The sequence below is a fragment of the Heloderma suspectum genome, chromosome 2 (genome assembly GCF_057233095.1).
Source record: "Heloderma suspectum isolate Gila_16-S chromosome 2, 16-S_ref, whole genome shotgun sequence".
NCBI lineage: Eukaryota > Metazoa > Chordata > Lepidosauria > Squamata > Helodermatidae > Heloderma > Heloderma suspectum.
This window is the reverse complement of record NC_139459.1, coordinates 50,552,496-50,696,674: the sequence shown is the minus strand read 5'-3', so window position 1 is coordinate 50,696,674 and position 144,179 is coordinate 50,552,496. Positions and strand designations below refer to the sequence as shown.

At 42.5% G+C, this 144,179-nt stretch overlaps 1 protein-coding gene across 6 annotated transcripts; it reads left to right on the top strand.

Annotated features, from left to right (window-relative positions):
• Positions 1-86,382: 86,382 nt before the first annotated feature.
• On the top strand, positions 86,383-143,425 carry TNPO1 (transportin 1). 6 transcript variants are annotated; one of them, XM_084833496.1, is made up of 25 exons: positions 86,383-86,422; positions 86,928-87,041; positions 90,689-90,764; positions 92,980-93,129; positions 95,906-96,012; positions 101,948-102,081; positions 103,004-103,085; positions 105,445-105,567; positions 106,595-106,713; positions 107,715-107,775; positions 109,441-109,609; positions 109,799-109,951; positions 112,779-113,004; positions 114,291-114,462; positions 122,594-122,680; positions 123,115-123,222; positions 123,374-123,532; positions 123,615-123,702; positions 124,616-124,714; positions 124,880-124,975; positions 127,528-127,603; positions 128,431-128,530; positions 131,488-131,562; positions 132,065-132,207; positions 138,193-143,425. In XM_084833496.1, exons 1-24 carry the CDS (start codon positions 86,417-86,419, stop codon positions 132,170-132,172), a joined length of 2,688 nt encoding a protein of 895 aa, XP_084689622.1. In that variant the 5' UTR covers positions 86,383-86,416; the 3' UTR covers positions 132,173-132,207; positions 138,193-143,425. The 6 variants fall into 6 exon arrangements, 3 of the variants coding, with proteins under 3 accessions (XP_084689622.1, XP_084689621.1, XP_084689623.1); XR_014787628.1 differs by lacking the exon at positions 86,383-86,422 and adding an exon at positions 132,999-133,239 and having other exon boundaries at positions 86,835-87,041; positions 138,193-139,969; XM_084833495.1 differs by lacking the exon at positions 86,383-86,422 and having other exon boundaries at positions 86,438-87,041.
• The last annotated feature ends 754 nt before the right edge of the window (positions 143,426-144,179 follow it).

The window sequence follows — 144,179 nt, the reverse complement described above, 5'->3', positions numbered from 1 at the left end:
GGGGGAGAAACGGAGCGCCTCCCCCCCGAAAAAAGCTGCAGGACCAGGTAAGGGACTTTCGTCCATCCCTACAATTTTCTGAAAAGCTATATGTACATAGCACTGGCAATTGGATTGGTGGACATGCAAGTGTCATTCATCTGTGCAGTTCCTCATCCAGGTAGGGATACACACACAGAAGCCTGCCTCCATGTGCTTTTCCTCTGCAGATAGTTCAGGGCTCGCACTTTTCTAAGCAAATTTTCTTGTTCATTACCAAGAATGTCAGGCACTGAACAAATACACATGCCTTTTTTGCCGCCACCAACAAAAACTTACAAAAAGCCAGCATTTAGACTCCTACAATAAGTCATGTTCATAACATGCAATAAATTATTGTAATTCTACGGGGATGAAAACATGAATAAGGCATTGTGGCTTGTGTAAAAAATGTGCAAGAACTGTGCATGAAGAGCTGGCTCCAACATCATTGCCGTGGGTAGCGCTCAGCATAACAGTCTTCTTGAGGCTGTTAAAGCAGGGGAGATGTCAGGGAAAACTTGGAGGAAGGCGAGGCAGAAAATATGCTGAGGAATAAGAAAGGAAGAAGGCGTTATATAGCATGTCACTTGAAGAGCAGTGGCAAATCTGCCAGACAGATCAAGCTGGCAGAAGGTCAGCATGCAATTCCAAACATGTAGGAGGGCAAAAAGAAAGAAAGGAGAAGAAGCCTACCCACAGCGTTGTTGTCATGCCTCAATCAAGACCAACCTTGGCTCCGATACCAGGGAGTTACTCCAACTGAAAACAAAAATGAAAGCAGACTAATCACAAAGTAGCAAACCAAGCAATTACAGCACATTCTGTTATATGCACTGCTTGTCATAAAATGCAAAATGCATTTTATAAAATGCAAAAACTGTGATACAAAACAATATATACCAAAATAAAATGTTCTTGCAATGTAGTTATAATGAAATATATCAAAATGATAAATATATAGGAGGGGCAGGTGGGGGAATAAACCCCTGGTAATGCCATAGTTAGTGACAAATGTAACCCACCAGCAGTGTTCTTTAGAATAGACAATGGGTTGGATCCTGGACTGCCTTCCATTAGAGGAAGAGACCTTCTGCAAAAGGAAAGCCTCCGCCTGAGTAAGATCCATCTGCTCAATTTGGGGGGGGGATTCCCCCACCCCCCCCAAGCTCACCCCATTCAGCAGGGTCTCCTGTCTTTCTGTGTAGCATTTTCAGGGGGCTAGGAGGGCTGCCCTGGAAAGGAGGGACTGGGGAAGTCCACTCCCACCAGTGCAGTTGATCCAGCTTAAATCTGGATCCAACTCAGAATTCAGAAATACTTGTCTGAATGGGGTAGAGGAGTCATTAATAGGTGTGGTGACTTCTACAGATCTCTTGGAAATTCCATGGGATACCCCTTGGTCTGTTTCAAAAGGCACTTTGATAAGCTCCAGTCAGTGCATAAATACATACCTGTTAAAAGGACTGAAAGGTACTCCACATTAAATTTGATCATTGGATATTGCATACTGATGCTTTAATGGTCACTCGGAAATCTTCTCCTGCCTCAGTTAATATGCATTACCACCTTTCACCACAAAATTCACAGGGGATTAGATGTCACAGAATCAATCAGTTCAATCAGAAAATTTCATCAGGGGCATTTAGTACTTGAATATCATTTGGGTGTATCTTTCTGCAGCTTTTCTTGAGTCATCAGCGGATGTCTCTGGTTCTCTTATTTGCTAATAAAGTCAATACACTGGAAGCACATTTCAGTAAATGGGTCTGTCTCTTTCTGTTGTCTTTGTGTTCAAATCCTCTTAGTCAGTTTTTCAGCTAGGACAATGTTCCTAACATAGTTGTGCTATGTTTCAATTTAGAGATCATTTGTTCTTTCTCATTTTTAGCTATCAATTGCCATGCTGCAACCCTCATAAAAATCAACATCTCCTTATGAGTTTGCTTCAAATTCCCACTGAAAATTGGGAATCTCTAGCTCCTTCTGGATTATTTTACTGCATTCCTTTCATTGCTCGAGAGGGTCAGAATGATGTGTTGCATTCTAATAGAATTATGACAGACATGTATTTTCTTACACCATGACTCTAGAGGTGTCTGGGGGTCCTGGGACTTGTGTGGATGTACCTTATGACAATGCTTCACACCTTCAAGGAGAGGACGCAGACGACTGCTGAAATGTTGTCCTTATGTCGCTCCTTTCATGCGGAATGTTCTGACCATAATGCATTTTACAGACAGGAGGCAGACAGATCATTGCTGTCTGCACTGAAGGATCCATATCTCATGGGACTAAGAAACACCACAATGCATTCGCAACACTTCGCAACAGTGTATTAGGGAGGCAGAAGTGAAAAGCTGGCATTCATTCTGAAACTGCAGGAGAAAATATAGGTCAGTGTAGCAGAGCATAAACAACCAGATTGAAATCTGAATAGGTTTTGCAGTACAATCCTATACCACAGAGGTCCTCAACCCCCGGGCCGCGGACCGGTACCGGTCTGTGGCCTGTTAGGGACCAGGCCGCAGTGGGGGTGTGGGAACCCCCCCTTACCTTGGGTCCACAGGGGGGCGGAGGAGATCCGTCTGTCCCCCCCCGGAATCCTCACCGGCTGGCTCCACTCTGCGGCGGGTCTGTGGAGCTGCCAGCCAGCTCCGGCCCTGTTCTTTGCAGTAATAGTCTATTACTGCAAAGAACACGGATGCAAATGGTGTCCGCTACGCAGACGCCATTTGCGTCCCAGCGGCTGGAAGTCCGCCCCTGGCCGGAGCCGGCCAGCAGCTCCATAGACTCGCTGCGGAGCGGAGCCAGCCAGGGCCAGTGAGGATTCCCGGGAGGACGGAAGGGACGGATCACCTCCCCTGCCCCCGCAGACCCAAGGTGAGGGGAGTTCCCACACCCCTATTGCGGCCCGGTCCCATCCCCCCCACGATCTGTGGAAAAATTGTCTTCCACGGTGCCAATCCCTGGTCCCAAAAGGGTTGGGGACTGCTGCTATACCAGACTAGTCAGAAGTAAGCGCTATTGAGTTCATTTGGAGTTACTCCCAGGTAAGTGTGTGTAGGATTGCAGACTTAGCCACATATTCTTTTCCAAAACACCACAGGGTCACAAAAGACTTGCACATCATTTTCACATGTAGATTTTTGCATTCCCCATGTTTGTAATTCAGTTTAATAACCTACACTGGTTAGATGGTATATTTGATTTTTTAAAAGCTCTCTTCTGCTTTGTAGTGCACCTTAGAAACACAGAGGACGATAGCAAAAAAGTGCTCTTACCATTACTTGTGGAAACAACCATAATATCTCAAACACAAAGAGAGCACTTCCCAAAGTTGATGGCCACCAGTGACTGTGCTAGCCTAGTGCGTAACGTCACAACTTGTTAGTTCAAGGACAGAGTGCCATCTATTGACTTTAAGCTTCACCAGCACCTAGAAGAGTCAGAGAAAGGGCGAATTTTAATCAAGTTTATGATAAAACCATGTTTATAGGATGATCATGACTGTTGTTGTTAATGCCTAAAGCAGGATTTCAGTAGTAGAATTTTTTGAAATCAAAATCCCAATTTTGTACTAGAAGGAAAGTCCTTCAGTTACAACTAATGTGTCTTTGATACACTTTCTGGATTATACAAAACAGTGTCACTACACTATGTCCATGTAGGTGGGTTCTCGGGTTCCTCCCAAAAGAATGACCTCAAATCAAGTGAAATCTATATAGAATCACATAAATGTGTTCATGCTCTGTTGAACAAATAGTCAGCTGTATTCACAGTATAGACAGAAGACCCTCCATAATAAAGGCTCACTTTTCTAAATGAAACCATTTTAAAAATTACAAACCTAAGAAGAGAAAGTGTCTAGTCTGCATGTAAAGCAGTTGTCTCAGAGTCTTTAATCTATTTATAGAGTAGCATTCAGGCAACCTGTGTAAGATCTAGAGCGAACACTACCATGACTGGAAGAGAGTGACCCAACATAGTGTTACCTATGTGCCAGTTCAGATGTCTGCTAGGCTGCTACTCCAGTTCATTTGGGGGAAGAGCACTGCACCTGCTTCTGTCCCATGTGGGTTGCAGTGCTGGCCCCATGAATGTCAGAACTGGGCCTATGCAGAAGGGAAATGTCAGGGAACACATCTGTATTCTTTGTGATACAGAACACCACTTGAAGATGAACAAAGGTAAGCAGAATCACATGCTCATTAGATTATAATTAGAGTTGAGCCAAAATCATTTGTACAGTTTCATTTCCACTACCACATAGGATTAAAAAATACTTCTACTTTTTGTTGATTTGGGGGCACCCCTCACATGAATTAAATTTTACCAGCAGGACCATGGAGTCCCCAGGCAAGCCCTGAAGGGCATGTTCAGAGAACCTCTGCAGCTGTCAAGTGCAAAAGTTCCAACAGTCAGGCTGAAGGCTGGTGGTCAGCCTCCTCAAGGGAGGACCCGATGGCTTCCTTCAGCAGCAACAAATTGCCCAGGCTAAGAGATGGCAGCAGATCTGTGAGTCTTCGCAGCAGCTGGTGGCACCAGATTCACCACTCATATCAGCTGGCGTTAGACCAGCAGGAGCCTGGGCTGTGCTGAGAGCATCCTCGCTGGAGCGGCCTGTCGTTTTACTTATTACTTATTATTAGATTTATATCCCACGTTTTTTCATCTTGGAAGGAACCCAAGATGGCTAACATGCTTCTCCTCCTCCTCCTCCTCCTCCTCCTCCTCCTCCTCCTCTCCATTTTAAGGTGCTTACAGATGAAGCTTTTATCACCATCATCCTGCCCAGTTCACAGACTTTTATAGTGGGTCCAGATGGTGCCACCATTGTCACCAGCTGCTGTTGCTCCTCATCCTCTTTCTAATCATTGCTGCTGCTACTTGCTTGCTTGACATGCAGAGAGCCAGTGAGCAAGCAAGCAGTGGCTGCTTCTCCTTCTTGCCACCACCATTGTCTGGGCCAGAGCAAGAGGCAAGTGAACAAGCAGGTTGCGATGATGAAGAGGAAGAACAAATCCAGGAGGCTGTCATCAGTGAGCCCCCACTGATGTGTGGGCCTTTGGCAAGTGCCCAATCATGCCTACCCTCAATGCCACCACTGATCTTAGGGAATGACTGCACATCTCTCTTGGGTTTGAACTGTCCTAAGAATGGCCCTTGGGGCAACCTCAGTTAGTGCACAGCTTCTCCTGAGCAGTTTCTTCCGTGCATCCCCCTTTAGGTCTTCCTGGAGGCGGTACCATTTCTGTGGCCAATGCTTGTCTTTCAAGGCTCAAATTTAGACTGCACAGCTTTTTCAGCAACGTCCATGGAGTTAGCTCCAAGCATGGCCCTTTGGAGCTTCTTTACATTTTGTAGCTCCACGGCTAGGAAGCTGCTCTCCAGCCCACCCCTCACACACAATGAAGCCCCGTTTAAAACCATTGAGATTTTGGCATAGGTTGTCTACTTTTTAAGAGAGTTCTATGTCATCAAAAGGACAACTTAAGATGTGATAATTGAAATCGATGGATATTTGGCTCCCTCCTGGTAATAATACTTACCAAAAACTCCTCATTCCTGCCCCAAGTAGGTTCACAGTGTTAGTGGTTATCTAAATGTGACACCTAGTGTTTAGCTTTGGCGGCAATAATTTAGAAAAAACAACAACAACAACAGTGTAATGCACTATACTTCAAAACATTTCTAAAGCAAGAATGGCAGCATCAAAGTATGATGAGGTTATATTACTGCTCTATAAGAATAATTCTCCGTTATTCCACAGATCCACTTCCCCAAACTAGTGCCCTCCAGGTGTTTTGGACTACAGCTCCCAGAAGTCCTGACCATTGTCCATGCTGCCTGGGGTTGATGGAAGCTGAAGTCCAAAACATCTGGAGGGCACCATATTGGGGAAAGCTGCCACAGATGGATTTTTATTAAATTATTCCTAATTTTTTTTAAAGGGTATTGCAGAAATAAATGATACAAGGCAGAAGAACATTGAGCTATGATCTAAAATAAGAACGTTTGTGGTTTTTATGTCATCCATGCACATGGCAATTTGAAAAGAACAGGTTTGACAGGTCCCTGCCCAAAGAGGCTTACATTCTAAAAAGGAGAGGGAAATGGAGGCCAGAGTAAATGGAAGAATGTGAAATTTCAGATAGGCCCCATCTACACGAGTCTTTTACTCTGGGGTGGCTGCGAGTTGAGGTCCTTCGGGACAGACGATGTAGCCACCACTTTGCAGCCATCTGTGGTTTTTTTCCTGGAAAGTGTGGCTTTCCAAGGAGGCATCTTGCTGCAATGTTTTTTGTTTGATGTGGGTTTCCCCATGGTTGTGAGCCATCTGTCCCTTCCCCAAACCAACTTTGCATTTTGCAGTGGGCATGTTGTAGGTGCTTTGTGCTTGCGTCACTCTGTGATACCCCGTTACTCCCCCCGTCCCTTCACGGCTGCACAGTTACAGAGGCACAGAGAGGTGTTTTCATTTATTTAATCATTCTTTTACACATTTTTTCAGCTTTGTATCTTCGCAATGGCTGCTTTGGGACTCAGTGCCCAAGGGCCGGGGGGTCTTTGGGGGGAGGACCAACTTCACTCCGGCCACCATTTTGGAGCGATGTGTAGGTATGTACCACTCATGCCTTGTGATTGCGAACCATCGTGAGAGTCTCAGGCTGGGGACCTGACAAACAGATGGTGTGGAAATGAAGGAGCACAGAACACCCATTTTTTACCTAATGAGGGATGGACAGACACAACAGAACCCCTAAAATACAAAAACAGCCACTGAAGTGTCACACCCCCATGCTCACGGGACTGCACAGCTGCACATATAAATATAATGGCAAAAAAAGGGCACGGCAGAGTCTGTTAGGGAAGCCCACAGTAACTGCGAGTGTATCCCAGCAGAAGCTAATTCGAAGCTGAAATGCTGTGCATGAAGGGTGAAAGCAGTGCCATATAGACAGGGCCATGCACAGGATATTACAGTAGGATATTGGGACAAAGAGGTTGTTCCAAAGGCTACACAGAAAAGGTGAGTTTTGAGAGGGGGAACTGAAGTAAGTAAGAGAGGTGTTCTCACGGAGAATGTGTCATGGGGCATAGGAATCCCGCAGCTTCCTTGGCATTCCCAACAGTAGCCTGCATTACCCTCCCTTCTCTTTCCATGGACAACCTCTTGCCTTTTCTGTGGCTTACAAACTGGAAGAACTTGCAACTGATTCGTGTTCTCTCAGATCCCTTATCCACCCTCATTTTTTCCTCAGTATTGCTATTTATGTCCTTCCTCCTCAAAAACTCTGTACATCAAATGTACCCTTTCTGTATACTAGTAGAGCATGGTATATGCTCAAACGAATCTGGTAGCATGTATACCTAATCTCCTGTATACATGGATATTGTCATTTCAATAACAGTAACATCAGCTTCATCTGAACATGAGCCAATTCACAGCACCTTTTGCCCCGAGTCAACATATTGCCTGAATGCAAACGCATCGGTCCCAACTACGTGGAAGAGGCTGTCACCTGTTCTTATCACCCCACGCTGCTGGTGCTGCTCAGCACGTGTTGAGCCGGATAAACGTTGTTAAAACAAAAGGGACAGTAAAAAGAAGCAAGCGGATTTCTTCAAAGTGGCTGAATGGGGATAAAGATGGCAAATGTGTTTCAATGTATGTGCTTTAATGTTTTGCACATTGGGGCAAAAAAATACTAATTTCACATATACACTGATGGGGTCTGAGTTGGTGGTGACTGATTTGGGGGTTGTGGTGGACAGCTCAATGAAAACAACAGCAAAGGTGCTCTAACGAAGGTGAATTCCATGCTGGGGATCATTAGGAAATGAAGCAGAAAATAAAACTGCCAATATCATAATGCCTTTATACAAAGCTATGGTGCCGTGCAACCACATGTGGAATACTGTGTATAGTTCAGGTCAACGCATCCCACAAAGAATATTGTACAGCTGGAAAAGGCACTGAAAAACCCAACCAAAGTGATCAAGGGGCTGAAGCAACTCCCTTTGAGGAAAGGTTACCATGTTGGGAGTTCTTCAGCTTGGAAAAAGGGTGAAAGGATGACACATTATAAAAGTCATCACAAATGTAAAAAGGGTGATCTAGGATGGACAAAAGTAATTAAGGGGGTGCCTCGTCAAAAGTTAATCCAAACTAGGACATTTCCAGGAAGTGGGGAAATTCCTGGTGTGCAATTGGACCTGTGATTAGAACACACCTGGGAGAGATCACTTCAGGCCTGGAATATGCTTGCATATCTGGTAGTCCAATTATCACTCATATCCAATTATCACTCATTAACCACCTTCGGGGCTCCTGATTACATGCAGTTATGATTTGAGCTGTCTTTCTAAATTTAGCCTTGCATATGTCACCTTTAGGAATGCTAGGCTTTGGCCAGAGTCACTTAACTTATTGTCTCATCAAGTGTTTCTGCTTTTGCCTGGCTTTGCTCTGTCTGAGTTTCTTAAAGTGACATACCAAGGGTTGCCAAATACCATACCATGGGAGCTAGCACTGGCTGCTCTACTACTGAAGAGCTGGCCAACAAAGTCTTTGACATCTTTTTTACCTGCTCTGTTCTTACATAGGACTTATGGATCTCAACCGTTACAAGGTCTATGAGTTTCATAAGCTATCTGTGTTATGTCCAGGAATTCCACTTGAATTCCTGAGAAAGATGTACAATAGAGCCTATATCCATGAGTGATTTACTCTGAACTGGCCACATATTGAGGTCGGTGAGGGATACATGATGTCGTGGCCATCCAGCAGCTACCCTGGAGCTTACCACGGAAAAAACGGATTTCCTGAGGCTGCTTAAAGTCTGATTCTTTTCCTCAAGTCGGGTTCTCCCCGGTATAGTTGCTGTGTGCCCCAACCCCCGCATTTACTTCAGGTATGCTAGACCTGCCCAGGGGTGTGCCTTTCACTGAGGCCCAGGTCAAGGGGTGTTTCCTGTGTGTTTCCTCTTTCCTGTCACCATACAAACCAGTTAGTGTCTACTCAGAAGTAACTCCCATTGCACTCAGTGAAGCTTGCTCTCTGAATGCCCACATCAGTACTTACAAAGATCCTCTGCAATTGAAATGGCACAGTTTAAAGCCCAATTCCCTATGTGCGGTAAAGCATGATCTCGAGGCTCCGATTCTGTTTTTTGCTTTATTGCCTTAGGCAGTAACTAATTCACAGCTTTGTTATAGAGATCCTGTGTGGTATGGTATCGGTTTGGTTAGAAAGGCGGCTGGTTTCCCATCCCTGTGCTCTCCCCCCACACTCTTTTCCAGCACAAGCATATGTGTGTCTACTCAGAAGTAACACTCATTGTGTTCAATGAGGCTTGGGGCTCATTGGGAGGATTGTCTTACAAATGCGCACAAGAGGAAGTAACTACTTTGTACCTTCCTTATGGCGGGGGGGCCTCTCTTATTGGTTGAGCAGCCCCTGCCACTCAGATGATGTTCACTCCAACCCCCCACCCTACCCGGAAGTAAGTTATATGAAGCCATTTAGAACGGTGTGATGTACACCCTCCTGGAGCCCTGCCTGGACCAAAAGCTGCTCCTACAAAAATGTGGGTGAGTCACTCTTCCCTTCTCCTTCCATTGTCATGGAAAGAGGGCCCGGGATAGAACATTTCAAAATAATTCCAGTCAGTGCCTGGACATGAGCCCACAGCAGATGTTGAACTGTGACCTGGGGGATGTCAGGTGGAGATTCAGACTCTGCATCAACATCTAGCTCTGACCCATGAAGGGAATGACAGATTGGCCATTCACACCAGCCTTCTTGGACCAATAGGCTGAAGCAAATCAGGACATGCTCTTTGATTGGACAAACTCATGGAGGATAAGGCTACTAGTTATGATGACTATATACTACTTAGGATAAGAGGCAGCATGCCTCTGAATGCTGGTTCAGTGGGAGAAGTCTATTGCCCTCCTGTCCTGCTTGTGGGCTTGCCAAAGGCATCTGGTTGGCCACTGTGGGAAAGAGGATGCTGAACTGGATAGGCCTTTGGTCTGCTACAGCATGGCTTTTCTTATGTTCCATTCCCCATAAAAACTTCTGAGTCAGCCTTGTTTGATGCTCAGAACAACTAGGAGACCTGTGCTTACTGGCTAGAGCAGCCTTCCCCATCCTGGTGCCCTCCAGATGTGTTAGACTACAACTCCCAGCATGGGCTAGAGACTGTCTCCCCTCAGCCAGCATGCTATGTTAACTTAAGTACATTGGATTGTTATTCTTTTTGTGGATGAGCTAAATGAAACTTCTGGATTCTTAATTAGAGAGAATTAGGACCTGGTGTTACTTTTGAAGTTTTGCTTTAAAGTGACTTATACATGAGGTGTGGGTATAATGTTTTTGATCTAAACGAGATGGCTCCCAGAAAGAATACTTGTAATCTTTCAATAGACATTGTGTTGTCCCTTTTCCAGAATGAAGCTATTGTTCAATATTCCAGCCTGTAGCAGGGTGTTTTTTTTAATATAATGGGATTCCTTTTTTGTTCATTTACTACATGCTCATTCTAAGTGCTACATTTCAAATGTAGCTGAGTGTCAGCCTATGTATAACATGTATGCCTTTATCTCAGTCACTTACATCTTGATGCTAGAGTCAGTTCACTTTGGTGGACATGGTGGTGCATTCAAGCTGTGTCACAGTAGCTAGCTGGCAAATAGAGTGTAAACATTACCCCGAGCATCACAGAAAAGAGAACGATATCAATTATAGTGGCTCTTGGGCCTCTGAACAGCCAGAGGGATATTGCTTACCTGAATTGTTCATGGCACTTGGTTCCTCCCCACTAATGTAAATGTCCCAGCATATGTTGAGAGCAAAAGCAAACGCCAATTGTTTGCTGGTGCAGTTGGGATTAGACCACAGTACTGAACAAAGGCCCAAATTAGACATGATACACAGTTACATATCATGTCTAGTCTGGGCCTTAAGCCATGTAAACTGCTTTGGTTTCTTTGCAAAAAGAAAAAAAGGCAGGGTATAAATGCAATTATGTTTGGGTTTTTTTGTTTTCTATACTGCCCAATAGACGAAGCTCTCTGGGTGGTTCACAAAAATTACAAACCACAAATATAATCATCATGATCATCACCCCAGCTTCACCACTGCTGCAGCAGAAACTGGCGTTTTATTTGTGCGTTCGTGTGAACGGATGATATACACAGTTATGTATATCATTCCCTCACATATTTTCCTCTGGAGGGAGAAAAGCAGCTGGAAAGGAAATTTGGAGTGAAATAACAGGAGTGGGGAAAAGGTTAACATACACATAGTATGTAGTGGGGCAATGCCACCTAGCCAAGCTTCAATGCCAGTGTAACCCTCAGCCATGCACCCCAAAGTCCATGCATACAGCTGAATGAATGTGTTGTGGGGGGCTATATCGGGGCCCCCTACAGACCTGATTGGGGAGGCTACAGGGAAGAGGGGAATCTGTCCCACCAATGGTGTCTACTCTGCTGGCAGATGGATAGAGTTGTCTTTCACCCTTTGCATTTAACTGCTGCTGTTTCTACTTTTCTTTTCTTGGTTTTTAGATTTAGACTGTTTTATTCTGCTGCCATTTTAGCTGCTGCTGCTGTTGCTAGTATATCTTTAGATGAGTTAGAGTTTTACACTGCGATTTTATAGTTTGTTATGTTATGAATTTTGTGCTTTGATAGGTTGTAAGCCACTTTGGAAGGGATACGGCCTAAAAAGTCAGCCTTGATGCTGAAATCAATCAATCAGTTATTTAAAAAACCCAACACAATTGGGCTTCTCGATCAAGTGGAAACCCATAGGCACATAACAGCTATTTTATGTTAGGTCTGTATCCAATGACCTGGAGGGAGTAACCACACTTTTCTATAAGAAGCCTCAATTCCTTTGTTGATGCAACATTTAGCCCTTAACTACACGGTGTTATAACCCATCTCCATGCTTAGTCAAGCTAAATCGTAGACCAGAGGTTTGTCCTCCAGAAGTCCCACTGAGAACTCCAGGTTCTGGGGGATTTCAGAATCCAGTTCTGTGAGGATTTACAGCTCTAAGAGACAAACAGAGACACTCCCCATACTCTGGTTTTTTTCATCGTCTTCCAGAAGCCATGTCAATGGACAGCTGTCTAGAGGCAGTGGATGAGTAGAGTGTCTCTGAACTCTTATGTTTGCTAAGATATTTCAACATTAATAATTTTACTTCCAATATTATAGTATCCCTTCCAAAACATCTCCTGTGCCTCTGCCAGGATAAGATTAAAAATCGAAATAAATAATACCATTTGCTATCTTTAGACATCACTGAGTAAATAACCCTACTGGTTATTTATATTATTATTTATTTTAATAACCCTTGCTGAGCAGTGGAAGAGGTGCAAGTAGAAAGAGCAACTGTGCTAATGCCATGGAATGGGAATATGATTGCTTGTTGACTTCCTTTACTCCTCTGTCCAGGAATGAATCCCTGTCAAGTATTCAGATAATCTCAGGCATACAGAATGAAGGCTTAACTCTGAGGGCTCCCAGCTTACATATGTGGCTGCTTTAGGGAAACAGTGCCTTTAAATCGGAAACCTGGCTGCATAGCAAGGGCAAATGCTTCTTCATCAGAGAAGGCTCTTTCATCATGGCTATGAATATACTCTGCTTCAAATGTGCCACAGCGACCAGACAGTTCAAGTGCTCATGCCTTTGCATGATTATACATGCGAAGGAGAAATTGTGGTCTCCTGCAATATAGCATTGGCCTGGTTTGGTCCTTGTAGAAGTGTGTTGTATTCAAGCACAGTGAATTAACTATGCACTGCCTGATTAGCATAGTTCCTTCCCGCCTCCCTTTCCTTGGACTAGGAAAAATCCTACTGCAGGCCTGTGCTGTACAGCCCTGCCAGGAAGCTGTATAAAACCCTGTTAAAAAAAAAAAAGTTTTTAGTTACTGCCACTTGTGTGCAGACTGAATCCAGCTTCAAGATTTAACAGACAACACAGTTGGAGGCCACATTATTCCTGGAAATCAATTCATGCAGTTTTCAGAAGGGCCTTTCTATCACATATCATCTATATATGCCACCCATGGATCTCAAATGTCAGTTGTCAGAAATATCCTCTGGGTGCACAGATTCTCTGTTTATTTCCCCATTGCTTGTAATGCTTTATTTCATATTGTTCTCTCTTACACCTGTTAGAAAGTCTAGTGTGACTTACAGCAGAGTTGCCTTATACAGGGAAAGCATGGCAACACAGCATTTAGTATTGGAGGCAATAAATGCAGGCTAGAGCCAGTTTAAAAGAAGTGCAAATCAACATACTTTATTAATGCTTTTATACACATCATTAGAGAAGGCTATCTAACACTGTTTAGCTACAAGCACCCTCTAAAGCTGGGTGTGTGATTGTAAGTAAGCAAAGGCATGAGATATGATTACTTGCTTCCTTCAGGGAGAGAGCCACATAGCAGTTGTTGCAGAGGCAGAGAGAAGAGGAGGAAGAAGAAGAAGAAGCAGAAAAAAGGAACTGACTAGACAACAAGGATATTCTCTATTGCCTTCTAGTGTCTGGAAGCATGCAGAGTTGTTCCATTTATCCAACAACACCATCCCCGTGTCCAATCTGATTCTTTCTGTATATTTCATGGCAGCTGTTGTATGTGTATTTCTAAGGGATGATTGAACCCAAACTGGAAGCTCCACAGCTCCTGTCACCGTTTTTCCAGAGATCAATTTAAAAGCTGGCTTCAAGGGAACAAACTTGTTCACCGTGGGCCAGGAGCTCATTGCACTGAGCACCCCCACACACACACACGCACACACACACAACTTCTGTCCAGTAACAGATAGTCATACATGCAACACCCACTGCAATCTGCTGGATAGCCTCCACACCCCTGCTGGCTTTTTGCCTTCATAGCTGTTTTACTACTGCTGCTGCTGTTGGTTTTGTTTTCCTGAAAAGCCAAGTTACTTCGCTTTTCAGAAAAACAAGTCAGGGAAGGGATGACTGCCTTGGCCTCCTCACCCTGTTGTTTAACTCGCACAGGTGTTTAACTCAACTGGGTGCTTAACTTGCAGAGGTGCTTAAATCGCATATGTGCTTAACGTCTTTTTACTACCTTGATGTTTTGTCATTGGGGTTCCTCCTTAGGCTCAGAGAGCTGGACTCCCTCACAAGCCTCTCTTACTTTTCTAGTCCTGACTAGTTTCCCCCAACTGCTGCTGCAGCCAGTTAGATTAGAAGGCCTCATTTAAAAATCAGTGGTGTGTGTGTGGCTCAGCTACAGGGCTTCACTCTCACTCTCAGTGAGAGCCTTCTTGAAGTCCCAGCATGTTCCATGTCTGGTGGAAGTTTGGAAGCCCCAATCACTATTGAGTTAAGTGAATTCTGATATGGGATACTACAGAGTTAGCTTTTACTTCTCACTTTGCTGGGATTCCTCTTTACATGATTCTGAATGTTGAAGGTGGGGAGAACAAGGAAAGCAATACAGAGTGCTACATTCCTTGTGAGACCCAGTGGGGGCCTAGGGGGCTCCTTTGAACTTTGCAAGTACTACGGAGATATGAAAGTAATAAAACATTAAAAGAGAATCCTTCCTATTTACACTCAGCCCCCTCCCCACTATCCACTGCCCACAGCTACACCTATGTACAGCTCTCATTATATAGATTAAGATAAAGAGATGAAAGACTTTATATAGTCAGTATTGTAGTGCAGTTAGCGTGTTGGAATAGAGTTGTGGAGACCTAGGTTCAGATCCCCAGTCAGCCGTGAAGCACACTTGGTGACCTAGGGCCAGTCACTATCTCTAACCCTAACCTACTTCACAGGGTTGTTGTGAGGATAAAGGGGGGGCAGTCTAGAGAACCATTAAGGCACATTCACTAGGGTCCAGAAGAAATGTAATAAACATCACACATATTGAATATTCATAGCCTGATCAGAAGCCTAGTAATAAAGAGTAAAGTTTACAAATCCTTAAGCCATGATTGACATCTCATGCAAAGGATAAGAAAAGTGAATTCCATGGGGAAAAGATCTTTGAAACTCACTTTACATTTTCTGGCTTTTCATATATTCCAGGCAATGTTCTTACGTATGTTATTCTACACTAAATGTATTCTCTCATCTTTAAATTCTTTATGGCAGAATATTCATGGTCCATTAAAGTGTCATTTTTTAAAAAGAAAAAGAAAAAGAAAACAGGAAAGAGTTCCTTCATCAGTGCTTTAGGATGCTGGGATGACTTCTTGTGTTTCAAAGATGTCACAGAACTACTGTATGGTAAATGGTTCACTCAGACGTTAAGCTGTGAAGGAATAGCTATGGCTGGCGCGTTCAGATCTCTGCATGGTAACAGTTGCTCATCACCACTGAATGCAAAACATCCCCCCCGCCCCCCATTACCAGTAGAGAAAACAAGTCTTAATAATTTGGAGGTACCAGGTACAGTGCCTGGTGGAATCAATTGGCAACACCTTAATAAATTAATGAAACCCGTAGGCAGCTGTACTGCTTTCTGAATAATAATGTGAATAGTTCATTTCATTTATCGTTATGTGCCTTGGTGAAATGCTCTGTTTGTATGAGTCATCTAGTTGAGCAGAACATTTGGTTCCCTAAAATCATCCCCCCTGCCTCCACATATTGAAGGCTGAGCCATAAAACTATATGGAAAAGGCAAGATAAACTGAGGCCTGTATGACTGAACAAACTACATGAGGGATGGGGGGCGGGGGATCTTCACAACAACAGAATGAGAATCACATTTGAGTATTATCTGGATGTTCATGGAATCGGCCATGGTCCATCAGGGACATATGAAGCAAGAAAAGCCAACTGTACCGTAGCTGAAAAATCCACTTTTCACAGGTCACACAACACTTGAAAGGAACATACTTCCTGGTGGGGTGGGGGGAGTAGCACTGAATGTCATCAGACTGGCAGGGGCTGCTCAAGCAATGAGAGAGGCTTGTTTCCCACCCCTGTCCAGGCTCCTCCATGCTACAACATCATCATGAATGGAGAGCAACTAATCCACAACTCTGAAGGCTAGAAACAGTGCTAAAAAGGCAGGCTACATATTTGCTCCCCATGAGAGCATCCCACCAGCGCAAATAAGCCCCATTCCAGCAAACAGTCAGGGATTTCTAGCTCCAACCCCCCTTTCTCCTCTGGCTACTTCTCCCTGCTCACAATGTCAGGCTTATCTGCTCCCATCATCCCAAGACCATGGTAGATCGCTATTGCGATAAAGCCCTTATGCGCATTTGTTTAATGCCAAAGGAAGGAGAAGAACAGGGGTAAATGGCAGGATAGGGGGAAAATGCTCACTTTTCCATGAACAAGCAAACTCCCCAAATTATTCAGTACAGCATCTGAAGGCTCCCAATGAGAGCAACCACCACCCCAATTTTGCCCATTCCAGCAAACTGTCATGGAGTTATTGGTCCCACCCCCTTTTCCTCAATGTGCACACTTTTCCATAAAGAAGCTGAAATCACCAAATTATCCAGTGCAGCATCTGAAGGCTCCCCATGAGAGTATCCCACCACCCCAATTTCACCCCATTCCAGCAAACTGTCGCAGAGTTATAGCTTCAACCCGCCCCTTCTCCTTTTCTGGCCACATCTCCCTGCTTGCAATGAAAGGCTTCTCTGCTCCCATGATCCCAAGACTGCAGTAGATCACTACTGCGATAAAGCCCTTATTTGCATTTGTCTAATGCTTCCCAATCTGTTTTTACTGCAAACAGTACAGAGAAGTGAAGTAACATGACATCAGAGAAGCAACTTCACACAACATCAGAAGAGTTACTTCACACAACATCAGAGAAGCTAAGTAACACAAGCATCGGAGAAGTTTCGACTCAATGGTCTTATAGGCCCCTTCCAACCCTTCATTTCTATGATTCTATAAGTGCATAATCATGGAGACCAGTTACTCCCACTGGTGAAAAGGAAGTACAGCATGATTCTGAAATTTCAAAAGCACGCTCTAGCACTAGGGATGGATGGGCACCCCTTCGCAGGTTCTCCAGGTGCCTGCCCAACCCCTGCCCCTGCTCACACACCTCTGGAACCATGCTCAAGCCCCACCCCTGCTCATCAAGCCACCCACACTCACCTGCACTGCTATTGCCATGTTGCAAAAAAAAAGGATATCGCAAAAATGTGCACATAGGCTTATACACAAAATGGTGCCGTGAATCACCCACATATGCAAGACTACAGGCATAAATAGGCTATTTATGCCTGCAATCTTGCATATATGGGTGATTCATTTTTGCGATCACCATGTTTTCTCACAACATGGTGATTGCGATGTAGGAGGATGGGACCCAGGTGAGTATGGGCAGCTTGGTGAGCATAGGGAGGTTGAGCAGGAGCAGGGGTTCAGGGGAAATGGCTTTGGGGTGCAGGTGCAGGCAGTATGCTGGACTCCCAGACCAAATAAAGGGACCTGCATCATCCCTATCTAGTGTTTTGATGTGTTGGAAAGGCAGGCTAGTTACTCTAGTTACCTAGGTTACCAGTGTCATGGCCAGGTGAAAAACACGCCCCTAGGAACACCTTGATCATGCCAAATTTAAAGCAGAGGGATGGGCACAAAGCCGCTGAAGCACAGGGGAACTAAATTAAAGAGAAACAATGGAGTAAGTACTTTGCAAAAATGTGGCTTCTGGGGTGGCTGCAGAGTGGCCACAATGTCATATGTCCTTAATGACTTTAAGACACAGCAGCATCAGAGAAAACCTCCCATATAGATGGGCCCAGGGAGACTTGACAAGAGTTATACGTTGTCAAAAAAGAGGACATCCATCACAAAAAAAGAAGACGAAAGAGGGGCATAGGATTGCACAAAAATTGCATATGCTAATTTATATGTATAGATGCACATTTACACATTATTAGTATAATTTTAATAGAAATACAGTACATTTCACCATAGTAGGGAAGACTGACTAGGTGACCTGAATGCCTGCTTGTTCTGTCCAGGTGCTGTTGATGGGCAACTCTCCTGCTCTCCCTCCTTAGGTTTCTGACTTGGACTGAACAGCTTTTCAGATAGAGGACTGTCATCTGTAAAGTAGGTCACCCTGCCTCCCAACTATAGAGATTGGGCTTGAATTTCGTGCCAGAGGAAATCATAAACCCTAAGTGCCTCAAGGACTGTCAGATATAAGGCCTGAAGGTCAAATATAACTCCGGGGTCCCAAACAAACCCAGATGATTCTGTGGCTCCCCTACTGCACTGCACTCCTATGGAAATATCTTCAGGTCTAGGAAATTATGCCCTTAGGAGGGCAAAGAAGGTAACCTAAGAATGGCTGCCTCAAGATCAGCTTTCCACCATTCCATGTCAATGTGCAGTTCATCAGAGAGTATGGAGAATGTGCGATCAGCTGTTGGAAAAAGAGTGTGGAATGGGCGGCAATGGTCAGTGACTAAAGAGAATTAGATTAGAGCTGTGTGTGTGTTAGGGTCGGGCGTAACTGTTTTGGCAAATGAGATGATTTTGGAGCTTAAGCAGTATCACATCGGAAGGAGCTTGGATGGTGGAGGGCTATGGTTGGCCACTGTGTGAACAGAATGCTGGACTCGATGGACCCTTGGTCTGATCCAGCATGGCTCTTCTTATGTTCTGCACCTAGGAAAAAGAAACCAAATGCACAGTTACAAGATGGGGGATACTTGGCTCAACAATACTACAAGGGAGAAGGATCTTGGAATTGTTGTCGATCACAAGCTGAACATGAGCCAACAATGTGATGTGGCTGCAAAAAAGGCCAATGCTGTTTTGGGCTGCATTAATAGAAGCATTGCTTCCAAATCCCGGGAAGTACTAGTTCCCCTCTACTCACCACTGGTTAGGCCTCATCTGGAGTACTGTGTCCAGTTCTGGGCACCACACTTTAAGAAGGATGCAGACAAACTGGAGAGGGTTCAGAGGAGGGCAACAAAGATGATCAGGGGCCTGGAAACAAAGCCCTATGAACAGAGACGGAAAGAAATGGGCATGTTTAGCCTCGAGAATAGAAGACTGAGGGGAGATAGGATAGTGCTCTTAGGGGTGCACGAAAGTCACTTACCTGGTCTCGCAGCTTGCTTCGCGGTGGGGGGGAGGCGCTTCGCTGCTCCCCCCGAAGTTCAGGCCGGGGGAGGGAGGCTTCCCACCTCGCCCGGCCGAAATTCAGGCCGGGGAGAAGCGCCCCGTCTCCCCAGCCGCGAACTTCAAAAGAAAGGAAAAAAAAACACGCCCCTGTGATAGGCTACGTAACGATTAACGTAGCCTATCATGGCTAGATCTGCAAAGTCAGCCGTGAAAGGCTACGTTAATCGTCACGTAGCCTATCACGGGTGACTTTGAAAAAAAAAAGCGCATACGCAAATGGCGGCCCCCATAGGGAGCCGCCATTCGCGTTCCTTATTTGGTCCCTGTAGTCTACGTAAAGATTTACGTAGACTACGGCGAAAATAAGGGCAACGCTATTTGCGTTGTCCTTATTTTCGCCGTAGTCTACGTAAATCTTTACGTAGACTACAGGGACCAAATAAGGAATGTGAATGGCGGCTCCCTATGGGGGCCGCCATTAGCCGTACGCGCTTTTTTTTTTTTAAGTCACCCGTAATAGGCTACGTGACGATTAACGTAGCCTATCACGGCTGACTTTGCAAATCTAGCCGTGATAGGCTACGTTAATCGTTACGTAGCCTATCACAGGGGCGTGTTTTTTTTTTTACTTTGCTTGTAATGGCGGCGGCGGCAGCCAGTCGAAAGGCCGGCTGCCGCCCCCGCCCCTGATGAAGACCTGCCGAACCGCCGCTGGGACCTGCCGCTGGGAGGGACATTCGTGAAAGGTAAGTCCCATCCTGGGGGGGGCGGGGAATTTCTCCCCGAACAACCTTCGGAGGACCGAATGCGTTGGCGCTCGGCCCCCCAAAGTTTCGGGGAGAAATTCTCCCCCATCCCTAAGTGCTCTTCAAGTCCTTGAAAGGTTGTCACAGAGAGGAAGGCCAGGATCTCTTCTTGATCATCCCAGAGTGCAGGACACGGAATAATGGGCTCAAGTTACAGGAAGCCAGATTCCGGCTGAACATCAGGAAAAACGTCCTGACTGTTAGAGCAATACGACAGTGGAACCACTTACCTAGGGAGGTAGTGGGCTCTCCCACACTGGAGGTATTCAAGATGAAGCTGGACAGCCATCTGTCAGGGATGCTATGACTTGGATCCCTGCATTGAGCAGGGGGTTGAACTCGATGGTTTTATAGGCCCCTTTCAACCCTACTGTTCTATGATTCTATGTTCTTATGTGGTGCAGGTAGACAATCAGGTCCAGGAGAAGAGAGCTAAAGATTGCAGTAACGTTGTTACTGGCGCAAAGATTTTGGCAGGCAAGATGTGGAACGGTGGCAATTTGGGATAGATGCTGACCACTGGCCCCCCTCTCTCATAAGAACTGGTGAGTTTGGGGTGTGGCCCCTTGAGGACTGCTAGGTAGAGAGCTGGCTGAGTTTGCCATCTCTGCTTTCAAGAACAAATATGATCAAACCTACAAATGCATGCAATTTAAGGCTATTACTGGCTACTAGTTAGGTATGTATGGACTGCGTAAAATCCATTCCATCTGTGTTTCATGGATTGGCAGGTGCCTTTTGTTCCATCATCCACCCATGGACAGAATCGGATTATTTTTGTTTCTGAATTTGCGCAAATGTGCATTTGCACAAATTCAAATGTGCGAAAGTGTGCACCTTCCCCTAAAATGTGCGTTTTCACACTTTAGCCTATGGGGGAAATGCACATTTTTGTGCATTTCAACGTCAAAATTTGCACAAAATTTGGGAAAGTCAGAAAAACAGTTGACAAATCTGTGGAATCAGCTGGTCCACTACAGAACCCATGGGTCGGATTCATGAAAATCCGAACTCATTTGGCTCTATTGTAGATTCCTCTGACATCACTGCTACTAGTCATGATGGCTACATGCTACCTCTACGTTCAGAGACAGCATGCCCTTGAATACCTGTTGCTGTGGAACAATAGCAGGAGGGGACTATTGCCTTCCTGCCCTGCCTTTGGGCTTCCCATGAGCATCTGGTTGGCCATGGGGGAAAGAGGGTGCTTGACTGGATGGGCCTTTGGTCTGAGCCAGCAGGGCTCTTCTTATGTTCTTATCTTAACCGAAAGCAAATCTCTTTTCTAAACATACACAGCACCATTCTCTTTTACAAGTGAAGTTAAGCACAGAACTTGGAATCCCAAATGTGTCCTTAAATTCCAATCTTGATTGTTAAAGTAAGTAATCAGCTTCTCAACATCTTAAAACTGGCTTGTGAGATGCCCAGTACATTTAAGCAGTTTTCTCCTGCCATGAAAATCTGTTATCGAGATACTGATGCCAGGGTTAGGGTGGCGGGAGGGGTGGCTAGCAATTTGAAATGGAAAAAAGGATGTTTCTGAATCCTGATCCAATTTAAGTACAGATGCATTGGACTATTTTTCTGATTGTCTGTTGTTGGTTGTCTCATTTGTTATTCTGGAGTTTGATCTGTTCTCATAGGGCTGTACAGACTTAACAGGAAGTCAACATTAAAAAAGGTCTACAGTGGTTTTAGAACATGATTTGAATTTTGTGGATCTCCATAGAAGGGAATCCTACAATTGTGGGGAAGCCACTAAGAACACCTTTGCCTATACTTGATGCTCAAGCTCAGATGGAATCTCTGAGGGCCACAGTCCCTGATCTGGGGAGCACAGCATGGGTGGGGGGGGGGTTAGAGGGACTGTAACCCTTCCTCCCCTGTTCCAGTCCCAATCTGAATCAGCCCCCACCCTGCACCTGCCATTTATAGTGCCAAACACTGATGTAGAGATAAATGTTGAAGTGCATGACATTTCCCATAGCTACGCCGCCAAGGAGAACCCAAAAATTCAGGCAGCTGTATAGCTCACAATAATACAATGTTGCTGGGAAAATCCATCTTGCAGCTGAGCTCAGAGGGAACAGGGAATTTTCAGGAGGGTGGCAGATGACGTCAGTGTCTCTGCTTATCAAAAAGTGCCAGTGCTGTGTCCTGCAAGCCCTGGATCCTCTGCACCACTGGTGCCAAATAGTGAGACCCATCCTGATGGGAAGACGTGGTCTCAGTTTTAAGAATATATTAGGATATCCTGTCCAGGTTTAATATACCTTGATCTTTACTATTGTAGGTTCATGCTCTCTTCAATACCACTACAACAATAATACAGTTTTTTTTTTTCACTTCTCCCCCCCCCCCCCGCAATATACAGCTAAGGGCAGTTTTCACAGGGTCCAAAAAGAGAGAGGACTGGAGCCTTACGATATCCAGCAATCGTCTCTTTATTCATCTATAGATTGAGCAGGTATTGTGGTAGCACAGACTAAGCACTCAGGAAGGTGGTGCTTGATTCACATGAATATCGATCCAGGTTTTGTTTTCTTTTATGCAAGACCATTTTTCCCTCTCTCCCACCCTCTCTCTGGAAACCTTTCACTCACTGCCAACTCCTTGCCTTGCCGTGCCTTGCCTCCCCTCACCCCCACAACTCAAACAAGTCAAACCATTTCCAGACTCTCCCCACCTTTCTGGCGGATTTGACTTTAGATATATTCCAAAGGAATGTTTAGATAAAAAACAGGACAGTGGCCTGTTATAGTGCTCATGATAGCCTCCCAACCAGTGTTGGCTCCAGGTTTTGTAGGGCCCTTTGGCAAGACACCCTCAATGGGCCTCCTCCCTCAGTGAGTCTACTTTCTCACCACCATTGTCAACAGCTCTTGTTGCTCCTCCTCCCCTTTCTCATCAGTGCCGCCATTTGCTTGCTTGACAGGCAGAGAGCCAGTGAGCAAGTTGGCCATGGCATCTACTGCACCTCCTTTCTCACCACCACTGTTGTCTGGGCCAGAGTAAGAGGCATGTGAACAAACAGATCGGAGCAAGTTCAGGGGTTTTTGTCAGTGAGCCCCTGCTGGGGTGTAGGCTCTTGGCAGGTGCCCAGCCATGCCTACCCTTGACACCATCCCTGCTCCCAAGGATTGAGCCAGAGCCACACCAAACCAAAAGGAAAGACATTGAAAATTGTCACAATTGTTTTAAAAGCCTGAAAGATGAAATCCTGCATGGATACTTAAAACACCTATAGCAGTCCTGAAGTGGCATTTCATAGTGATAAGGGTAATTTTCCCCCCTCCTACTAATACATTTACTTCTGAAATGGACAATTACATACAGGCAAGTTTGAAAGGAGAGAACACCTGCACAAAATGAAATGCATTTTCTCAGCTACATTCCCTGAAAGGAGAATAAAACCATGATGAAATCTGGACTGATTTACTACAATTAGGCCAGGCAGGCAGGCAGGCAACCCCTGTGTCTGCAGGGCCCCAAGGACAATGATGTTTTGTTTTTAAGGTGAAAATCAGCCCCTGCAAAAGAGCCAGTTTTTCTTTACACTCTGTCAGGCTTGTTTGCAGTGGCACACATCTATCTTTCACAATTTGTCTTCTATTTGCAAATTATTTGGTGTCATAATTGTATATATTATTGCTTAAAGCACCAAACAAACCAGGCTTTAACATCATACGCTTGTATTAGAGGTGTGCACTGACCACAAGGTTTGGTTTGGACTCCAATCTGGAACTCTGGAAAGCAGCTTGATTCAGCTCAGACCAATTATGAGGCCACTCACTTTGACTCAAATTTGAATCTGAATCTCAATTCAGAAATCCAAATCTTCATGCCTCCCATTGACAATCATTAGAAATCAACAAACAGCTATAGCTCTTTTCTGTTTGTCAGAACTGGATGAAGTTGGCAGGCATATAGTCCATTATAAGGGGATTACACCTGCCAAATTTTAGACAAATAGGTGGAGGGAGTTTTGTGGTATGCACCTTTATGTTTTGATTTCTCTAAAAAGGGAACTGCTGGTAATGTTTGTATTTCTAGGCATCCCTGGATAAAATGTTCAGGGATAGTTGCCCCTTCTGGTGGGATCAAGCCTGCCAAGTTTGAGATGAATAGGTGGAGGGAGCTATCTTTAAGAGCAAAAAAGGATGTGCTTATCCCTCTACATTTTGGGGGGCATTGTTATGAAAATGAGTATAGAGGTGGCCCTAGTTTAAAAAACAACAACAACTTGGTCCGTTTCAGAAGGATAGGTGCAATGGCTTTTGTAGAAGGGAATGTTCACATTTGTAGAGGCAGTAAATGACTTACATCCCCTTACTCGTCTCCATGAGGATAGTTTGCTTGTTTGCTTGCTTCAGGGCAATTTGTATGAAAATGGCATATGTCATAGAGATGACCCTAAGCAAGAGACCTGGTGCATTTCAGACAGTAGGGGCAGGGGCTAGGGAGTTCCAATGAATGAAAAGCAGTGCAAGACCTTTGTTTGTTTGTTTTTTGTTCAATTGGCCCCAAAGCCACAGAACATGTAACTGGACAGGTGTGGATGATGGATGTGAGGCATACAGTGGCAGAAGCAGAAGGACTTGAACACCCAACATTTTCCAAGCACGCAGCCAATGTTACAGCCTCCCAGGTCTCAAAGACTTGACCAGACCTCTTATAATGTTCCTGCTTTAGGGAGAGAGCTCTTAATGCTGAATTAGCCCTGCAACGTTCCTCCCCCAAAGCACTGCGATAGGAGAGTGAAATCATTCACTGTGGTAAAACTGTTCACTATGATTAGAAGCTAAAGCTTCCAGTCATAAAACTATGGCCTCTCCTTTCTCGATGTCATGCCCCCACTGGAGGAATCCTCCTCATAGGAAGAACTGGAGCTCCCAGAAACCAAGAGTACCCCAGATCAGTCACTGTCACCAGACCAGGAGGAGGCTGGGCCCTCGGGGGAGAAGGCTGCAGGTCTGTCCCAGTCAGGGGGAGGGGACTTTGCCTCTGAGGCAGGAGCTGAGCAACCTCCTGGCCCCCAGGAGTGTTGTCACCTCAATCAACAGGCCAGTAGGGCTCCAGTGAGAAGGTGTGCTCGTTTGCAAGTAAGGGCTCTTTAGGAGAAAGTGATTCCTCATGAGTAAGGCTTTGACCAGAGAGCTGTAATGTACTGCAGCTGGGCTCTGGGTTGGACTCAGCAGGCTCTGATGTTAAAAGCATTCAGTGCCTGCCTAGCCAATGCTGGAACAACATTTTTCTATCAGGTCCAGTGCTGTGTTTTCTAGACCTTGTCTTGTGGGTGACACTCTGTGCTACTGACCCTTGGACTCCTTCTTGATTCTCCTTCTGGACCATGTAATATACCTGACTGCAAAACTGTTTTGACCTTTGCCTGCTATCTTGACCAGTCCTGCCTTAGTCTGAACCCATTGGACTGAAACCCATGTGTTAGAACCTTTGCCTGCTTCATTACTTTGCTTCTTGGTTAGCCCCTTCACTCAAAGTCTGCTGCAGCCAATGCAGGACGCCTTCCTACCTCTCCCCACCCTGGTATTTTCCTTACATGGAGGGTTTGGGAAGAAATGTATCATTTTTTGGAGATACGCAGTCTGTGACTTTTGCCCCTTTGAATCCTAGATCTTCAGGATTGTTCATATTTGGGTTTGGTCCACTTAGGATTTGGTTCTGGATTTGGGATTTGGCCAAACCCAATGCCCACCCCTATTTTGTATCCCTAAAATAATGATGCTGAAAGGGTGAACTCACAGTTCATATGAATCAGCAGCACCAACTGACTAGGGCCAAACCAGATCTTATTTTAATTGCATGGTTTTAGCCTTGAGAAGAGAAGACTGAGGGGAGATATGATAGCGCTCTTCAAGTACTTCAAAGGTTGTCACAGAGAGGAAGGCCAGGATCTCTTCTCGATCATCCCAGAGTGCAGGACACGGAATAATGGGCTCAAGTTACAGCATGCCAGATTCCGGCTGAACATCAGGAAAAACATCCTGACTGTTAGAGCAATACGACAATGGAACCACTTACCTAGGGAGGTAGTGGGCTCTCTTGTAGGCCCCTTGTAGGGTCTTGTAGGCCCCTTCCAACCTTACTATTCTATGATTCTATAACCATGCCACTAACCTGGGGGCGGGATTTCAGTTGGGACTGCACTGAAGGATGTTTAAACCTTTCATTTCCACACAGAATTCTGACAGCACACACACATTCCAACATAGCAATTTTGCACCCTGAGCTGCCCCTTGGCTTCTTACTGCTTTTCAAATTGCTTTCCTTGTTTTGAGTGCCTGCCACTCTTCTGCCAACCAATGCTTATACTACAGCAGAAAAGTAAATAGTCCCCTTCTCTTTCCCTCTTCTATTTTCCATGCTTATTATCTTTAAGAAGGGGAGGGAGTAGAGACAGTATAAACAATGGACCAATCCTGCTTCTAGATTGAGGGCTCCTAATGCTATCAATCAGAAGGCACTGTGCAGCAATTCTGTCTTTTTTTCCTTAACAGATTTTCTGCAGTAAGAGAAAACATGGAAGTGGTAGGGGAATACAGGAGGGTCATGAGTGGAAGGTGATGACGTCTGGACCCCCATAAAATTCTGTGAATGAGGCAGGGCAATGGCACTACAAAAGACTCATCTGGAAGCACCCCAAATGGCCATGACATGCAAAAGATAATATAGGTCTATACATTTCTGTGCAAAGCCTGAACATATCCAAGACAAGGATGACCCATTCAAACAGCAGTCACAGATAATCTTTCTAGCTATGCTAATAGTGGAAAATAAGCTCATAGTCCTGATTAAGTCCAAATGGAATATAATGCAATTTGTTGACAAATTCTAGTTCCAGTGTGAGTTAAAATGAAGGCATTAGACTCTGGCCAGATTAATGTATTCCCCAAATCCATTAATTCCCCAGTTTACTTGATTAAATTTTACTTGATTTCAGCCCTTTTTCAGACTAAGAAGGGAGCCCTACTGATGTACAGCCCCACTTCTATAACAAACATATATTGACAGTTCTTATTGACAATCATTTTTGCTTTAGGATACATAATAGCCATTACATTATAATATTTTTTTCTGGTTGCTTTTTAGCTACAACGAACAACCCTAGAGGTAAACATTTTACAGAAATCATTACCCTAGTTAGAAATGTCTCTTTCCTGTGTTTATACAACAACCAGCACTGTTAAGTTCCATGCACAAAATGTGGAATTTGGAAGCTACCATAATGTAAATATTTACTGAGGTCCTCCATTCTTCATCACTCAGGCAGGCTGTCATCCCATTAAGGTGACATTTCAGAAATTAAAAAGTGAACAATTTTATGCAGGGTCAGAATGCTGGTGTTCTGATACTGAAGACCCCTGTCTGTCTTCAGGCAAAGAATCCACTGGCACAAATCATCCACTGAGCAACTTTGACTTAGCATGCATAGAAGAAGCTGCTGTTTTGCAAAAATAATGTATTGGTTTCTAAATCTGGAATATATATACACACACACACACACACACACACACACACAGAGTACAGAAAATATTTTGTTTTCATCCTTAAGGTTAGGTCTAGAGTTTGTCTAGCAAGCACTAATCCATCCTTGCTGCATTTAACTTCCATTAATTCTACCTTTGCCCTGAAACCTTCACCATGTTCTCTAATAACTCCATGTCTAGCCAGCAATCTATAGCTGCATTTAGGCACAAACGTTGTCCTCAGTTTGTGAATCATCATGTTCCAGCAAGCTTTTATATCATTCTGTTCTCCAGCAAGAACACACAGAGAGGCTTCATGTAACCATTTGGAGGATGGTGAGCGTGCTGTAAATTGCCATTTCCATGGAATATTGACTTCTTGAAATTATCTGTTGAATAATGTTGAGAGATCACAACCCAGCACATCATGGAATCTCACCACATTAGAGCATTAAGAAAATTGCCTTATAATGCCAAAGTCATGGCGGAAAAGTCAACAGGTGCTTAGTTCACAACGTTAGGTGTAGACCTGGGGTCTTCTATGTGGTGCCCTCCTTATTTTTTTTTATTTCTCAAGATTTTTTTTAATAAAATAACTGGGCAGTTGCCATGCTGCAAAGTGAAGTGCTCCTTCAATGCCATCTTTATTTGGGTTCAAAAGTGTGGTTTACTGCTTTGGAGGTTAGACCCTTTGTATTAGGTTCTTAGACAAGTTACTTTTCTTTTAGCCTCACCAGTTTGCTTTCTGGGAAATGAGTGTTTTCTGACCAGCCATATTCACCATGGCAGCCATTTTATGAATGAGAAAACCCCACCCCCACTGCAGCCATTTTGCGAGAGCACCTATAAAACTTCCTCAAAATTCCAGATACTGACACAAAAATGTTGGAGACCCTTGGTAGCCAACGGACGTGAGCCTGACAGCAAGATCTCTGAAGCAAACCCAAAACTGAGGCAGGTTGATATGGGTGGAGATGGTCTTTGAATTGAGTGGAGCCCTGACCATTAAGGTCCTTAAAGGTCAGGTCTAGGGGTGCTTTCAGATGAGGCTTTCATTGTACTGTCTTGTTAATGGAAATTTGCAGGGGTCTAGATTGTTATGTTCCATTTGTAAGCCTCCCATGCTTTCCCACCATTACTTCTTTCCTTAGTGGACAAAAATCCTGTTAAGAAAGCAAAGATGGAATAGCTGCACAATGCCTTTTGATTATTAGCACTAGAAGCTCTCCACCTGGGATACCACTTTCAAATTGGACTCAGAAATGAATAGGTAATGAGTGCAATTGAGACTAAATCGGTACTATGATGTTGCAGTTATCTCTCATTGTTCACCAGCACTAAATATTCTTTCATGATATAAATTCTACAAGTGGGAGCTGAAGCAAAATGTTGCAGCACCGGGTGCTTCTGTTCAGGATTTCAGACACTCCATTCCATTCCTCCACCCCAGATTTTGATTCCCCCCTCCCCAAGTTAGCCTGCATTCTGTGCCCACTGATCATACTCAGTCCTCACTGGGCTGTTCTGCACCCACTTTAGGGTTTTCCTCCTAAAGACTTTTGGGTTTTTCTGCAAACTTTGGGGTTCTCCCAAGCCTGCTGATACCTAAGGACATAAGAAGAGCCATGCTGGATCAGACCAAGGGTCCATCTAGTCCAGCATTCTGTTCACACAGCGGCCAACCAGCTGTCGACCAGAAACCCACAAGCAGGGCATGAGCAAAACAGCACCCTCCCACCCATGTTCCCCAGCAACTGGTGTACACAGGCTCACTGCCTCTGATACTGGAGGTAGCACATAGCCATCAAGACTAGTAGCCATTGATAGCCTTTTCCTCCATGACTTTGTCTGCCCCCTCCCCTTTAAAGCCATCCAAACTGGTGGCCATCACTACTTCCTGTGGTAGTAAATTCCATAGTTTAACTAGGCGCTGTGTGAAGAAGTACTTCCTTTTAGCTGTCTTGAATCTCCCACCAATCAGCTTCATGGGATGACCCCGGGTTCTAGTATTTTGAGAGAGGGAGAAAAATGTCTCCCTAGCCACAGTCTCCACACCATGCATTATTCTGTACACCTCTATCATGTCTCCCCTTACCCTCCTTTTTTCCAAGCTAAACAATTCCAGCTGTTATAACCTTCTCTCATAGGGGAGATACTCCAGCCCCTTGGTCAGTTTAGTTGCCCTTTTCTGCATCTTTTCCAGCTCTACAATATATTTTTTTAGGTGTGGTGACAGAACTGTACACAATATTCCAAGTGTGGTCACACTATAGATTTGTATAGGGGCAGTATGATATTGGCAGTTTTATTCTCAATCCCTTTTCTAATTATGCCTAACATGGAGTTTGCCTTTTTTACAGCGGCTGCACACTGGGTTGACATCTTCACTGAGCTGTCCACCACAACCAAGGTCCACCTTGGCTGGCTGCTTTAGAGTTCTGACTGAAGCCTGGACTGGATTCACTGCCCCGCTGACATTGCAGCCACCAGCCTCCACTGCTCTCCTGTATGCCATTTTGGCTACATAGGGACTGGCCCTCAGAGAACTGAGGTTGCTCTTGAGCTATGTATGATTTCTTTAAATTCAATGTTGATTTAGTTGACAATGACTAATTTTAAAGGGCTCGTGTCAGCTGTTTGATCATGGCAAAAGACTTCAGTCAACAAACGCCGAAGAAATATAACAGAATCAATTCCCTGAGCATCCTTCAGACAATAAAAAGCCCAAGTCCTTCGCTGACAGCTGCCCTCCTATATGAAACAGAAAGAATTACTTTCATAGACTTAGGGAGCCATCCTATGGCCTCTAGTCAGTGGCTAGATGGCCATAGGGTACGTCAGTTTCCGGGAACCAACCTTCCCCCGTCCCACGCTGCCTCACAGGCAGCTCAGAACATCGCTGCGCTCGGAAGAGGAGCACGGAGTGGCAAAAATGGGGCATTCCGGGGGGTATTCCAGGGTGGGGGAGGCGGAAATGCTGGTAAGACACATCCTGTGTGTCGTCCAAGAGTTGCTCCCCCTACTCCACCTTCCCACAGCTAGACAGCCAAAATCGGCAGTCTAGCTGCAAATGCGGGGTGGCTGAAGCTTGGAGGGGACAATCCCCTCCGTACTTTTCCTGCCCTGCATAGGATAGGCAGTCGCCTCTGAGTTCGGAGGCAGCCACCTATCCTGATAGGATTGAGCCCTTCGTTTACATTTTTAGTCATCTCCATAAACTTCAGACTGCTGTACACATTAACTGTGAGAACTTTAAAACAACAATAAATTTGTGCATCAAATACTTCTAAATGCAAAATAACACATTAAAACTGGCTCTGGAAGAGTATTTCTGGAAGCAGCTATAAATCTAATTTCATTTCTCTGCATTCTTGGTTCTAATAATCAATGAACCTTACAGCAGCATAGGCAGGGTAGTGATTTGGCACAGCTCCAGTGTTGGGAATTATGTGCTAATGGAACTGCATCAGGTTTCAAAGTTACATTTAGCTTTCATGGGCTGGGATTGGATGTCCCAGCTCCTTTCCGAATCTCATTTCAATGAGCTATGACAGTTATTAAAGCCCTGGGCACGCCTGCTTTGGCTGCTGTCTGAAGTATGTCAAATGTACATGCTATGCAGACTAGGTGCACCTGTCAAAAGGAGTCAAAATCCAATATACCACACTGCCATTGTATATAACATTTTGATAATACCAAGCATATAGATGAGTGTCAAGTTCCAGCCTGATTTTTTTACATTCATGTTTTCTTTGTTTCCCCAGTCCAGTTATTTTTAAGGTTACATTACGTTGCACAAAAGTGATTGAGTTCATCCTGCAAATGTTGTACATCTTATACACAGTTGCTGGAATAGATGGCATTTGTTGGGCATGCATACAGCAGGGGAAATGAAATGTGCCCAGGAGAAATAAGAAAAAGCCATAATGCTGCTGTGTCAATGTAACACTCACAACAGTGACAGATAGCCGCTTACAAGGTCAGCAAATATTGAGTAGTCCTCCAGCAATGTGACCCCTTTGTGACTCTCATATATTGCTTCTCATATGACCTAGTTGGACTGAATCCAGGACAGATCCCATTGTTCTGATTTGCAGGGCTTTCTCAGACTTCTTAACACCAAATATGACATACGGCTACTAAACTAAAGTATGGCTCAATAGGCAACTAAATCAAGGTATTCTAAAAGAAAGAAGCAACCTCTAACTATCATGCAGGAGCTAGGAGAGCTACAAATCAGGACATTCTTGGTTTGAATCTCATCTCTGCCTTAGGGAAGCCAGCTAAAAAGCAGCTACTGTGTGCCGAGGTGCATTGGCGATCTCATCTGAAATAGGCTCTCCCCAACAAATAGAAAAACAGACAGTGATATCAATAATAAATGCCAATTTGCATTTTTAAAAACCACGCAGATATACAGTATATGCAGTCATCACACCATCAAACAGTTTTCTTGTACTTGTAGGTTGTTAACAAGCCCGCATCTTATAAGGGATGCAAGTTAATGATCATGTGCTTCCTGTTTACAAATTATTTACAACTGCAGTGTCCTTTGGGTGAATTTGGATGAAAAGTATGTGTTCCAGTGTAGGAATAAGAAATAAAAAACACTTCACTAGAAGAGTGGAACAGAGGGTCAGAATTGGAGAATTACAGGTTAAGGAGAAGATGATTAATTGCTCAAGTATGAATCGGAATCATATACATCTTCTTGTAACTTTCCATTCTTGCTGATGAGATTTGATTTCTCCATTGTACCTTGTGTACGCAGACAGACCTGCAGCAGTGGTTTCATAACACTCAAGTGATTTCAAGTGACAGCAGCACTGATTCTCGCTGGATCACATCCAGAACCTAGCTTAAGCCACTATGTGTGGTAGCAATCATATTCCATAGGCCAGTCACAAAATGCACACAAAATGGTGATCATTCAAGTGTCTGGAGAGTTTAAAATATTGGAAAAATATATATATAATTTGCCACAAACCTTCTAGCAGAGCTCAAGAGTACACACACTCTAACACAGGGGTGTTGAGCCTCTTTCAGCCCATGGTTGAATTCCATTTTGGAGAAGCTTTGCGGGGCTGCTTTCCAGTGGTGCGGGAAGGGCCTAAGGCAAGCAGGGTGAGACCAAAACACCAAAAATGCCAGCATATTTTAGTTTAAAGGTCTTAGTGCCAGTAACTAAGCCTTAGGAGAGGTATTTCAACCTTCCCAAATTGTGGGGGGGGGACTCCCAAAGCTGGGAAACCACCAAACAAATTGTGGTGGGGGAAGGGGTGGGGCCACAGGAAAGGGGCATGGCCATCTGGGGAACCCCGAGGGCCAGACTGGGACAGCAGGTTGGCTGGATTTGGCTTGCAGGCCTGAGGTTTGACACCTCTTCTCTAAAGCCTGGACAGGCCTAAAGCTATTTTCAACAACATCTAAGCTTGACTGCAATTTGTTAAGGTTTGACAGGATCATAATTGGACATTACCAAATTCTCTCTGTTCCCTACTGCAATTCCAAAATTCACTTAGTCTTCTCATGTGTAAGGAGTAAGGCAAAACGTCACTTCTATTCTTGCATTTATGTTTGAATAATTAAAAAATATAACCCTGGTTGTAAAATATAGCTACCATATGGATTGCTTTGGATGGATTACCTATAACAGTTGTGCTTGAAAAGGGTCCTTTTAACTGAGTGTTTTTAACTGTTTATAACAGAGGAACATTTCCTGCTAATGATATCTTGTAATTATTTTACCAATACATGAGTATTTCTTTATTTTATTACTAACGTTTATATACCATCTTATTTGCTAAAAAGCCATTAAAGCGCTGAACAATTTGAAACAATAAATTAAATCAATAAACACTATAAAAAGAACATTAAAAACACAAAATATTAAAACATTAAAGGCACAATCCTATATCTTCCGTCCTCGATGCTCTGAAGCTTCCGAACCTGGAGGCTTGCAAGCACCCTGTGCAGAATGGTGAAGTCTCCTCCCACTCTGCATTTTAGCTAAACAGGCTTTTTTGCCCATCTAGCTGGGGCGTTCTGGAGTGGGAGAAAAGCAGGCTGGAGAGGCCTTGGGATAGCTCGTATCCTGGCCTCTCCAGTTCCCTCCCTGACCTGCCCACCGGAACGCCTCCTTTCCCTCCTTTCCGAGGTCTAGTTCCTGACCTCCGAGAGGCAGCCGGTGTGGTTCTTTCTGCATTCACTGCAATGGGGAAGGAGAGGGGGGGACAGAGTGCAAGTTCCCAGATCTGAGGTTGGAGTGCTGTCTCTATCCTCGGATCCAGGAATCTGAAGTATCCTATTCCCCCTGCCCCGATACTATCTAGGGGGCAATCAGATTGCTTCCTCCAATGATTACATAACTTAAAAGTCTAAATGAAAAAGATGTGTCTTCACACCCTTTCTAAAAGCCAAGAGAGTTGGGACTCATCATAATTCTTGAGGGAACGCATTATACAGTTTGAGTGACACAGGAGAAAGTCCTTTCGTGTGGCCCTTAGTGGACAATGGTGAATTCAAGAGAGCCTCTCCTGCAGACCTTAATAACTGGGCAGTTTCATAACGAAACATATGGTCCCTTAGATAGCCAGGTCCCAAGCTGTTTAGGGCCTTAAATGATAAAACCAACACCTTGAATTGGGCTCGGAAAGCAATTGGCAACAAGTGTAGGTCTTTCAGGAGAGGTGTAATATGGTCCCAGTACTGTACACTGGTTAGCAGCCTGGCTGCCGCATCTTGCACCAATGGAAACTTCTGGATGCTGTTCAGGGGTAGCCTCCATGCAGCACATGATAGTAGTCTAAGCATGATGTAACCAAGGCATGGAAACTGTTGCCAAGTTATCCATTGTCAGACTGACTCAAGAAGTGTTGCAGCTGGCACACCAAACGTAATTGTGAAAATGCAGTCCCTGCCACCCCCATCCCCTGAAGATCCCAGAACAGCATAGGATCAAGGAGTATCCCCAAGCTACACACCTGATCCTACAGGGGGACTTGATCCTTCATCTGTATTCATACAGCTGTCATAATCTGATGCACATGACTATATTAAGGATTGCATGTGTACTCCATTTTCCATTGTGATAGATGAAACAGGATAGGATAGATAGATAGATAGATAGATAGATAGATAGATAGATAGGCAATTGGACTTTTAACCAACTCAAATCCCTGTATTTGCATATTTTGAAAATCCTGAAGAGATGAACTATGGTTGCCCAAACATTGCAATTGTGATTGCTTTATTCTGGTGCTTTCATTTCCAGACACACCATTCTGTTTCAAGCACCAACGTTGTCTCAGGTCAATAGGAGACGACTCCCTTTCGAAAAAGACACACCAGAGCCGATCCTTGTGCATATTTGTCTTAAAGAAGTGGGAAACAGTCTTACTGAATAAGGTGTTATGGCATATTAGGATTCTGAGACTTGTTACATGTGCTTTTGAGAGATGATGTGAGTTGTTTTTATTTCACTTGTTATAACAAAAAAAAACACTTTATTATTAGCTACTTTGGAGGTGCATTTTTCTCCTACCCAAAATAGAAAAGGCAGGATATAAACGTTTTAAGAAGTTCTATCTCTTTTTGTCACTCTAAATGCATTCAGTATAGTTATTTTCTAAGTTCTCTCTTAGTCTTCTAGAATGTAAAGCTTCACAAAAGGAATATGTGAGTCACATTTCTCCTTAGCAATATAAAAATCTGCCTTTTCTTTGGTAACTCATTTAGACCTTCCTGTGTTTAGAATGCTTTCAGACACAAAAGCAATTTGCTGAGCGCAATAAGTGGGAGTACTGATAAATGCTTTAATTGTCCTTGGATATGATTTTTCTCATAATGGCCTGCCTGGAATCTGTACCAGCTAATAGTCCTATACATGCCAATGCCAAAAGTATTTAAGGTACTGTAAATGCTTCAGTTGGGTCCTGGTAGGGACTTCACTGGGCAAGTGAAAATTAGAGAGAGTGAAGGGCAAATTCTCCTCCTTCCGCCATATGAGATTTGTATGCTTTTTAATATGGGGTTGTGTTACTAAAAGGACATAGGGTTGCTGTGGAAATCCAAAAGAGGATCTGCTTCCTCCACACCCCTCCAGTCCCTGTTGGTGAGCACCAAGAGGTATCAGCAAGGTTTTTCTTGCATAAAGCTAATGGAGAAAGTAGACCATAGACTGTATTCCTTCCCATGTTTCAGTGGAGGTGGTTTAGGATTTTCCTCCCAAATCAAACATTTCATAGAACCATAGGATGAGAAAGATCATTGGAAGTCATCTAGTCCAGCCTTCCCCAACTGGTGTCCTGTGGATGGTTTGGACTATAACTCCCATCAGCCCAAGCCAGCATGGCCAATGGTTGGCAATTATGGGAGCTGTAGTCTAAAACATCTGGAGAGCACCAGGTTAGTGAAAGTTGGTCTAGTCCAATTCCCTGCTAAGTACAAGATTTGCAGTGCAGAATGTAACTGCAGCATTCCAGACAGATGGTTGCCCAGCCTTTGCTTAAATCTGACAGCTCTCAGGGAGCTTTCTATGCAAGGCATTTATTGTGCGCTCGTGATTCCTCCCTTGTGGTAGTTCACGGGTGCTTTACATAACGTCGTCATCCTCTGGGGCCCCTCCCGTTCTTTGCAACCATGATAGCACGGGGTTTTTTTCTAAGGAGGAATGGTGGCATGAAACCCTGGTGTAGTTGTGTAATTCCGCTATACCACAGCACCACATAGTGGTTGTGTAATGGAACATATAGAAAGGTAGAGAAAGAAAAACCCAGAAAAAACATGTAAAGGAGCCAATCTTAATCCCACGAAGAATCTGGAAGCAGAAGCCTTGATAAAGTAGCAGGTTAAAAGCCTCATGTAGAAAAGCCCTTAGAGAACCACCACTGTAACTTTACTCCGGTCTCTCCACTATGGAGAGGCATAAGTGTCATAAACCAGCATCTTTGTTTCAATAGTTAATATGTTCTTTTCCAAGCATAGTTTAAGAACCTTTAACTTTAACATTGTTTTAATTTGTTACATTTGTGAATGCTTTCACATTGTTTTAAGTTTTAATTATAAGTCACCTGGGGGACCCTCTTTGGGCTGAAAGGCAACTCAGAATTTATTCTTATTCTAATCCTGATTAAGGAGATGGATGCTTTCACCTAATATGAGAATTTGTAATTCCAAGTGGTAGGTTACCAGTCACTATAGACCTACGGTAGTGGAATTTATTAAGAGGAGCTCTATGAAGGACTATCAGTCGCTGTTGTGTAGCACTTTGCCCTCTGACTACACATTTCTTGTTACAAACCAAGAAAGAGAATGTTCAAGAGTTATATAAGATTCTGTAGCTCGTTTTCTGCATGGCCAATATAGAAACAAATACTTGGACATGGAGGGGGGAAGAGGTTTCTTCTAGCACCTCTCCTGGGCCTTTAACAACAACATGACAGACAGGAGTTCAAGAGATGCAACTTTTCCCTGCATGGAAATGCAGTGATGGAAAAGCATCATCCGCTGAACAACTAGACCATAAAAAATTACTTCTCTGGACAATCTGAAGACTACTGAAGTTTGGAACTAATGGTGGGGAGAGCACAAAAAGCATAACAACATGGAGAGATCTAGATATAGCAGGGTTGTTTAAAGGATGAATCAGTGGAGATCATTTTTAATCCATTGATTTTCTAAAAGCTTTTTTGGCATCTTCTAACCCTTCTAATAATTATTAGGTGGGTTTAAAAAAAAACACATACACAACAGAAGCTAAAGCGATAGGAAGCAAAAAAAAAAACCTTTTGCTTTAATTTTTTTTAAAAAGCACTTGTGCCATGCTGAAACAGAGGAAAGTAATAAAACAAAAACAAAAAAACCAGGAGCTTAAAAATAATTTAGGAGTTTCATACTTGCCATTGTTTGTAAATAGTCTATCCCTTTCACTGTCCCTGCCAGGATGCAATGAAAATATATTCTATTGACTTGTGTCAGGTGTCTTGATTAATCAGAAACAGAATCAAAGACTATACTCATTGCAATGTATTTCCATTTTTACCTCATTTGGTTGCTACGGAATTTTCTCTTCCAGAATACAATCCCCATTTAGTAGGGAACAACAATAACAAAAAATTAGACAGAAGACAAGAACAGAACTGCCATGCTAGAACATTCTATATAGAGAACAACCTATCTAGTCCAACACTGGGTTTCTAGCAGGCTGGCTGGAATACCCTTAGGATGACTTTTCTCTGCTGTTTTGTTCCCAGTACCTGGCATACAGTGGTAGACTTCTCTGTATATGGTCCCAGGAGATGGTCTGAAGGCACTTGAGGCAGCCACCTTGCTGAAGCTAAGCAGTTCTGGGTCTGGTCAGTGCTTGGAGGGGAGACCCCCTGGGAACTGCATGTAGCCACCTTGAGTTCCACAATGGAAGCGAGGTGGGATATAAATGGAATGAATGAATGAATGAATAAATAAATAAATATGAAAGTGCAATTTAGCTATTATGGCCAATAACCACTGAGAAACTTACCCTCCATGAATCTGCTTTAAAGCTCTCTAAGCTAGTGTTCCCCAACCTCATGCTCACCTTGCACGACCACCTTACTGGCTGGGCATGATGGGAGCTGCTGTCTGGAGGGCACATCTGGACGGCACCAGGTTGGGGAAGGCTGATCTAAGTTATGGGCCACCATCACATATCTTGTATAGATTAATTATACAGTGTGTGAAGAAATACTTCCTTTTGTCTCACCTGACCCTATTGTCAATAAACTCCATTGCATTATTCAGAGTTCTTAGTGAGATGGAGAAAAAAGAATTCTCCATCTACCCTTTCCACACCATTCATGATTTTATAAACCTCTATCATATGCTCCTTATGCTGCAACAACCTGGCAGGAAATCCCATAGAAAATGGGAATAACTTCCAAATAGGCTTGTATAGGGTTGCATTATCACAGTGCACTCCTCTGTATGTCTGTTCAGAAGGAAGGACCACTGATTTTTTTTAATTTTTAATTTTTAATTATTATTATTATTATTTATTTTGTTTGTTTGTTTGTTTTATTATTTATTTATTTAAATTTTATTTATTCAGTTTATGGGTCACCCTACAGCTGAAGCTCTCAGGGCAATGTACATAATGAAAGCAAAAGCGATAACACCAATAATAAAACTCACTAAAAATATTGTTTTAAAGCAGCCACCAAAAAAATCAGCATTTAAAAGAAATAGATAACTGAGCAGCTAAAAACAGAGATGACTTTTGAATGATTTTAAACCTATTAAAGGCAAAGCGATTCAATGGGACTTACTCCCAGGTCAGCCTGGCTAGAATTTCAGTCTCAGGCTGTAGTCCTAGGTACACTGATCTGGGATTAAGCACCACTGAGCAGAATGGGAATAATTTCTGAATAACACATGTATAGAATTGCACTGTTACAGCAATCCTGCTGTCCTGGGAGAGGGAGAGTCTGTGGCGCAGCCTCTGCCAAAGCCCTGCTGGGCTCATATGCACAGAAGGCGAAGGGCTGTTTCCCCTTCCCCTTCCCCTTCGTCTTCACTTCCCTCCCCGCTTCTTCCAGTTTCCCGTCACACTGGTCCCAAAGGGAGCGAGGGAAGTACACCAGCTCCAGGGCCAGCATACTTTCCCCACTCTTCCAGGGGCATGTTGGGGGAAAAAGAGGACTTTGGATCTGCCCCCAGAATTCCCCCTTTTAACTCCTCCAATGAACGCCTCCATCTTGGCAGAATGGTGAGGGCAGCAGAGGTTTCCATGCCTGCCATGGGGAGACTAATGAGGGAAGACTCCCTTCTCTGCCCACGGAACGCCTTCTCCATGGGTAGACAGGGAGACCCACTATATCCTATGGCCCCTGGGAAGCAAGCAGACCATGACAGTAGCTTCTCCTTACCACCACCATTGTTGGCATGTTCCTTCTGGGCCAAAGGAAGAGGACAGCTGAGCCAGTGGATGGCAGTGGGGAGGAGGGGGAGCAGCAGCAGGAGGTCTAGGGTGGCCATGTGCCTCTTTCTCTAGTTGAAGGGCTGTCAAAGGACTCCCCTCTATTTTGAAGGTGTCCTCTATTTGAAGGGCTGTCCAGTCCAAGCTGGGCTTTGAAGTTGCCCATCAACAGCACCTAGATAGCAGACTGAGAGTGTCTGTACACAAGCAATTTATTGCACGCTTGAGATTGGAAGGAAGTTTGCAGGTCCTTTACATGGCAGCATCAACCTCCAGGACGTCTCCCATGCCTTTTCCTGTTTATCCTGCTTTCAAAAGGATTGGAGATATGCTGGAATATTTTTAAAAATGTGGGATATCAGCAGTGTGAAATGCTGGCATAGTGCTATGAACTTGGCAAGGAAGGGCTTTCCGCTTTCCTTGATTCAAAGCATGTGTCTGCCATGTAAATGCTTGAGCACATTTCTTGATCGGAGGGAGAGGAGGGTAAAATGCCTCCCTGCAATGAAGGGAGACAGATCTTATCTCCCCCTCCAGCTCAGAATCAACGCCCTATGTTGATTCAGAGCACCCCATTAAGTTCAGTGGAGTTTACTCCCAAGTAAGTGTGCTGAAGGTTGTAGACTTACAGCACAATCTTACATCTACTCAGAAGTAAGTCATAGCTTTCCTGGGGGCTGTGAGGAAACAGTACAGCACAAGTTAAGCAACGAAAATAAGACTCCCACCCCACTCCTTTGCACACATGCCAGGGAGGGAGGCGATCCCTTAATTCAAACCTGGTATCTGCTGTGTGAAGGAGCCCCTCCTAATCCCACAAAGAAAATGAAAGCCCCAGTAAGGGTGTGGGGGTTTTGCTAATGTAGAGACACCCTGAGCAGTCACGCAGGTCACTTGGTCACAGTCTTCCACACAATGGTGAGATGGGTTGTATTTCTATTTAAATTGCAGTAATTATTTCTAAATGTGCATCTATACATATAAATTAGCATATCCAAATCTTATGCAAATCAGTGTCCTGTTTTGTCTTCTTTTTTTGGTGATGCATTTCCTCTTTTTTGAAGATTCATAAGTGGTCACCCTAACTACTCCTTGGGCAGGTGCCCAATTGTGCTGACACTGACCCTGGTTCCTGTCATGTTCTCATGACAAGAGGCAACAGCAGATAGGACTCCTGTACCTTTAAAGTGGTGCAGAACAAGAAATTCTTGCAGGTGCAACTGTCAGCCCCAGTTGATGCAAAGAAAGGTGCAGGAGCCTGGTTCTCTTTTGCCTCAGGTCACCCTCTGGCGTATACAACTTTTGGAACTACTAGTCTTTCAGTTGCTAAGTTAGGGGGCTGAACCAGCAGACCTCTGATTTACTACATAAATGGAGAGCCCGGATCTCTGTAGACAGGGGAAGAGGCTTTAGCCTCCCCTTCCCCCAGTGATCCCATCCCCACGGGCATGTGAATCACCTGTGTGTGCAACCCCCCAACTCACTACCTGGTGCAGGATGCAGCCCTCAGGGCCGAAAAAATTGTCCATCCCTGCTTTAAGGCTTTATGCCAGACTGGCCAAACATCACTGAGATGGAGACCTTAAAGCACCCTTCCCCAACCTGGCGCTATCCAGATATGTTGGATTGCAACTCCCATAATTCCCAGCCAGCATGGAAAATGGCTGGAGTTGGGGAAGGCTGCCTTAAAGTCTCCATCTCAGTGATATTTAGTTTGGCCAGCCTAGCTGTGTTTTTTAATGCCCAGACCCTAAGTCAAGCAGATAAAGCAGATTAATTACCGATCTTCCTAGGATTGTCACCTGCTCAGTTGTCCTTAACATCTAGGCCGTACTTATTTTAAATTCTTCATCTTATTATGTGTAAAGACTGTTCTGTCCTGGTTTACAAATTCTCTAGCTAGCTTATGATGCTGTTTGTTAAGCTGTCATTTACCCTTAAGAATAGTTTTTGTTATTAATAGGAAAGCAAACAATGTGTGCTGCATATTAACTTCAATTAAGACTATATAATTTAGTTTTAGATGGAATAACATATGCCTTAGATGAAACACAGTTGTTGTTTTTCCCCACTTTTAAGCCATTTAGGTAATTTTACTGTGTGGGTGTTAAACCATCTAAAAGCTAAATGCTAAAATACTTTACTGGTTTACAGAATTGTCTGTGAATTCTGTAGAAAGCTTTTGAAAGGGTATGAATATACAGCTGCCATAAAACTGAATTTCTGGCAACAATATGAATACATGTTTGTGGCTGTGTCACGTGTGTATACGTATACGTATGCATACGTGTGTGTATATGTGTGTGTGTGTGTGTGTGAGAGAGAGAGAGAGAGAGAGAGAATATATTCTTTCTGTTCTTTTATTAAACAATGTTTGAATGTTTCAGCTGCCATTTGATAAACTATAGTAGTTTCTCCTGATAAGAACTAAGAGAGTAAAGTGCAAAGTTAATGTTTTGCTGGAGTCTGTACAATGCTATGAGTCACATTCTCTACGTACATTATGGCAGCTGCATAAAGCAACTGCCAAATGGAGGCTCTTTTCAGTGGACTCCATATGGTGACTGCAGCATGTCCCACTGTATCGACAAGATACAGCCTTTGCCCTTTTCTGAAACCTGTATAGCCAAAGATGAGCATTTTGCAGCTCCATGCAAGTAACAATTTCAGTATTTAGCTTACATAGGCCCCTGATGGACCAGAGTGAGAATGAAGGGCAAAGCTCTCACTCTGGTCCACCCTTTTGGCCATGCCCCCATCAAGCCTACCAGACTCCTGATTGGCTTGGTAAGTCTTTCCCTTGCAGGCTGCTGGGTGCCGCAGCCTCCCACCTCCCTCACCGCCAGACCCGCATGGCCCCACAACTCTTGGGTCCCCCATAAGCAGGCAGCATGGCTTATTCGCAAAGAACAGGGTGTTGAACCTTTTTCAGCCTGAGGGCCAAATTCAACTTTTGAGAAGGCCTTGTGGTGGGGTGGAGCAGTTGGACTCCCATGGTGGGTGGAACCAAGGCCCTACCCTACACCAACAAGCCACTTCCCAGCCAATGTGATTACAAGCGTTTAGCTGGTTCAAAATTCTCTCAGATGATGGCCACATTTGAACAGGCAAATATCTTGCTACCCACACAAAGGCAGAATTTTGGCCTCAGTTCCAACTTGCTGGTAAGAGTGACCTGCATTCCTGGCTTTAGAAGACCAACTATCCATCCATGCTCATTAAGCAAGTCATCAAGCTATACAGAAGCATAGAGAGACAGCCACCATCTCCTCATGTTGTAGTGCCATAATAACAAAATTATATCTGCTAATTAGGTGGTGAGCCAGATTCATCTAACATCCATAATACTAACAAATGACTGCTATCCATGGGCATCCTGCCTGAATCTGCTTGCGCTGTCTTTCAAGTGGGAAGATCCTTCTGTTTGAAATGAATGTCACATTGTTACCCTATGCCTTTGCTCTGCTAGTTTCTGGGAATATTCTGGCAGGGCATAATAATGTGATAGCTGAAAAGTAGCACTCTTTTCTTCTGAAAATTTCTTACATGTACACAAGGAAAACTTCAGGGATGACAAAACTAGATATGGTGAGCCTGTGACATTCTTGAAAACAGAAAGAAATGGCTAGGAGAAATCTGCCTCTTTAGCCCAGGTGTAGCAAAATAGCTTAAAAAAGAAAAAGAAAAAAGCACCAGTTCTCAGTACCCCCAGAGTGTATTCCTGTTCAAGATGAGCATAATAATCAAGGATGCACTAATGAGAGTTTCATGGGCAACCAGGAATCGCTATGTTGAAGGACCTTAAACAGGGAACGCTACCCACTTATTCAGTGCAGGTGTGGAGAAAAATATGATAGTGGCCTTTTTCAAAGGGCCTTACTCATTGCTGACTGCTACTCCTGGCCAACTGTCAGATGCTGTCAAATAATGAATGCTGCATGTCAGATGCCGTCACTGTTGACTGCTATTGGAAACTCAGTGGATGTCAAATGCTGATGTGGAATATAAAATACTCGCCAAATATTCATACAGCCAGAGAGCATTCAGGGAATATTAATCATCAGAATCCATAGACAAAAAAATGGTGGAGACATTTTAGGGGAAAATTCATGTCAGCTCTAAACAAAATCAAAATAGGCAAATACTTGAAATGTAAATATAAATACATGAATATTTACAACTAAATATATACTGACATGTACAGACTTAAAAAAAAAAAAAGAGAAACAATACCAAGCACACTTTATTCTTGCCAGCACAGAAGTTCTGCTGGCATGAATGGCATCTGTGTAACAAGACTGCTGAGTTGATTGTGCCCCATGAGAGTTGTCAAGTGTTACCTGGTCTCTCTGAACTCATGGACATCCAGGTAATCTTAGTATGTGCTTTTGAAAAAGATGTAGGAAGTGATATTTCAGAATACAAATTAAACAACATATGGGTCTTGTAAGTACATCACCACAACACAAGACTTCAGTTACATGCAAAATAGGGCTGTGCATGGACCTCCTGATCTGCTTTGGATGCTGCTTTGGATCATCCAAAGCAACCCTGATCCACCTTCGGACCCCTTCTGATCCGACTCGGATCCGAATCCAAAGTGAGATTCAGATATCCAGATCGCACATTTTGGATGTTTTGCATGGGAAAACAAAAATGGTCATAACTTTTTCAGTTTTTATGATACATGCATGAAATTTGGGGACCTCTCCCCACCCCTGGAAGGGAGGCCACCTGCAAAATTTCAGACAGTTTGGCCCTGCGGTTGTTGTGCTAGGTGGAGTTGAAATCTGATGTTTTCCACAGAAACTCTCAAAGCAAAGAGCTGTAATTTCTCCCTGTTTCCACACACGTATGTGACGCCTTGGCCCCTCCCAGCCCCCCTCCAGGGCATTGTACCCCCAAAAGCCCAGGCAGTTTTGCCCACTGGCTTGCATGCTAGGTGCTGGTGAAATTTGTTTTTTTCCAGGAAAACTCCCAAAGCCAATAGCTGTAACTTCTCCCTGTTTCCACACATGCGTGTGACACCTGGGCACCACCCAGCACCCCTCAAGGGCATCCCACTCACCAAAGTTCAGGCACTTTGGCCCACTGGCTTGTGTGCAAGGTGCTGGTGAAATCTGAGGTTTTCCAAGGAAACTCAGAAAGCAAAGAGCCATAACTTCTCCCTGTTTCCACGAATGTGTGTGAAACCTGGGCCCCTCCCAGCCCCCCTCAAGGGCATCCCACTTGCCAAATTCCAGGCACTTTGGCCCACAAACTCTAATTAAAAAAAAACACCTTCTTTAATTTCTGTTTTCGGAGGATCAAAACAGAGAAGACACTGACGGTTCACTTCAGCACAGGAGTTGGGGGACAAACACTACACACATAGGCTGCTGTAATATGTCTTTCTTTAAGGATTTAGAAAGTAGGGATGGCAGAGAATTCTGCCACGGATCTCGGTGAGGCCAAATGCCAGTGCATTCAGGCCCCCGAAATCCATGGCGGAACGAAGCTCCCCACCCCCCACCCCGCGAAATGGGCCCGGAATGGAGCCCCCAACCCACTACACACGTGCGAAACAGAGCACTTACCTGCTGCCGTCCGCACTGACTAGCGAATGGCGGCCGCCTCTGCGGCCGCCATTCACTTCTTCTTCATAGACGTGATAGGCTACGTAAATACTTATGTAGCCTATCACGGCAAGGTAAAGAAAAAACCATGTACACAAATGGCGGCTACGGCGGCCGCCATTTGTGTTCCTTTTTTTCGCCATTACAAAAAATTACGTTACTTTGCCGTGATAGGCTACATAAATATTTACGTAGCCTATCTAGGGATGTCAGAGAATTCCGCCACAGATCTCGGTGAGGCTGAATGCCAGTGCATTCGGGACCCCAAAATCCGTGGCGGAATGGCCTGCCACCATCACCCGTCCCCCTGCGGATATATATAAATATAAATATTTACATAGGCTAAAACGGCGAATCAAAAAGGAACGCAAATAGCGCCCACTATGCTATTTGCTTTCCCCTTTATTTTCACCGTAATAGCCTATGTAAATATTTACATAGACTAAGACAGCGAAAAATAAGGAACGCAAATGGCGGTGGCCATAGCCGCCACCATTTGTGTACGTGTGGTTTTTTTTATTTTTAACCCAGACATGATAGGCTACGTAAGTCTTTACGTAGCCTATCACGTTTGAATACAGGGATGCAAACGGCGGCGGCTATGGCAGCTGCCATTTGCGTCCCTGCTACCCAGTGGCCAGATGTCCGGCTGCTGGCGGAGCCGGCTGGCCGCTCCGCAGAATCCCTGTGGAGCGGAGCCAGCCGGGCAGGACTCCAGGGGAAAGGATAGAGCGCCCCCCCATCGAGGATTCCGGGGGGAGGGACGGAGCACCTCCCCACCACCACAAAGCAGATCCACGAAAAGGTAAGTGACTTTCGTACATCCCTAAGCCTATCACGGTTAAATACAGGGATGCAAACGGTGGCGGCTACAGCAGCCACCATTTGCGTCCCTGCTGACCAGCGGCCGGACGTCTGGCTGCGGGCAGAGCCAGCCGGTGGCTCTGTGGAATCCCCACGGGGCTGGCTGGGCAGGACTCCGGCGGGAGGGACGGAGCGCCTCCTCCCCCGTCGAGGATTCCGGGGGGAGGGATGGAGCGCCTCCCCCCCACCGCGAAGCAGATCCCCGAAACAATAAGTGACTTTCATACATCCCTATTAGAAAGAAAGAAAAAACTGAATGCTTGAATATGACTTAAAAGGGGTGCGGGAGGAACACGCCCAGAAGTCAATGTTTGTTTTTAAAATTCTAAATAAGGGTGGGTTTGTAAAAATCTAACAGAGGCTGGATCTACACTTACCGCCCTTTTCACAACTTCGAATCTTCAATGTTCATGCCTGAATTAGAAAAAAAAACATCGCAGAGAAGCCCCAATTCTGTGAAGATAATGCCTTAATTTTTAAAAAAACATCCAGAGCGGGGGATAGGAGGGGGTAAAACTTAGTCTCATTTGAAGGGATAGAACAACCCCCTGCTCAATGCAGGAAGCCTGATTCCCAGGCAGTTGCCCATCCAACTACTGACTGGGGCCGACCCTGCTTAGCTTCCGAGATCAGACAAGCGTGCGCAGGAAAACAGCTCAGCACTCGAGTGTGAACCAAGCTCGCACATTTGATGAAGCACCGCAACGGGGAAAATGGGTGAGTGTGAATAATCATGTTTTAATGCAAGAGCGTTTAACCCAATGGGACACCGAATTCATTGTGATGGCAGGCACAATGTAAATCGGCCCAGAGAGACACAGTTGACAGCCCTAGTGCAAAATGTTTTTATTTCAGATATGTCTACAAAGATGCACACAATACAGTCACACTGGCTGGGGAATGCGAGGACTTGTAGCACTTTTTTCTGTCTAAACAAGCACAGGATTGTGTCCTTAACTACCCATTCAAAACCAAGCCACCCCAAAATACTTCTTATTACAACAGGAAACAATGTATTGTTGCTGGGAAAATTCATTCCCACCCAGCTCCTGTGAGAATTGGAGCTAAGCTCAGAGGGGACAGGGAATTCTGAGGTGGACAAGAGGTAACATCAGCATCCCTGATCATAAAAAGTGCTGGCACTGCGCTCCTGAAAGCCCTGGCTCCACTACACCATTGGTAAAAGAGGAAACCATAGCATTAATACAAAGGGGGGAAATTAGTCGAAGAAATAAGTGAGGTGTCCATGGTGAATGGGTAGCATTTACAACCTTGGCTTACATTTGGGAGAGGGGAAAGACAAAAAGACCTGGTTCGCACAACATGACAGCTCACCCTGGCTTAATTTACCTGTGGGGGCTGTTGTGTTGTGCTGGGCACCCATGGGTGCCTGGCTTGCCATGCCTTGTCATGTCATGCAAATCTAGGTGGCAAGAATTGTTTGAGGGTTAGACATCTCTCAAATAACTCTAAAACAAGCCACGGGTCATTTGAGGGTTGTCTAACCCTCAAACAACCCTTACCACCTGTTTTTGCACAACATGACAACCCATGGCAACCATCAGCCAGGGTTTGTATATTCAAAATGGTGGCTGGTATGCACTGCGGCACCTGAAGGTTAATTAACTCATGGTGGCTTGTCGTGTCGTGCAAACTGGCCCAACGTTTGATTGTGAGGAAGGAAGGAAGGAAGGAAGGAAGGAAGGAAGGAAGGAAGGAAGGGGTGGGTTAAGGGATATTGCAAGGCATTTGTTCTAAGACAAGCAAAGAACATGGCGGAAAGTTCAATAGTATCTGTTTAAGGCCTCCAGTTTTCAGTCAAACTGACCCCTGAACCTGAATCAAATGACTGTGTGGAAAAACTGTGAATTGTGACTTTCTTGATTTATGGTGGCCTTTGTAGTTTTATGTATATTTTTCTTTGGAAGTCTCCCCCTCTCCCTCTCCCCCTCCCCCTCCCCCCCTCTCTCTGTGTGTATATAGGCCAGCCTTCCCAACTAAATGCCCTCCAGATGTTTTGGACTATAACTCCCAGCATTCGTGACTATTAGCCATGCTAGCTGGGGCTGGTGAGAGTTGAAGTCCAAAACATCTGGAGGATACTGAGTTGGGGAAGGCTAGTGTATGCTGTACAAGCCATTGTTATTTCCAAGTACAAATTGTGTGAAAAAATGGCTGTCCTTTACACCCTTTAAGTTAAGAGCTCAATTTTTCCTACTAAAAGTGATAGATTTTGTTTTAATTGTTGGCTTCTTTGTAGTTTACATCCTTTATGTTTTCCCCAACAAAAATAGGCTCAATAAAAGATATCACCTTACCCAGAAGATGATATACTAATACTTGAAGCAGGATAAGCAAATTCATTCCAGGCTCCATAGGTATGATCAAGGCTAGCTGTTATAAGAAGAAAACATTTCACTGAATGGACTTTGTACATATCAAAGGCTTTTCATGTCACCTTAACAGGGATATTTCCAGATGTTCTTTTATCTACAAATATGTGGTTTTAGTGCTCCATGATTTCAAAGAGATTAAATCAAGTCAATTTGTTTTCTTATGTGATCATTGATATTTCTTTGGCTTGCAATTAAATATTACAAAATATGAGATTTATCATGGGGAGGAGTGGGTTTTAGTGTTTAGCAAAATATATTTCTTTAGTAGAGAGCAACCTCGCAACATGATGTTTTATTAAGTAGGCTATATTTAATCAGGAGATAAATAGGAGCTACAGCACAGACTAGAAGGAATAATGTAAACTCTACAGTAGGGTGATACCTTTATTAAGACATAAGAACACAAGAAGAACATAAGAGTGGTGGCCCCGCATTTATGGAATGATCTCATTGACAAGGCCTGCCTGGCACCAACATTGTCATCTTTTCAGTGCCAGGTTAAAACTACCCTCTTCTCTCAGGCATTTGGCATCATATAATGAGTTGTTGTTTTTATCAGGTCCTGGATTGTCTCTGGCTGATTGCTTTAAATTGTTTTAAATATATATTGTTGTTGTGTATCTGTTTTATATCCTGATGTGAATGGTTTTTATACTTTGTATAAAGTATTGTGCTGGTTTTTAATTTTTGTGAACTACCCAGAGAGATCTGGCTATGGGGCGGTATAGAAATATAATACATGAAATGAAATGCTGGTTCAGACCAAGGGTCTATCTATCTAGTCTCGCATTCTGTTCACACAGTGGTCAATCAGCTGCCTGTGGGAAACCCACAAGTATGATGTGAGTCCAGTACCACCCTCCTGGTTGTGTTCCCAAGCGTACTGCCTGTGATACTGAAGGTAGCATATAGCCATCAGGACTAGTAGCCATTGATAGCCTTCTCCTCCATGAATTTCTCTAATCCCCTTTTAAAGCCATCCAAATTGGTGACCATGACTATATCTTGTGGTAGTGAATTCCACAGTTTAATTATGTGCTGTGTGAAGTACTCCCTTTTATCTGTCCTGCATCTCTCACCAATCAGCTTCATGCGATGATCCCAGGTTCTAGTATTATTAGGAAGAAAAATGTCTCCCTATCCACTTTCTCCACACTGTACATAATTTTGTACACGTCTATCATGGCTTCCCTTACCTTTTTTCTAAGCTAAGCAGTCCCAGACTCTGTCTTCACAACCACGGAAGTGGAAGGGAATAGTGGCTTACCCAGGTTTTTCTTGGAATTGGCTTTGGTCCAGGCAGGGCTCCGTGAATGGGGGAGAGCAGTAGAAATTATTTCACAGAACATACTTCCAGGTTGCGGGGGGGGGGGGATTTGAGTGAATGTCATCAGATTGGCAGGAGCTGCTGAACAAATAAGAGAGGCTCCCCCGCCCCAGGCTCCCCCGCTTTCACCTTCAATAAAATATCAGGGGGTTTCCTCCTGTGTCGCTACATAAATCACTCTCCTTCTCTCTCTCTCTCTCTCTCTCTCTCTCTCTCTCTCTCTCTCCCTCTCTCTCTCTGTCTCTCTCTCTGTCTCCCCTCCCCCACCCAACATTATTTACTCCATTAAAGAACAATCTCTAAAGGAACACAGTGTTCTCCTTCCCCAAAACTGACAATGCTGGGAACAATCTCCTTCTCTCTCCCCACCCCCCAGTGTTATTTACTCCCTTAAAGAATGATCACTAAAGGAACACAATGTTCTCTCTGCTCTGATCAGCCAATGATGCGATCAATCGAAGCTTCAAAGCTTTGACATTAAGGCTCCTAAATGCGTTATTTCAATTCATGGGACTCTAGTAACCTCGATAGTACGCATTTCAGGGACAAGCTTCATTGACCACAATGGGAGTTACTTCTGAGTAGACACACATATTTTTGTGCTGGGAAAGACAGAGGGGAAATGAAGAGATGGGAAACCAGCCCCCTTTCTCATCCAGTGCTGCACAGAATCCTATGATAGAAGGTGGAAGTAATTACTTCCAAATGGAAACAAACCAAACAACAGAGAATTGCAGGTTCAGGAAAGCACTTTACAGCCTTTAGGGAATTAGTGCTTTAAAATGTGCTATTTCAGTTGAGGGGGATCTCTGTAAATGCTCATGTGCGCATTCAGGGGACAAGCCTCACTGACCACAGTGGGAGTTACTTCTGAGTAGACATGAATTGGTTTGTGCTGGGAAACACCCCTTGACCGGGCTCACAGTGAAAGGCACCCCCCAGGCAGGGCTAGCATACCTGAGATAAATGTAGGGATATCAGAGGATTCCTCCACGGATCTCAGTGAGGCTGAATGCCAGTGCATTTGGCCACCTGAAATCCATGGCAGAAAGACGCTCCCCCCCACCTCAACCCCCTGCAAAAGGCGCGCAAAATGGAGCACTTACCTGGTGCCGTTTGCGCTTCTTTGCGAATGGCGGCCGCATCTGCGGCCGCCATTCGCTTCCCCATTTTTGCCATGATAGGCTACGTAAATACTTACATAGCTTATCATGGCGAATGCAGGGATGCCATTTGCATCCCTGCGGAGGCCGTGATATGCTACGTAAATATTTACGTAGCCTATCATGGCAAAAAAAGAGAACGCAAATGGCGGCTGCCATAGCCGCCGCCATTTGCGCCCCTGTTTTTTTGCCATGATAGGCTATGTAAATATTTATGTAGCCTATCATGGCAAAAGACAGGGGAGCAAATGGTGGCCACTATGCCATTTGCACCTGTTTTTTTTGCTGTGATAGGCTACGTAAATATTTACATAGCCTATCACGGCAAAAAAACAGGAATGCAAATGGCGGCCACCATTTGTGTCCGCTGCCATTTGTGTCCTCAGGCTCTGCATGCCTGCAAATGCATCTGGCTGGCGGCTCCACGGAATTGCTGCGGAGCGGAGCTGGATGGGTTAGAATTTCGGGGGGAGGCGCAGAGTGCCTCCCCCACACCACAAATCACCCCTTCAAAAAGGTAAGTGACTTTCACACATCCCTAGGTAAATGCAGAGGTTGGGGCATACAACAACTATGTTGCAGAGAACCCAACTTAAGGAAAAGAATTGGACTATAAGCAGTCTCAGAAAATCCAGTTTTTCCGTGATGAGCTCTGGAGTGGTTGCTGGATGGCCACAATGTCATGTATCCCTAACCACCTCTAAACGCAGCCAGCTCAAAGTAAGTTGCTGGTGGAGACACACACACACCTGGACATGCAACTAGAGATGTTAAAGAATTCTGCCACGGACTCAAATAAGCCTGGATTCTTTGGAATCCGGCCTCCAGAATCCGCAGTGGAAAGGATCACTTAACTTTGGATTTCAGGCGGAACGGCACACCGGCTCCATGCCGCTGGTGATATAGTAATGGCAGCTGCCATTACCATTTCGCTGGGAAACACACAGCCACAAATGGCATAGCGGACACCACTGGTGGCCATAAAGCACATAGTTTAACCTAAATGCAGCCATAAATGCCATTTGCGGCTGTGTTTTTCCCCATGATAGGCTAGCCTTCAGGGAGAGGGAGGGGGAGGGAAGGAGGCTGCAGCAGGCATAGGAAAGATCATAGGAATGCCACCCCATCTCCTCCCCTCCCCCAGGAGCACGCCCTTCTCCCTGTCTCTGTGCTCTGTTTACTGAGTGCAGAGAGGCAGCTGGTGCAGTTCCATCCTGGTGGAGGTGGAAGGGGCGGGGAGCGTGGTTTCCTGGCTCTGAGCTCTGAGCCCTGACTTTGAGCATGGAGCCAGGAAAACGAAAAATCCTATGTCCCCTAGACATAGGATAAAAATCCTATGCCCCCTAGGGGACATAGGATTGCTCCCGCACCACCCTAAATAATTTGGTGTCATCAGCAAACTTGGCCAACTCACTTCTGAACATTTATTGAGCATTTCTGAACAAGTTGAAAAGCATTGGTCCTGATATATCCATGTGGGACCCCACCATTTACATCCCTCCACTGCGAGAATTTACCATTTATTCATACTCTCTGATTTCTGTTCTTTTAACCAGTTATCGATCCGTAAGAGGACCTCTCCTCTCATTCCATGATTGTTAATTTTGCTCATGTCATAAGGGACATAACACCAACATGTCACAAAATAATTGTGAGCAAGCTTCCCATTTCTCCAGTACTTTACATCAGGCTAGCTGTTAAGCAAATGAGAGGGGATGAGGGAGAAACAGCTAGAATGATATTACAGCCACAACAAGGATTTAAAGCCACTCTAGATGCTGGGTCTTTTTCTACTGACCAACATGTAGATGTTGGGGGTTTTCCTACTGACAAACATGGCTATCTATGCTGTTTTAGGCATAATGTGTTGCTGATGGTGAGAAAAATTACTCAACACACTTGAGTAAAATCTGGCCTTCTAGTGGGGAAGAAAATAATTATATTTAAAGAATACAATCTTATCTCCTTAACCTCAGAACGATGCTTTTGATGTAAACCTGGCTGACTCCACTCAGTTTAAATCAAGTAACTTCCATAAACTCCTGTTGACTTAGCATTTTGTTGCATATGTTCCAGTCATAGATATTTATAGTAGTAGAGGACTATAACAATACTAGATTCTTACTGCTTTTTTTTTTTTTTTACTTTGGTAAAATGCTTCAAAATCATCGTGTGTGTGTGTGTGTGTGTGTGTGTGTTTTCATACTGAAAACAGCTCTGGATATAGACTACAATTTACTGATAAAAAAGCTAGGACTGAGATATAGTGACTTGGTCAAGGCCCCATAATGGATCTGTGGCAGAGATAGGACTTGAACCTAGACATCTGAGATTAAAATCCAGGTATTTAGTAACTAATTCACAATGGTTTCTATGCAATTGCCTATCACATAATAATAAAAAGGAGACTACCAGTGGCTGCATCAAAATTTCCAACTTGCTAAACCAGGCCTCCATGAACTAGGTCATACGTATCAAGGTCTTCTGCAAATAAGAGTTCTAAAAATATTCTGGGCCAGTGATGTGCTTTTTCGAGAGGATGCCATCTCTCTTCCACTCCTGTTTATTTTGGTTGAGTGAAAGGGATTCTTTTACATGTCTTCTACCACTAAATGACACTCCTACCACATACTCAAAGGTTTGCAGAAATTGTAGCACAGCAGAATTGCAAGAAGTATGAAGATGATTAGTCCTTCCTCTTGTTATGAATCAAGATTTTTCTGTTCCCAACGTTCCTATTTCATTAACCTATACCACCAAATTAAATCACATAGTTGTAGTAAATTATATTAAATCTCAACTACAAACAGTAGTTTCAAATAGGTCTGTGACCCAATTAAATAAATCTTAGTAAACTGATTGTACAAGTTTTAATAATCTGATTAAATCTGCATATATTTGCATATGGGAAAAAATAGTTCTTCAGAAAAAGCATACTTTGTTAGATGAGTTGCAGCCAGCATAATCTTAGACACAATGTCAGTGGTGTACCTGGGTCATTTTAGATCCTGGACTTAATGGTATTACAGGGACCCCTTTTAGACAGCCATGTGTATCCCCTCAGTTGTGAAGCACACAATTAACATTTCTCTTCTTCCCTCCCCACCACCATTCCATGCATTATAACTGCTTCTACATTCCTGATATGTTGACGCAAAACAACCAAAAACCATTTGCCAATCCTGATTTTTTTAAAAAGAAATAATCTGTGTACTTTTGTATTTGAAACTCACTGAAACCATAGCATCATCATGACTACAGGAATACAATGGAGTTTCTTTCTGCTGCCCTGACGCTGAACACATTTACTTGGGAATAATAAGCACCATTTTATTTTGTAGACAAGAATATTTTAAAATGAGCACCTGTAACCACGCCCAGCCAGCTGCCCCCTGACTATAAAATAAGAATAATCATTTATAATAAAGAATATAATAATTAAAAGGAACAATCTTTTTTAAAATAGGAAGGGTGCTGTGGCAACCAAGGTTGGCCCTTGGTGGGCCCTGGCATGCCCATGCCAGCCCAGAAGCTGATGCCAGGCCTCTTTGCCTCTGCCCTCATTAACTGCCACTCTCCAGGTGGTCATCTAGACTCTCCGCCCCCCCCAACTGTGAGTCCCTGGACTTTGGCCCCAAGATCCAGCCTTAGCTGCAGCTCTGGACAATGCTCCCTATTCTCTTTCATACAGGAAGGAATGCCATGCCATGTGCACTTTTAATAAACCACACTCTTAAAAGGTGCAGTCTTAAAAAATGGTACAGCATGTGCAGTTATTATTTCCACTTACCTTAAAAATATTTTAAACTTGTAATTGTTTCTGTCTGATTCATCGGGGGCACCTATTGTTTAAGGGCGCAATCCCATTGATTGCACCCTCGATGATTGGAAGTCCCCAAATTCAGAGGCTTCCGATCATCCAGTGCAGTGCGGGAGAAGAGGCAGAGGCGATCTTTGCTTCCTCATCCTCCCGCCCTGCATATTTCACTAGATGAGCTCTTTAGCCCGTCTAGCAATGGCACTTCATAGTGGGAGAGAAGGAGGCTGGCAGAGGCTCAGGATAACTCATATCCTGGACTCTACAGTCTCCTTCCCTCCCCTTTCCCCCCTCTCCGAGGTCGATTTTCCAACCTCGGAGGGCAGCTAGCATGGTTCTTTTCATGCCAGCTGTGAGGGGGCAAGGAGTGGGGGGCAGATCTCAGACTCCCCCTTCCAAGGTCAGAGCTTTATCTCTGACCTCAGAAGGGGAATCCCCAGTATCCTATGGCCCCTCAGACAATGTCTAGGGGCCATAGGATTGCTTCCTTAGTTGATTAATTTAACTGATTGACTAAAAGTTTCAGCCACAGTTTAGAGGAATAAAGGATGTGGGACCTCTAGGCAGAATGGTGAGTTCCATGTCCATAACATTTTGCCCCCCGTCTCTTGCCCAAATGTGTTATTCTTGCCAGTTCTCTTTTATAGTGTTTCAGTCATGGGACAAGACTGGCCATTATGGCAACTACAGATGTATTATGGTGCAATCCCATGCGTGTTTATTGGGAAGTATGTTCCACTGAGTTCAATGGGACTTAATTCTAGGTAAGTGTGCATACGATTGTAGCCTCTGACTGCAATCGTAAGCATATTTCATTGGAAGAATCATAGAATAGTAGGGTTGGAAGGGGCCTACAAGACCTTAGAATGTTCTACTGAGATAAATGGGACTTCGTTATGAGTAAAAAAATGGTTAGGATCTGGCTCATAGTTTACTTTAGAGACCCAGAGCAATCCAAAAGGGGGGACAAGAAAGAGCAGAGCAGTGGGTTTCTCCCTGCCTGGGTGCAGAGGGGTGAGGGCCTCTGCCACAGTGAAGGCCCTGCACCAGCAGAGATTCTCTCTGCAGGTGTAGGCTGGTGGAGGGCCGCCTCCGCTACATCCTAACCCCCTCCAGCCATCAACAATGGAAGGTCAGGATTGCGCTGTTAAGCTTGCAGAGAAATATGTGAGTAGCATCTCAGGATTCCATAGCCTAGACCTTTTTATTAAGAAAATCCAAAAGTCTAACAAAATGTTATCTTAGAAATTCCAGTGGGTAAAAATGGCGGGAAGCAGATTTTGGCTAACACTAGGAGAAATTTCCTAAGAGTGAGAGCTGTTCAGCAGTGGGACAGATTGCCTCAGGAGGTGGTGGGTTCTCTGCTGGGTCTCAGCAGTGGGACAGATTGCCTCAGGAGGTGGTGGGTTCTCCTTCACTTGGGGCATTTAAGCAGAGGCTGGATGGCCATCTGTCATGGATACTGTACTGCACCCTGCAGTGCAGAGCCTGCATTGAGCAAGGGGTTGGACTAGCTGATCTCTGAGGGACACTCTGATTCTTATGATTCTATCATTACATCTATTTTTGAGTCAGCCAATGCCTCATTTTACTCCACTGATATTTTTTTTCAGGGTATCTTTTAAGATACGCATGCTAAAACTTATTTTTAGTTTGTTTATTAATTTCAAAAGTTACTCTGTTTTTGCAACCCACAGGGCTCTTGTAGCAGCTGTTCATAGTCCATATTCTATCAACAGCATGTAATTAATTTAATACAGTGGGCAGTATCCAATGCGACAGGAGTGCTAACGTACAGTATGTTGTGCCAGTGTCAGGGACCTCTAGCACAACGCCAATAGCGTTAGCTGGCATGATGGGTTTTCCGAGGAATCCCATCACGTCAGCTTACACTATTGGCGTTATGCTGGAGTTCCCACAATCAATGTAATTTACATCAGCGCTCGTGTCACACTGGATGCTGCCCAACAGCCAGAGATGAATGCATATGATCCATAGGACAGCACCATCAGTGTAGGTGATGGTGTACACGGCTAAATAAAACACACCCTGGACTTAACTTCTTACAAAAATTATATCTAATTTTGCTTGCAGAAATGTTCATTATTGCACAATTCCTTGCCTTTTTGATCGGCTTTAAAATAAAGAAGCAGAAATGTACCTGGTAACCTTGTGGGTTTCCTTCATCATGCTTCGAATGTGCCTGTGGACAGCATAAGAGATATCATTTCATGGCACCACCAGCATACATATTTGTAGGATTTATTACTGAGTTCATGCCAGCTGAATTATGGATGTCAGCCAAGAGATGCTTGAGCGCAGAACTCTTGGAATGTCTCCCTTGTGGTGGTTCAGAGGCAGTGAGCTGCATTAGGAAATAGCGCTGACACTGAGCAAGGCAGCAACTGTTACATTCCTGCATAGTTTGATTTAGTGGAGAATTGTTTATAGATAGATTTTGCTGTAACCCTTTGGTTTCCAGTGCACTGCATAATCAGAGACTAAAACTCTTTCCATGGTGCAGGCTAAAACGTTGCTGCAGTGTCTGGAAATTTGACATTGCCATTGTTCCATGGGGCACTAATGATGAGATCCTTCTGTGTCTGCCAAAAATCAGTCTTTCAGAAGATTACCCTTCCCCGTTCTTAAAAAAGATATAGGAAAAGAACCAAATATAGAAATAGGAATTGGGGGCATTCCAAACATTAAAAAAAAAAAAAAGAATCTTGAAAGGCGGGGTTTATTTAAAAAAAGTTGGCCTTTGTGCTCAGAATTGTGCATCTGTTAGAAGTGGCCGGTGTCAAAGGTAGGCATGGTTAAGCACACCCCGGTATGGGCACACTGACAACAGCCCCCTGGAGTTGCTCCTCCTCTTCACCGTTGCAGCCTGCTTGTTCTCTTGCCTCTCACTCTGGTCCAGACAACGATGGTGGTGGTAAGGAGGATGCTACTGCCTGTGTGCTTACTGGCTATCTTCCTGTCATAGCAACTTTGAAACGATGGCGTTGAGAAGATAGACTCACTGAGGAAGGGGTCCTATTGGGCGTGTCTTGCCCAAGGGCCCTCAAAAACCTGGAGTACCATCTGGATAGCAGTACCATCTCACTTATTAAGCAAACTGAACATTTGACTTGGGTAACAGCTAGGATTGGCACCTCGTCAATTGACTGGTCAAATATTTTCAGTGTATTGGCCAATTACTGTCTTATTTATTTATTTATTTATTTATTGCATTTATACCCCGCCTTTTTTCCTCTTGCAAGGAACCCAAGGCGGCTTACATTATCCTCCTCCTCTCCATTTTATCCTCACAGCAACAACCGTGTGAGGTGGGTTGGGCTGAGAGTCTGTGACTGGGCCAAAGTCACCCAGTGAGCTTCCATGGCCGAGTGGGGACTAGAACCCGGATCTCCCAGCTCCTAGACCAACTCTCTAGCCACTACACCACACTGGCTCTCCAGTGTGGTCTTATTATTTAATTGTGGACAAATATTGTCAAATATTCCATAAACAAGAATGCTATTATGTAGGTCTGCTTACCTTTTCAATTTCATGATGGTACCCTTTTATTAGCGAGTCAGGAGTGTGCACTGCTTGCTTCTTGGCCCTATAGCGGTGAGAGCAAGTCTAGCAACAAAGCAGAATTTGTCTTACTGGCCACTTGCTACAACTGCAGGCATCTCCATAGTCACTCATCAGTGCTAAAAGTTCTAGGGCTGCCCATACTCCAGCTTGTCTTTCTGTGCTATCCTCTTTCTGTGCTAATCCTGCCTGAAGAACTGGTCTGCTAATAATTAAGTACCGAACAGCATTGACCAGCAATGACATGTAGTTTTAATAAATTTAATGCTTTAAAAATACTGGACCATTATTTGACAACATTTGATGAAATCTTTTTTTGACCAAAGTAACAGTATAGCAGTAACGATATAGCAGAAGTACTAAGGAGACAACCTCGGACTCCCTTTTCATGCCACCTAGCAGATCTGTCACATATTTTCTGGGCTGAAAGGCAACTCATCAATTTATAAATAAAAATTAAATAAATTACAGAATGGCTGGACCGTGGCTAAAGTGCACTGGCAGACAATGAGCAGAAAGGAATAGAGGAAGAGAGAGAGAACGTCCCCAGATACAGGGAACTGGGGCCCATTAACGAAGGCTCTCTCTGATATCTACGCATGACCAGTTCTCTGTCATGGAACATTTTATTTTAATCTATAAACACTTGTTTTCTCTGTGCATTAGAAATTATTTGTGGATATGACACATCAGAAGAGAAAGAGTTCTCTCTTTCCACCATCACCCCGCCATTTTTCAGCAGCACAGCCGATTGCTTGGAATTAAGTGCAATAATGGCTACACCCATAATTTTTTCACTTCTCATAAAATATCACCCAAAGATATGGGTTAGGTCCTAACCCATACTTAGCTAACGAGTGAAAATTATTACAAGCTTTACAACATATATGGAGTGTGTTTACGTTTTTTGAAATTAAAAATAGTTTAAGTTCAAAAGGAACTATTAATACCATCTGGTCAGTTCTTTGGTATCCTGCTTAAAGAACACCTTATAGATGGAATTACATGTATTCCAGATGACTAACTGCTCACCCATCACCTCCATGATCAAAATGGGCCTCTTCTGAAGCTACCTCTTCAGAAAAAGCAGCCATTAAGGCTGGGCTACATGCATTCTTGTCTCACATGTTTTTTGAAACATGTGAAGTAGTAATGATAAAGAAGATGCCTCTGAGGATGTTCTTCACAAAACTTCTACATCAGGAGAAGTAGTTCCCAGAACCTCTCCACCATAGTACAGAGAACAGAAGGTAGGCCCAGGCATATGGAAATAATAGGTAGCAAAGGCATTCTATATACTTTGCAGCAGTTGTTAATTATATGCACAGGAACATGCCCTTCAAATCACAGAAATGAATAAGCTGTTGTATACGACACATAGGAGAAATGCTAATTTAGTAGATCCAATCTGCATTCTCACTGTTTGCATAAGTTTTAAATACAGGCCTCCTGCACCAGGCATTGTCCTCTAATTTTAATATTGCTCAATGGTCCACCCTATTAAGAGTTAAACTTAATAGTCCTGCATGGAGCATATTCAGCTGTACTGTTTTCCTATTCTGAAATTTTGTTTTGGCAACTACACTTGGGTGTGTGTGTTGCAGAATGTGGGTGCCAGATTAAACAAACAAACAAATCAAGAAGAAATCTTGAACTTTTGTGTCTGAAATAAGAGGAATGCATCCATGCTATATGAATTTTTGGCAAATTACATACGAGTGATTATATTAGTCTGTTACAGCAAAACAACTAGAGTCCTGGGCTACCTTAAAGTCTAAAAAATATATTGTGGCAGAAGTTTTCATTGGCCAGCCCAGAACCCATCATCAGATGCATTAAGCAGTCACCTGAGTGGGTAGGCATATACCCTGGGTACATAAGAGGAGAAAGAAAAGAATGTTTTAAACAAAATGTGTCTAAAAGGTCAAGTAAGAGATAGTATGTGTGTCATAATACTGTGCAGAACATAAATGAATACAGAATCCAGTTGAATAAACAATATCCAGACAATGTGGGTGTGGCCCACTCATAACTAGCAGCTGCTGGAGATGAATAGTCATGGCAAGATCAATAGTGTAAATCAGGGGTGGGCAGAAGGCTCTACTGGTAGATCTCTGGGTGATTTGCAGTAGATTACCAAGAGTTTCTAACTCTGACTTGCTTAACAACAGCAACAAAAAGCCCCTCCCTGAGGCTGCAGAGATTGAAGAAAGCTTGGGGGAGGGGGACCAAGAGTGAATTTTTGTGCAACTGGACTGTGAGCTCAGTTCTGGTACTGAAAACAAAGTTCTGTCCTGAGCGTGTGCTCAAAGGCACCCTTGTTCCTTAATTCTAAGAGCCTATTCTCCCCTTTCCCTATTAAGTTCCTGTTGGTGGTCTTCAAAGGGGTCTAAGGGCAGTGAACTGTAGGATGTGGTGTTGGAGAACTTGTGTCTTAACCTCCTGTATGTAATCTGACCGGTTCATGATTAACATAACATCTCCTTTGTTGACTATAATGCTGGAATTGTTACTGAGGCTGTGGGTGGTGGTAAGAGTCTGTGCAGCTAAGACTATAAGGCAAATTATACTCTTCACTGACAATCTCATCCTATTGATGTGTGACACTCTAATACATCACCAAAGGTGGGAGATCTCTGGCATTCCGGACATTTCTGAATTACAACTCCCATCACCCTTGACCATTCGTCATGGTGGCTGGGAGTGATGGGAGTTCAAATCCAAGGGACATCTATCCTAGAGCATGGGTAGGCAAGATGTGGCCCTCCAGATGTTGTTGGGCTGCAACTCCCATGATCCGTCACCATTGGCTATGCTGATGGGAATTACGGTCCAACATCTGGAAGAAGGCCACAAGTTACCTACTACTGCCCTAGAGGCAGGAAGCATGGATAATTACAACTGTATCTGATTGTGACCACTGAGTATAGGATATTTGCACATGTCAGTATCTCTACTCCTCCTCTGCCCATCTTTCCAACATACTGGGGAAGGGGCGGAGTACAGAACTCAGCTCTGGTGTACTGCTTATGATCATAGGCTGCGCATCAGGCAGTCACTGGCTCACTTTTTCACTGCAGCAATGAACAGTATAGGACCAATACAAGCCACTGTCAGCTCGGTAATTTTAGACCCTGGACTTGATCTTATGAGCACCCCCTCTCCTGCTTTCAGATGGCCATGTTGTGCTTCAGCCGTGAGGCACATAACGAGCATTTCTCTTCCTCCTCCTCTCCCCTTCAACTGCTATTCCATGCTTTACAACTGCTTCTACCTTCCTGGTACGTTAGAACGAAGTATAACAGGTTGTCAACTCTGATTTAAAAACAAAAAACTCTGAGCATGTGCAGTTTTGCATTTTAAACTCAACTTAAATCATAGCAGCATCATTAATACAGGAATAAAGCAGAATTTGTGCCAGCTGCCCTAATGTCTTGCTGCCCTATGGGTGGACATTTGCCTCCCCCTCCCCTCGAGCTGCCGGGCCCTGGAGTTTGGCCCAAGGTCCACCCCGAGCTGCACTACAGGATACAAGCCGCTGCTCAAAACGGGAGGACGCTACTGAACAGCCCCACGAGGGGATTCGCTTTTTCAGTGGCTGAGGGGGCACCAACAGGTCTGCCTCCCTCTGCTGTCCAGCAGCCAGCCGTTGCCAAGATTAGTGGCCTGCCGGGACCTCCCAGTCAGGCTGAAGCCGCCTGCGCCCTGCCTTCAGGCTAAGGGGACCGGCAGTGGCGAAGAAGCACAGAGGCCTTCGTTCTGCTATTTCAGAGGCTGAAGCCTGGCTGGCACTCAGAGGGAGAGCGGGGAAGGGCCGGCCTACTTCCTTGCCAAGCCCCACCCCGCCCTTCCAGGCGGGTTTAGGGATGGTGCGGGGAGGTGGCTGAGGAGGTCGGGTGGAGGTCATGGGGAGGCTCCAGGAGCAGCGGCGGCTGCCGAGATGGTTTCTTGCTAGAGAGGTGTGACTAGCCTTGACTCGTCGGCCTCTGGCATGGGAGGGTGGAGGTTGTGGAGAGTGGGAGCTGTGGCCTTTCGCTGAGCTGCTTCAGGCTCTACGGGCACCCTGGGTTATCAATGACGACCCACTACTGCCCAAGTTGCCCAACTGACTACTGCTGCCTTCCCCAACCTGGTGCCCTCCAGATGTGTAGGATTGCAACTCCCATCATTCTCAGCCATCATGGGTCGCCCACCCCTTCCCTAGAGGCAGGAAGCATAGATGATTAAGACCTCATATGACTGAGAAAATTTGAGTACGTAACAGCTTTCCCAACCTGCTGCCTTTCAGATGTGTTGCACTGCAGCTCCCATCATTCCCAGCCAGCAATGGCCATGTTGGCTGGGAAAGATGGGAGTTGCAGTCCAACATATCTGGAAGGTACCAAGTTGGGGAAGGCTGCACAGTTTGTTGGTCCCATCCAAGAGATCCCATCTCTCTTGGCCCCATCCTTGATCATAGTCTTCTCTAGATACAGGTGCTGTTTTCAGGCTCTCTCTAGCTCCCACTTCATTTTCCTCAAAACAACATGAGTCTGCCTAGAGACTAGAGCATTTTATTTTAGGCCATGATGATGTTTCTTCCTCTTTGGACCTGCTAAAGGTGTGCTGATTAAACAGTGCCTGGATAGAAGCTGCCCCCACTTTAATATCGAGTGAATATTGAAATGAAATATTTGAATATTGGAAAGGTAATACATCCTGTCACAGAGGATAGGGTAGCTGGTCAACCCTAGATGATGTGATTGTCCAGAAAGCAGAGTTGTCTTTCAGTCTTTCTCTTCAGGATTTAGTTGGTGGGGTTTTCAATATGCCTCATAGGGCAAGAGATAAAGTAAAGTGGCTTCAGGATTAATGCATTGGGAATATAGGGTGTGTACCCGCGCGCACGCACACACACAGACACACACACACATATGTTAACATCTTGTGGGAAATTACACTTTCTGAATATTAATTTGGTTTCTGTCCTACCTTTTGATCCAGAAAGATCCTCAAGATGACTTACGTGAAAATAATACAATTCAAGACCTTCTATCTCCACTTAAAGCACTTGCCTCAGAATGACAGAATCCCACATAGTTCAATGGAATTTATGCTAAGTATGTTTAGGTCTGCAGCACCAGCAAGTCAGCTTTTCTGAACTATGCTTTCGAAGCCACAAATTTTGGAAGTCACTTTTTTTAATATAAACAATTTTAAAATGTCACTTCTGAATTCAAAATTGTGAAATGTAGATCTTAAAGTACTAGAGAATTTTGAATGGGCTTCTAGTTCATTTATTCATAACATACCTGTAGTGAAGTCAGAGTATTGTCATGGTAAACTGAGAGCCAGTGTGGTATAGTGATGAGAGTGTTGGACTGGGAGCTGGGAGAACGGGGTTCTGGTCCCCACTCGGCCATGGAAACTCACTGGGTGACTTTGGGCCAGTCACAGACTCTCAGCCCAACCTACCTCACAGGGCTGTTGTTGTGAGGATAAAATGGAGGAGGATAATGTAAGCCGCCTTGAGTTCCTCGCAGGAGGAAAAATGGAGGGATAAAAATGCAATAACTAACTAACTAACTAACTAACTAACTAACTAACTAACTGCATTCAGAAGCCTGCAATGTGATTTCCAGACTGATACAACGTAAAAGTGGGAGTATAAAGTAATTTTAAAAAATTTCTTGCAGTATCTTAATGAGAAAAAAACAAAGATATAACTGACTGTTTATAACATTGTAAACATCCATTAATACTTGACATAACAAGTATATTATGAGACAGAAAAAACCAAGTGCCGTTGTTCCCTACAATTAATCCTTTGAACAATAATCACCTGTATGTAATACAAATACTCATGTTCTGAAATCCCAAAGAAGCAATAAACTGTTGTAATCCTGCTAAGATTGGATTAAGTGACTTGCTGCATAGGGCAAATTATTTTTCATCTTTAAAATAAATCTAATTTGTATGAGTATGGATGAGGGGTTAAATAAATAGTCATCTAATGGATGCAGGGAGCATGCAGTGTCCTGCAGCAATGTCCTTTAACCTGGATTGTGCCCCCAATGAGCCCATTAGAGTTCAGAGCTAGTATAAAAACATGGGAGCTTATACCAGTCTTGCATCTATGATGATGAATTCTAAAGGCTGGTGGTACAAACTGCAGTGTTTACTTAACTTATCCATAACAGAGAGCTGTTTAAGCTACCATATCCTTGCTTTTTTTCTGAATGCTAATTGGCATTAAATTGAGGGAGGTTATACCTCAAGATGATTCAGGATTCTTACTGTGCTTTAATTGCTATCTTAAGGCCCAAGTTAAATGTTATCCCAATTCCACAGTTGCGAACATTTATTCATTATTGATTGGTATCCCATCTTTTGTCCTGCAAAGCAGCTTACAACATTAAAAATAATACAATACAAAAACTAAAAACAGAGAGCATTAAAAGAATTTAAGTCAGCTCAAAGGTCTGGCAGAATAAAAATATTTTAACCACCTGCCATCAGTGAGGGGTTCAACTGAACCTTTCTTTGGAGGGACTTCCAGAGTGTGTGTGCTGCAACCAAGAAAGCCCTGCCCCACATCCCAGTAAACCAGGGGTCCCCAAACATTTTGGGTTGGTGGTCGCATTTAGAATGTTGAGAGAGTGTCATGGGTGTTCTCACAAAATGGCTGCCATGGGGCGTGGGGCTTGCCCATTCAAAAAAATGGCTGCCATGGTGGGCATGGCCAATCAGAAAACACTAATTTCCCAGAAGGCAACTGGTAAGACTAAATGAAAAGTAACTTATCTTAGAAATGAAGTACAAGGCAAAGATGGGGGCTGAACTCCAAAACACAAAAACACTCTTTTGAACCCAAATAATTTGAGCACACTCCGGGAGAGAGCAGAGGACAGGAAGGCCTGGCGTGCTTTGGTCCATGGGGTCATGGAGAGTCGGACACGACTTAACAACTGAACAACAACAAAGATGGAGCTGGAGGGTGGCAATTTGCTTTGCAGCATGCCAGCCTCCCAGTGAGATTTAAAAAAAACCCACCTTAAATAAAATTAAAATCAGGAGGGGCAGGAAACCTGGCAGCCACTAAGAGGGGGTCCTTGGGCACCATATTTCTGCCACTGAGGGCATATGCAGTACTGTTTCTGATGATGAACACAGAAGGCTGGTAGCTTCCTGTGGAGGAGTTGTTGTTGTTCAGTCGTTAAGTCATGTCCGACTCTTCATGACCCCATGGACCATAGCACGCCAGGCCTTCCTGTCCTCTGCTCTGTCCCGGAGTGTGCTCAAGTTCATATTCATTGCATCGGTGATGCTATCTAGCCATCTCATCCTCTGCCGTCCCCTTCTCCTTTTGCCTTCAATCTTTCCCAGCATCAGGGTCTTTTCCAGGGAGTTTTCTCTTTGCATTAGGTGGCCAAAATATTGGAGCTTCAGCTTCAGTATCTGTCCTTCCAATGAGCAGTCAGGGTTGATCCCCTTTAGGATGGACTGATTTGACCTCCTTGCAGTCCAGGGGACTCGTAAGAGTCTTCTCTAACACTACAGTTGGAAAGCATTCATTCTTTGGCGCTCAGCCTTCCTTATAGTCCAGCTCTCACAGCCATACATTACTACTGCTTCTGTTAGGTCCCTGCCTTCTTTGTTCTTTATCATGCCCATCTTTGCATAAAACGTTCCCTTGAGATCTCCGATTTTCTTGAAAAGATCTCTAGTCTTTCCCATTCTATTGTTTTCCTCCATTTCTTTGCATTGTTCATTTAAGAAGGCCTTCTTGTCTCTCCTTGCTGTTCTCTGGAACTCTGCATTCAGTTGGATGTATCTTCCCCTTTCTCCCTTGCTTTTCACTTCCCTTCTTTCCTCAGCTACTTGTAAAGCCTCATCAGACAGCCACTTGGCTTTCTTGCATTTCTTTTTCCTTGGGATGGATTGAGTTGCTGCCTCCTGAACAATGTTACGGACCTCCATCCATAGTTCCTCAGGCACTCTGTCTATCAGGTCTAATCCCTTAAATCTATTCCTCACCTCCACTGTATATTCAGAAGGGATATGATTTAGTTCATACCTGAATGGTTTAGTGGTTTTCCCTACGTTCTTCAATTTAAGCTGAAATTTTGCGATAAGAAAATCATGATCTGAGCCACAGTCAGCTCCAGGTCTTGTTTTTCCTGACTGTATAGAGCTTCTCCATCTTTGGCTGCAAAGTACATGATCAATCTGATTTTGATATTGACCATCTGGTGATGTCCATGTGTAGAGTCGTCTCTTGTGCTGTTGGAAAAGAGTGTTTGCTATGATCAGCGTGTTCTCTTGGCAAAACTCGATTAGCCTTTGTCCTGCTTCATTTTGTACACCAAGGCCATGCTTGCCTGTTATCCCGGTTATTTCTTGACTTCCTACTTTAGCTATTTAGGGATTGTTAGGTAATAACCAAAGTGAAAGTTAAACAGGAGTGGGAAATACAGGGGGGGGGGGCTTAGAAGGTTTAGGATTGGTTGGAGGGTGGAGTGTTTAACTCTCCGTCTGTTCTTCCCTGCAAATGCTGTTCCCAGACCACCAGGGCTGCTTTTCCCCAGCTGGGCTGGTTTTTGAGCCAGGCTTGGGAAAACAAAAAGTAAAAAAACTGCCCAGAGGGCATTTATATGGGAGAAAATATTTAAAAACCCTTTCTGCTGGTTTTACTTTGCACATGCATGTTTCCCTCACCCCAACCCTTCCATTAGTGTTCTGAAGCAGGATCGGGAAGTTACAAATTCCCATGGAGCTGTGCATGGAGCAGTGTGTTGAACTGCGGCCATTCAATGCTTAGTCAGCATGTGATGCCAATTGGTGCACGTGTGAGAACATATCCTGTCAGTAGGAGTAATCAGACAAGCTCTACAGTGGCTCAAGCTGAGTAATCTATGTGAGTCATTTGATATTTCCTATAAAGTAGGCTTTGAGATTCTAGTACTGAATGCAAAAATGCAGTGGCAGTGGCTGCAGCGTTGGGGTTGCCACAGTCAATATTTACCCTTGCAAGCCTGATGGTGCAACTGTTTTGATGGAAAGCACAAGCATATTATCAGCTGTTGCAGTTGTCATTAGTGACATTTATCTGGAAAGATTGGGACAACATGTTACTGGAAATGTATGTGGCTGCTGTAGCACCATCTCTTCTCTCTCCCTCTCTCTTTTCTGAAAGCCTGTTGAAAGAAGACAGTGATGAAAGTTAACAAGTGCTGTTGAGTCTGGGAGCTTTACATATTCAGCTGAGAAGATAATTTTTTTTTTTTTTTACTGCATACTGCTCCAAATATACAGTTAGTTGTACTGGTGCACTTAACATTGTACATAATGGAAGAAATCCCTATTTCACATGCTTCAAATAACTACAGCTGCAGTCCTCTGCACATTTACTTGGGAGTATGTGCTGTTGAACATGGTAGAACTTACTTTTGAGTAAACATGCATAGGATCAGACAATAAGGCTGCAGTCCTATGTACAGTTGCGGCCTTGAAGCTTATGTGTTTATAAACTTGAAGGTATATTTTGAAGTTTATGGCAGTGGCAGTTATGCCCTATTGCACGACACACCAGTCTTATTGGAAATGCAGGAGAATATGTGGGAATAAGTCCTACTGAAACCAGTGCGTCTTACCTCTGAATAAATATCTGTGGGATTGCACTGCACTGCATTGACATGGGCCTCAGTATAACTTCAAAAAACAGGAGAAAGGATATTCTAAGGTGCCTGAAAATGCTTTAATAAGTCCTACGAATTTTGGAAAGATATTTCCTTCCTCCAGGGCCACTCATCTTTCTTTGCGTATATTTTGAAAAATCTTACTGATACTCCCTCTGTTCAAAACTGAGAATATCTTTTCTTGTTTTTGACATAATTCATGCCTTTCCCTCTCATTGGTTTTTCGGCCTAAGTATAACTTGCCTGGGACTCACTGATTTAAACAAAGGGACATGCTTCTAAGGAAACATGCTTAGAATTAGGACACTAGACTGATAATATGAAAAAAGAAGAGAAAATGGAACTATGGGGGAGAATAATATGTTGTTATTGGCTACGTACTGAAATAGATGTCAACTGGCAAACAGTATTCAGATATTTAGGGCTCAGAAAGAGGGATGTTGTACAACAGTTGTGCAATTGTGTGAAATGAAAAGGTGTCTGAAAGCAGCGGAAAGAGAGAGGAGAGTCCTGGTTTGTATTTACAGAGTTTGAAGTAGTTTGACAAAAAGTATGCTTTCATTGTTTTACGTACATTGTTGCATAGAAACTCTTTGCTGTGGAGAACTGTGTATTGCTATAGCATGTCCTATCCTAAATTAATTTTTTTTAAAAAAACCTGGTTACATAAATCTTTGTCCTAGTTTAAGTAAATAGGCTTTAAGCCACCGTCAGTTCAAACTGTGCAGGGAGAGGGCTCAACAAAGTGGCTTCAGTGATCAAAGTAAGAGCAAATACATAGGCCACTATCTAGCACAGAGTTATTTGTGCTTAAGCCCATTGATTTCATTGTTAGATTGTGGCCATGGGGTGCAGTGAAGTGTAAAGTCCCTTTGATCTCGTAAAGAGCTATTTTTAGTATGATATGCATATCAAAATATTTTAATATGTACAGTATCAAATATGCAAAACAAAAGCAATTGTAAAATGTATGCCCCCCCCCCCCAATGAGGGTATTAAAGGAGAGTCTTGAAAATTCATGGGGAAAACTTGAGTGGGGACGGCTTTGAATTGCACTTCCTCTGAGTCCACTTCTCCTACTCCATTTATTCCGTTCAGGTATAGGGGCAGTCCCCTTTACTTTCCAAACAACCTTCGAGTGGAATTAGGCTTGGAAGGTGTACATCCATATGCAGTGCCAAACACATTCTTCTTGCCCAGATGGATCTAGGGAAGAAGAGGACCTGGGAAGGCTGGGGCTGCATCCTGGGAATTCTTAGGATGTAGGGGGCAGCCTCCTCAGAGTTGTCCCAGCCAGTGCTTCCCTATATTGACAGAAGCCCTCTGAATCCCAGAACTGGGGCCTGTACCCTGCCCTTTGCTGCCAGGGCTGTTCCGCAGAGACATGCAACTATTATTAGGAGGCAGTTTTAAGGGAAAACAGAGCTTGTTCTTCCCAACATTCTGCAAGTGTAGGGGTCCTTAACATGGGTGGAAACCTACACCACATCTTCAGAACTTCCTATTTTTCAGATCTTAGGAAGCAATCCTATGGCCACTAGACACTGTCTAGAGGACCACAGGATTCTTCGGTTTCTGGGAACCAAGATTGGAGCCAGGGCTCCAAACGCAGTTCCCAGAAACCATGCTCCCCTCCCCCACCCTCTTGTAGCTAGCGCAGCTCTCTCTGCACTGGCTATGACTCCATGATATAAAATAGAACACAGAGATGGGGAAAAGGGGACAGACCCGGGCGCAGCGAGGAGACTGTGGAAGCCACTTTACACTGCTTCCTATGCGCCGTGCATCCTCCTTCCCTCCCCCTCCCTGAATCCACGGCTAGACAGCTGAAATTGGCCATCTAGCCAAAAATGCTGGGCGGCTGGAGCACAGAAGTGAGGATCACCTCCGTACTCTGAGTGCCCTGCATTGGATAGTCATCAGCCTCCGAGTTCAGAGGCTGACGACTATCTCCATAGGATTGCACCCTTGTTGTTGTTCAGTCGTTAAGTTGTGTCCAACTCTTCATGACCCCATGGACCATAGCACGCCAGGCCTTCCTGTCCTCCGCTCTGTCCCGGAGTGTGCTCAAGTTCATATTCATTGCATCGGCAATGCTATCTAGCCATCTCATCCTCTGCCGTCCCCTTCTCCTTTTGCCTTCAATCTTTCCCAGCATCAGGGTCTTTTCCAGGGAGTTTTCTCTTCGCATTAGGTGGCCAAAATATTGGAGCTTCAGCTTCAGTATCTGTCCTTCCAATGAGCACTCAGGGTTGATTTCCTTTAGGATTGACTGATTTGACCTCCTTGCAGTCCAGGGGACTCGTAAGAGTCTTCTCTAGCACCACAGTTCGAAAGCATCCATTCTTTGGTGCTCAGCCTTCTGTATAGTCCAGCTCTCACAGCCATACATTACTACTGGGAAAACCATAGCTTTGATTATACGAAACTTGGTCGGCAAGGTGATGTCTCTGCTTCTTACTGTGCTGTCTAGGTTTGCCATAGCTTTCCTCCCAAGGAGCAAGCGTCTTTTAATTTCATGGCTACACTCACCGTCTGCAGTGATCTTGGAGCCCAAGAAAATAGAATCTGTCACTGGTTCCATTTCTTCCCCTTCTATATGCCAGGAAGTGATGGGGTCAGATGCCATGAGCTTAGTTTTTTTAATGTTGAGTTTCAAACCAGCTTTTGCACTCTCCACTTTCACCCTCAACATGAGGCTCTTTAGATCCTCTTTGCTTTCTGCCATTAGGGTGGTATCGTCTGCGTATCTGAGGTTGTTGATAATTCTCCCGGCAATCTTAACTCCGACCTCTGATTCATCCAACCCGGGGTTTCTCATGATGTACTCTGCATATAAGTTAAATAAGCAGGGTGACAATATACAGCCTTGTCATACTCCTTTCCCAATTTTGAACCAATTGGTCGTTCCATGTCCGGTTCTTACTGTTGCTTCTTGTCCCTTGTACAGGTTTCTCAGGAGACAGGTAAGGTGGTCTGGTACTCCCATCACTTTCAGAATTTGCCACAGTTTGTTGTGATCCACACAATCAAAGGCTTTAGCGTAGTCAATGAAGCAGAAATAGATATTTTTCTGGAATTCTCTTGCTTTCTCCATGATCCAGCGAATGTTGGCGATTTGATCTCTAGTTCCTCTGCCTCTTCGAAACCCCGCTTGTACTTCCGGTAGTTCTCGGTTCACATGCTGCTGAAGCCTAGCTAGCTTGTAGGAGCATCACCTTGCTGGCATGTGAAATGAGTGCAATTGTGTGGTAGTTTGAACACTCTTTGGCATTGCCCTTCTTTGGAATTGGAATTGGAATGTAAACTGACCTTTTCCAGTCTTGTGGCCACTGTTGAGTGTTCCAAATGTGTTGGCATATCGAATGCAGCACTTTAACAGCATCATCTTTTAGGATTTTAAATAGCTCAGCTGGAATACTGTCATCTCCACTAGCTTTGTTGTTAGTAATGCCTCCTAAGGCCCACTTGACTTCACTCTTGAGGATGTCCGGCTCAAGTTTAGTGACCGCACTATCATGGCTATCAGGGACATTCAGATCTTTCCTGTATAGTTCTTCTGTGTATTCTTGCCACCTCTTCTTAATCTCATCTGCTTCTGTTAGGTCCCTGCCTTCTTTGTCCTTTATCATGCCCGTCTTTGCATAAAACATTCCCTTGAGAACTCCGATTTTCTTGAAAAGATCTCTAGTCTTTCCCATTCTGTTGTTTTCCTCGATTTCTTTGCATTGTTCATTTAAGAAGGCCTTCTTGTCTCTCCTTGCTATTCTCTGGAACTCTGCATCCAGTTGGCTATATCTTCCCCTTTCTCCCTTGCTTTTCGCTTCCCTTCTTTCTTCAGCTACTTGTAAAGCCTCTTCAGACAGCCACTTTGCTTTCTTGCATTTCTTTTTCCTTGGGATGGATTGAGTTGCTGCCTCCTAGTAGTGAACAATGTTACGGACCTCCATCCATAGTTCCTCAGGCACTCTGTCTATCAGGTCTAATCCCTTAAATCTATTCATCACCTCCACTGTATATTTATAAGGGATATGATTTAGGTCATACCTGAATGGTTTAGTGGTTTTGAGCCACAGTCAGCTCTAGGTCTTGTTTTTACTGACTGTATAGAGCTTCTCCATCTTTGGCTGCAAAGTACATAATCAATCTGATTTCAATATTGACCATCTGGTGATGTCCATGTGTAGAGTCGTCTCTTGTGCTGTTGGAAAAGAGTGTTTGCTATGATCAGCGTGTTCTCTTGGCAAAACTCGATTAGCTTTTGTCCTGCTTCATTTTGTACACCAAGGCCATGCTTGCCTGTTACCCCGGTTATTTCTTGACTTCCTACTTTAGCATTCCAATCCCCTATGATGAAGAGGACATCTTTTTTTGGTGTTAGGAGGTGTTGTAGGTCTTCATAGAACTGATCAACCTCAGCTTCTTCGGCCTCAGTGGTTGGGGCATAGACTTGAATTACTGTGATGTTGAATGGTTTGCCTTGGATTCGTACTGAGATCATTCTATCATTTTTGAGATTGTACCCCAGTACTGCTTTTCCCACCCTTTATTGACTATGAGTGCTACTCCATTTCTTCTAAGGGATTCTTGCCCACAGTAATAGATATGATGGTCACCTGAATTAAATTCGCCCATGCTTGTCCATTTTAGTTCGCTGATTCCGAAGATGTCAATGTTCAATCTTGCCATCTCATGTTTGACCACCTCCAGCTTACCTTGATTCATTGATCTTACATTCCAGGTTCCTAAACAATATTGTTCTTTACAGCATCGGACTTTCTTTTCACCACCAGACACATCCACAGCTGAGTGTCCTTTTGGCTTTGGCCCAGCCGCTTCACTCTTTCTGGCGCTACTTGGAAATACCCTCTGCTCTTCCCCAGTAGCATATTGGACACCTTCCGACCTGAGGGGCTCATCTTCCGGCGTCATCTCTTTTAGCCTTGTGATACGTTCCATGGGGTTTTCTTGGCAAGAATACTGGAGTGGGTTGCCATTTCCTTCTCCAGTGGACCACATTTTGTCAGAACTCTCCGCCATGACCTGTCCGTCTTGGGTGGCCCTGCACAGCATAGCTTATGGCTTCACTGAGTTACGCAAGCCCCTTCGCCACAACAAGGCAGTGATCCATGAAGGGGATTGCACCCTTAGTGTTCACTAATATATACTGATTATTACACTTGCTGTCTCAAAGTTCTACTTCTATTGTTTTCAAAGGTGTCTTCCCAAGGTAATAAGAATTGCAGAGTCTATGTTGAGTATATGTTGTGCAGCTCTTGGTACAAATTGTGACTAGAAGATGAACTAGATTTTGCAGTCCATTTTGATACCCTTATTTGAACATGACAGTTTGGGGTCACATCTGCCAAAACACTGATTTTTCCTGTGTAAAGCTTGTCATCAATGTTGTGTTATAAAACTTTTTTTCCTACAACCTATAGTTATAAGAACAAATTTATAGACAACTCCAATGCACAGCAAAATGCACTTGGGTCATACTGATTTTAGTGGAACTAGAATGTGCCGAACTGTTGGATTGTTGTCATAAATATTATAATGCATCTTGGTTATTAAAAGTATAGGCAATCTAATGAGTCTAATCATAATTTATTCTTGGTTTGGATGTCTGTTGCTGTGTCATACTAGACATTTCCTGTCTTTTCTTACTCTAGTCTTGCAGATGGAAAACCAAGTATTCAGCACTAGCTTTCATTGTCCATATGAAGGCGACAAAAGCACTCTGTACAGCAGCTTTCCCAAACCTGGTACCCTCCAGATTTTTGGACTACAACTCCCAAGATTCCTGGCCATTGGCCATGGCTGGGGAAGGCTGTTCTATAGCAATAATTTACCAATCTCAGGTACCCAATTGTTGTTGGACTACAACTCCCATCATCCTTAGCTAGCATGGACAATGGCCAAGGATGATGGCATTTGTAGCCCAACAACATTTGGGGCCTGTGGTTGGGAGCCACTGCATAAATGTGCCTGGTGTTCATGGGTCATCCTGAATTCATAGTGTTATGACTGATACAGATACAGGGTTGTATCCATTGCTGTCTGTCCACCAGTAGAACTTAAACTGTTGGCGGAACAGATTCCTTCCCCCTGTAGGTCTCCAAAACTGTTTCAGAGGATTGGGGGACCCTCCGAAGCAGATTTCGAGGGCGTGTAACAGGAGGAGACCAAGGGGAAATCCCATTGTGTAAACAGAAGTCCGCTGGTGTAACCTTAGATGTAGCCCATAGACAAAAGCTATGTTAAGTTATTATCACAGCCATCATTACACTGATAGATGTTGCAAAAGTCTAAATTCATCAAATTGGCATTGGTGCCAAGAGATCCCCCACTTAAATCAATTTATGATTTCTGTCATAATGTCCAATCCAAGAAACTGCTGAAAACTGCAGCTGGTATATGCATACAGGTATTACTGATATACAGTGGACTTAAAAATGTTTTATTTATTGATCATGTTTTTAGTGCTTAGTATGTACCCTTAAGTTCTTCTTTCATACCATAAGCTTGCAAATAAGATCATTTTAAATGAATGCCTCACATTTAACATAAATATTCTGTGCACAAAGCATGTGAGGCTGTGTCAAAACATTCTGCTGAATTCTGCTTGAGTTTTGCAGCCAAGGCAACATACTAGGGAAAACTCATTTCTTTTTGATAAGGCTACAAACTGCAGTGACTAATCCTTCTTTCAGGCAGCCATTTTACCCCACTAATCTTGTTGTCATCTTTGTTCTTGATTTCTTCCTTCTTTGAAGTTGATATAAGTTCAGTATTATGCATATCTTTTCCCATAAGGATAGCTTTATCTTATGTGCCAGTAGCAAATTACAGTAATGAGAGTGTGCTGAAACATGCGATCCATGGTAGCAACTTCCAGAAGAGTAGCTGTGTTAGTCTGTTGCAGGAAAGACAAGAAAGGGTCTTGTAGCTCTTTAAAGGCTAACCAATTTATTATGACATAAATATTTGTGGACTAGAGTGCAAATTATGAAGATCTGTGCATCTGATGAAATGGACTCCAGTCCATAAAAGCTTATGCCATAATAAATTTGTTAGTCTTTAATGTACTACAAGATCTGTCATTGCTATATCCTACATTTACCTTTTTTACATACTATTAACTGTATACATTCAAGTCATATACATCTGTACATAAAACCATTGTAAATTTTTTTGAGTGTGTTCATTTATACAACAGGTTGTTGTCTTCTTAATTAAGTTCTTGATTGGATTGTTGATTTAAAATATTTGTAGACCACTTTTCCATAAATCAAACATACTTAATAGGAAAAAAATAATACACTAATAAACTATTGAAAAGAAACAATAGGTGCCTGGCGCACTGGGCCAGAAAAAAGTATTTTAAGGGGTCTTAGGGCAGGAATCAACAATGGGGCCCTGGCAGCTGCCCATGAATGCCAGGGGCTGATTTCCTAATATCTTCAGGCAGAAGGTTCCACAGTTTAGGAGCAATCACTCTAAAGGCCCTCCTCCTAAAGCTTTTCTACATGAGACTGTTAATCCATTGTATCTTCTTTAGGTTTCATCGCAAAATTGAGTTTCAAGCACTACACAAAGAACATTTCCTTTCCTGCTTTTCTGCTACATAACCTCTAGGTGGCACTGTGGTATAGCAGAACAGTACAAATACACAAATGAAAACAGCGCTTGCTTTCACTTTCACAATTAAATGCTGCATTGTTCCTATTCTAAAAAAAACTTGCCGAAAGTGTTAGACACAGAAGCGAAACTGGAGGGTCACATTATCATCTAAAGAACCTGTAAACAACCATGAGTAGGGAATGACAAGCACACAAGAAATGCCTCATGTAACCAACACAGTCTTCACATCTAGCAGTGATATACCTGCAAATAGTGCTTGCTGGTCCATTCTTAAGTGGGATGTGGGCTCATTGGATAGTTTCTAATTACTCCTGTAAAGGCTTGCTGCTAACCAAATGCTATGACCAAATGTTTATTAATAGGATTATGCAGTAGTCTCTGATTCAAAAAGTTAGTATTATTACATATTCATATCTCTGCAGGTAATGTGTTTCTAGCTTTTACAGTGTTTGCATAAAATACTATAGAATCATGTGCAGCCTAATCGTAAATGTGATCAGGGTGGCATGGGGACTAAGCTCTGTGCATCATGTAGAAATTAGGATCGTGCAGGTGGCATTTGTTATAAGGTATAACAAATGCGACCTGCTATTACTGCTGTACTGCTATTACTTTGGCAATCTTCTCTTCGATAGTGACATGTAGTATAATCCGGTCTGTTTTCTTGGAAGACTCAAACTGTTTTTCCTTCGATACCTCCTTCTCTTGGCATATTTATAGATCACCAGGAGCTTCTGAATCCTTCACATACAAAACCTTAATCCAGAAATTGCCCTATATCCACTCCTTGCCTGAAGTTGTTATCATCACCATCTTCATCATTTTATTACATCAATGAAAGGTCATCATAGTTCCCTTTTGGGGTAAAAATTAATATACAGAAATAAGGTACATTTTAAAAGGACCAGAATTATATATAATCTCCAAAATAAGTAACACAGACCTCTTACCATCATCCTAGTTCTATGATTCTCAGCAGCTTTAACAAACAGTGGTTCTGTATGTAATGCTCACATCTATGGCTAAGAAAATAACACATTTTCTGGGACTGCCTAAAAGTTGAAAATTGTATTATGATAGCATGGATACCTCTCTTGGTTCTTTATAAAGAGCAATAGAATAGATAATGCACCAGATCCTCAATTTTGTCGACAAATGCAGAAGTGCTCCCTCTGCAGAATGTTCCTATATTTCCCATGTAAGAATACTGAAGGCATAGTTTGGAAACATAGTCTGGTAAATGTTTTCTGAAGGATGGGTAGGTAAGTCCTAATCATGTTTTTGTAAGCTCAATCACTCTTATAGCAATAGTACCATAGTGACACATCAGTATTTTGGATTATTTGTTTTAAATTGGCAGTAAATCTAAAGTTCTTAGATCAGAAAGCGGGTTGTATCCAATGTTAGTCTTAGAGCAGACCCATTAAAATGAATGGGACTTAAATTAGACTAACATTGGATACAAGCCAGAAGATTTCTATATTAAAATAGGCTGCAATGTTATATTGCTTGCTTCTTAAATAGTCTGACTTTACATGGTCAGAAGGACTAAAATCCATGTTTCCAGGGATAAATTGAGGCATGGTGCTGAACAAAGAAATGTCATCCTTTAAAAGAATTAATTTATCCCATGGTACTATCTCTAGCATATAGATTTTTGAAGTCTTATCTTGCCAGAGGAGGAACCACCTGGTGAGCTGCCCACTACCCAATTCTTACGGCTTTTCTACACAAGGCATTTATTGTAAGCTTGTTATTCCTACTCAGAGTTATTTATGGGTTCTTTAGATAATGTCCGGACCCTCCAGTTTCACTTCTGTGTCTAATGAGCATTGTCAGCTTTTTTTCTTTCCTTTTTTTTAAGCAGGGAAAATGCATCATTTAATTGTGAAAGTGAAAGAAAATGCTATTTTCGCTTGTGTATTATGCTATACCACAGTGCCACCTAGAGGTTATATAGTGGAAAAGTAGGAAAGGAAACACTTTCCACGTAGTGCTAGGATCTAAATTCTGCCATGAAACAGAAAGTAGATACAGCAGATTAACAGCCTTGAGTAGAAAAGTTCTTAGTGGTTCCACCTGAGGTGACAACAGCTCCCCCACTCCACCCCCGCCCCCATTGCCATGACAGGGCTGAAATGTCTTGCCCAAGGGGAGGATAGAGAAGACAGAAGAGTGGACTAACAAAGTGAGACTTAATTCAGACTGGACAGCGATGCTTCGGGTCTGTTGGAAAGTTGATAGTACTCAGCCTGTTCTGAATAGGACAGCATTCCCACTGGAGAATCAGGTATGCAGTTTGGGAATGCTTCTGGGCCTAGCTTTGTTTCTGAATGGTCAGGTTGTGACTGTTTAGAAGTGCTTTTCCACAGCTTCAGCAGCACTTACTAGAGAAGATAAATCTGGTCACTGTCGCATCTGCTTTGGTCACATCCAGGTTAGACCATTGCAATTTGCTTTATATGGGATTGCTTTTGGAGTGTTTGAAACTGGTGCAGAATGCTACTGTCAGGGTGTTATTGGGAGGCAGATTACTCACTGTATTACACGATCAGCATTGGCTTCCAGATTTTTTTCTGGGCATGATTCAAAGTACTGGTCATTTAATCAAGGGCACCTTTTGATTGTAAAGTTTAGGCCTGCAGTCCTAAACATTCATAGTACAGAGTAAGCCCATTGAGCAGAGTGATAGGAATGTAGTGTAAATTAAACATAGCAGTCCTAATAACAAAGTGTTTGTGATGGCTCAGAAGAGCACTCAGATGTCTGTTTCAACTGTGTAGTGTAGGTTGACAAAATCTATTTATTTGTTACCACATCTTTAAATCACATTCTCAGATTGGCTTATGATAAAATGTTAAAAATACCAAACAGTGAATAAATTACTACATAAAAATAAGCTAAAACAGCAATTGATTAATAGCATAAAAATAATATATGAGCCAGAAGAAAGCGATCAACAAAAGTTAACAAGTTTGGAATAATGAAAAAGTCTTAGATTTGTGCTGGAGAGATATCAGAATGGGTGCCAGGTGACCATTTTAAAGCCAGGGAACCACCACTGAAAAGGCCCTCTCCCCAGTAACCACCTGCCATAACTCAGATGGCAGGAGAACTTGGGGGACTCTAATAATTATTTCAAGTACAGGCAGGCACGTGTGGAGAAAGGTGATCCTTCAGATCTCCTGGCCTCAAGCTGTAAAGGGCTTTAAAGATCAAGACTAACGCTTTGAATTAGGCCCAGAAATGGAGCAGGAGCTAGAGCAGTTGGCAAAGCACAAGTGTAATACGCTCATAATGTTCGGTCCCAGTTAAACGTCTAGCATCTGTATGCTGAACTAACTGCAATTTTGACTTTCTTGAGAGGCAGCCGCCTGTATAACACACAACACTAGTCTAATCTGGAGGTTACCAGAACTTGGATAACTGAAACCAGTCTGTGTTTGTCCATGTAGGGATGCAGCTGTCAGACCAGCCTAAGCTGGTAAAAGGCATTCTGTGCCATGGAGGAAACCTGCATCTCCAGTGATATTCAAGGAGCAACTTCAAATTGTGAACTTGCAACTTTGGAGCAAGTGCAACTCTGTCCAAAACCAGATGAGTACCACTCACTTGGGCAGATGAACCACCATCAACAGTCAAAAGTTGGCACAGTCTGATTATAAGCTCCAGAAGTACTGAGCTATCCATCTGCTTGCGCTTGTTTTGAAGATCAAATGTTTAATTTATACTTCAGTCACATCCGCACACTGCAGAAGAAAAATCTAGTTGATTAAAATGAAGTTATTCAAATATTTCATTAAAGTAAAACTGCTTGTCAATGTGAAAAGAATATAAATTAAGAAGCGTGTTCATAAGTAAAACATGAAGTTGTCTTCCTGCCAGTATTGCTAATCTTGACTTGTTTAACTTCATAACATTAGAAATGTATTAATCATTGGGAAATGAGGCACTGTATTGTTGAAAATATTCGGTGCATTATTTGAAGTATACAGTTTCACTATTGACAGGAGGCCTTTGTCACGCTCTACCTCCTGACAAAACTTATTATGCGATTTCCCTTTTATGCAGAGGACCCTGGGTGGATTATGACAATTGAAGAGGTTAACAGTTGATCAGGTCTTGTATGGTTTGTTTGTTTTTTTAATGGTTGCATTATTAATCTTTCTCACCATGTCACATATAGAAATAATGGGCCAGATTAGTTTATTATGTCTTGATTTTATGATATGAACTTGAATGAAATGCAAGTCTTGTTAAAATCCCAAGAATCCATTTCACTTAACGTAAAATCTTGCATAGCTAGAATGCAGTCTGAATGAGGGAGAAATGTAATAGCAAACTTCTAATGTCATACTCAGCACTAGATAACTAACAAAGCATGTGAACTCTTCTGTACTGACAAGTGAAATAGGAACTTTTTCGATACAATGCCTTGTGTGTAACTGGACAGTTCAAACAAGAGGGCTTATTGCCAGTGGTCACAACATAGTGTAAATGATTTTGATTTGGGGAGGGGGGTGAGCTGCTTTTAAAGCCATCCAAATTAGTGGCCATTACTACATCCTATGGTAGCGAATTCCATAGTTTAACCATGTGCTGTGTGAAGAAGTACTTCCTTTTATCTGTCCTGAATCTCCCACCAATCAGCTTCGTGGGATGACCCCGAGTTCTAGTATTTTGAGAGAGGGAGAAAAATGTCTCCCTATCCACAGTCTCCACACCATGCATAATTTTGTACACCTCTATCATGTCTCCCCTTACCCTTCTTTTTTCCAAGCCAAACAATCCCAGCTGTTATAACCTTCTCTCATAGGGGAGATGCCTGGTGATCATTTTAGTTGCCCTTTTCTGCAATTTTTGCAGCTCTATGATATCTTTTTTTTAGGTATAGTGACCAGAACTGTACACAGTATTCTAAATGTGGTCGCACCATACTTGTATAATGGCAGTATGATATTGGCAGTTTTATTCTCAATTCCTTATGCCTAACATGGAGTTGCCTTTTTTACAGCAGCTGCACACTGGCTTGAAATTTTAATCAAGCTGTCCACCACAAACCCAAGATCTCTTTCTTGGTTGGTCACTGCTAGCTCAGATCCCATCAGGTTACACTTGAAGTTGGGATTTTTTGCCGCAATGTCATCACTTTATGCTTGCTTACTTTGAACTGCATTTGCCTTTTAAATGCCCATTCTCCCAGTTTGGAGAGATCCTTTTGGAGCTCTTCACCATCCCTTTTTGTTTTAACCACCCTAAATAATTTGGTGTCATCAGCAAACTTGGCCACTTCACTGCTCACTTACCTGGAGAAAATACTTTTGACTGATCTGTATCTGTACAATGAACTAAATAATAATAACACTGCTTTTTTAAATCAAAGATCTATGTTTTTAAACTCTTTATTTGTCAACTTCTATATTTCTGTGCCAGATAAATATAGTACGCTGTACAAGAAAAATTACAATAAATTATAGTACAATAAAAGCATTAAAGTTTCACATGTGATATTGAACTCATTAAGGGCACAATCCTATACTTGAGTTATGCTGGCTGAGGGGCCATGGCATTCAATGAAAACCCCACTGTGCCAGCACCATGGCAGATATGCTGTGAACTCTCTGGATACACACTGCTGGCACACCCTTCTGCTGGTGAAGATACACCAGCAGAATGGCCCAAACAGGATGGACTCATATCTTATCCCTGCTGCAAACCACAGCTATGCCCTCTTCGACAGCACAACTTTATACCAGCCCCAGAGGTGGTGCAGGAAATTTCCGTCCTGTTTACTTCAAAGGGAGGTTCAGGAGTGGGGGAGGAAAAATCTAAAATAGCCCCTCCTGCATCAATGACTGTCCCACCCACATTGCCACAGAGCTTAAGATAAGGTGTAACTCAGCACCCAATCAAAGTACGCTATCATAAGTATATAAACTCTATACACGGAGACCATACCTCAGATGACAGGATGTGTAGCATCTCTCTCTCTGGCCTTGGGTCATACACAGGACAGGAGCTCAGGAAGCACTTTGGTGATGGGAAACTATAGAGGAAGAGCACTTTGCACAGGCAGCCTGGCCTCACAACATACGGGAACTTGAGCACGTTCCTAACATTTCTCTGCCTAGAACCCTTACAGGTATCCCTGCCTTGGAACTCTGATACAAACACCCAACCCACCACTCCAACAACTGGGGGGCGGGGGCAGAGGGGGTGACAGGAGAGAGTACCACATGTAAGTAAGCAAGGGAAGGGGGAACACCTGCTGTAAAGTAGGACTGACTTGTGACCGTCTCCTCCCACACTTGTACTGTCTCCCACACACCTATCTGAATATTGTGCCATGTCTGCACTGTATTGCTCTAATTCTCTTCCCCTCACCAACAGCGGAGAACAGAAGAACAGTGCCTCCCATACAAGGGAAACACTGCCCCCTACATCCATCTAAGGTCTCTGTCGGTAAGGGCCAGGCACTCCAACCATTGCCACTGCTGGTCAAATACTCATGAGCAACTTCATGAGCAATGGGTCTATTTCAGGTTGTTACCTTGTTGTGGTGCTGGAGCTTGAGCACCTCAATGACGTCATGAGCTAAACTGTGAAGGGACACCCAAGATGGGAAGGTCATGGCAGAGAGGTCAGACTAAATACGATCCCTGGGGAAGGAAATGGCAACCCACCCCAGTATTCTTGCCATGAAAACTAAATGGATCAGTCCAACCAGAGATATGTCGGTATACCATCGGAAGATGGGACTCCCAGGTTGGAAGATGGTCAAAATGCTACTGGGGAGGAACAGAGGATAAGTTCAACTAGCCCCAGATGTGATGACGCAGCTAGGTCAAAGCCGAAAGGATGGCTAGCGGCCGATGGTGCTGGTGGTGAACGACGAATCCGATGTTCTAAAGATCAACACACCATAGGAACCTGGAATGTAAGATCTATGAGCCAGGGCAAATTGGATGTGGTTATTGGGGAGATGTCAAGATTAAATATAGACATTTTGGGTGTCAGTGAACTGAAATGGACTGGAATGGGCCACTTCAGATCAAATGGCCACCAGATCTACTACTGTGGACAAGAGGACCACAAAAGAAATGGAGTAGCCTTCATAATTAATAATAAAGTGGCTAAAGCACTGCTTGGATACAATCCAAAAAATGACAGAATGATCTCAATTCGAATTCAGGGTAAGCCATTTAACATCACAGTGATCCAAATATACGCCCCAACCACAGATGCTGAAGAAGCAGAAGTAGATCAGTTCTATGAGGATCTGCAGCACCTACTGGATAGTATGCCAAAAAAAGATGTTATTTTCATTACAGGAGACTGGAATGCTAAGGTGGGTAGTCAAACGACACCTGGAACTACAGGCAAGCATGGTCTGGGAGAACAAAATGAAGCCGGACATAGGCTGATAGAATTTTGCCAAGACAACTCACTGTGCATAACAAACACTCTCTTCCAACAACCTAAGAGACGACTTTATACATGGACTTCACCAGATGGTTGACACCGAAATCAGATTGACTACATCCTTTGTAGCCAAAGGTGGCGGACATCTATGCAGTCAGTAAAAACAAGACCTGGAGCTGATTGTAGTTCAGATCACGAACTTCTTATTGCACAATTTAGAATCAGACTAAAGAGAATAGGGAAGACCCACAGATCAGTTAGATATGAGCTCACTAATATTCCTCAGGAATATGCAGTGGAGGTGAAGAATAGATTTAAGGGACTAGATTTAGTAGATAGGGTCCCGGAAGAACTATGGACAGAAATTCGCAACATTGTTCAGGAGGCGGCAACAAAAAACGTCCCAAAGAAAAAGAAAACCAAGAAGGCAAGATGGCTGTCTGCTGAGACACTGGAAGCAGCCCAAGAAAGAAGGAAAGCAAAAGTCAACAGTGATAGGGGGAGATATGCCCAATTAAATGCAAAATTCCAGAGGTTAGCCAGAAGAGATAAGGAATTATTTTTGAACAAGCAATGTGCGGAAGTGGAAGAAGATAATAGAATAGGAAGGACAAGAGACCTCTTCCAGAAAATTAGAAACATCGGAGGTAAATTCCAGGCAAAAATGGGTATGATCAAAAACAAAGATGGCAAGGACCTAACAGAAGCAGAAGAGATCAAGAAAAGGTGGCAAGAATATACGGAAGATCTGTATAGGAAGGATAATAATATCGGGGATAGATTTGACGGTGTGGTCAGTGAGCTAGAGCCAGACATCCTGAAGAGTGAGGTTGAATGGGCCTTAAGAAGCATTGCTAATAACAAGGCAGCAGGAGATGACGGTATCCCAGCTGAACTGTTTAAAATCTTGCAAGATGATGCTGTCAAGGTGATGCATGCCATGTGCCAGCAAATTTGGAAAACACAAGAATGGCCAACAGATTTGAAAAAATCAACCTATATCCCCATACCAAAAAAGGAAAGCACCAAAAAATGTTCAAACTATCGAACAGTGGCATTTATTTCACATGCCAGTAAGGTCATGCTCAAGATCTTGCAAGGTAGACTCCAGCAATTCATGGAACGAGAATTGCCAGATGTACAAACTGGGTTTAGAAAAGGCAGAGGAACTAGAGACCAAATTGCCAATATCTGCTGGATAATGGAGAAAGCCAGGGAATTTCAGAAAAACATCTATTTTTGTTTTATTGACTATTCTAAAGCCTTTGACTGTGTGGATCATAACAAATTGTGGCAAGTTCTTGGTGGGATGGGGATACCAAGTCATCTTGTCTGCCTCCTGAGGAATCTGTATAATGACCAAGTAGCAACAGTAAGAACAGACCACGGAACAACGGACTGGTTTAAGATTGGGAAAGGAGTACGGCAGGGTTGTATACTCTCACCCTACCTACTCAACCTGTATGCAGAACACATCATGCGATGTGCTGGGCTTGATGAAGCCAAGGCTGGAGTTAAAATTGCTGGAAGAAACATTAACAATCCCAGATATGCAGATTGCAGATGATACCACTTTGATGGCTGAAAGTGAGGAGGAGCTGAGGAACCTTATGACAAAGGTGAAAGAAGAAAGTGCAAAAGCTGGGTTGCCGTTAAACCTCAAAAAAACCAAGATTATGGCAATCAGCTTGATGGATAACTGGCAAATAGAGGGAGAAAACGTGGAGGCAGTGACAGACTTTGTCTTTCTAGGTGCAAAGATTACTGCAGATGCTGACTGCAGCCAGGAAATCAGAAGACGTTTACTTCTTGGGAGGACAGCAATGACAAATCTTGATAAAATAGTGAAGAGCAGAGACATCACACTGACAACAAAGGTCCGCATAGTTCAAGCAATGGTATTCTCCGTAGTAACCCATGGCTGCGAGAGCTGGACCATAAGGAAGGCTGAGCGAAGGAAGATAGATGCTTTTGAACTGTGGTGCTGGAGGAAAATTCTGAGAGTGCCTTGGACTGCAAGAAGATCAAACCAGTCCATACTCCAGGAAATAAAGCCAGACTGCTCACTTGAGGGAATGATATTAAAGGCAAAACTGAAGTACTTTGGCCACATAATGAGAAGACAGGATACCCTGGAGAAGATGCTGATGTTAGGGAAAGTGGAAGGCAAAAGGAAGAGGGGCCGACCAAGGGCAAGATGGATGGATGATATTCTGGAGGTGACGGACTCGACCTTGGGGGAACTGGGGGTGGCAACGGCCGACAGGAAGCTCTGGTGTGGGCTGGTCCATGAAGTCATGAAGAGTCGGAAGCGACTGACTGAATAAACAACAACAACCATTCCAGAAAAAATATAGAATGTGGTGCTATTGCATTTGTAAAAACTAAAGGGTAAGGTCCAGTTTGGTTATTATACTGATGCTGTCCTCCTCCTAATGATTCTTACTTTACACAAGGGGTCCTTTCTCTTAAGTACCTAAATGCAACCAAGCACCATCAGGCTTAGGGGACTTTATGGCATAAATATTTGTTTGTGTGTGTGTGTGTGTGTGTGTGTGTAGAAATTAATCAAAATTTTGAATGCTCTTGGCACACATTTTTGCTGACCATCTTTTTTTTCCAGGATAGGGGAAGGTTTAAAAATTGTAACCATGTTTACACAAAGGTAAATTCCACCGCGTTCAATCGGACTTGTTCCTTAGTAAATGGGTTTAGGATTGGAGCCTCCAAGTGAAACTCACTTCCTTTGAATTAAGCCCCAGTGTAAACTCGGTGAGGCTTTTGAGTAAACATAAACACACCGGTTACGGGGAGAGCTACACAATGCCTTACGGCTGGTAGCGCTAGGAGCTGTCACTGCGTGGGTGTATACGATCACGTTTTATTTTGGGGTTCCTGTGTGCTGGAGGGAGACTCTCCCCTTGCAGGGAAGAAACGCGGTTGCCTTGTTTGGGCTGAAGTAGGACTTTATCCTAAATCATATTAGATAGAAAACCTGCTTCGGGAGCGTGTGTATCCCAGTTAGTACTGTATTCTGCTGCTGGTTTTATGATAATATAACGGTTTTATTCTTTGCTGTTGGTTTTATCCTCCTTTTTTTTTTAGTGCTTCTACTGTATGTTTTTAATGTATTGTACACCGCCCACAGCACCGTTGTTGGGCGGTTTAAAAGTACAATAAGTAAATATTTCATTTGACTGTCGCTCAAGTCGCCTCAAGCTACTTGCTGCGACCGTGCGTCTTTTAAGGTGTCACAAGACGCGCTGTGGGTTTTGTTGCAACAGGCCACCCCTCTGCAGTCCACCAGATAGTATCCAGCGTTAGTCCTACGTAGAGCAGACCAACTGAAATGACTGGGCGTTAACCACTATTCATTTCAGTGGGTCTACTCTACGTAGGACTTACACTGGATGCGACCCTCTCTCTGCTCGCGTTCCCACCTACGCTCTATGACGTAGCCGAGGCCGAGCCGGGGGTGGTCGGTGTTTCGGCAGGGAGGAGGCCTCCCTCGATGCTTGTGAGTTAAGCGGACGCGCTCTCCGGGCGCCTGCGTGCCGTGGCCGCCCCTGCGCGTTCGCTGCTCGCGTCGCCGGGCTGCGTGCCGCGAGGCAGGGTGCTTGTGACTGTGGCGGCGACGGTAGCAGCCGGGGGGCGGGCGGAGCAATCCAGCGTGGGCCAGAAGGCTCTAGGACCCAGGGGGACGCGGGCGGCTGGCCACTCCGAGCCAGATTGCAAATTCTCCTCCGTGACTCAGTCGGCTCCGCGCAGCACATAGTCGGCGGCGGGCGGCCGGGGCTGAGACTCGCGAGCAGCGGCTCCGTGTGGCTCGGCAGGAGCGAGGGTGCGGCGGCGGCAGCAGCGGCGGCGCCTCCGTGTGGGGGAGAGGAGTGGGCCGGACCGGGCTGCCCGCCCCGCTCGGGCCTAGCGTCACAACCGCCGCCGCCTCCTCCGTCGCCTCCTCCTCCGCCGCCGCCGCCGCCGCTGCTGCTAACGGCGGCCGCCTCCGCCTGTTGTCTTCGCAGAGCGCCAAGATGGAGTACGAGTGGAAGCCCGACGAGCAGGGGCTCCAGCAGATCCTGCAGCTGCTCAAGGAGTCGCAGTCCCCGGACACCACCACGCAGAGGGCCGTGCAACAAGTATCCTCCTAAGGGGGGGAGCGAAGGCAGGCCGGCTGGCCCGGCGCCGAGCGGGGGACACGGCAGGGCCCAGCGGCTGGGGCTGGATTGCCGCGCTGCCCCCGAGGCCTCCCGGGAGCGAGAGAGAGGGGCTGAGGGCAGCGCGTTGTTCCGGGAAGGAGGGCTGGATTTCGGCGGGTGCGGCGCTCTTGGGGCGGCGGCAACGCCGTTGGGCCGCTTCCCTAAGGCGGCCGGGTGGCGAGCCAGCGGAGGCCGCGGGGGCGTTTTAGGCCCAGCCTCCGCCCTGCCGTGGCGCGGGCTTTGAACCGCGATGGGAGGCTGTGGGCGGCGGCGGCGGCGCGCCTCCCCCAGGCCAGCCCCGCACCTGTTGCGAGCCTGGCGCCGAGCCCCGCGTTTTCTTTTTAAAGGCTTGGCAGCTTCGGTGTCGGTTGCTTCCCGGGAGCTTCCCCCGCTTTCGCCCGCCCCGGTGGGGCCTGTGTCACAGCCCAGCCTGTAGGAGCGGCGGGATCTACCACTTTCCTTTCCGTTATCCCGGCGGGCCCCCGGTTCTCCTCGCCAATGATTCTTTTTGATAGCCTGCTAGAATCAGCCCTTTGTATCCGTGGACACTTGCCTATTGGGCCACCCTATCGTAGGTGTGGGTGATAATGCCTGGTGAAGTAACGAGCTTTTTTTGGCCTATAATTTTGTAGGTAAAGGGGCAGATTATGTGTATATCAATTCGCTATTGTAGATAGAAGGGTAAAGGTCACCTTCAGGAGAGGAAAAACAGATTTGAAACGTACAAATCTGTACTCCGTTTTCCTTTTGGTGCATTATGAAGTAACCCATTGTCTCTTGTGGACTCACTAGAGAGCTGATGAAAGGATTGACCGTATAGGAAATAATCACAAACCATGCAATAATGTGAATGCTAGTCCAGTCAAAGGTGCCTGTCTGTCGTTTTTTGCAGGCATGCTGTTCTTACATGTGTGTTGATATTACGGTAAAAGTGTGTTGATATTTCAGTATACAATAAACTATACATCCACAAAAGAGTGCTTGTGGATGTATAGTTATACTGTTAGGAGCCAAAGTAATTGTTCTGTATTCCAGGGAAAAACAAGTTCTGGATATGACCCACAAGGTTGTATATAACTAAAGAACATACACCTACTCACAGACATAAAATGCCTCTTTTACTACACTTACAATCACTTGACATTTTTTTTAAAGCAAGATGACTTTTAATTATTAAAAAATAATAATTAATTGGTTCATCGGGGTGGTTTGTTAAGATTTTCATTTTCCAATATGCATATGTTTCATCCCTAGTAAGTGTAAATACCATGTGAATAACTTTACGTCCTAAAGTAGTAGTTTAAAGTGAAATTACACTCTGAACATGGGGTACTGTTGGAAAAATACTAAATAAATGTGTAAGCTTATACCAAAAACGTTGCTATGATGGGCAGCTTTAGCTTTTTGCATGGTACATTGTGGTCTGCCACCTTGCCATATTCCCCCCCCCCATGAACCCCCAGGCTATTTTCAGAAATAAGCAACTAATTCTGAGCCTCCGTAATTGCAGAAAACTGTCCACTCTTAATGCTCCTCAGGCACAAAACAGGTATTTTTTTTCTGTCAGCTTTTAATCAGCATAGAATGGGCTGCAGGCCTGTTTTTTGTTTTTTAACTGAGCAAATGGGATTGGGACTAAATTACCACTTTCCTGATCAGGTCACTGTGACATTCATCCTGGGAAAGAATCACAGAGGAGCGTGATCTTGGCCGATGTCTAGACTTCTCTACTGAGGTTGTTATGCATTGAGAACCATTGATGTAGTAGTGAAAAGATCAGGCATTCCCTGCATATCTGGAGTCTTATAGGGGCCCTACCAGGATCTTAATCTAGTATTTGAACCTTAGCTACGTTACAGAAATGGCTTAAAGCATATTATGTGCTGATCCTTCTCCTTTGTTATGTGGCGTACTATCCCCAATTCCAAAAATATACCCCCATATAGGGAATAGGGAGAATCATATACCTTGGGCAAAGCACGGCAAAATGGCTGGAATATTGGCTGTGTCCCTCCGCCCTTTTGATTATTAATTGGGTATAGGGAAGGCCCAGGTAGCAGCCTATGTTCAGAAGTGATGTTCAAGATTTTCTTTTTCCTGCTGAAAACAACTGCATCTCAAGACTTCACAGGAATTGTCTTGCATTCTTCTGATCGCTGGGCTACTTTCCTTTCTGGTTAGAGAACTATGAGTTCCCTGCTGCTGATAATGAGGAAGCTGCACCTTGCTATCTGCAGCATACTTTCTTGAATTAGCTATGTTTTGTCTGCTCCCTATCAGCCTGTAGAAAGCGAATTTCCTGATTTTGATAGAGCAGCATACAAGATGGTCAGATTTTATAACAAGGGAAAGTAATTTGGTATGATGCCTTACTAGAATGTCAAATAACTGTTGCTAATGCAGATTCATATGATATCTTCAGTATTTTATATCTAAAAGTGGCAAAGTACAGAAAAACAAAATGAGACCACTGCAAGTACAATAGAAGAAAATACAAAACACTCTTGAATTAGCATCACAGTGTTTTCTGTTGTTTTCATACATACATTTGTATACGTATGAATAATATTTTAATTACTGACAGCAGAGTCTTATGCATATCTGCCTTGAAATAAGCCCCCCTGAATTCAGTAGGAATTGCTCCCATGTAAGTGCAGCTTTAGTGCTAGGAAAGGCATTTTATTGGCATATTTTATCTGAGTCTCTCTATGCATAAAAGGTCCCAACTAATCTGTTTCAGATTTGGACTGCAATTCTAGACAGTGGCACAGCCTCAGTGATGTTAGTGTGGCTCTGATAGTGCAATCTTTCATTGTAGCCTAAATATGAAATTCTAAGCATGTTCCCAAGAAAGACCTCTTTCTGAGTAGATGTCGATAAGATCAGGCTGCAAGACAATTAAGTAGGAGAATGCTCTGAAGTTTTAACAGGTATATTTAGGTCAAATGAAATCTTTGCCCTGGTTTTTCAAGCTTGACACAAGAATAAGCCCCTTGAGTCTTACCAGAGTTTGCGCCAGCAGACAGCTGTGAGAATCAGTCTGTGAGCAATTTTCAGTAATTACTTTCAAAGATGGCAAAAATCTAGGCAAGCCTTTGAAAGTTAAGGATTGAGGCTGGGTGAGTCCAGCAGAGCAACATTGCTTTGGATCTGGATGGTCCCTGTCTATGCCAACCCTCACTGAACAGGAGAGATGAATGGACTGCGTGCACGTGTACCCAGCACAGGACTACAGAACAGTGTTTCCTGAATGGTTATTCAAGGCAAAAGGGGAGACAGAATCATGCATGGATCCCACATGGTGTTGGGCTATATTTCTAGTTTTTCCAGTCATGGTTGTCAGAGGCAAATACCACTAATCATTGGCAACCAGTTGACTGGCTAATAACAAGTCTGTGTGAGATGTGCTGGAATACCTTGTTGTATAGTGTTTGTGGTCCTAGTTACATTTGGGTAGTTAGATGTTTTAGACTTCAGCAGCTTTGATCTTCTTAAAAACTAATGTTAGCCAGTTCTTACAGTGTGTAATAAGAATTTGTAGTTCCCCTCGTACATGAAATTGTCTTTAACAGAATGCTGTACTTCAGAAACTGGAACAACTTAATCAGTATCCAGACTTCAACAACTACCTGATCTTTGTTCTTACAAAGCTAAAATCTGAAGGTGAGTTACGAGTTCTATACCACTTTACTAAGTACTTGCAGAACTAAATCAAATAGGCAGGTGCTCTTTGGGTTTCTGGGTTCTTTATTCACTGATACCTTGTAGTTAGATTTTTCCATCAGACTGGATTATATATAATTGTTTCCCTTATGTTGTGATCCCAAGAACAATTACTTTGAAATAAATGGAATTAGCTTCTGAACAACAACAACAAAATGTGTTTTGGATAGGACAGTGTGTGTGTTGAGCAATATATAGGTAGACAGTTCCAGGAGTCTTCTTTAAGAAAAAAGCAAATGTGTTCATACCTGTAAAACTAGCATAGTCTGTCATGGCTACAATATCTTATGGAGAGGCAACATTTGTTTTAGGTCAAAGTTGTTGTTTTTTTTACTAAACATTTATAGAAAGGTGATGGTAAACTTTGTACATACCACCCTCTTAACTGCGGTGAGAAGAAGCAGTGACCTCCGCTTAAAAGGGTATACAAAGGAATGCTGTGGTTCTGCTACCTTCCATATAGTGCTGTTTTAGTTCTTCCTGTGTACAAGTCAGTACTGCCAATTGTTTAAATATTTTATGCCCCCTTAGTAGTCCAGCTCACTGCAGTTTAACAGTGCCATAGCACAGGATGCACCATGCTCCGCTTCCTTTAAAAAAAATCCTGGTTTTGATGCATGGCTCCTTTCTGAGGACTTCTAAAGACCAGGGATTTGATCCATAATAATGCATTTCTTGCGAAATTATACAAGACCCTGAATTCTAACTAAATGTGGCATTTGGACAATCAAAAAAGTAATGATTCATATGACAGTAGGATGTGGTCTGTGTGCAAGGCGTATACCTATAGTTTGGGTTTTGTCCTTCTATTTGTATACCTCTAATAGTGCAATCCTACCTATGTCTATTCAGAAGTAAGTGCCACTGAGTTGAGTGGGGGCTTACTCCCAAGTAAGTGAGTGTAGGGTCACAGCCTGAGACTGGTTGTTCAGACTTTGAACATTTCCCAACAGAAGTCTATATTTTAAAACCTTTGAGCTCATATATTAATGAATCAGCAGCGGGGTACATTCTAAGAATTTCAGAGTCTAGCCTAGTTCACAGAATCATTTAGCAGGGAGCAAGAGGCAAAAGTGTCCTCTATCAAAACTCCCCAATAAAGAATTTTAACTATATTTTAGGATTTGCTTCAGCAGCTTTGTATCAAACATTTTAGTAAAAAAGAAAAAAAAAAGATGAACCATCAACGGTATTGTGATTTATATTATCCTTTATAACTGAACCTTAATGTAAGGTGGCTGCTTTCTATTCTTATGCAAAGAAAACTAAATTTTCTCTTTCAAACTGATTTCAATGTAGTAAAAAAAAAAATTAAATCCCATTGGCCTCAAGGATTTTTGATTTGTTGGGGAGGAAATTATGTGGCAGTTCTCTTCAATATTAGAGGCTTATCAATGTAACAAGATTTTAGGATGTCTTTTGCCCTGGTGTAAAAGCCCTGGGAATTTGGATAAAGCTCAAGTGAAGATCCCAGGCTCTTAAGATGCTGGGAAGATAACTTGCCACAGCTCTAAAGTTTAGAATACTTACGTTTGAAGAAACTGTGGGTAGTGTGAGGCATTGCTTTCAAGATGTTACTGGCACCGTTACCTCAATTCTTTATTGAGAGGTATGAAGTAGAGAATAAACTGAAGGTATATTTTTGGCAGTGTGAATGCTGCCACAAGAGTGTTTGTGTATCCCATAACAAATTGTGTTTCAAAGCAAGAGAGTGTTGGACATATAGATCCGATTTGCAAGCAGTTGGGAGCCAGCACACTTGCTCACTCCCACTCACAAACTGGGTCATAGTGTAGCATAAGGATCACAAGTGTGAACCGGGTCATAATGTAAGATCAGAATCACAACTTAAAATCTTTACTTGTATGTAATGGCTGCCTTCCTATCAAGTTATTGGACTTTTTGATAGGCTTTTTAATTTTAACAAATGGTCCTGATATGTTTCTGCCATATGAAATGTTGGTGTTTAAAGCTCCTGTATAGTCTTAACAATTTATTATTTTACTAAAATATTCTAAAAAGAAATTAATTTGTTTAACAGTGCAGTCCTACTTACTTGGAAGCAAGCCTTGTTGAATTCAATGTGATTTGCTCCCAGATGCGTGAGTCTAGGATTGCAGCCTAACTGTCTTTTTAAAAAATGCTCTTGTTACAGATGAACCAACGCGGTCATTGAGTGGTCTCATTTTGAAGAATAATGTGAAAGCCCACTTTCACAATTTTCCTAATGGAGTAACTGACTTCATTAAAAGCGAATGCTTAAACAATATTGGAGACTCCTCCCCACTAATCAGAGCCACTGTAGGTGAGTTGTGGATATCTAGAAGTATCTGAAATCCTGTTTTTTTTTATTACTTTTCCCATGTTGTGCTGAATGACTAGAAATTTTTTGAGTGTGCTATTCTAAGGCGTTTTTTAAAGATTGCTTTGAGTTTGCTCAAAGTTGATTTGAGAGGTTCAACTATGTCAACATATTAAATATCGTAATGCACATCAGGTTACTATGATCTGTATTATGCCAATTGATACATTCAAACATAAATTTAATAATGCTTTCCAAGCCCTCTGTTCATATCATCACAGAAAATGACATAGTTGATATTTTTCCCCTTTAGATGTTTTGTTTTAACCAATGCTTCTTGCCAAGACCTATGTTTAAAATAAGTTCTTCCTTGGTCAGTGGAAGAGTGGAGCAGACTGCAAAGGCAGGGCCAAAACTGAAACAATCTTTTATGTCCTTCCTGGAGAGGAGAGAACCTGCCAAGGCAGATTAGGGTTGATTTGCCGCTCCTGAGCTTTGCTGGGAGTTGGCCTACCAGAACGACATTTCTTCTGCCCGCCGTCATCTCTGTAGTCAGGGACAGCAAGGACTGCTAGGATCAACGCTTCTGAGGCCTCCCCAGTGCCACACTCCCTTTTATCGCCCATTGCTTAAAAAACAAACACCCTTTTTGTAAAAAGTGTTATCTTTCTGAATAAATATTGAAATGGGTTGTAAACTTCAGCTGACTATAATATATATTTTTTCTGGCCCTACTATTGTTGAAAGCAGCAGTATGCTATATGTTGGCACTGGTAAACAGAAAATAATTGCTTCTTACAAGTCTTTACAAAGAAAAGATGGTCATTGGAAACAGGGGTGTGATGGTGTTATTTTGGCTTGTTACTTCAAGGAAGCAATTACTTTAAAATCTATTAGATTCAGTGAATGTATAGTTGGCTAATGTCTGTAATGTTTAAATGGTTTATGCTGGACAGCTGGGTTCTCCACAGCTCAGTTTCTTCCACACCTCTCCCTAATGTTGACAAATGACCAGTGTCAGACTTTTGGAGGGTAACATTCTAAAAACAATATGTAGAGTCAAGTATGGAGATAAGCATAATTGGTTCTGCTGGAGAGGACAAGGGGAGCATAATTCCTTTGTCACAGGCACATTTTGCAAATGGAAGTGTTTTCTTAGCTACATCTATAAACTACAATATTAAAGAAGGATGATATGAATTAGTGTTCCATAAATAAGACAGTTGGAGGGAGCAATCCTATGGGAATAGGTGGTCACCTCCGAACTCGGAGGTGACCGCCTATCCAACACATGGCGGGAGGAGCGCAGAGGGGATTGTCTCCTCTGCACTCCAGCTGCCCAGCATTCATGGCTAGATGGCTGGTTTGGGCTGTCTAGATGCGGGACATCGGAGCGTGGGGTGAGGAGGCTAGACGACACATAGGAACCATCATACCGGTACTTCCACACTCCCTGCCGCGCCCCTGGGAATGGCCTCTTGCCCCACTTGGCGCTGCTCTTATGAGTGTGGAGTGGGAATGATCTGCACTGTCTACGAGGTGACGGGGAAGGGGGTGGGGAGATGATTCTCCGGGAACTGACCAATCCTATGGCCGTCTAGCTGCCGTGTAGGAGCCATAGGCTTGCGTCCTAAGAGAAGCTATTTATACTAGTAGGTCGATCCTGTTGACCACTACTTTGATGTGGCCATCCAGAATGTGGGCATCTTGTACCTTGATCCCAAGTATGTTCAATCAGAAGTAAATCTCTTACTCCCAAATAAATGTACATAGGATCTCAGCATTAGTTTTGGGTTACAATATTGGAGGTTATTTCCATGAAGTCGTCAGCACAAGAAAAGTATTCTGTGTCATGTGGTTTGTTTGATATGTTACCTACTTATGTTCCCCTAATTCATGTTAACTCATCAAAATGTAAGTGGTTGTATATTTTATGGTGTAGTTAAATGTCATTTTTTTCTTTTAAATGTCTTTAGTCTAAAATAGTGGGCTTTGCTTTCCTGTGCTTTTAAATTTCCTGTGCTTTGAAGGCATTTCCAAGATCTTTCATTTGGCAGCAGATTGATAATTGTTCCAAAGATGAATAGCTTAGCAGGGGATAGCAGTTCCAGGGTCTGAACCTAGGTTTGGTACAACACAGATCCAAAAGCCAGCTTTAATTTGGTCAATTTTAAGATCAGTGCCCTGTTGCTAGACCAGGGGAGGGCACCCTTGGGCCCTCCAGATATTGTTAGACTCGGTTAGCCCCTGCCAGCGTGGTCAGTGTTCAGAACTTCTGGGAACTGGAGTCCAACAACTTCTGGAGTGCTGCAGATTGCCCACCCGTGCACTAGACAACAGAAGAGCTGCATGTGTAGCTCCTGCCAACCATTCCAGATATCTTCCCCCTTCCCCATAGTGCCTCTTCTAGCAGTGGGGATAGAACTGCCATCTACTTGCACAGTATTAAAGAACATGGTGCCTTGGAAAATTGCTTTCATCACTCACTTATTCTTCCAGGTTTGGAAAATAGTGGACCTGGGAGTAAGGAAATTCCTTGGCAATTAACTTGGTATTCTCAGTTTCAAGAATCAATCCCCCTTTTTATATATATTTTCTATATAAAAGGTAAAATCTATATAACATCCAGGGACCGAAAGAGGAAAATTGAACCATCTTTTTTCCTCCTTCTCTTCTAGTTTAATTTATTTGTTATGCTTGTACAACAGAAACATACATCACAGTGACTCAGGGTTAGTAACTTCATTACCTTTTACAAAATTCTTTCCAACAATCTAAGGTATCCTGATTACAACCATTGCCTCAAAAGGCGAATTGCAGAATTGGCCTGAACTCCTACCAAAGCTTTGTAGCCTGCTGGATTCTGAGGACTACAATACTTGTGAGGTGAGGCTTTTTTCAACTAGGACTGTCTCTACGTTTGGTAGAAGATAACTGAGTTTTAAATTATATTGAGACTGTATTATAAATTGTTTTTCCCATTTCTTTAGCTCAGCGGTGCCATCATCTGTTACTTTTACCTTTTTTTTGTGATTCTATCTGTAATCTTCCAAAAAGTGATTTAAATGATCCTGCTCACCCAAACACATTAGTATTGATCTGTTGCCCATAAGAGGGTGGCACAATTCCCAATGAAAACAGGGTGAAATATTGGAGTCGTTACGGTATAAAGGACATTCTAATATACAAGTATTCAAATACGCTTGTTTATGTCAATGTAATCTTACATAAACAGAATTCCTGTTATCTAACATCTTGAGTGTCAACAACTTGGGAACATCCAGGATAGCAGGATAAGCAAGAGTGCATTTGTAAATGTTTACATTTATGCCATCTCATTAATATATCCTTCTAGGGGGTCTGGGGAGACTTTAGGCAAGGTACTTGGGCACCTTGTGCATTTTGATATTTAAAATGAAATATAAGTTGACAACATTTTTTAACATAGTGAATGTTTAAAGAAAAATATTGTGCTCAATTTACTTTGCATTAGCTCATTTTAAAAGAAATACCTAGTTTTTATTGGAGTAGTGAAACTGCTAGCTGCAGTGTTTAAATAGTTTATTCAACTTAACAGGCAGTAAAGCAAGAGCAGTAAATGTTATGTAGTGTTTGGGATTAAATAGAGCTAAAAACATTAATTGGTTTCTGATTCAAAGAGTGATGTGTTTAATTGGATCTCTCCCATATGAATGCTGATGAGAGCGCTATGGGGAAACATATTATTCCCTCTTAGTGGTGGTAGGGGAGTCTGTAAACTGGGATTGCTTCCCCTACTGCAGCGGTGGGCAGCCTGCAGGCCACATTCAGCCCGTAGAGGTCTCCTGTGCAGCCTTGTGCAGGTGCTCTATCTCTCAGGTGCCCCTCGCAATTCCCCCCTATACACTGCCACAGTTGTGCTAGGGAGAACAGCACGTGGAGATGGCTCTCCTTGTGCACCCTGTTTCCCAGCACAATCGGGGGAAGTGCTAGGAAACGGCACCCAAGGGGAGTCGTCCCTGCATGTCCTGTTACCTCAGCAGTTGGGAGTATGATTTACATTGTTTGTCTCCCCCCTCCCCCGCCCAGCTGATCAGCAGGGGGAGGCAGTGCAATCCCACTGCACAGGTAGGGGAAATTTAATTCTCCCCGTTCCCGCATGCTAAGAAAATAACATGAACGTCAGTAACTTTCAGCAATTTTTCTAATACCAAATTAATATATATATATTATTTATTTATTTTTTAGTCATACTTATGTGCTCCTTAATATAATAAAATCCCAAAGCAGTTGTAGAAATACCTCCATCCAAAATGGAGCCACCACAGGACATGCCCACATCATATGTAAAATGTGATGTAAAATCCATACCACAATGCCAACACTTGGCAGTTGTGGACATATTTTTCCTAAAAAACAGCAATGATCTGGTATCCAGTAGGTACGAACAAGCAATTTAAGTTATCTTAGTTTTAATTTCAAGTTGAGAGAAACAACACACAGAGGCAAGGGCAACCTTCCATTTTCTTTCATATATGGGATATTCTAGTTCCCTGTTTCATTCCTCTCTGATGACCTGCTTAGCAAACTTAGTCATATCTAGTAATTGTTTAGATAGCCAAATTGTAGCCTTGATAATGTGTGGTAAATAAATTCTTCTAATATTTGGGGGGTTACAGAACCACAAAGAGCTGATGGTCCAAAAACAGATGTTGAAAAGTGTGTTAATTGCCCAGTGGGCTGTAATAGGGCAGAACATCTGCTCCTAGGAATTGATCCAATGTATATATCCCACAATCAGCCCATTTTTTCCAACGGAAAGATTGGCCTGCTATTCTTAAATCTGGATTACACCAAATGGTTAATTTAACATGTGAACGGGGGTCAGAATGAAATCGATGTTTCCCTATAATAGTAGGTGCGGTTATTTCTTTTCTCTGTAGATGGGTGGACCCCAGTGCTATCCACTGAGAGCGTGGTGTCAGGTAGTGAGATGATGGGATGTCAGGAGAGGTAGGGTGTTGCCACTTTTGTGTGCCAGAAAGGAGAAAAGCTTTGTGATAGAAGTTTAAGTCAGGAAAGCTTGAAGCCCTTCTTTGGTTGGCAGTTGTATTCTTTGAGTGAAAACCTTGGGGGAGAAAATCCCCAGATAAACTTATGGAAGAGAGTATGTGGTTTCTGGAAATACTTTTGTGGGATATGCAGAGGAATGCCATGAAGGACATATGTTATAGGATGCATGTACTCATAGGGCCCATCATTCTAAATCTACATTTATCTGTGATGTTAACAAATTTAGTTTGACCACTGGAGAAAAATCCCTGGAGATTTGAACTACCTAGGTATGTTATAGTCCCAGGGCACCAGTGGAATTACTGTCTAGAGAATATATTCATGCCCAACACATACATGCTGAAAGACATCAGTTCAGATTTTTCCCAGTGAATGGTGTATCCAGAAAGGAGCCCGAAGGTATTGATTAGTGTAATAAGCTCTGGAATTGAGGTCTCAGGTTTGTCAACAAATAGCACCATATCATCTGCATATAATATTGTTTTATTACAGTCAGTGCCCCCACTAGTCAGTCCATGAATGCTATTTGCTGTGCTGAATAGTGCATGAAAGGGGTTCCAGACAAAGGTCAATATCAGGGGGAGAAGAATACCCTTGTCTACTAGCCCTCTCTAAGTTAAAGACAGAAGGGATAGTCTTGAGAAACACAATTTTGTGATAAACAATGACAAGAGTGTTTCACAGTTAATTTGTAGGCTGCGGTACATAGGGGTAACCTTGGAATCTTTCCAGTACAAAATATTTCTTCTGGACAGACAGGAGAAGTTTGGGTACTCAAGTTTCCAGATTGTCAAGCAGGACCACTCAGATCTCTTGCTTTTTTTTTTTTTTACACCTCTTAGATACATTTCCACCTTTTTAGGGGATCCTTCTCCTGTTCCAACTTGATGTAGTAAAAAGGAGGCATCAGCTCCTGACTCTTCTTTATGTTGTCAAGGAGAATCTTAGTTAATCGTTATTCCCAGACAGGCTCCCAGAAGGCCTGGGGGATCCCCGTTGTGTTCTGATCATGACGAACACCTGTTTATTCAGTTGGTGAGTCTACTGCTCCCCAACTGAAAACTATTACAGTTCCAAGACAGAATTATAGACCAAGATGTCATGATGATACGTATGGGTAATATTACATTGAATTGTATGTTAACCAGTAGGAAGGGATCAAGCTAAGGAGTCTTTCTCAAGAGGCAAGCAAGATCCTGTTATGGACAGAGTCCAATCTAGTATCAGTCAGGGTGGGGATGATTATCACCAGGGCAGATTGACTCAGCCAACAGATTCTGAATCAGGAGATGTAGGCCCTGCACCCTCAGTTCCTTAAGCTCCTTGTAAAAAGGTTCAGGTATCCAAATCTCTCTCTGAAAGTCCTTCCAATTATTGGTTAAATACATGTTTTACTAGGATCTGGTGCATGGGAGCAACAGAAGCACTGTGGCTAAAGGGGCTTCTTTATGGATATACCTAGAAAGGAACTGGGATATCAGACAACTAAGGTCTGATCACTATTTGTTCAGGTTTATGCTAGAGATGGCCACTAACCTCTTACAGGGTTGGGGACCTAGTAGGAGGATTCCTAATGCCTCTAGGGGATTTTCCAACTCTTGTGGTCAGTGGTCATGTTGGCATCTTGGTTGACCTTTGGATCATAGAGACATTCTGGACTTTGAATATGATAGCAGACAGCACCTATATACTCTCCTATCTCATATAGCTAAACCCCATCCCCTTCATTTTCAAGAAATTGGTGGTGATGAAATGAGCAGGATGATGGCTAGAGCACAAATGGCAAAAGACTTGGGCCAAGCCCAACGAAACACAGGTTAGAGCCCATGTTAGGGCTGGTTCTGTGGGGGCAATGGTGGCAAAGAGATCTTACTTCACCAACTTTGTATCCACTTGGTGCTGTTCAGCAACACTTTTTCTTAATGGTGAAAGGCCTATTACAGCCTGACCAAAGGAAAAATGAGCTAGAGCCTTGGGGACCCACAGTGAGCTAAAGACTTCATGGATAAAATTGATTGCATCCACTCTGACTTGGACGCATAGTTCAGAGCCAGTTCTACTTGGCACTGAGACTCCACCTAGACAGCTTTCTATGGACACATTTCAGCTTGTGCAGCCTGAGGATGTGGACAAGATTCTTGGAGAGGTACAACTTACCATGTGTGCTCTGAATCCTTGCCCATCTTGACTAGTGAAAACTGCCAGGGTTAAAAAAGACAGGGTTGCAGGTTTTGGTAATAACTGCCTCATTAAGGGAGGGTGAGGTCCTGGCAGCTTTTTAAAAGGTTGTGATGAAGCCCCTCTTTTGGGGCGGCAGGGAGAGAATCTTAAGACTCATCCAATCTGACCAATGATCACCCAGTCTCAAATCTTCCTTTTTTGTGCAAGGTATTTAAGCAGCTGGTGGCAGGCCAAGTTTGGGCTTTTCTTGGATGAAACTGGAAATGAGCCAGATAAACCATTCTGGCTTCTGTCCTTGTTCCAGGACTGAAACTGCCCAGGTCACCCTGGTGGATGACCTGCACTAGGAGATGGCTGGGAGTGCAGCACTGCTGATTCCATTGGTGGCTTTTGGTATGACTGACTTTGGTTTCCTTCTGGATAGTGTAGCCGGGATAGAACTAGGGGGCACTGTGGTTGCTTGGGTCCATTCCTGGAAGGTAGGTAGGTCTCAGTGACTCCGATCGGGGTGGGGTATAAATTAATAAGCTAAACCAACCTTTTGCCTGGTTCTTTCAAAAGCTCTCTTTATGGGAGAGTGATATTGTTTGTCTGTTTTTACACTTTTTTTGTGTGCAAGTTCTGCACAAGATCCTCCTCAAGGTATCATGGCCATTTAGGTTGGGGCCAGGTGACTTCAGAGCGTTCTGGGTTGAAGACATTTCAAGAGCCACCAGCTGGATGTCATCCTACAGTTTTGCAAGACTTTATTGATAAACAGTCTTCTGTTAAAGGGGACTTTGCTAGAACGGTTTTGCAGAATGTTTGGAAACCTAGTACTTCTCCTTGGTGGGTATCTATATGCTGCATCTCTCTCTCTCTCTCTCTCTCTCTCTTATATATATGTTACAGACTGCTGTGCTACCACTAGAGGGAGAGAGGGGAATGTTGTTACTTGACAATAACATTCTGTTCTTCCCAGTACAGGCCATCTAAGTGTGACATGCACAGATTATGGTGCTAGTTAGGGACCCCTGGGACAGTCATGCTTTCCTGTCCTGGATTCTCAATATTTAAAATGTCCATGGTGACGTTTGCTTAGTTACCTTCATCCAGTTTCCACTCTGTTGCTGCAGCCACACTTGAGAAGTAAGGATTTTATTCCTCCACTGTTCTAGCAGAGTTTGTGTAAGCCTCTCCTGGAGAACATTGCTTATTTGCTGTTAGGAGTGATCTCGGTTGACTGACTGCTCCTTCCACTTAAAAGAACAGGGTTTTTCCGTACTTGTTGACATCCAGTGGTTCATTTGCTGGGTACTTTAGTTCTTGAGGAAGCTGGTTCTTTTCAGAAAAAAGACTTGGCCTGGACCAGGAGAAACTTCCCGCTTCATCCCCAGAGCACAGGTTCCTAGTCTGGTCTGCCGAATCGGTTCAAGTAGAATTTCCCTTGCTTGTGAATGCTATCAGCCCCTGCCTAGAGAATGCTATCAGATGTATTTGGAATGCAGTCTGCACTTAAATAAAAAGGTAAAGGTTTACAAAGTAGTAATGTGTGTGATACCGCTACAGAACTTTTTGAAAAATACCAAAACATGTATTTACTTGACAGGGTGCATTTGGAGCTCTTCAGAAGATTTGTGAAGATTCTGCTGAAATCTTAGATAGTGATGCATTAGATCGACCTCTCAATATCATGATCCCTAAGTTTTTACAGTTCTTCAAGCACAGCAGTCCAAAAATAAGGTAAGAGATTAGTCTCCCCACCAACCCAGACATTTCAGATATACATTTGAGCAAGATGTTGTACGGAGGCATTTTAAATATGGTTAACTTGAATGTTAATGTAAGTCAGGTATTTTCTGTCTGAGCTGACTGATTATTTGCCAGTTCTTGGAGCATTTAACAATCATCCTTTGTTCTTATGGTAGTTCCTTGCTGGCTCTCTAATAGCAAATACATTGCATGAAATTCCCATTCACTTTACTGGAGCTTTGCACTGTTAATAAACAACCATTCATCTGACATGCTAGGCAGAGAAGCTCTTGTAAATAGGAAAAGTCAGTTCTTTTTGCCTCGAGCAGTTGATATGTCACAAGTGAAGTTCCTCAAGTGTTTATATGTGGGAAGGCAATCTAATAACTCTTGTAGACTTACCTAAAAGGTGAATTGCCCTTTCTGGATATCATCAGTCAACCAGCACAATCCTCTGATGGTATCTTGATGGACTTTGATGGTTTTCATCCACTCCAGATCTTGGTGTCCCATACTGCTCAGTGGGGCACACCCAAGTGTCAGGGGGTGGGGAACACCTTTGGGAAGAACCTTCACTTCAGAACTGTGCTTAGAAAATAAATGTTTGGACTTGCTTGCAGAGCTCTTTGAATCCCTGTGAAAGTTGCTGTTGATGTTTAGTAACTATGATATCAAATTGTGGGTTGCTCTCTCAAAATCAGTATGACCCTTTGGAAAGCACAGCTGACTATAACTGGGGCAGAATGTTTATGTTGTTTCTTGAGTCTTTTCCTGGGTGGAAAATAGTTCGTATACACACATCTGTTTCTTTTGCAGATAAGATTGAAACCTGATTTGATTCTAAAAGGTAGATGTATTTTCTGGTTTGATTTTCACCCCAATATTTGATGCAAGAAAATGTTACCTTTTGTAGGTCCCATGCAGTTGCTTGTGTCAATCAATTTATCATCAGTAGGACTCAAGCCCTTATGTTGCACATTGATGGATTTATTGAGGTAGGTGATTCTCTTTTTTTATTGGTTAACATCGGTGTGTGTTAGGATCTTTGGAAAGTTTAGAAATCTCTTACAAATAATTCTAAGTTTTCTCCTTTTTCTAAGACAGTGCCTCTAAAATTAGTGGCAAAACTGATTACATTTATTATGGAAACTGATGACAAACTTGTAAGACTCCAACACTCAGAAATCAGGATAAGAATGGGAGTGGTACACTGCAATCCTATACATGTCTACTCAGAAGTAAGACCCACTGAGTTAAATGGGATTTACTCTAGGTAAGTGGCTATACGATTGCATCCTAAGGGGGCAGTCCTATGTCCACTAGACAGCGGCTAGACGGCTTTAGAATCGGTCGGTTCCCACAGAACCACCTCCCCGCCTCCTCCCCTGCTACCTTGTAGGTGGCACAGATCGTCTCTGTGCTCGGAATAGCAGTGCGAAGTGGGGCAAAAGGGGGGTGTTCCCCAAGGCAGGGAGTGCAGGAAGGGCCAGTGCGAAGCTTCCAGTGCATCGTCTTGCTGCCCCTCCCCCCACTCCGAAGTGCTGCAGCTAGACAACCGAAATCGGCTGTCAAGCTGCTAATGCAGGGCGGCTGGTGGAGAAGATCCCCTCCGTGCTCCGCCTGCCCTCCATTGGATAGGTGATCGCCTCCGAGTTCAGAGGTGGCCACCTATCCCCATAGGATTGCTCCCTCTGTGTGTTAAACCATTGTAGAGCGTAGAGGTCTATGGAATAGCTGTGTTTTATGCACAGGATGGTGAGAAGATCCCGATGTCAATTCTACTTTAACATATCTGCGCAAGGAACAGTCGACTTTCTCCTTTCTTTCCTTCTTGCTGTGACTGTCTCGGTATTTCACTCTCTGACCACTCGGTCAGAAAGCCTTTATTGCTCAATTTAGTGCTGTCTATGCTAACATGGGCCCCAGCACAAAGATGGGCAAATTTTGAATAAGGGAGTATGAGTAGCAAATAGTAGGCCATTGCGTCACTACCTTTCAGCACCATCAGTCAACAGAAATGTTACATTAATTGGGAACGAACAATAGACCTATATTTACCTCCTTGGCTGAGGCAAGACCATGGAAGGGGACATATTTTTCTCATAGAAACTGTTTGTATTCGGATGGAGAGGTATACCTTACACTTCAGGAAATGTGTCTCAAACTTTCTAGATACCATTACAGTGTTTGGTACTTTCAAGTAGGTATGCCATGCTGGCACTGTATCTTATCTGTTCCTACTATGGTCCCCTGCTTCTGGATAGATTTCCGTGGTGCAAGAGAATAGCAGAGTCCCTTGTGAGGGATTGGTTTTTCACTGCTTCAGCATGGTGCCCTATTGCTCCAAGAGACCACAAGTTGTCAGTATCAGATTTACGGTTGCCCTTATTTTTGGAGAAGTGGTTTGCTTTGCCTTATCCTGACAAAATTCTTGACTTTACTGAGGTGTAATTAAATTGTTGGTGTCAATAAGAACTGAGTCCTAAGCTAAATGTATGTCCTACTAGCACTTAATTTTTATACTGTTTGTTTACGAAACACGCTAATGTCATTTTTTAAAATAAAAACTACATTAAATACCTGCATAAAAAATAAAGTTATTAATAAAGAGCTCTGGCAATCATAAACCAGCAACTTTAAAACAGAGCGAATGCTAGAAAGTCCCAGAAAAAAACCAATATATTGATTGTTTTATAAGACAGTTCTAGAACAAAAGCCTTTTTGGTTATACAGTAGTTTCTAGCTGGAAAAGACACAAAACGAGCCTCAATAACTTTGTGTGCAAAGTTCCAGCTAGTTCTGTAAATGTGTGTCTATTTGGGTTGACAGGTGCTCCCCTCCATGACTTTCAATTTCCTTTGTCTTTATAATGCAGAAAAAAGTCTGCTGCTTTGAATTAAAGCTGACAATAAATCAGCATCCTTAGGTCCATTTAATAATGTGGGCTAATGGCCAGTATCCAGTGGTGTAATTCTGGAAACTCAAATAGTGCTAGTGAAGCTCTGCTGACGGTTGTGCAAGCGGTTGTCTGTTATGCTTATATAACTAGTTGTGCAAACAGTTGCACAGTGGGTTGCGTGAGTGGAATGCGCAACAGGTTGCACAAGAGCTATGCACACCACGTTGCATAAGTGTAATGCACAACCGCTTTTCCAACCATGCTTGTGGAAAAATACCATTAGTTGGATTCTCCTCTTAGGCATAGACTGGAGCCTAGTTTCCTCTAGCGCAACGTCATTTGCACTAACTGAAATAGAAATATGAATGGGTAATGTGAGTAGTTACATTTTTTTACCTGGTAGATGCTGGAAACAATATTTTTCTCTTGTTCACAATATCTGTTCCCTTCAACAGAATTTGTTCGCATTGGCTGGTGATGAAGAGCCAGAAGTGCGTAAAAATGTGTGTCGGGCTCTGGTGATGTTGTTGGAAGTTCGAATGGACCGCTTACTTCCTCATATGATTAGTATTGTTGAGGTAACTTTTTCGTGTTTTGTTTAAGCACAAATGAAGATAGAACAAAGTTTTGTAATGTGTAGGAAGAGAGGAGGACTAGATAAAATTCAGAATCTACGACACACATACGCATCAATGTTTTAACAATTATTAACAGGTTAGGCCGTTGGAGTTAGAGCAGATTTTTAGCAGATGTGACTTTGCACTAAATTAAACATGGCTGGCTACTCATTGCAAATCAACATTGTTCAGGATAACTTTAAATGTTCTATTTTATCGTTATGTGCTGTGGTCATTCGCCATCATCTGCATCAAGTGTGGATACTTAAAACACATCTGGTAAATCTCTTAATTCTTTGCTAAGGAATAGGAAGTAAATATAAATAGCAGTAGAATACTTAAGTGCTGGTTCACACGTGTAGCGTATAGGTTCACGTGGAGAAACCTCATTGTGAACTGAGCTGTACATGCATACAGGCTCCAGTGACCAGCAACCGTTTCTACAATCATAGCAGTACTTTTTTTAGTCACTGGAGACCAAATGGAGAAATAAATGGCTGTTGAAAATGAACCCCTGGTCAAGCAAGCCACTTTTCAAGCCTGGAAATACAACCCTAAGTGGCAGCCAAACAAAACAGTTTGTAAAATCATATAATGGTACTACATATTTTCAGATTACTACCATCAATCCAGGACACTTACAGTGTCCTGATTAATTGATAAGGCAGGGAACATGTAAATCCATCATTAGCAGAAGAGTTTAGAGGAGCTGAGCCCTGAATACAGCCCAAGTATGGTTAGCGGTTTGTGAAATCTGACCTTGAATATCAAAATATGATACTGTGATGGGACTAGATAAAAGACAAAAATGAATTAACTGTTTGTTGTATTCATACTAAGCTTGCACTTTCCATGACCACAATGTCTGAAATATTAAAATAGTTTTTGTAAGCAACCCTTGTGGTGGTGGACTGTTACATTAAACTGTTTTAATTAGATCCCACTTACAAAGGAACTAACATTGTACCTTCCTTGGCATTGTGTGTAGTATATGCTACAAAGGACTCAGGACCAAGATGAAAATGTGGCTTTGGAAGCTTGTGAATTTTGGCTGACTTTGGCTGAACAGCCAATTTGTAAAGATGTACTATGTCGGCATCTTACCAAGTAAGTTGACAAAAGCCCCTAATATTGCAGCAACAGATCTGGAATTGATATGCATCTTGATCTCAATGTCTCTTTAAAACTCTTTCACAGGTTTTGTGAACATCGTCAGGATTTCACTTCTGTATATATCTTAGTTGGTTTTGTTCTTTTGCTTTGGCAGCTGCTTAGTTGAGAATGATAACTGGTAAATCCCAATTTTGCAGTTGACACTGTGCAAGGAAGACAGACAGGCATATCTGTTTACTCAGATGTTGGCACACCTTTTTTAGAGTGGGAATGTATGCATGGAAGATGGATGCTTAATTCCAGTGGGATTAAAAGGGTGGGCAAGTCTGTAAGTAGTTCTAAAGGCTCTGTAGTGATGGAACTTTCTGCCCACTAGCTAAACATTCACCATACAAAGCTTCGGAAGTGTTGGTATATGCCTCCTGGACACCTCCTTATTTTTATGGGCAAAGAGAAAATTATATTATGGCTTTTTAAAGCATTGGCAATAAATTTAATAGCAAAATAGCATGTATTCAGCTTCAGGTTGAGATCAAGTAGCTGTTAAGGCTGTGGTTTTAGAAGTTATAGTGGAACTATGTAAAGTTTCAAGACTTTTGGAAGAAAGTAATAGAAGCTGTCAGTAAATAGAAGTCATATTCCTATGTCCCCTGTGAGATTCTTACTAGGGGATATCAAGGATGTGGTGAAATTAAATTAGGAAGAGATGGATAACAGTTATCACAGCAAGAGTTGAAATAGCTAAGAAGTAGAATTATTGTGAAGGTCTTTGTTTTGAGGATTGGCTAAAAAGAACGGGATATGCATTAGGATATACCATGTTTAAGCTTGCAGATCTGGTTAAATTTTGGGAGGGTAGGGTAAAAGATGAAAAACTGAATTCAGCATCTGCTTGTAGACACTTGCATGGGTTTTAATGGTGTTGGATTATCTCATATAGTGTTAAATTCTGCTATGTTGATAGGCAACAATTGAATCAAGTCCTTTCTCTGTAGGTTGATACCTGTTTTAGTAAATGGCATGAAATACTCAGAAATAGATATCATTCTCTTGAAGGTAAGCATGATTATATTTTCCTCATTATTGAAGAAATGTTACTTGACAACTGCCTCTTACATTTGATACCCTTTATAATGTTTGTTCTTCTTTCACATGGAGTAAAATGTAACAGATTTTGCTGCGATATACCCATTTACCTGGGAGTAAGTCCCATTGAACATGGTGGGGCTTGCTTCTGAGTAGACATGCACAGGATTATGCTGTTAGCTGCTCTTGGCAGTTTCATGGACCCTGGACTACTTTCAAGAGTTGTGTGCATTCTTCACACTTGTTCTTGTGGTCAGTGTCAGGATTGGGCCCTGGCTTCCTGGTTTGGTTTCTGACTTTGATTCAGACTCGTCGGAGTTACAAGAAGCCTAGACGAGACAGGGAGTGGGGGAGGAAATTCCCCAAAACTCTCCAGGAGTCAGTGAAGAACCTTCCCAGTGTCTTATTGAGCAGTAGGGCCAGGCTCAGAGACCATCTTCCCCCATCCCTGTGGGAACCCAGCCTCTGTTTGAGGGGGAGGAAGCATCAGAATTGACAGATGCCAGAGCCTGCCTCTGAGTTAAGCAGGTGGAGCTGAGAGGAGTGGGAGGCATTCCGCCAGATTGGCTGCCCATCAGAAGTTGGCTCGAGAGAGTCCCCCCTGAAGGGAGGAGCCCAGAAAAAGCCTGTCAAGCAGAGTAGGAAACCTGTTGCATTAGTTGAAAGGCATCTGCCTTGCTTTAAGTAGCTCCCTTAATAAAAGCCCTATTTAGCTAATTAGGCCCAAAGGACAGCTCCCAGCCTTTGTGGGCACTACAGGCGTGAAGTGGTGCCATAAACCGAATAAGTTTGTGGATTGCACAGTAAGTCTCTGTTGCCTAACTACTCAGCGGGAGGGCTTGGAATCCCTGCAACTCTGAAGACACAGGGTGCTGAATTAAGCAAAGGGATTTCTGGGCAGGATGGCTATGAAGCTAAAAGTAAGACTGAATTTTTAAAAGTAAGGTCAGTTTTTACTGATATTTTGTGCTCTCATTCAGTGTTTGCTTTTGCAAGTTTTTGTTTAAATAACATTACTAATAAGTGTGACATTCCTTTGCTCCACCCAATCTCCAGAGGCTTTGGATTCTTTAACATAACAGTGTGTTAGTTTCATATGCTGAGTTAACACAAAGACAGCAATCCTGTGGTCCCTGGGAGAGCATCCCAGGGACGATAGGATTGCTCAGAAGACTCCTCTGTGGTCGGAGACAGCACTCTGACCTCAGAAGGGGGAGCTGAAGATTTGACCCCTCACAGCTGCCATAGAAAGAACTGCACTGGCTGCCTGTCCAAGATGGAAAAGCAACTTGAGGGGAGGGGAGGGGAGGGGAGGGGAAGAGACTGGAAAGGCTAGGATATGATTTATCCTGAGCCTCCTCCAGTCTCCTTCCCTCCCCCTCCAAAGTGCCCTGGTTAGATGGGCTGAAAAGGCCGTCTAGTGAAAGTCACCAAACATGGAGGGTGGGGAGGTGAAGACCGCCTCTTTCTTTTCTCTCACTGTTCTGAGTTCAGCCTGGTAGGGCATAAGAGTCTCGGAAGCCTCCAACAAGGGCACAGTCGATAGGATTGTGCCCTAATACTGCTTCAGAATGAGGAAAAGATTTTTAGAAGCATGCATCTGTACTTAGACTGCTGTTTGGTTTCCAATAACAGGGAGATGTTGAAGAAGATGAAGCTATCCCAGATAGTGAACAAGATATAAGGCCTCGGTTTCACCGTTCACGGACAGTAGCACAGCAGCATGAAGAAGATGGTATTGAAGAGGATGATGATGATGATGATGAGCTTGATGATGATGACACTATTTCTGACTGGAATTTAAGTAAGTCAAATACCCATATAAAATACTTAACAAATTACAAATACTGATGCAGTGTGTCTGCTCTTCTATGTGTCTCATCAAGCCAGTTTAACAGTTGTTCTTGCCTAGGTGGCAAGAAGGTTGCCCATCCTTATGTTTTATAATTAAAATGTGCCTCTTAAATATATTGATCTTTTTTCTTTTTTTTAGGGAAGTGTTCAGCTGCTGCTCTTGATGTCCTTGCCAATGTATTCCGTGATGAACTGCTGCCACACATTTTGCCTCTTCTGAAAGAATTGCTTTTTCATCCAGAGTGGGTGGTGAAAGAATCAGGCATCCTAGTTCTAGGAGCAATTGCTGAAGGTAAGTAAATGTGTATGGTACAGGCTATAGCTTATTAGTCTGTTGTTTATTTATTTTTTTAAAAAAAATTCTATCCCACCCTATATCATTAAGATCTCAGGGAGGTGTACAGATAAAATCAGTTTAAAAAGTATAAAACAATAAATAATGTAAACACCTAAAACATATTAAACTTTTAAACTAATACCAGCTAAAATCTAAAACAATAAAACAGTTAAAACAGTGTGCTAGGAAAGGCATTTAGCCCTCAAAGGCTTTGGTAAAAAGCCATGCTTTTACTTGGTGCCGAAACGGGACCAGTGCCTGCTCCAATCAGGCCTCCAAGGGGAGGGCTTTCCACAACTTGATAAAAATAATATCTTGATAAAAATAATTTGTATAGCACTATCTATGTATGGTGCTTTACAAAGTACAGGTATGACAAGGTCCCTACCCCAAAGGCTTACAGTCTAAAACAGACACAAGGAAACAACAGAGAAAGGGGGAAATGGAGGCATGGGTAAGCAGGGGAAGAATATGCGATCACTTCAATTAGATGTGCTTTGACTTAGTTACAATACAGTATAGAGACTAGGGGGATGAACCAAGGGCTTCCCGGGAAAGGTGATTTTTGATGAGGAACTTCATGGAAATAAGGAAATGTAATAGTGAACTCAGGTAGTTTTGTGCCTATCATTTTGGAAGTGAAACCCCCCCCCCCCCCCAAGGTAGTAATTTCTACAGACTTAGGGAATTCTCTGGTATGAAAAGTACCTTAGTTTGGCATAGCTCAGTAGCCAGAACCATGAACAGGAGGTTTTGGTGTATAGGAACATAGAAACGTAGGAAGCTGCCTTACACTGAGACAGACCACTGATGTATCTAGGCCCAGTATTGTTGACACTGACTGGCAGCTGTGGCTCTCCAGGGTTTCAGGCAGGAATTTTTCCAGCCCTACCTGGAGATGCTGGGGATTGAACTTGGGGTGTTCTATATTTAAAGCATGGGCTCTACAACTGAGCCATTGCCCTTCCCCCTAAACAGCCTGTATTCTAAATTCCACTTGTAGTTTTGTAATCTCAAAAAAGCACATGGGGTTTTGTTTCATTTTAAGCCCTTGGTTTATACATGAAACTGTATTCTAAGTGCTTTATTTTCTTAGCAAGAATTTCATGCAGTTTTCAATAATGGACCCAAAACAGCTTTAACAGGCTGACCTAACAATGGAAAACATTCATCATTTTGAATGGCAGAAGCTTCCAAATCATGGGTAGTTCAAATACTATGTTTTCTGCAGTGAGGAAACCACAGATACATCCCATTTGAAATGCACTAGCTCTCCAGTGCATGTATATCTTACTTTTTTCTAGATGGAGATTATCTCTGTGTAAGGTTTAAAGTGGTCTTAAGAATGTTGAGGATTATGGCCTAAAAAAGCTATTTTCCTCCTGCTGCTATCTATCTTCAAAGTCAGTACTTCCCCAATTTAGAATCTGTTACGCATTCTACATGCATTAATGAGAGTCTAATGTTGTTAGTTTTCTAGCTAAGACAATCTCCACATGCTTTCATACACTTTTTATCTTCAAAGTTTCATGTAGAGCAGGGGTGTGGAACTGTTGCTGCCCTCTGTTATCGCCAATCAGTAACTGGAGGTAATAATGGAGATTTCCTTTCCCGCTAGTCTTCAGGGGATGGGGCTTTGGGGAGGGGTCTCTCTGGAGGCCCTAGGAGTGAGATGGGCCAGTCTGGTTTGGAGGTTCCCCATTTCTGATGTAGAGTCTTTTGATGCTGGAAGAAGTTGCCAGTATTGACAGCTGCAGCTGTCTCTCAGCTAGATGTATCCATATTTTTCATGCTTTAAGCACGAAATACTTTAAGCATTCTTTTTCTATGAAATGTTACTTAAGTGTTTTAGAATTTTGGGGGAAGCTGTATCTTGGTCAACCTTCACAACGGTGGAGAGCGCTGTATCTTTGGGTTGGGGTGTTTGTGTAGGCTTATGTAAATAGATTTGTGTGTGAGGGAGAATGGATAGATGAAGGGCAGCGAGGAGGAGAGAGTGATGGGAAGAGAGAGAAGGGCTATCCCCACCACTTTTGGTGCTTGGTCCCATCTACCACTGGTATGCAACCCCTAACCCAAGGGTGAGCAACTTGTAACCCTCCAGATCTTTTGACTTACCACTCCCATCAGCCCTAGCCAGTATAGCCAATAGTAAGAGATGATGGGAGTGGTGGCCCTCCAGATGTTTTGGCCTACAAAAACATCTTGCCCACTCCTGGGCTAGCCATTTTCCCCTGAGGGAATGCAGCCCTTGATCCAAAACAGAGTGCCCACCCCGACTGTATAGCATCTAGTGCATATTAGATGCTTTTATAATTTTTTAAAAATGCTGATGATGTCCAACTCAGCGTGGGATATTATTTTCTCAATTTATTTTGCTTGCTGCAGGAAGGTAGATAGGAAGCATTATATATAGTTTGGATTAATATTCAGTCGATTTCCATCTTGATCATCCATAATCTTTGTATTGTGACCTCAAATTCTGTATTTCCCCTTTGTTTCAAGGGAATCAATTACTTTAATAAGCAGATTGTATACTGTTGGTGCATCAGGTACCAGAACTGCAAGCTTTACTGACATCATTGAGTTTCTCCATAGAGTTGGAATGCAAATTTTGGGTTTCCCATCTTGCTTTTAAGTAGTTAAGTGCCTGTTAAAAATGTATTAGAATACTTCACTCCCAGAAGTGGATACATTATTTTTCCTGTTGGCTTTACTGCTTTGTGTATGCATGGAGGAGTGATTTAACTAAGGATTTCTAATTGGTATTATATTCTTACAGGTTGCATGCAGGGTATGATTCCATATCTTCCTGAACTAATCCCTCACCTTATTCAGTGCCTCTCTGATAAAAAGGCTCTTGTGCGCTCCATTACTTGCTGGACTCTTAGCCGCTATGCACACTGGGTAGTCAGTCAACCCCCAGACACGTACTTGAAGCCATTAATGACTGAGTTGCTAAAGCGTATCCTTGATAGCAACAAGAGAGTACAAGAAGCTGCCTGCAGGTAAGTAAAAAATATTGATGATCCTCAAAGCACGTGATGAAAGCCAGTGATATGGGCCAGAAAGTTTTTCCAGTGCTCTATTTTTCCATGGGAAATTTTCCATTTCGTTATTTAATTAGTGAAATGGATGCCAATTGCAAATAAAATACTTTTCAAACATGGGAGTTTTAAAGTTGTAGATGAGTGGTTGTTAGCATACTATGCCCAGTTCTTTGGATTGCTAAAATTTATTAGCATGTTAACAGTTTTCAGTACATTTGTGTTTCCTTTAAATTTGGCAGTGTAAGGGAAGTACATGCTGTTGTCTGAATTTTTGCAAGTATTCCAATAAACATTTCTACATAATGTAACATTTAAATCACATTAAGTGTGCTTTAATTTTCCCCCTCAAATATTTCAGTCAAATACTTGTGTATTGGGACAAAAAATAACATGGGGTACTTTTTAATTATGTTTATTAAATAAAAGTAAAATAAACTTGCTAAACTAGATCATTCACTAGGCCATCAGAAAATTTTCTCACGCAAATTTTCCAATAAACTACCAATAATTTTTCTTCCAGAAAACCTGCATCACTAGTGAAGACTCTTAATGCTTTTTATTTGTGGTGCAGTATTCTATTTGTTTTTGTTGAACAGGTCTTCTTAATCTAGATAAAATTCTTTTTGAGGAAGTTACTCTTCTGTTTTAAATGTCCTTACTTCTAGTAGCTGTTCTAGGTGATTTTTTTAAGGGAGTAATAATTTTGTCATTGATTTTTCTCTTTGCATTTTACTGTCAAGCATAGAACATGAATGCGGAGTATTGTTAAGAAAGTGAGTTCTGTTGTAGGTATTGTATTACTCACTCCAGAGAAGCATTCAAGTAATTCAGCATATGCATTGGAGCTTCTGACATTTATTCCCTTTGGAACTGTAGCCCTTATACTATATGGCCAGCCATCTCTGAAATTTGAGAGCTTTAGAAAACTGTTTATAGCTGGGAAGGTCTGATGTTCAAATTAAAATTAGGAATTTCTGCGCACCTAGACTTCTGGATTATGACTCAATCGATAGTGATCCAAAATGTTGGGTGTTAAACTACAAGGCATCGTACATGTTGTGATGAGTATTTCACATAAAACCCTTAACATTGGGGGTGAGGGGAAGCACAAGTTCATTGCATCTTACCAGTTGTCAGATCAATATTTTGATCAATGACCTTTTTTTTCTTTAAAGGACTGGATAGTTTATCTAAAAGAAAGTGGCGTTCCATTCTGCAGACTAAATTTGTGTTTTGCTTCTTAGTGCCTTTGCTACTCTAGAAGAGGAGGCTTGTACAGAACTTGTTCCTTACCTTGCATATATACTTGATACTCTGGTCTTCGCATTTAGTAAATACCAGCATAAGAATCTGCTTATTCTTTACGATGCCATAGGAACTTTAGCAGATTCTGTAGGCCATCATCTAAACAAACCAGTAAGTATTGTTATCCTTTTTTTAGATAAAGCTGAAGAGTATTATTCTCCATCAGACCTCTGTTCTAGAGGTTTATTTCCTTATTTCTGTGTATTACAACAGCGCAGATTTCAACATGGTTGTCTAACCCCAAGTACTTTGCCCCATCACCCTTGAAAACTCTCCCAACCAATCTCTCACTGTTTTGAATTTTGCGTGCTTTGTGTTAGTCTGTTACAAAATATTATGAAATCCCTGGTGCAGTCTTCATTATTGAAATACTATGTAACTGTAGCTCAAGAATAGGACATAGCTATTTTTCCCCAAGTTTTCAAATTGCTTAAGTTATGAAATCTATTATTAGGATTGTTATCCCATAAGGTAGGTCCATTTTATCCCCCTATTACAGATGGGGACGGAGGCTGAATGGGAAAACTGAGTGGCCTTTGGCAAGTCACTAAGTTTATGGCTGAGGTGAGTTTTGAAAGTTAGGCTTCAGGCCGTAATCTACTATATTGCACTAGCTCTCTGTGGTTCACAGCTATGAACCAGAATCTAAGCAACTGTGAAACTAGCTGCATGGCCCAAGAGTTCTTTTTAAACTCTTCTTTTGTAGGGCATTTCCTCGGATTGGGCAAATTGGTTTTGAAACACACGCACATGCATCCGCCCTTCCATGCCATGTGGCCAAATGTTGTTGAAACTGGAGGTAGTTTCAAACAACTTTGAGGAAAGTTAGGAAACTGAAAAAACTGATATGGTATGTGAAGCTGTTCAAAGAACAAATTCCACGAGACCTAGTGCAAGTCTCAAGACTTGGGGAACTCTTTGCATTCTGGCTATGTCTATAGACATAGAAGTTGATTATTTGAACTGTAGGCTCCTCTGTTCTTTTGAAGCCTCACAAAAGAGAATGGCAATATGAAGTTGATCATGGATAGTTATGTATATTAATTTGCACGAAATATGGATGGGGAACTGTGTATAAATATTACGCCAGTACTTTTCCAGCTGCACTGGCTGCCGGTCCACGTCCAGGCCTGATTCAAAGAGCTGGTATTAACATGCAAAGCCCTAAATGGCTTGGGACCACGTTATCTGAAGGATTTTCCTCTACCATATGTACCTGCCCAGACCTTAAGATCATCCTCAGGGGTCTTTCTCTGGGAGCCCCTGCCAAAGGAAGTGAGGCAGGTGGCTACCAGGAAGAGGGCCTTTTCTACTGTGGCACCCCAGTTGTGGAATGAGCTCCCTAGAGAGGTTTGTCTGGTGCCTGCATTGTACTCCTTTCGGTGCCAGGTGAAGACCTTTTTATTTTCCCAAAATTTTAGCATCTTATTCTTTTAGCTCTGCTGTTGTAAATCTGTATTTTAAATATCTGCGTTGCTGCTAGGGTTTATTCTGGTTGTACTTTTATACTGTAGCTTTAAACTTTTATATTTTATATTATTTTATGTTGTACTTTGTGGTCTTAACTTTTGTGAACTGCCCAGAGAGCTTCGGCTATTGGGCAGTATAAAAATTAATAAATTTATTTATTTATTTATTTATTTATTTCATTTCTATACCGCCCAATAGCCGAAGCTCTCTGTAATAAATACACATTCAATTGAAAGTAGGGCAGAGTGGGTAGATAGGATCCACTGATTTATGCCTGTGATTCCTGATCCAGCCTGCTTCTGCTCACAGATCTCATTATTTGGATCAGGGCATGTATATTTATGGAATTAGCATTGGCCTTGACTTTCCCTCAAGCCATCAACAATGGGGGCGAGGTAGGATTGCACTGTGTACTTAAAAAAAAAAAAAAAGGATTGCTTTCTTTTGTTGATAAACTGCTGCAGGTAGCAAGAGATGCCTAATTAAGTTTAGTTACTCATTCACATTTCATTAAATATTTATATCCTGCTTTTTCTTCCAACTGGAGAACAAAGTGGCTGACAATAAATACAAAGCAATCAATACGAAACATCAAATTTCAATCAATATAGATATAATATATATCCAAACAATAAATGAAGTAGCCTTCCAAGTTCAGAAATGGCTCAGGGAGCCATGGAAACATAGGAAGATCTGGTTTAGGCTTTCTGAGCTTCATATGCATCCATTTCTATGAAGTTCTTACTAGTCTCCCTCCCCAGCAGCTTTGCACACTTCATGCAGCATGGCAGAGAATGAGATTACTGTTCTTTCCCATCAGCTACAGTTCATCAGACAGGCCAATTGATGTGTGGGGAAGGTTTTAATTAACTACCACCTGACAAGGATCAGGCCTGCGCATCTGACATTCCTTAAAGGATTGCAGATGATGGGTTGCAAGCTCTCTTTTGAATATCTACTGAGCTCTTCTCACCAGCAAAGCATCAGAATCTGAGGAGAAAGTCATCTTCCCCTCACTCTTTGAGTGAGGTAAAATGAACTAGTGCCACTCAAGCCAATAGGAGAGAATTTGTTTCAAGCTTTCCATGATGCATATTGCTGTGGAAGCAATTAACTGCCCCGATGGCAAGGAAATGGTTTCTCAGTATACTGGAGACTATTCTGGCGGGGAGCCATCTGTGCATGGAAATTCTTAGCATTTCCAACTATAATTGCTAGGTCAATCTCATATTCCCACATCTGGCTGTGGTAGGTAATGCTTTTTGCAGAGAAGGAAAAGGAGAAGAACATGACCTTCAAGATAAGAAATGGGATTATTTATATCTCTTAGAGACTGTGTATATATGTATACACACCAAAAGATTAATTTATTTAATGCATTTCTTAGCCGCCTTTCAAGACTGTAGCTTTCCCAAGGCAGCTTACAATATAAAATGTACAATTCACTGTGGATAAGTACTTCAGTTTTAAACAAAGGTAAGAATAATCCAGTTTAAACAAGCCAAGTCAAATCCAAAACGTAAACCACAAAAGCAGCATATATAATAAAACCCTTTCAGTTAAAAGCTGAAGAAAACAAGTATGTTTTTAAAACCATCTTAAAAACAACAACAGATGGAGTCAGCTGCATATCTCTCAGGAAGGAATTCCTTAGAGCAGGGGTCACCACTGAGAAGAACTTATCGCTAGCGCCTGCTGACCTTACAGATTTTAATGGTGGGCTAGTGAGTAGGTTTTCTGAAGATATATTTATTTTATTTAATCCATTTCTGTAGCCATCTTTCAAGACTATAGTCTTCCATAGGTATCTTAGAGCCAGCATGGATAATGGTCAATAATTCTGGGAATTGAAGCCCAGAAGATCTGGAGAACATCAGCTGGGGAAGGCTGGTATAGGCAGGCCTTCAAATAACCTGGTTCTATGCTAATGCTTTAAAGAGCAAAAGCAGCACTTTGAATTGGGCCCAGAAACACACTGGCAACCAGTGCAGTCTTGTCCCAGCATGGACTCGAATGGTTGTGTTGTGCACAAGCTGAAGCTTCCAAGTTGTCGTTAAAGGCAGCTCCACGTAGAGCACATTATGGTAGTCCAGTCTGGATTTATAGTGTATGCATAATTGAGGGCAGGTCTTCTTTCCCGAGATTGGGCTGCAGCTGATGTACCAACCAAAGTTAATAAAAGCTATCACTTGTGCTTCCACAGACGGTGTTGAATCCAGAACCTCCCCCAAACTACATACTTGGTTTTTCAGGCAGAGTGCCACCCTGGCCAATATGAATTGAATCACTCTATCCAGATCAGCAGATTTTCCCACCCATAGTAGTTCCTTCTTGTCTGGTTTATGCTTCAGCTTGCTCATCTTCGTCCATCTTAAAACGTCTTCCAAACACCCCTTTAGGAGTTCCACAGCCTTCCATGGATGAGTAGGTGGTAAATGGAGATACACCAGTTTCTGGGGAACATGGGTGAAAGGGTGCTGTTGCACTCATGCATAGAATCATAGAATAGTAGGGTTGGAAGGGGTCTACAAGGCCATCGAGTCCAACCCCCTGCTCAGTGCAGGAATCCAAGTCAGAGCATCCCTGACAGATGGCTGTCCAGCCTCATCTTGAACGTCACCAGTGTGGGAGAGCCCACTACCTCCCTAGGTCATTGGTTCCATAGTCGTATTGCTCTTAAAAGTCAGGAGGTTTTTCCTGATGTTCAGCCAGAATCTGGCTTCCTGTCACTTGAGCCCATTATTCCTGCACTCTGGGATGATCGAGAAGAGATGCTGGCTTTCCTCTCTGTGACAACCTTTCAAGTACTTGAAGAGCGCTATCATATCTCCCCTCAGTCTTCTCTTCTCAAAGCTAAACAAGCCCAGTTCTTTCAGTCTCTCTTCATAGGGCTTTGTTTCCAGTCCCCTGATCATCTTTGTTGCCCTCTTCTGAACCATCTCCAGTTTGTCTGCATCCTTCTTAAAGTGTGGTGCCCAGAACTGGACACAGTACTCCAGATGAGGCCTAACCAGTGGTGAGTAGAGGGGAACTAGTACTTCCCGGGATTTGGAAGCTATGCTTCTATGAATGCAGCCCAAAAGAGCATTTGCCTTTTTTGCAGTCACATCACATTGTTGGCTCATATTCAGCTTGTGATCAACAACAATTCCAAGGTATTTCTCGCTTGTAGCGTTGTTGAGCCACATATCCCCCATCTTGTAACTATGCATTTGGTTTCTTTTTCCTAGGTGCAGAACTTGGCATTTATCCCTATTAAATGTCATTCTGTTGTTTTCTGCCCAGCGCTCCAGTCTGTCAAGATCACTTTGAATTTTGTTTCTGTCTTCCAAAGTATTAGCTATCCCGCCCAATTTTGTGTCGTCTGCAAATTTGATCAGCATTCCCTGCACCTCCTCCTCCAAGTCATTCATAAAAATGTTGAAGAGCACTGGGCCCAGGACTGAGCCCTGCGGTACCCCACTCGTCACCTCTCTCCAGTTTGAGAAGGTCCTATTGATAAGCACTCTTTGACTCCGATTCTGTAGCCAACTGTGGATCCACCGCATCGTTGTTTCTTCTAGCCCACTTTGAGCTAGTTTGCTCATCAGGGGATCATGGGGGACTTTGTCGAAAGCTTTGCTGAAGTCGAGGTATATGATGTCTACAGCATTCCCACGGTCCACAAGGGAGGTTACTTGATCAAAAAATGAGATCAGATTTGTCTGGCAGGACTTGTTCTTGACAAATCCATGTTGGCTTCGAATAATCACTGCATTGTTTTCAAGGTGCTTCCAGATGGATTGCTTTATGATCTGCTCCAGAATTTTCCCAGGGATTGATGTCAGACTGACTGGTCTGTCGTTCCCAGGTTCCTCCTTTTTACCCTTTTTGAAGATAGGGACAAGATTAGCACTCCTCCAGTCATCTGGCACTTCACCCGTCCTCCATGATTTCTGAAAGAGAATAGACAGCGGTTCTGAGAGTTCTTCTGCCAGTTCCTTTATTACTCTAGGGTGCAGTTCATCTGGCCCTGGAGAGTTGAACTCATTCAAAGTAATTAGGTGTTCCTTGACCATATGCCTATCGATCTCAAGCTGCAATCCTGCCCCTTCAGCCTGTACTTCGCCTTTGCCAGGGGGCTCATAGACCCTCTTTTGGGAGAAGACTGAGCCAAAGTAGGAATTGAGCAGCTCTGCCTTTTCTTTGTCATCTGTTATCATTTTTCCACCCTTATTTAATTAGCTGAACCACCATTTCTTTCCTCTGCATTTTACTTTGGATGTAGCTGAAGAAAGCCTTTTTGTTTTTCGCATCCCTCGCTAACCTCAGCTCATTCTCAGCTTTAGCCTTCCTGACACCATCCCTGCAATTCTATGCTACCTGGCTGTCCTCTTCCTTTGTTGCTTGGCCTTCTTTCCACTTCCTATATGTGTCCTTTTTTGTTTTCACGTCATTTCTAAGCTTTTTGTGAAGCCACATTGGCTTCTTCTGTTGTCTTCCACCTTTTCTTCTTGTTGGAATTGTTTGTAATTGTGCCTTGAGAATTTCCTTCTTTAAAAGCTCCCACCCATCTTGGACTCCTTTTCTCGTTAGCGTCGCTTGCCGTGGGACCTTACCGATCATTGTTCTGAGTTTATTAAAATCAGCTTTCCTAAAATCCAGGGTACGTGTTTGACTACACTCGGCTTTTGCTTCCCTTAGAACCAAGAACTCAAGTACAACATGGTCGCTTTCCCTCAGAGTTCCTGTAACTGCTACTTTATCCACTAAGTCATCTCTGCCCTGCTTGTTGGTGCCTGGTCAACAACTGGTTGGCCACTGTGTGAACAGAATGCTGGACTAGATGGACCCTTGGTCTGATCCAGCATGACTTTTCCTATGTTCTCAGTAGAAGCACCTTTGGCAGCAGTTACAGCTGTGAGTCTTTTGGGGTAAGTCTCTACCAGCTTTGCACATCTGGATCCTGCAATTTTTGCCCATTCTTGGCAAAATTGCTCAAGCTCTGTCAGGTTTGATGGGGATTGTTGGTGAACAGCAATGTTCAAGTCTTGCCACAGAAGCCACGATGGTCTTGTAGGCCCCTTCCAACCCTACTATTCTATGATTCTGTGATTCTCAGTCGGATTGAGGTCTGGGCTTTGACTGGGCCATTCTAAGACATTCAGGTTCTTGTTTTTAAACCACTCCAGTGTAACTCTGACTGTGTGTTTAGGGTCATTGTCCTGCTGGAAGGTGGACCTCCGCCCCAGTCCCAGGTCCCATGCAGACTGAAACAGGTTTTCTAGAATTGCCCTGTATTTGATTCCATCCATCTTTCTCTCAGTCCTGACCAGTTTCCCAGTCCCTGCTGATGAAAAGCATCCCCACAACATGATGCTGCCAGCCCCATGGGGATGGTGTTCTCAGGGTGATGGACACCGTTGGTTTTGCACCACACGTAGCGTTTTGTAGTAAGGCCAAAAGTCTCAGCAGACCAGAGAACCTTTTTCCACGTTTGCTGTGTCTCTCATATGCCTTTTGGCAAAATCCAAACAGGATTTGATAAGGGTTTTTTTCAGCAATGGCTTTCTTCTCACCACTCTTCCATAAAGCCCAGCTTTGTGGAGCATCTGGGTGATAGTTGTCCCATGGACGGTTTCTCTCCTCTCAGCTGTGGATCTCTCCAGCTCCTTCAGAGTTACCATTGGCCTCTTGGTTACTTCTCTGACTAATGTCCTCCTAACCCGGTTACTGAGTTTTGGTGGACGGCCTTCTCTAGGCGGAGTAGTAGTTGTGCCATATTCTTTCCATTTTGTAATAATGGGTTCATAGTTTGGGATTTTTTTTTATAACCCAACCCTGATTGGTGCTTCGCGATAACTTTATCCCAGACTTGTTTTGATAGCTCCTTGGTCTTCGTGATGCTGTTTGTTTAGATATGTTCTCCAACAAACTCTGGGGCCTTCCAGAAACAGGTGTATCTAATCTGAGATCATGTGACACTTGACTTGCAGACAGGTGGACTCCACTCAACTAATTGACTTCTGAAGGCAGCTGGTTGCACCAGAGCTTATTTAAGGGTGTCACAGCAAAGGGGGCGAATACTTATGCAATCCAGACTTTTTAGTTTTTTATTTGTAAATCATTTTGTAAAATATGTAGATCCCCCCCCCCCCCCCTTTGACATGATGGGCTATTTTGTGTAGCTCAGTGATAGGAAATCCTAATTAAATCCATTTTAATTCCAGGTTGTAACACAACAAAATGTGGAAAAGTCAAAGGGGATGAATACTTATGCAAGACACTGTAACTGTGTTCTAATCCACCTGTTAAGTGAGGAAAATGTAAAGTAGGTTGGGTTGCATAAAAATGTGAACCAAAGTATTTCTCCCCATCCCGATCTCTGCAACAGCTCACTGAATAGAGCCCACTTTTGGAATAGTTCCAGTTGCTGAATAGACCCTACTTTTGCTGCACATTTAAACCAGATTTCCTCCCGCCTGATTTTGAAAATATATTTAGGTATATATGTATTTACTGAGAAACAGATACAATTGGATAGAAGGAATTGGGTCACAGTCCAAGTTGTATGAAAGCTTAGTTTAAAATCAAGACAATTCGAAATAGATTTCTTGGGGATCCTTTGTAACTCTGTCAGCTAGTAAGATCAACTTTTTGGGATCAAATGAAAAAACAACATTGATAAGATGGAAAATGAAAAATGATGTCTGGTCTTCGAAATAGATACAGTGTCAGTTTATAGAATTTGTTATGCATACTTAATTGCATAACTTTCCTTTGTTGTCTGTAGGAATATATTCAGATGCTTATGCCTCCACTAATCCAGAAATGGAACATGTTGAAGGATGAAGATAAAGATCTTTTCCCTTTATTAGAGGTATGTGATACTGTGTACTCACATTCTTGTAGTACTCCTTGAAATATACACACTACTTTATAAGCTTGCAGCCACCCTATGAGGGTAGGTTTTACTGGGAGAGTTAACAGCTGCAATTCTCCATCTACATAGCTGGGGGTGAGCCCCATTGAAATCATTAGGATTTATTTCTGAGTAAGGATGGGTAGGCCTGGGCTGTAAGAGCCACTGAGGTTGGAAGTTGAATGGGGGTTTTTCCCCTGGGCCTTTCATGTCAAAACTCCATGTTCTGGTCATGTTACCACAGTGTTGTGAATTTTTATAATTTGAAAATGCATGTACTCCTTTTGTACTTCAAAAGTTAGGCTTTTTAAGACCGTAGAAAATGTGCTTATTGGCAAGGTATATGTTGCAGTCCAAAGCACATACTCTCTAGTGTTTGTTCTGTATTTCAGTGCCTATCTTCGGTTGCCACTGCCTTGCAATCTGGCTTCCTTCCATACTGTGAACCAGTGTACCAGCGCTGTGTGAATCTGGTACAGAAGACTCTTGCACAAGCCATGGTATTTTTCTGTTGTTAGCCTTTAGAGAATGAAGAAATTCAATTTCAGTGAAATCAGTGCTTGTTTTCTAGAGATGTATAATATCCTTTGAGCAACCCTGTTGGCATAAAAAATGTAAATTGCCCAACTGTATTATTTTTTTAAATTATAGTTGCACAATGCTCAACCAGACCAGTATGAAGCTCCAGATAAAGACTTTATGATTGTGGCTCTTGATTTACTTAGTGGTTTAGCTGAAGGACTTGGAGGCAACATTGAACAGCTTGTGGCTCGGAGCAATATCCTGACACTAATGTACCAGTGCATGCAGGTGAGATATATACATTTCCTCTCCCCCCCTCCCCGAATATTAAAATAGGAAACAAAAACTTGCTGCTATCTTTCTGTTCTAGGATAAAATGCCTGAGGTACGACAGAGTTCTTTTGCCTTGCTAGGTGATCTGACAAAGGCATGTTTTCAACATGTGAAGCCTTGCATTGGTATGTTGCTCAACACTGCATTTGAGATTTGAGTTTCAAATTATTGTGTTCCGCAAATGGGTAGGGTCTGCTAGGGTGGTGTTTCCATGTGTAAAGGCAAATTTTGAGAGTTACTTTCCCAGTTTGATGTGAGGAGGCATCCAGCAATTGGCTAAGTCTTCCACCACCCAAGAAAGGCAGGGATCATGTGACCAAAATCATTTCCTTAGTACTAGTGATCTCAGGCTCCTCCCCGCTGCCTCCATTTCTGTCCCTTGGCTAAGCTTGAGACAGAGTGAACACTGTGGAGCCTGGCCCTAGAAGTATAAGAGGTTAAAGCAGAAATAAGAGACAGTAGTCCTGATCCCTGAAGGCATGACAGAACTGGTGTTATTGACAATCAGAGAGCCCTAGATTCTCTGAAGACCCACAGGTGTCATTTGGATGCTTCCACCCCACCAAACCTAAAGGAACCTTCACAGTAAGTGGTCAGTATTCCATTCCTTGTTTGATGTGAGGTGGCATTCATCAAGGGATGCGTACCAGCTAATATGACTAGTTGGGTGGGAAATGTCTCAGCTTTGTCTTAGGAAGAGGAAAGGACCTGTTGCACCACCCTTCTTCCAAATGTAGCCTCTGCAGAGGCAAATGTGTCTATATTGTAGTCCCGGGTGAACATGTTCAGGTTGGACTACATGTTGTTGTTCAGTCGCTGGAGATGCCTGGGAATTGAACTTGGGACTTCTGGATGCAAAATATGTGCTCTACCACATACTGGGCTCATCCAAGAACTACTTATGCCTAGGCGCTGGAGGATAAAATAGCCACTGTGTATTGGAGTATTTTCTGTTAAAATTATATTGTGCTGAAGATTTGTGTGACGTTCTAGCAGTGGGAGAGTTTTAATGGTATGGCTTCTTTGTGTTCCTTTCAGCTGATTTCATGCCAATTTTGGGAACCAACTTAAACCCAGAGTTCATTTCTGTATGTAACAATGCCACGTGGGCAATTGGAGAAATTTCTATTCAGATGGGTAAGGTTTGCTTGCTTGATGCTAGTTTGGGTTTTGCATTGTGTAGATTGATTTTTGGTCTTGTTAGTTATAAATTCTGATCTTTGATTGTGCTGATGTGCCCAATATGAAAGCATATACTCCTTTTTTTTTTTGACATACTGTTTATATGTTGTCTTTTTCTAGGTATAGAGATGCAGCCTTATATTCCTATGGTCTTGCACCAGCTTGTAGAAATCATTAACAGACCCAACACACCAAAGACTTTGTTAGAAAACACAGGTACCCTACAACTGAACTGTTTGCAGTGAATGAAGTTATGCGGATCTCTGTTGTTAAACCAGATTATTTAGAAAGTTGTAGGGAAACTGCAGCAGTGTTAAAGTGAAAGCTACTCTGGATGTTTTTACAAGACTCTACTTTGCGCTTGAAAGTTTGATAAATAAATTATATTTTTAATTAATTTCATAAATTAAGAGTGCTTAAGAACTGGAAGCTCTTAGTTGAATTACTAAAAACTAGATAAACACATATTTAAAACTAACATAGAATTTTATGTCCTTTTATGTGCAGGCATATTGTGTGTGTATTGTGCACATAGCTAACATTCAAAAGCCTCATAACTATAACTGGCAACAGGATAAAAGCAAACCGATAATTAAAAAAAATCCTGACTGGCTATACGTACGTACGTGTGTGTGTACACACACACACACACACACACACACACACACAATTAAATAGTTTAACTATATTGTTCTCTTAAAAGGAAGCCTGTTAATAATTGCATATTGGTTGCAATTGAAGGCACCTTTTAAAATGGAGTTTGAGGCTTGTCTGGCACTTGTAGAAAGCATGTCCTGTTCTTTTTTAAAATCTTCAATTTTCTGGAAAATGCTAACTGTTATCTCTCTAACTATCTGTGCTTGCACTGAATTCTTATACCAGTGATACCAAGCCCATGACTGCACACTTATAGTCACAATCTGTACTGAAAATTGGTGGTTACCAGAATTTCAGTCTAGATATTGATAGTTTTGCCATTGACTTTAGGGGTGTGATTGTCAAGATCATGTTCTATGCATGTTTGTTTAAAAAAGCTATCTAAAAATACAAAGACGGTAGCAATACATTTTACTCCTGTATGGAAAGTGAACTGTGAAATATACTACGTTGTGATTTGGCACATTAGAGGTATTGCACTATTCACAATGAGTTTGCAAATACTTTTGTCTTGTGGAACAATTCTCTTAAATTGAAGACGCCTCCTAAACATTAACAGGGAGTTAAACGTATACCTTTTTTTTTACCATCATTGGTGCATTACCTGTAGTGCTTGCTTTTTATATAGTTAAGAGACATCCAATCCTTCACTACTTTAAATATTGTAAATAAACATCTGAAAAGTTGATACTACAAATAAATGTTGAATGTGTTGTACTTTAGGTTTGTTGTGGGATATTCTGCTATGTACTGTAGGACATTATAATATTTGACATCTCAACAGAAGATGCATAAATCTAGTGATCTTAGCACATTATGGTGCCTTTCCTATGAACTCAGTAAGAATACCTGCCAAAAACAGACTGCGTGGTCTAAAGTCCAGTCTCTATTCTCAACTAGTACATACTTTCTCATTTCTTTATTGTAGTAAATGCAGTGGAGTTTATCAAATCTGGCTTTTGGGTAAAAAGAAAAGCAAGTTGCTAGGCGGTATTAATACCAAAGCTTAATTCATATATCGCACAACAAATAAATAGAAAACAAAGCTGAATATTTTATTTTAGCCATATAAGTTGTAGTGAAAAAGGCAACATTTTTAGTGTTGATATATCCTACACCAAATCTCATAGTGAAAAGAGCATCATCTGCTTTATTGCATGTGTTCATGAGATTGTTCACAAATGCCTGTTTTGGAGTGTTGCATAATGTCTTCTAAGCATAGACTTCTCTGCTTCATATGAATCTGCTGGATTTTAGTATTCATGTAGTTTGCTTCAAATAATCCTTAAACATACCCACACTCTCCCTTTTCTGAAGAATTACTCTGTGAGTTGAGAGAACACCATTAAAGCACACATATGGCTACTGTCCAAGCACTTTCTTCACGCTAATGAGATGTGTCTGTTAGATAGTCTTATGTTCAAATGGAGCAGATCATCTTCGTATTTATGTTAGGTCTTTGACTTCTGAAAAAGGTATAAATATATTGTTAGCTAATATACTAAGCTGTCTATTATCTTATTATGAAAAGCTGTATCAATATAGTTCAGTTTCCTGCTGAATTTAGCTTTAAATAATTAAAACTAATTCCTGTAAGCATTATGAAATTAGGATTTTAATCTTTTTTTGCCTGAAGGCCTTCCTGTATCAGTTTTTAAGTTTGCAATATTGAATTTTAAAATTGCCCTTTTAAACTTAAGTATAATTATTGTGAAACAAAGAAGCTTAATTCCTAGTTAGTAAGGATGTTTGAAATGCCATGGAATAATTTTGTCATAGATTGAACAGTGATAAAATATTGAATTGCAGTAACATTTGGATTTTAATCATTATTTTGGTGTTCTCCCATGGTGTTCTCTCATTCACTTAATTCCTTTTTCCTTTATCCCCTTCCCTCCTCCAAATAGTATGCCACACGTTGCTGCCCCTTATTTTTAGGGGTGGTAATAAACAGCACTGGTGAAATCTTATGTTTATTATCATACACAGGTTCTGTTGGTTTCTGTTTCTGAGTTATTTGTTGTTTTTTCTTTATTTTTCTCCTTCCCCCCTCATTTGCTCATGTCTTGGTTGGCGTTTGGTGGTGTATAACCGTGATTGCGTTACCTTAGCAATAACAATTGGTCGTCTTGGTTACGTTTGTCCTCAAGAGGTGGCCCCCATGCTACAGCAGTTTATAAGACCCTGGTGTGTATTATTCAATCTTTTTTTTATTCATTTTCTTCACTTTCTTCTTTCTTCCTTTCTTTCTTTCCTCTCTCTATCTCACTTCTAGATATACTTTTCAGTTGGTTACAAAAATCACTATTCTTAATCATTGCCAACCATGTGACTAATCTTGTCCTATCAGGTTTGTGAGTTTTTTAGCAGTACCGTCATGTATATATTTCATGTTGTGGCTAACAACTAATTGATGCATGGGATAAGATTGTCACATGCTTGATGTGTTAAAGCTTGATAATTAAAAACATTTTAAAATCCACCAGAATGATGAGATGCATGCACATAGTGTAAAATGGTAAACACTGCATTACATTACTCCAAACTCATTTGCGATTTGACTTGCTGTCTGAAATATATGTTTATAGATTTGTATCAAATAGCTTGCTTGCTGCTGTAACAAATGAGAGATGTTTTGTTATTGGTATTCGGTATACTTTATTCTGTGGCAATATACAGTGCTTTCAGCTATGGAAGCTTCTCTCTTTCTCTACATATATATATTTATAAAGGTATTTAATGGAATACAGGTCACCCTCCATATTGATTGTCCAGTACAAGAAACAATTTTAAGTTAGTTGTTCTGATACATATGTCTACAAAACGTATGGGTATCACATTGGGTTAAAAGTACATAAAAGGTGGCAGGGAGGGAGATACAAAGATTGTAAGAAACATGATGTATTGCATAGTCCTTAACTTTCCTTTTACTGTGACACTTATTCCATCAAATACTGTAGAAATTTAAACTAGAAGCAGAGAAGACTTTAACATGTGGTTCTTCATTTTATTAGGTGCACCTCTCTCCGAAACATAAGGGACAATGAAGAAAAAGATTCAGCATTCCGTGGAATTTGTACCATGATTACTGTCAATCCTAGTGGAGTAGTTCAAGTAAGTCTTGTATTGGTCTTGATAAGCTTAGCTTAAATAAACAAAACTAAAAATAAACATGTCTCTTCTGCAATTTTGTTGTGTGTGTTTTTGTAAAAGAAAGAAAAAGAAAAGGCCATATTCTAGTAAAAGTAGTATGGTGGCAATACGGGGAGGCAGAATCTCGTTAAGTTCAGAAGAGATTGGTAAGGCCTATAAGCCAGAACTTTGGTAGATATTTAAACCAGGGTGGGCAACTTCCAGAGTCCAGGGGCTGATCCCACCCCCCAGAACCCACAGGGGGTTCCGCAGTGGACTTTGCTGCCAGAATTCATGGGGAAGAAGCTGATTTCCCTCTAAAACAAGGTGCGTGGAGGGTGCACACGTGGTTTTAAAGCAAAATCACAGTCCCTGGATTCACAATTTCCAGGAACACGATTTTGCTTTAGAACAAGGCACGTATTCCCCGTGGGCCTTGTTTTAAAGGGAAATCGGTTTCAACATATATCTAGAATATTGCTTTAAAGCAGCATAGTGGGATAGGCGCCTTCTTCCACAATGAACGGGTTTGTCCCAAAATGCAAAGATACTGGGCTCCCATAAGGGATCGTATCACAAAAATACCGGGATATCGAATACCTTGAAACGAATTACAATTCTGTTGAATTGACTTAATTGGGAATATATGCCTTCCATTTCTATTACTAATAGCAGCCAAGTTCCAATTTGCTCTATTTGGAACTACCAAATAGATGGCTACCAGGAAGAGGGCCTTTTCTACTGTGGCACCCTGGCTATGGAATGAGCTCACTAGAGAGGTTTGCCTGGCGCCTACGTTTTACTCCTTTCGGTGCCAGGTGAAGACCTTATTTCCCCAGTATTTTAGCATTCTAGTCTTTTAGCTCTGCTGTTTTAAATCTGTATTTTAAATCTCTGCAGTGCTGCTAGGTTTTATTCTGGTTATACTTTTTATATTGTAGTTTTAAACTTTCATATTTTATATTGTTTTATGCTGTACCTTGTGGTTTTAATTACTGCAAACTCCCAGAGAGCTTCAGCTATTGGGTGATGAAATAAATAAATACATACATACATACTCTGGAAAAAATCAGAGATCTTCCTCAACATGCAGATAGTACACAAATGTTTGTGGCACTATAATGATGGATAAGATCTCCAATTCAAGATGTCAAGTCCTAGAAAGCTCATCATTTTCTAGAAAAATGGCACCCATTCTTGACTTGGCAAAAACATTTTGTAAAAGATCACTGAAATTCTCCTCCATTTAAAAAAGTCAAGTATTGTATCTTATTGTTTGGCCAACTAGTATCTAACTCCCTTTCTGTATAATAGTATTGATATACTTCTCAGTATCTAGTTCTTAGTTATAGACACTCTAGAATGTAATTATCCCCACCTTTATTTTTATAATACTGTTGCATTTGAAAAAAAGGAAAACTTTTTAAAAAGGTGTTGATGTTTGGCCTGCTTGGCTTCAAATATCACTATCAAATGTCCTGTCCCACTGTAGTTTGGGCATTACAGAATATACTGTTCATCTCTTGACTTGGTCTGAGTACCTACTATTTCAAATCCATTCCAAGATTGGAAGCGGACACTACAGTGTTAGTGTGAGAGAATGTAGTGATGCAATAGAGTGTGGCTCTGTTCTTAGAATGATGAATAAAACTCAGGGCTAGGATTGTAGTCCTAAAAATCTTAAGTTTTAGAAGTAGGTGTCAAGGAAACGAAATTTATTTGGGATTGTTGGTTAGGGTCAAACTACATGTCATGTGGGAGTTTGGTAACTGGAACTCCCCACTTTTTTTCTTTCCTTACAAGGAGCTGAAGATGGAGCGTGTTGTTTGGGGCTGTGGGGGGCAGGGGGAAGAGGGGTATCTAACCCTCCCCTTCCCCAGTTCCTTGAGTTAAATCCTCCCCCCTGCAGCTGCTATTCGCCGCAGAGTGGGAAACATGGTGTCATAGTGTTTTGTTTGAAAGCCTTTTCCCTCTCTGTGGCTACTAACAGGTTTTTGGGGGGTGGGGTATAATTTGTATTGGGATTGTGAAAAGTTAGCTCTTTCTCTGTGGCAGGACCTGATCCCACTTCCCTCCTGCCACACAGCTTCTTTTTAAGAAAGGGGGTGAGGGGGGAGTATTATTTGGAGTTGCAGTCAGGGACATCTTGCTTGATGTCTAGTTTGCCTCTGAACAAGGCCATGCTGAAAAAGACATTTGGTCTTAAATATAATGCATTATACTCTTTTGATGTCAGTGGAATTTACTTCCAGATGAAGTGCCATAAAGAGTAACAATATATTAAATGCATGCTTATCATAGTATACTATTAATTACTACCTAAACTAACATAACCATCATCCTGACATAGAACTCTGCATATGTTTCAGCATGCAGTCTCTGGTGTACAGAGGCTGCCGATTCATTTGAATAAAGATAGAAGATTGCTTATGTAAAGGAATATGAACATAGATGTGTTGCCTTCATTGAACTGAACGAGGCAGGCCTTATTGGCAGAGGAAATTCTTGTGTTCACATTTCTAGGAAATTCCTTAATTGTTGAAGGAAGAGAATAAGAGTTTCATGAAGTGAAACATTAATTAAAGGTGGAGTATAGCTCAATTTGGGCAGGATTTCACAAGGTTTGAGGAGGAGTGGTAGGGATTAACTACAATTTATTACTTAAACACTTAAAATATTAGTAAATTTGGCCTGGGTTGAGTTTTAAAAAGGGAAAGTTCTTTTGGATTGATTAAAGCACATAAGATTTCATTCTGAAGGAGTGCTGTGTTCTATCTGAGATGTATTCCTTGATTAGTAACTGCAGATGATGGCTCCTATTTCTGATCCTTGGAAGGGTGGGTAGAAGAGTACAGGTTTGGGTTTTTTAAGCATTCATTACTGTGTCTGTTCATTTAATGTAGCCATTTCTAATCTGCAAATTTTATAAATAATTACAGGACTTTATATTTTTTTGTGATGCTGTTGCATCATGGATTAGCCCAAAAGATGACCTCCGGGACATGTTCTGTAAGGTAATAACTTTCTCAAAGGACTATATTATAAGACTGTGTGAGGTAAGAGTGTTTTTAAAGTGATGCAAAAATAAAGTAGTGTATTCTGGTGGTCTGAGAATTTCCCTACAGAATCTCTAGCTGATGTTCCATAATTAGTGGTGAATCCACTATGATTCCCAGCAGTAGAAGAGCTTCTTGCTCTATAAATTAAGAATTGTTAATACCCATAAATGATTCAGTTACTGTCCCTCTCATCCTACTTGAAATAGCTGGAGGGTGGTATGGGTGTACCAAGAGAGAGGAATAGCCAAGCTGAGAGGAAGGGGATTCCTCTTCTGTGTTCCTTTTTCCAAGAATCTAGGGTTTCATCTTTTTGCTAGAAGGGGGATAGCAAGTTGAAGATTAGCTGTTGAACTTGCTTTTAAAAACTAGATACATTTGAGCTACAAATTTTGGCTCCAGCATGTGACTGTTTCACACCAATAATAAAGTAAAACATTTAACTTCTACTCACCTTCAGATCCTTCATGGATTTAAAAATCAAGTTGGAGATGAAAATTGGAGGCGTTTCTCTGACCAGTTTCCTGTTCCCTTAAAAGAGCGCCTTGCAGCTTACTATGGAGTTTAACCTCATGTATTCAAGCTGCAGTACCATAATTAGAGGTAAGTAGATTTAACTGCCAGAGCCCCTCCCCATTTCTTGTCTGCAGATTGGGGACTAATCCCAAGTGTATAAATTGTTCTGTGTCGTGTTTATTGATCGGTTCATAAGTTGAAATGTTAATCTTCTCCCTCAAATGAGCTTCTGTTTCTTCACTTATTTGGCAAGGGCCAATGGGGCAGCTTCATTTAGTAGCTTTCAAAATTCCTTCCCATGGAACCATGTCAGAAGCCACTTGTGGCTTTGAGTCTTGGTGTGCTAGTTTTGGTGTAGACACCTTGAATTAGAGTGGTTTTTCAAGCAGCATTCTGGGTTCTCTGGTATGGGAGGTTATTCAGGATTCAGCTCCTCCCATTGGGTCAAGCGGCAGGGATCATGTGACTGAATTTCTGCTACTTTGCCTCCTGGAGGAAGCTCCTCCAAAGTTCTTTCCCTGTCTCGCTCATTTGTCTCCCTCTTGAGAGAGGAGTGAGCAGAAGTTATACTAGGCATTTCCTTCTAGTTTCTCTTAACTTCTCCTCTTAACTGAATCCCCCCTGCCTTTTACCTTTGGAGCTTCGGCCTTCTGAAAAATCCCAGACGTGTGAGACTTCTCTGCGCCAGACCTCCCCACTCCCCCAGGCTAAAACAGGAGTTTAGGGAGTTGGTGCACCTGTGATCTTACAGGAAAAGGCAGTGGCAATGGGAAAAGTGGCATTCCCACCCAACACAGGAATGATTACTGCTATTCAGAACCAGCAGCAGGCAGATGACTCCACCACAGAGCATGAGACCTCTTCTGTCCTCCACACAGCTAGATGGAGCAGAACCATGAGCGGCAACGCCTGCATTTCAGCTGTCTCAGGCTCCAGACTATACTTTTCAACAGAAGAACTGCAAGTGACCTGGAAAAATCAAGGTGTTTCCCTTACATGCTACTACATGGCAGTAGAGGGCAATATGATCATATGCTCCCTATGGCAGCAGAGAGAAACCTATCTGGCTAGCTGAACACAGTTTCATGGTCAAACACGCAGTGTTACTCTTTCAGCAAGGTAAGATCTGATACGGGGTCCCCATCTGGCCACATTATGCAGTCCCTAACCTAGGTGATTGGTTCATTTTGAAAATTAAGGAAGCCTTAATGAACACCTCCACAAACATGCATAAAAACAAATGAAGAAAGCACTCCCATAATGGGCCACCTCAGTAGACCAAAAGGGGCTCTATGAGCACCGACCCATATTACCTATAGACACAGTGTCTGTCAGGTCTTCTAACAGCAGCCAAAATAAGTTCAGTCTCCTCTTCATTTAGACAAAGAAAAATGTGAGTGGGCAGCCAATGATGCTTCCACAAAGGAATCATAATCCTCTAGCTTTTTTATAATGAAGGTTTCTGAACTCAGCTTTTGAAAGCTGTTATCACACTAGGTCTACAACCACCTACCCAAGAGTTTTGTTGCAGTTTTTTCTGAATCCAGAATGCCCTAGTGTGTAATTTTTCTTCCATCCTTTAATGAGGCAATGGCGTTCGAATGAACAGCTCTTCTGAACAGTAAGAAAATTAACTATTATTCACAGCACCACTCATTTAAGGTCCCACTGGTAGTTTCTCCCACTACTGCCTCACCTTTAGGGGCCATAGTTCACAAGGATGGAGACACCTCTCTGAGAGATTTGGGTGAGAAACGGACAGGCATGGTCTCACGTAAAAGCTGCAAGGCTTCAGCTCTGGTAATACGACCCCCTACAGTAGTCTCCTATTTTTGCCAGCGTCTCTGTTCTCTGGATAGAGGAGGCTGTCCTACAGAATCAAGACCCAGACCTATCAAAATTCCATAGAGGTCTCCTAAAACTTTCTACCCCACCCCCTTTCCATAGTACATGTCACATTAGACTAAATTCTCCCCTTCTAACCAGACCTTTCCAATCCTTGAACACCAGGACTGCTCTTGGTAAGGCAGGAATTGCCCTTCATAGCAGGAAAAGGACAATGCCATTGCCACCAGGTTGCCATCTACAAGCATGGCCCTGTCCCTCAGCATTGATACTCAGTAAGAGCCCATGCGTGGGGAAAAAAGGGGGCTGAGATGGAGCTTGCGGTCCTGGTGGCTTCCAGTAGAGCTTTACTGGCTTGTCTTTCATGCACACAAGGATGTAGACATTGGTACCAAGGATTTTTGATGAGAACTGTGCAGTAGATGTTGCTGCCACATTCCTAGTTTATGGCATAACTGGACTATACCATGGCAAGCTCCTTCAGGCAATCTCAGAATGATCCAGACCAAATTTTTGCTCTGATCTTCCATCTCCCAAACTGTTCTTAAACAAACTCAGAGCCTCTGTTGTAAGCCATGTACGCCTTCAGGGCATACATAACTACCCTTACCTGGACAGCCTTCTCTGATCTTCTCTCTAGAGAGAGCTCAGATAATACAATGCCTGCACAACTCTTCACAGTGTCTACAGACCCATCATTCCTAATCAAACACCAAAAAAGTCCTCTTCAGCTGTCCTTATAAATGCAGTATCTGAGGGCAGAACTGACACAGGCCACATTTCCCTACCTCAGAAATGGACCCCAGAACTCACAATTGCCCTCAAGCCTCTTCTTCATCACATAAAAAAGGACCTGACGGCACTGACATGTATTCTAGAACTCTTGCTCTTCTGCCTAGATATTACTGTTTAGTCTTGCCTTCATTTCAGGCTCTTCCAGTGGTTCTCGCTTCTATATCAAGATGACATTGCCCCAGAATTCCAGTGGAAAATTCCTCTGGCCAGGTGGCTGAACCCCAGCAACCTTACCAATGGAGTGTCCCTGAAGAACCCCCACTCTCCCAAATTTTCATTACAACAGATGTTAGGTTTAGGGATGTATAACCCATGCATTGGCCACAAAGTTTAGGGAACATGATGAATTCAGGAGTTCAGACACAGAATCAACTGGCTAGAATTCCATGTGATCCAGCTAGCCCTGATTAGGGATGTCAGAGAATTCCGCCACGGACCCCAATGAGGCCGGATTCAAAAGAATCCTGCCTCCTGAGTCCATGGTGGAAAGGATCCCTTACCTCCACCTCCCTGCGGAATCCTCCCTGGCCAAATCCTCCCTGCCAGCGGTTCCGGAGCACCAGCGATATGGCTGCCATGCCTTATCACTGGCTGAGGCTGACTCCGGACGCAAATGGCATCCACTACGCCATTTGTGGCCATAAAGCTCTTAGTTTAAGCTAAATGCAGCCGTAAATGGCTGCATTTAGCTTAAACTAAGGGCTTTACGGCCGCAAATGGTGTCTGCGGTTTTTCACACGATAGGAGCGGAGCCGGCCGGTGAGGATTCTGGGGGGAGGGACGGATCGTGCCGCCCTATGGAACCCCCCCAGAACAAAAGGTACGGGTTCCGCCTATCCGTAGCCCTGATGTCTGTGCCACATCTGACACACCAAGCCCATGTTTTTAACAGGCCAAACAATACCACTATAAAGGCACATATCAACAGGAAAGGGGAACCAGGTCACACTTCCAGTATCTAGAAACAACTACACAAGCCTCAGTCCTCTCATATGTGCTTGTCAAAACCAGGTGTAAAACCAATTGGCATCCGCCCTGACCTTTGGAGATTCCTCTGTGGACGTTCCCTAATCAGTCATAGAATCATGGAATAGTAGGGTTGGAAGGGGCCTACAAGACCATCGAGTCCAACCCCCTGCTCAACGTAGGAATCCAAGTCAGAGCATCCCCGACAGATGGCTGTCCAGTCCTCGAACAGTCAATAGATTCCCTTCTTTGAAAGTCCACACAGTACTGCAAATACTTCCAAAACGTCCATGTGAACCATTAAACTCACTGACATTAAGACTATTCTAATTCAAAATAGCCTTCCTATTTGCAATAACATCTGTGGGTGATATCTAGGGTCCAACCTTTCTTGCATTCAGTGGCTGTTTTTCTTTTCTTTTTTCATGGACTTCACACAACTATTTTCTTTCCACCACAGATACAAAACACTCCCAAATGAGTCTCCCCTCTCTGTTCTTCCTTCACCTTCCAAATCAGTTTTTTTCCCTACCTTAATATTGGCCGTGGCACAGAGCTGCGGAAGAGTTTTCTTTGGGAAGCAAAATAGTAAACATTTGTTCATGTGATCTCTGCCCCTTGAGCCTGGTGGCTGGATACCCAACCACCAGGCTCAAGCTGGATACCCTCTGTATGCCAATGAGAAGAAGCCTTCACAGTAAGTACCAACGTTCCTGTCTCTGATGCATGCTTTTTATTAAGTGAAAGCAAAGCTAAAGATCACCTTAGTCTTCCTATGCAGGGTTAGTAGTTTTTGCAGGTGGAGCTTACTCTCTCCTCTGTTACCAACAGAGAGCAGAATTGGAGCTTATGTGCTCATGACATGGGCAAGTCTTTCCTACCCAGGTAGTTGAGATTCTGCCAAAAGGAATGAATTTAAGCACCCCATTTACAGTGGTGCCTAGCTTGCTTTTTTTTTAGGTTGGTTTGCTAGGCAGGCCATTCATTACTTGTGGCTGCCACTGACCATTCCCTTCCCCAAGCATGTGCAGAGAACATGGGGGAAGGAGGGGTGTTTGTCCTTGTTCTGGCCTGTTGTTTTCTGCAAAAGTCTCATGAGAAAGGGGAAATTCTATCTCTCCTTTCAAGGATGGTCAGTTCTCTTCCTTCCTATTGGGCTTTTGCAAGAGGTAGTTGCTGCAGAGATGCGCTGCTGGTGCTTTCTGCAAGAGCCCTGTTCTTTCTGTAAGATAAATTTTCCTTCATGGTCTTTGTGCAGGCACATGCATAGGAAAGCCAATGCAGTGCGGCTTTGGGATATTCTAGAACTAGACTGATTTTGGGGAGCAGGGTCCCTCCCTCAGCTCTGTCACGCTTTCCCAAACTACTGCTCGGTAGTTCTTCATCTGCTGCACTGGTAGAATTGTTAGGAATTTTCTAACAATGGTCTGTGCCCCAAGTGAGCTATGCTTGTAGCGTCTTTTCTACCCTTTTTTGTCATTTATTGTTGAAAGGTTTTCTTTCTGTTAGTTTAGCATTTGTATGACCTTGCAGCCTTCCATGTTCCTGTGCCCACAGTTTATGGCACAGCACTCTTGGTTTAAGAAGTGCAAGGGATTGCAGGGAGGAACTGCCAGCCATGAATAATCATGGCTCCATGTTCTCTGTGGAGGCGCTGCTAGTTCATTCTGCAAAATCCTTGCTTGTGGAAGATAAATCACAGCTCTTTATTCCACAGAGAGCTTGAGCTGAGGAGCAAGAGTTTTGCTGGAAGTGCAAGAACATTTGCCAGCTGGGGAAAGGTTGCTTGCCACAAGCTGGCAGAGGAATTTATGGAACCCTGTGCATACAGTGTATCAGTCAATTGCAGGAGGAGAGTTCAGTTGCTGGGCAAAATGGCAGTAAGGAAAGTTTGGAAGTGTTAACCCTTATCCTGTGGAATCAGCTCAGTTCTCAACTTGCAAGGGCTGAGGTAGGGGGAAGGTAACTAAATATGTGTGATAGCTTAACTCAGGTACTTCTGCATATAACTTTATAACTATGCCAGTACAAGTGTTAGAATTTTTGTCCCAGACAAGCAACTGACAGCGGTATGAGTTTTTGGTGAACTATCACAGTTGGAACTCCTGAATCTAGTGTAATTTAAGCCATCATTGTGTGGAACAGGATCTGTTTAGGTAGCCTTTTTTGTTGAGGCTTAGTTTAACTCAGAAGTTTGTTCAACTGGTTTTGGAATAGAAAAAGGATAGTACCATCTGTGAGAACTGCTAGTCATGTGTTTAAGAAAAGTTCAAGGCAAGGAAACAACGTCACTCTGAAAGTACCTGTACAGCTTTGCATTTTTCTTGGAAGTGCATATTGGGGAACAACACTATCACTTTGCATTTCTGACTGTATTCAGATCTTTGTGGTTTTTTTTTTAGTAATAATGCTATTAAACTGCTTTCTTTCTGAAAAATAAATCCGTAAATTCTTTGCTTCTTACAGGTCCTTCAGTCTGGAAGACTGGGAGGGAGCCTCTGCACCCAGGGAAAAAAAATGTTACCCTTTACTGGGGGGAAGGGTAAACCAGTAGGGAATACAGTACAATCCCAAGCCTACTGGGAGGGGCGGGAGGGAGGTGTTGCCGTCACTGTATTAAGCCGATGTTGGGAAATGTTTTAACATCTGGAGCTTTTGTGGGTGGAAATCTGTCTCCTGTTACAACTCTGCACTGGATGTGAAGAAGCGCAAAAAAAAGTCTATTCACAACAGCACATTCTGCAATATTATGGGGAACTGTACCAAAATGAAAAATATAAAACTGAACCATAGGGGATAGGTAAACAGGAAATATATTGTGTTCACATGATAAAGGAAACAGAAGAATGGTTATTACAGACATTAAAGGTGTCATAACAAGGGGTTTCTGCATTGTTTCATCTTGATGGGATTCCTAGGTATTGCATGTTAATGAAGAACTAAACAAATGAAGTTAGTACAGTTAAAATGAAGCTTGCTACCTGTATTAGGAGCAAGCACTTGCAGTGTACAAATTTAAATAACCCCATAATAAAGTAATAAAGGTTAACATGAACAAAATGAAGCAACCTGCAGGATGCCAAATGAGTCACTCCTTTTCATTTGGGGGGGAGGGGTATTTCAGAAGAAAGGTGAATCTTTTTAATTTTACATTGAAACTTAAAAGGTAGTGGATATGATTTGATGGTTGTACTTCATTAGATTTAATTTCTAGAGTAAGGCATAATTAACGTGCAGTTTAAGGTTCAGGCATGCATTTCGGATCATAGTGATTGAGCGTATTTTTAGTGGGAAAGTAGCATGCTTGCATCAAAGAGTGAGAGTGGTATACATTTACTTATGTTGCGCCAATTTTGTGTTGCAGTTTACCAATTCAGTATAGCCCTGCGTTAAAAATTCCTTTAAGATTCTGTGGATTTTATTTTTTATTAAGAATATAAGTATAAAATACTGTAGTTACAATTAGGCCTTGAAATATCTTTTTAGGATCTCTTAGGAATAAGATTGATATTGTATTGTGTAACCTGCACAATGTGGAAAGCTGATATAGCTGTGCAAAGTATTGCCTCTGTGCTGTCAGTGTGATGTGCTTTCTGCATGGTTATACTAGTGATTTTTACCAAACCTTCTAAAAATGAGTTACATGGTAAGACCTGTTAAAGGCTACATAAATGTTAGTTGGCACGTAAAGACAATTGTAGAAAATTGATGACATGATTGCTACATTTCAGTGTTTATTCCCAAACAACATATTCTTTTATTTTTATCCCCACCCCACCCCTGTGCGCAAAGCATGATCTTAAGAGATGCATAAGTTAGTAGATGTAAAGCAGGGTATCTACACTGTGTCCGTGCATGTTGGTGGCCCTTTGTGTCCTAAAGAAAGCACACAAGGGTGCAAGTTAAAAGCTACAGAGTGAAAGTTGGTTTGAATCCTTTTCATTTCATTTGTTTAGCTTTTCTGTTTTTCCCCTCTACTCACTTGTATTCCTGTGAATAAATCCTTGTTAAGTTAACCCTTTACTTTTCTTTCCATGTGTATTTTCTTATGTACTGTGAATGTGAAAATTTAACTGGTACACTTGATCTTGTGTTACTATAAAAGTGGAAGTTGTGATTAATTTAGATTGCATAAAGAGTATCCCATGATGATAAAGGAAAATGGAGAGAAAGTAACTCTGCTGGTCAGAGGTGAAGCAACACTTTTCCATTTTCCCTTAAGTGCTGCAAAATTAATCTGTGCAAAAAAGAAAAAAAGCCATAACAGCAGCCTTACATTTTAGCTTCTCATCTTTGCATTGCAAAAAAACCCAACACACAACAATACTGGATAACCAATGTTTTAGGATCTGACTTTGCATGTTTTGGTTCTTTTAAGGTTGTTTTATGATTTAGCCATTGCACTGAAGTTCAATCTTGTGTGAGTGTAAATTTATGAAATCTGACTTCAGCTTTTTGTTTAATGCTTGGGAGCATGCACAAGTCCTTTACATTCCTTTTTTTTTCGCTTTGCAAATTTGAGTGGGTTAAACATGCTTGAAAATGACCTTTTTAATACATGTCCTGTATAAAAGCCTATAAAGAATGAAATTGATGCTACCACGCCATGAAATCCACTGGAACAAAAATACACGTGGTGATCTACTTTCAAATTAACTTGTGTCAGAAGCCACAACTTCTCTTTCAGCTGAAAACATATAGTTATAGCTTTCCCAATCAAAGTAGATAAAAATTCTCAAGAAAGTAAATCTTAAAATTTAATGAGGGTGGAACTTGCCTTAGACAAGGATTTACATTTAATTTTCTTTGTGGATAGTAGTCCAAGCTTTCTATATGGAATTCTCTAAAACAAACTTATATTTGTTTTGGCCCTTGTGAACTTGAACTGTTAAGTTGCAGATAACATTAAAGATTATCATGCTGTAGCCACTTACATACATACATATATAATTTTATTACATGGGTTAATATAAGGGGATGTGACTGTTTTACTGTGACTAAGGTGATCACGCAGAAAAGTAACAAACAGGAAAGCAATATTGCAGTTAAAACGATCATTTTTGTTAATAAACTCACAAAGTATAGTATACTTGCATAAGTCACTTGGGTTAGAATTTGAGGTAAGGAGAGCTCTGATACAACACTAACAGTTGTACATCAAATATGTTGCATCATGGGATATATAAAGCATCTTAATTCTTTACGTGTAGTCTTGACAATTTTTGAATGTTGACTGAATGTTGATACTGGTAGAATTGTGAGTTTGTCTTTGTTACATTCCAGTGTTCCCTGCCTCTTGGCATGCTACAAGCACGGCTTACTAAATCTGCTCCTTACACAGTAAATAAAGTGCTTAGTGTGCTAAACTACAGAAATAGCCGCTGCTAAGTGATGTAGATTTTCTACTTGAATATTTTTGTTGTAGGAACCTCAGGAGGTCAGTGTTTACTGTTTTTATATATGCCTTTGTTTTCATGTCTAAGGCCCCCTGCTTTTGAAGGATTCTAACAGTGAACAAAGCTGCTGATCAACCTAAGTTGGTAACAGAAAGTGTATTTTAAAACATTTTAAATGTATCTCTTTTGCAGTTAAACTTGTCTTAATGCAGTAGGATTTTTAGTAGTTTGTGACTATTAAGGAAAGAAGTATCCTTTAACATCTTTGTTTCATTTCTTTCAATATAAGGGATGGATACACTTTGTAAGTTTTTTAGCATGATTTATTTTCTAAATTGGTGCATAGACATCAGTTATATACAATCTAGATTCTATTGCTTTTCACCCTGATGTTTAAACATGTTTACCTTGAAGTAAGTTTTATTGATTTCAGTGGGACTCACTTCTAAGTAAGTATGCTTAGGACTGCAGCCTTGATTATTGCCACTTAGAGGGTGCAGTCATGGCAACATGCATAGAATAATGTGTTTTAAAATACATAGCCAATAGGATTTTTTTAAATCATAAAAGTAATTTTAGTTTTGTAATAAACACTATTGATACACACTGTGATAATTCTGATTTTTTTCTTTAACATTGGTGTGAATTGCTTAAGCTACATAAATACTGTGTAATTTAGATTTATACTACTTGTAAGAGGATTTCCAAAGCTGAAACTTCTGTTGCTATTTGGATAAGAAATATTCATACTAGTTTTATCTCAGGTAAAATACTCTTGTACCCTTTTTGGTTAGATAGAGGCTTCTAATATGTCTTAAGTGTACCAGTTTGTCTTTCGTAGAGGAACTGCCTAATGTCTTAAATTCTCATATCTAAATTAAATTACTGTGGGACACCAATGACTTTGCTTCAATATAAGTCACCTATTTTATTCATATTGAATGTATTTTACAAAGATGTATAACATTCTTCTTAAGGAAAGAATGCATCTGTGCGAAATAGCACCTACAAATCACCATAAAGTGTGCTTTATATTGTTCAGTACAAAGTTTATTGTCCTGATTTTGAAAAGAAATCAATCAATTTATGACTTGGCATAAATACTTCCGATATATTTTCGGTATATCTGAAGGTTTAGATGCCTAAAACTTTTTTAGCGTAGTATGAGGAATCTAAAGAATAACACTTAATGCAGTCCTAGGCAGTTAACTTTAATGGAGGTCAGACTCTTTGCTGCTGTAAGCTACTGAATGCCAAGCAGTAATCTTTTAAGATAATGTTGCTGTTTGCATATGAATTTAATATGTACTGTGTAAGCATTGGGCTGTCTGGAAGACTTCAATCTTGAGATGAAAAGATAAATACATCTTTACGTTTTAATACAGTTGTACTCAATACTGCACTCAAATTTCAGTTACTATTCAGTTCAAAATGATGTCCATAGCCCAACTGTGCTGTTTGTACCTATTTGTCAGAGCAAATCAGTATTAGGCTGTCCTGAATGAAACTTTAATAAGGGCATGTGGCTTTTTGTCACTAAGAAACTGAGCTAAAACAATGCATGATACTTAGATTTGTTTGTGCATGATAGGGAAACTGTTAATGGTTATATTGAAATAAACCTTCACTCTTGTTTTGCTGGACAAATGCACCTTTTAAACAAGACAGCTACATTGCAAACCAGTTCTGGTACTGATAGTATGGTATCTTTTTTCTGTTCCTATGTGTCATTTAATTTAAGAATGGTCTCTTCTGGGTGTGCAGCATACTACAGATCCTTAGGAAATTTTTGAGGGCACTCTTTCCAAAACTAAAAACACTCTTTTCTGTGCCGCCCCCCAAAAAAGATATAATCAGGATTTCTCCCAATTAACTCTGTCTGTCTTAGAATTAACTGTTAAGAGTTGTATGTACTAACAATAGTTAAAGTAGCAAAATGGCCAGATCTTTCTGCTGACAACTTAGGTTGTATGAGTTTTGCTTGAAAGCTTTAAATTGGATGTGTTTTCTGTGTATGTTAGAATATTCCTTTCAAACATATCCTTCAGCAATTTCTCAAGGTGTATTAAGTTAATTTTTCTTGTCTGCCTCTGCTAACACAACTTCATTTTAAATAGCATATGGTTTTGATTTTTGATAAGCTGCTGAATTCTAAAGAGTTTTTTGGGGCCACCAAATATTTTGGATCATGCAGAGAATATATATTGTAATGTAGTAATTTTGTATTTACATTTGTATGATGTGACAATAGACGTGAATGTTAATCACTGCTTGACTATGTTAATAAAATTTGTTTAAATATAGATGCTGCACTCTGATTCTTAATGGAAAGAGAAGGACCATTCAGGAATTTTGGTTTGTTTTTAACTCAGTTACACATTTGTATAGCTTTGAGTTCCTCTTGAAATTAGGAAGCTTTGAGGTTTGAATTTAGCTATAAGAAAAAACGTGTAGATTTCATTAGTTAATACATAATTGCATTCATGTTTATATTTCTCTTTGCTTCATTGGATTTTTGTCTGTGTGGCAGCGAATAGATGAAATCAAGCTGATCTAAAGATGTAGGCCATTACATACACTTATCATGTGTCAGACTACCAATTTCACAGTCAGAATAGGAACATATTTGCCCAGTTGATTATAAACTGATACTTTAATCTGTATTAACACGTTTTCAATAGAGAGAGATTTTGCCATAACTTAGTACATCAAATACCAAGAGAACTGTAGCTTATCTGTAGAAGCCAATAGCACTTGCGCTGGCCCATCCCAGTTGGCATAGCATGAACTATCCTAATGTAATGGATTGTGGAGTGGAGGGTATGCAAGATATATGGTGGTATCTACACTTTTCTTTTTAAACAAAATCATGGGAAATTATACCCAGGGCTGGAAATGCTTGCAGAACATTTTAAAGCCCTATAAGTGTGCTCCTGTGATTGGCACAGCAAGGGGATGCTCAGTTCTACTGCATGTTGGTTTTTGAAAGGGTATAAAATTGGCATATAATAATAAATAATAAAATATCAGTTCAATTATGGGAAAAGGATGTGGGGC

What these genes read in the sequence shown, in the direction of transcription:
- TNPO1 (XM_084833496.1), top strand. An exon ending in CACAGCAGTCCAAAAATAAG is followed by an intron (nt 102,082 to 103,003) that starts GTAAGAGATTAG and finishes TACCTTTTGTAG; the next exon opens with GTCCCATGCAGTTGCTTGTG. An exon ending in AGACTCTTGCACAAGCCATG is followed by an intron (nt 123,223 to 123,373) that starts GTATTTTTCTGT and finishes TTTAAATTATAG; the next exon opens with TTGCACAATGCTCAACCAGA.